This window comes from Notamacropus eugenii, chromosome 3 (genome assembly GCF_028372415.1).
Source record: "Notamacropus eugenii isolate mMacEug1 chromosome 3, mMacEug1.pri_v2, whole genome shotgun sequence".
In the NCBI taxonomy this organism is placed as follows: Eukaryota; Metazoa; Chordata; class Mammalia; order Diprotodontia; family Macropodidae; genus Notamacropus; species Notamacropus eugenii.
In genome coordinates this window covers 179,318,126-179,462,304 of record NC_092874.1, presented here as the reverse complement: position 1 = coordinate 179,462,304, position 144,179 = coordinate 179,318,126, and the positions used below count along the sequence as shown (strand labels likewise).

Below are 144,179 nucleotides of genomic sequence, written 5' to 3'. Positions count from 1 at the left end.
ATAGTGTTTTTTACCAAACAAACACTTTCTTTACCGCCTCATGAGATAGGTGGAGCAGTTATTATTGTTACTGTTTCACAGATAAGAAAACTGAGTTACAATGAGGTCAGGTGATTTGTTCCAGGTCACAAAGCTAGTAAATGGAAGAAATGGAACTTAAATTCTAAGTACAAGCTTATTGATCTTTTGATCATTTCACTCAGCCTCTGGAAATATGAGGAAGTTCCTGAAAGACAATATTGTGATCAGAAAAAATATATTATTTTGATGTTGCATATCTCTTAGGAGACAGAAGTAGATCAAAAAATGGTCTTCATGAATTGAGATGGTTCAGAGGTGTAAGAAGAAATTTTATATTAGTCAGACCATAACATAGAGCCTTATAGTTGTAGCCACATACCTTTAACTGAACAATCTGTCCAATCACCACCACCTTCTCCTTACACATCTCTCTTGGGGTTGTAGTCTCCATAAGTAATACAACCTCTGCCTAGATACTGGAGGGCAAGTGTACTGAAATAATGAGAAGAAATGAAAAGCCTCACTCATTTAAAACTAAGAGCCAAATATTCATATATGTTAACTTCCACTGTTAGATTGTTTAAATTGTGTTAGAAAACTCTTTTTTGTTGAAATCTGCCTTCTTGTCACTTTTACTCTTTGTCTTATAGTCTGATGAAGTAAAATTTAGCCTACCTGATCTCCTGCATAACCCTTCAAATATTTGATCAATAATGTATCAAGACATTGATATAATATACTAACTGAAATTATGGTACATTTATGCATGTGTTTTTTATTATACTATATAATATATTATGTAATATATAACATATACTATGTTGTTGTTTTTCAGTCATTTCAGCTGTGTTGGACTCTTATTGACCTCATCTGGGGTATTCCTGGCAAAGGTACTTCTTTTATTTTTCCAGCCTTAGTATTCCCAATTGCCTTAACCATTCCTGGCTTAGACAAAGGGCATCTTATGGCACTGAAGGAACTGTTAGATGCAATTTCTGAGCCACTTTTAGTGATCTTTCAAAGACCATGGTGAATTAGAGTTATCATAGGACTAGAGGAAAACAGAAGAGAATTGAGTCTGCAGACAAGAGATCGTTGAGATTGACATTGATTCCTAGCAAAATTCTAGAACACACTGTAAAAGAAAGGGCCAGAAGAGAAACAGAAATGGTGATTAGAAAGAACTAGCATGGTTTCACTGAGAACGTCATGTCGAACAAATTTTACCTGAGTTTTTGGACTGGACTCCAAATATCAAGGGAATGCTAAAGATATAGTATATCTAGATATTAACAAATGTAAAATTTTTGACTGTTTTACACCAAGTGTCTCATTGAAGAAACATGGTGGAGTGGGAAAAGGATTTGGAGTCATTGTACCCAGATTTGAATCCCAATTTTGTCAGTTACTGCATGGTCAAGTCCCTTTACTTATGAGACCTCATTTCTTTACTTATAAAATGAGGAGGTTGTTCTAGATGACTATGAAGATCATTTCTATCTCCAAATCTTCTGATCGTTTATGAGGAGGCTATTCCTGTAGAAAAGACATGGAAATGTGAGTTAATATGATAATAAATGTAGGTGTATTTGGAACTGTCAAAAAGGCTACTAAAATTTCACCTTCCAACAAAAAGCTTTCCCCAGTTCCCTTTCTCCCTCTGTTGATTATCCTCAATTCATCTTGTTTAACTTTGTTCATAGATAGTTGTTTGCATGTTCTCTCCTTTATCAGACTGGGAGCTCCTTGAGAACTACGACTAATTTTTTTTTGCCTTTCTTTGTATCATCAATTTAATCCACTATTGTTGCTGATGCTGTGCATTTGTTTCAGTCATGTCCAACACCTTGTGACCCCATCTGGGGTTTTCTTGGCAAAGATAGTGGAGTAGTTTATTATTTTCTTCTCTGGTTCATTTTACAGATGCAGAACTGAGGCAAACTGGGTTAAGTGACTTATCCAGGGTCACACAGCTAGTAAGTGTCATAGGTCACATTTGTATTCTCTCCCTAGTAACAAAGTAATATTAAGAATTCACACATACATTTTTCTTAAACTGTGTTTTTCACACCTTTTTTTTCTTCTAACTATCTATTGTTATAACTCAAATTTTCATTTGGTCTTCCTGACTCCAGGCCTGGCACTCTATCTACTTTACCACTGAGCTGCCCTTTACATTGCCTGACACTTAATAATTGTTTGTTAACTGACTCACTATATCATTTTATGTCAATTGGGAGAAGGCTTCCAGTAGCATGCCTCAAGAATCTGTACTTCGCCCTTTTGCAATTTTTTGTATAACTTGGCAAATGACTTAAGTAACAGTTTTGTCAAATTTTCATATGATATAAAAGTGGAAAGTATAGCTGACAAACACATTGAGTGACAGGATTTGAAAATACTTTGGCAATATAGAATACTAGACTAAATCTGACAAAAATGACATCTAATCAGGATAAATTTACAATCTTGGGTCTAGGTTTAAGAAATCAAATTCATATGTAAAAGATTGATGAAATCTGAGTAGGCCATAGTGTGCTTGAAAAAAAAGACCTAAGGGGGTAGTTTATTCATCAACAAACTGATTATTATTCTACAGTATTATATGGAAGCCAAAAAGATTATAGGCATTTTAGGTTGTATTGTGAGATATATAGTTATGTCTTCTATGCTGCAACTTTCCCCATCATGGCTTTGATATATCACAGCTTGTTATAAGAAATTAGATGGGAATTTTGGGGGAGGTTTGCTGAAGCTACAGATGACACACAAAGTCTAGCAAGACATCACAAAAAAGTTTAGAAAATCAGAAATACATAAAATATATATATCGTATTGTATAATATCAACATATTTTATCTTTTAATACTATAAGTACCCCATAAAAGAAAGAAAAAATTCGGACTTCTGTGATACAAAGGGAGGGCCCAAAAATTTCACACCAGTTTTCCAGATTGTGGGGGTCCTATGACCCTAATCCCTGTGAATGTGAAAGGGATAACTATAGTTTCCAGGATTAAGGAGGTGAGAGTCTCTTTATATTCTGTCATCATCAGCCTATAACTGTAGTACTGTGCTCAGTTCTAGGGGCCTAGTCTAATAAGAATATTGATAAGCTAGAGTGAATCCAGAGGAGAGCAATCAGAAAGATGAGGGCTCTAGAGTTCAGGCCATATAAGTTTCAGCTGAAGGGATTAGAGATGTTTGACCAGGAGAAAACTTGTGGATAAGAAGACAGAAGTCTGTCCCATAGAAGAGGCATTAGATATATTTTTCTTGGTCTCAGAAGATAGAACTAGGAGCAATGGATAGAAGTTGTGAAGAGGCAAATTAAGGCTTGGTGTAAGAGAAAATTTCCTTTCAATAAGAGAGATACAAAACCTCTCAAGATCATAGGGTCAAATTGCATTCCTGTAACCTATATCAGATTGTTTACTGTCTTGGGGAGGGGAGAGGGAAGAGAGGGAGCTCAAATTTTAAAAACTGAATGATTAAAAATTGTTTTTATCTATACTAGGATAAAAGTAAATATTACTCAAAGCCTTAAAATTTTTTAAAAAGGATTTATAGTAAAAAAAAAAATAGAACAAAGGAGCATAGGTCATGGATCTATACTTAGAAGAGATCTCATAGCACATTTGTCCTACCCTCTCTTACAGATGAAGACATTGAAGTAAAGGGATGATAAGTGACTTCCTAAGGTGACATAGATAATAATCAAGGTGGGTTCAAAGAACCCATGTCTTCTGGCTCCAGAGCCAACGTTCTTTCCATTAGTGGGTCCCTCCTCACTTGAGGTCTTCCAAACATAAGCTAGATGATCAAATGTTGGGTATGATATAGAGATGATTCTTTTATCATCCTGGTTTGGACTAGATGATGACCTCTGAGATTGTCAGGTCCTGACTCATCATCATCCTGATCACCTACCTTGGTTTGTGTGCTCCTTTTCCTTTCCTTTCAAAGTTGCTTAGAAGAGGACATGTCAGAATGATTGCTCATTTTAGCTTCTATTTACTGTACTTCTCCATCTGAGTTTTGATGCATATAGTTCTTTTCTCTTAGTTACCATTTTATACTATTCTACCATCTTTGGTATTTTTGAGAACTATCTATTTAACGGCTTAATGTGAGATTCAATCCTATAAAGACCTTTTTAGCATTAGTTAGATGTGCTCCATCCCCTCCTATCCCCAGTAATAGAAACTGATTTGAGGGTAATGATGGTAAAGTGACTTAGAGGAATGGAGAGAGAGGAGTAATCTAAGATTCAAGGGAGTAACTTCATTCCTCAATCGAGATGCAGTAGAATCAAAGAGCAGTTTCAAGTAAGGAAGAAATTAAATATGTCTTTAAAACAAAACAAAGTAAAACTGGTTCCTAATTCTTTGCATTCCAAGTTAAACCACTATCCCTCCCAAGGATATGCCCCAGCCAGGTACAATCACAACTCTTATCTTTAGACCTATTATCCTGATCATGGCAGAGGATGGTGGTGAGATACTGGAAAGAGAAGTACAACACACCAACAATTCAAACACCCTTCATGAGAACCAAATGAAATGTGAACACATTATAATCACTGGAGATATGAAAATAAAGAATTAGATCTAGGTGGTAATAGTGTCTTTCCTCAGATAAAGTTAGTGAGTCTATAGGTAGTCAGATGAAAGTTCAGTACCATGCAAAGCATTATTCTACATCCCAAGAAACTGAAAAAGGCCTTGAAAATAGTTTGGTCTGGAAAAAATTTGGAAATTGTTCCTCTGTAGTATGAACATTTATTTTCTCAATGCATTTGCATTGAGCATATTTCATATAATAATGAGTAAATAAAAGACAAAGTTAATGAGAATGCTTTCCTTCTCAAAGTGCATAACATTTCTAAATTATTCTTATGACATTGATAGATTATTTTTCCTGGTTGTTGTGTTTTTATCTTTTTATGTTTCAAGGAATTTTGAGAATGGATATGTAAGAATTTAAAATGTGTCTTCCCTATTATCTGGTTGTATTTTGCTTTATTTTGCTGATTGTGTATCATATTTTAATATAGGTCATGCGTAAATGTGGTCAAACTTCATGGAAGTATTTTCAAGTGTGGTCTATTATATTTATTCAAATTAAAATGATAAAACTATATTCTTTAAAAATTTCCATAGTTTGTATTAAGAGCTTGATTTTGATGAGAGGGATTAGACTTATGATTTCATTGTGTTGGGCAGCTCCCAGTGAGGATACTTCCTTTAGCATAGCAGATCAGCAACTGTTCCCTAACTTACAGTCTTGCCTTTTGTGTTGAGATGCTAAGTGATTTCACCAGGGTCACACATCTAGTATAAATCAACCAACAACAAGCATTTGAGACACTACCATGCAAGATACTAGGCATGCAAAGACAAAAGCAACAACTTTCCTGCCCTTGGGTGGCTTACAGGCCAACAAAGGAATACAAACATGAGCATATATCTTTAACAATAGGATTTAGGAGGACTGAGACACCGTGTCTTCTTCCTTTCTAATGAAGGGCCCCTCTACTCTGGACCTGTACACACAATGAATGGGTTAAGTCCTAGAGGAGCCTGCCCACCTAGAGGAGAGCTTGACTTCCCTCATTCTAACCTATGAACAAAAATTACTTAAAACTCAGCTTTGATTCATGTTCATGCCTTCCTAAGACAGAACAGAAAGGTACTCAACATATAAGGTGAATCAGGTGGGAAACAGATATCAATTTCTTAAATATAAAACAGTCACAAGTTCACATTGACAGAAAAAAATTACAGTGACTAATAAATTATAACTACTGTCACATTATTTTGGGAGGTTGAAACTTAAAACCTTCTAATACATAAAGCTTGTGATGGAACTGCTGAATAGGCATTTTTACATTTCATTTTGACTCTATATTGTCCAAACAACTCCCTCAAAGTAGGTGTATTCTGGAGGAACAGGCGAAGGCTTGGTTTGACTTGTGTTTATCTTCTTGTTGGTGGTTGTTTTCTCTGATGCAGAAATTTCTCTTGCCATCAATAAACTAAAATCAAGAGACCTAGGCCCTTCCACTTCTTGAACTGGAGAAGTTGCCTCCAAAACTGAAAACATCCATACCATGATCACTGTTCTTTCTCCTACGACCTGACAAAGAAGATGTAGCCAGAGGCCTCCCTAACTTCGCTGACTGAGCTCTAACTCTAGCTGCCGTGTGATCCAAAGTAATCATGCAGCTAGGTGAGAGAAAGAGTACTGCCCCTCTTCTACCTCTTATAGGAGACACGAGGGTAGTCCTGATATGATCAGATGCTTCTAGAAGGAAAGAGGAGAGATAGCTGAAACAATGTAACTCTTTTTTAAAGATCCACTGAATTGATGGCCAGCAAGGGGGTTACTTTATTAATACTAAAGTCCCCGAGTCCTTGAGTTCTACACCATATCACATGGTAAATTAGAAGGAGGAAGGGCAGCAATCTGTATACCATCTATGCCATTGCATACATACACACATGTATGCACGTGTGCATATATCTATAGCTATATGTGTATATATCTATATCTATATATGTATATTTGTGTATGTATGTGTATACAGAAGAGAATTTTGGGAGAGGTGACTGCATTTGGAGTTTTCTTGGCAGAGACACTGGAGTGGTTTGCCATTTTCTTCTCCAACTCATTTTACAGATGAGGAAACTGAAGCAAACAAGGTTAAGTGATTTGTGTAGGGTCACACAGCTAGTAAGTATGTGAGATCAGATTTGAACTTAGGACCCTCTGACTCCAGGGATGTCACTCTATCCATTGTGCAACCTAGCTGCCCTTCATCATGCCACACTGCCTCTCAAACGATTAAACAGCAATATGAAATATGTAATGCCTGTGATTTCTAAGTGAAATATAAGCAGTTTTTTTTACAGTCACTATTAGGAAGGCATGATAGGAAGAGTTTGAGTTAAAACAACAACAACAAAATGCTGAACCATCATCATGATAGAAAGCAAGCATCCAGATGTCCAAGAAATAAATCTGTCTTTTCATAGCTTAGTAAAGATGATGTGAAAATAAATCATCTCACACTCCTAGGTAGGAGTCATGAAAAATGTTATGCTCAGTTTGAAGGCCAACCCCCCCCCTTTGAATTAACTTTCAGAACATCACAAACAACCTTTTATTCCTCTCTAGTTCCTCCATATTATCTCAGGTTAAATATTTATGGATGTAAAAATTTACTGTAAGCCTGAATACCAGAAACAAAATCAAATAATTGAAGAAATATACCAAGTAGAAAGCAAAATTTTTTATAGAACCATTAACATTTAATGAGGTGAAACCAAAATTATGTACAACAAATAATCAAAAATGTTTGTTCTGTCTCCTGCCAAGTGTCTTTGAGGCTAGCCTTGGGTAGTTCTGGTTTTGTTGATTTTGTTTTTCCTCACTTCATACAGCAGTGGGAACCTTGGACACAGTTTGAAGGCAGAAAAGAGTGCTTGTGGTTACTCACACACCAGGGCAAAGGACAGGAGAGTAGTGAACACGCATCTACTTCCATAATACCACTTTGGATAGAGTGAAAACTTATAGACTTCCAGAATTAGTTCTGAAAACAACTACACAACAGTCCCTTAACCTTAGGAAAATGTCCCTTCCACTCTGGAAGCAGAGCCCCACTTTAGGATGGAGTTAAAAGTCAAGAAATAGGCTGGGAAAATGAGCAAAAAGCAAAAAATACCCTGTCTACAAAACATTACTGTGGTGAAAGGGAATATCAAAACATAAACAAAGAAAAAGACAACAAAGTCAAAACTGTGATATCTAAAGCCTCAAAGAAAAATGTGAATTGGTCTCAGGTCTAAAATGAATTTCTGGAAGAGCTCAAAAAAGGATTTTATAAATCAAATAAGAGAGGCAGAAGAAAAATTTTTAAAAGAAATAAAAATGATGCATGAAAATAGTGAAAAAACCAATAGATTGGTGAAGGAGCCACAGAAATTACTTTCTTTTAAATTTTTTTCTTAAAATGTATTTTTTTAATAAAACCTTAAAAGACAGAACAGATCAAATGGTAAAATAGGCAGAAAATTCACTGAGAAGAAAAACTCCTTAAAAAGCAGAATTGGCCAAATGGAAAGAGATATGCAAAAATTCAGTACAGAAAAGAACTCCTTAAAAAGTAGAATTAACCAAATGGAAAAGGAGGTCCAAAAACTCATTGATGAAAATAATTCCTTAAAAATTAGAATTAGGCTAATAACTCCAAGAGACATCAAGAAATAACAAAACAAAATCAAAAGAATGAAAAATAGAAGAAACTATGAAATATCTCATGGGAAAAACAACTAATCTGGAAAAGAGATTGAGAAGAGATAATTTAAGAATTATTGGATTACCTGAAATTCATGATAGAAAAAGAAAATAGACTTCATATTTCAAGGAATTATCAAGGAAAATTGCTCTGATGTTCTAGAACCAAAGGGTAAAACAGAAATTGAAAGAATCCATTGATCACCTCCAGAAAGAGATCTGAAAATGAAAACTCCCAGGAATGTTATAGCCAAATCTCAGAGCTCCCAGGAACTTTCTCCCAAGGAGAAAGTATTGTAAGAAGCCAAAAAGAAACAATTCAAATATCATGAAGCTACCATGTAGCATCAATGTGATAACCACAACAGCCACTAGGGGTATGCAGATATTTGTTCAGATATCAGAAAGCCAATTCCACCATAGTAACAATGAAGTTTGTATCCATTACTGGTAGAGGGAAGACCATCATCCCCAAGCCTTCCCTCCATCAGACCTCTCCACAAACAAGCTCCCTTAGGCAAAATGCCCCACTCTCACCTAGATTAGCTGCTCTGCTCTGCTCTGCCTGCTGCCTCTCTCTCAGATTCACCTCACTCTCTCTTCCCACTTTACCCTTCCTGTTCCACTCATTCAACAAGTTCTTCCCACTTTGGAATTCATATGACTCAAGCTGTGGGCTGGGTCAAGGCTCAGAGAAGGTCACATGGGCCTATTAAGGGGCAGGGAAGATCTTCAAATTCCCTTACCATTACACACCAGCAGAACAATACAAGATTTAACAGCTTCTACATTAAAAGATAGAAAGGTTTGGAATATGATATTATGGAGGTCAAAAGGGCAAGGATTATAACCAAGAATCACCTACCCAGCAAAACTGAATACACCCTTCAGGGGAAAAAGGATATTCATGGAAATAGAGGACTTTCAAGTATCCCTGATGAAAATACCAGAGCTGAATAGAAAATTTTATTTTAAAACACAAGACTCATAAAAAGGCATAAAATTGTAAACAGGAAAGAAAAATCATAAGGGATTCAATAAGGTTAAACTGTTTACATTCCTACATAGGAAGATGATACTTGTGACTCTTAAGAACTTTCTATTATTAGGGCAACAAAGAATATACATAGACAAAGGGCATGGGTGTGAGTTGAATATTATGGAATGTTATCTAAAAAATAAAATAAAATTAAGGGGTGAGGAAGAGAATGCACTGGGAGAAGGGGAAACAGAAAGGTAGAACAAGGTAAATTATCTCACATAAAAGAAGGTACAAAAGAGCTTTCACAGTGGATGGGAAGATGGACAGGGGACAGCACTTGAATCTTACTGTCTTCAGAACTGGTTCAAAGAGGGAATGACATTCACACTCAATTGGGTATAGAAATCTATTTTACTCCACAGGAAAGCAAGGGGGAAGAGGATAAGAGGTGGGGCTGACAGAAGGGAGTGCATACTTCAGGAGGCAGTAGTTAGAAGTAACATACTTTTGAGGATGGACAGAGTGTTTTTGTTTATTTTTTTGGTCTATGTTTTCTTTCAAAATATGACTTATATGGAAATATGTTTTGCATGACTGCACATGTGTAACCAATATCAAATTGCTTGCTTCTCAAAGAAGGGGGTGGGGAGAGAGGGAAAGAGAAAATTTTGAACTCAGAACTTAAAAAAAGGATCTAAAATATGTATAGCAGCTCTCTAGAAGAAATTGAGGATATGTTCATCAATTGGGAAATGACTGAACAAGTTGTGATATATGATTGTGATAGAATACTACTGTGATATAAGAAACGAAAAACTCATTGATTGTTAAAAAACATGGATAGACTTGCAATAATGAAGAGTGAAATGAGTAGAATTAAGAGAACATTGTATATAGTAAGAGTGATATTGGTTTAAAAACAACTTTGAATGCCTTTTTAACTATTATAAATACCCAAATTAACTACAAGGCACCTATAAAAGAAGACACTATTTGCTTCCAGAGAAAGAATTGATAAATAGAAGTATGTATAGAAAGATTTTACATACTATATACATATTTGTATATGGTAGCTATCTCTATGGTAGGGGAGGGAAAAAAGGAAAATGAAAAGTTACATGATATGTATTATATATTTAAAAGGAATAGTGAGTTATGCATAATAGATGTAGTTTCATGAGCAATTATCCTTTTTTGTTCTACTATGTTATGGAAATGCTTGTATTATGTAATAAAATAAAATTTTAAAAGAATGAATTTTAAATTAATGGATTTCAAAAATGAATGTTAAAATGGTTTTTGCATGTATTTGGGAAAAAATGAAATAATTAGATATATTTAAAAATAATAACAGTAAGGTTAAAATGCTGTTTAAAATAAACATAGCTTTTAGTTCAAGGTACTGGAAACAGCCCAGATCTTGTAATTTGTAAATCCCTAATTTAGCAAAAATAGAAAGAAAAAGAAGAAGAAGAAGTCAGGTAGAAATTACTTGAGAATCCACCCTGATCTGGTGTCTTTATGCTACATAGTTCTTTTAATGGCTTGACTACTCCTTTTGAGACTGGACTATTTAGCCTGAATACTTGTTTTGTTAGTTCTACTATTTTGTTCTTCTTTTGATAAACATCCATTTCTTTTAGGTCATCAAATTTTTTAGCATAAAGCTGTGTATGCTAATCTCTGAAAATTTTCCTAATTTCTTCTACCCTGATGATCAGTTCTTTCTTTTGATTTAGATACATTTTTCCCTTTTAAAAAATTGTTTAAAATCAATTTTTTTCAGTATTTAAAATAGTTCTTGGGCTTATCTTTTAAATTATATAATTATCTAGAATTGTATAGTTCTTGATTATTTTTATCCCTTCTCTTTTCTTTGACGCTTATTTGTTCCTTTTCTAAGATTTTAAAGTCCAGACTGATTTTATTATTATTTTTTCTCTTATTCACATAGGCATTCATTGTTATACATTTGCCTCTGAGTACTGTTTTGGCAACATTCCACAGATTTTGATGTGGGGTTTCTGTATTATCATTATCTTTGATATAACTTGCTATTGTGGCTAGTTCCTTCTACCTGGTCATTCCATTTATTAAGTCTCTCCCACCCTTTCTCCAACTCCCCACAGACCTTATACCATTTTTAAAATCGCATCATTATTTGTAACTAGTTTTGTTGCATCTTGGTTCATAAATTTGGCATATAGAATTCTTTTTTCTTTTCCATATTTGCCTAGATCTTTATTGTGGCCCAGATCACTATTGAAAAAGAGCTTTGGTGCTCATGCAAAATGCATTCAGGCTTGGAAGCTTCATAATAGTTATTTCTCTATGCCTTGTGACCACAGTTGGAATTTCTCTCAAATTTAGCATATTAAAAAATATCTTCTTAAGTATCTTTAGCTCCCATTCATGTACTCAAAGTAACAGGACATCAACTATGGGAAAGAGACCTAGTTTTAGAGTCAGAAGACTTGGATTTAAATTTCAGCTATAGAAAAATCACTTAATCTCTACAGACCTTAGTTTCATTATCTGTAAAATGAAATGTTTGAACTGTATGAATTCAAAAATCCCTTTCTGGCTCTAAATATGGGATCCTATGACAGTATCCATTTCTGTCATGATAGAAAATGCAAATGATTTGTTTTTGACACTATAAATAATAATTTTTTAAAAAATCTATCCTCTGCCTTTTCTAATGGATCTCTGCCTTTTCTAATGGATCTCTGCCTTTCCAAGGGACTTTTATATTTATTTATACATAGTACTACCCTTCAGAGATGGGGGTTAGGGGAGGAATACTCCTACCCAAACCATTCCCTACCATATACACATATATAACAGAATAGAAGTCAGGGTTACTATGAAGAACTCAACTTGCGGTGAATTCCACCTTCTCCATGACTTACAGTATGGATGAAGATCAAAAGCCAAGTTTGCTGCTTATATTCATAGTTCTAGATCATGTTGCTCTTTGATTACAGTTCCTGTTGTTCCTGTCTTGAAACAGGTCCTTGACTTCATAAGAAATTCTTTTTTTTTGGCCTATGGACCCCTCTGTCAAACCCCATTGCTATACCAGTTCACATTCCTATATCTCTTACCATGAGCAAAAAGGTTCTCATCACTCAGCTTCTGTCTCTATACAGTGCCATCCCTAACCCAGGTCATTCTTTTGTGGGAACTATCTGTTTACTCATTCCTCACTCTAGGAAAGTGAATCTATGGTTATGTACAGTTTCCTTATATTTCTTTTTGGCTTCTTCTCTTTCTGTCCCTCAGATACACTTTGAGAACTTTAAAGCTCTTTATGAATGCTGACTATTATCATCTTCGTCCATGTTATAACTCCTCTTTAAGGGTCAAGGTCAATGGTGTAAAACAGTTGTAGGACATTAGATCTCCTCTAGTTACTTCACATATTGTCAGATAGAAGATAGAACAGATGGTTTTCATGGGGCATGCCTGAGCACTCACATTATATCAATTCTGAAAAGTTCTATGGACATTGGGAGAAAGTATGCTCTTTGTTTTTTTCACTTAGTTCTTTCTATGTATTTATTAGATCCAGTTTCTTTAATACTCAATTTTTATTTATCTCTGTGATTATCCTTTATTGACATGTTTGTTAAATTTATCATATATGTGTTATCAAAATATTCTAATTAAAAATCTATTTCTTCATTTAAAATTGTGAAGTTTTCTTTTTTACTAGGCTTGATAGTTAAATCAGATGTATATATACTTAAGATTCATATGCTTTCATTTTGTATAATGAACATAACACAATGTCCATAATTATCTCCCATAATAATGCCTAGTTTGCACCTAACTAGTCAATTCAAAATATTATTGTCACAGTTCATCAATCTCATGGTAAATTTTAGATCACTTTTTATCTGATTATTTTTAGATATTTTGGGATTTAATGTGTTTCCTATGTGGTTCTCTTCTGATTTTTATTCAATTCTTGCTTGTTTAAAAATATCTTTTTTATTATGAACTTACCAATCATTACCAAACAAACATTTCAATATGTAGAATTTTCTTTTGTTGGGGAATGTAATGGTAATTTAAATGGGAAGATCTTTCCCATTCATAAATAGGCCCATGTGACCTTTCTCAGTCACATGGAAGACTGTGTCACATGAGTCTGAGTCAAATGAAGCCTGTGGTGGGAGGACTTTGTTGAATGGGTGGAACAGGAAGGGTGGAACAGAAATTGGTCAGAGTCTAATCAGAACTAGGAAGGATGCAGGCAATCAGGCAGCTGACTTACGTGAGTGAAAGAGCTTGTTTCTGATTTTGTTTAATGGAGCTGGTTTGTGGGAATCCTGGCAGGGGGAAGACTTGGGGATGATGTTGTCCTCTGTATTGTTATTGTGTATAGATTTTTGTTACTATGATGGATCTGACTTTCTGATGTCTGAATAAATGTTTTGGTTGTCTTCCATGTGGAGAATCTGTTGTATTTCATGATTCAGAATTGTGCTGGGATATTCATGACCTCCATAGGCACTGTGAATATCATATTGGCATTACAGGGAGTTAAGCACCTTGCCACAGATTACTAGTTGTATGACCCTGGGCAAGTCACTTAACCCCATTTGCTTCATTTTCCTAATCTGTAAAATGAGCTGGGGAAGAAATGGAAAACCTATCCAGTATCTTTGCCAAGAAAACCTCAAATAGGGTCATAAAGAGTTAGACATGACTGAAAAAGAACTGAACAATAAGAGCAAGGTTTAGAGTAGATGGTCATTGAGATCCTTCCAATAATGCCCTGGGGCTCACCATATTGAAGCCAGACTTAGTTTGGACACCTGATGAGCTTTAGTTCTGCTATACCTGAGAACTGCCAAGCTCAAGAGACCTACTAACTTCAGCCTCCTCCAGCAGCAGGGATTACAATTGTGAACCACCAGATCTGACAGAAGAGTGGTGTTTTCTTGTGTATAAATAAAATATGCAAGATTACAAACAATACCAATGATATCAAAATATAGTCATCAAAATCTTAAAAGTTCACAGAGCTCAGGTAAAGAACCTCTGGACTAGACAGTTGTTGAAACTGGGATCACCCTGGAGGTGGTGGTTAGGAATAAGTTGGTTTGTAGAAAAGATCATGTCAGCCAAAGTATCTCTGGATCAGTTAGGCACACCAGGAGTACCATGTAATGTTATCTTACATTTTAAAAAGTTGGGGACAGGTCTGAGCATAGCTTTTACTCCCCATCATTATAACACCTCAAGGTATCTTCTCTCTTTGTGGAAAGGGAAAAGTCAGGGTCTTTCCATTATTTGTGAGTTTTCAGTCAGGGGAAAGGGAGGTGGAGCTAAGGGAAAACACTAGAACTTAGTTTTCCCAGGGCAAGGTCCAACTTTCAGGATTTTATCTAGAAAAACATCAGTTTAATATGGAAATGTTCTCTACCCTCCTCATTTGCCAGTAACTGTACTCTTATCTTTCCTGGGCAGGGCCATCTCCAGTCATACTGATTTATATTTTGTCACTGGACCCAGATGGCTCCAGAGGAGAAAGTAAGACTGGTGACTTTGCACAACCCTCTCTCTCTTAAATCTAATTCACTTACAAATCATGATGTTAACTTCCCGATGCCATGGTTGTCTTCAATAAAGAAGGACAAACAGCAACAGCTTTTCTGGTCATGAATTCAGAGAACTCTCTGAAGGGAAGACTACTGATCAGACTTCTGACTCCCCAAGTCACCAACATAGCTTTCTATTTAGGGGCACTTAAGAGCAACAGAAAGCTCTTTATCCTTACTCCCTTAAAATCTTGTCTCCCCAAATTTCCCCACCTTGCTCATGATTTCCTTGAACAGAGAAAAAGCTAACTAAAGTTTAAAACTTTTTTTACCAGATGTTAACCTGGTGATGAAAAAGTGTCAATATGCATGTCAAGACATCTGGATTCTAGCTTCAGATGTGTAAACTTAGAAATATCGCTTAGTTTCCCCTGTGATGTATAAAAAGTTGGAGAAATAATTTCTGAGTAATTAATCACCTTATTAATCATGCTAGCAGATAGTTAATAAAAGGAATCAGTGGCATTCTTGAATGCCAAAAACTCCTCATGGAATTCAATGTTTATATGCCCTTTGAAGAATGGGTGTCACTGAGGATGGCAATCAACTCTGATTGGTTGATAAGTTATGAGAGAATGAGCATTATAATGCAAGGTGGATCTATTCTAATGAGGGGCGGCAGAATATGACTAATTATGTCACTCCTGGATAAAGAGAGATTATCTCAAGTCAGACCACACCCAGGCTCAGTCAATCTAGTCAACCAGAGTAGAACACAATGAACTAGAATTCATGTTAGATTAAATTCTTTGTAAAATTTCCTAGTAGGGTGAGATCTCTCACCCAGGATCAAAAGGCATGTACCCCAGGAATTTGGGCAGTTTGTCCTTCAGAGACTGAACAACCTACAGATTTCTGAAAAAAATCCTGGCCCTAATTCACTAATTCATTATTAATATGAGAGAAATTATAGTTTCTCTCAGCCTGAAGCTAGTTTTCTTCAAAAATTTGGATTAGAGGTATCCTAAGGTCCCTTCAATTTTTAAATTCTGTGAAACTATAGTACTACTCAACTATTGTCAGTACAACATGAACTGTAAGCTTTTTCTAGTAATGATATAATGGACTAGTTGTACCAAACCTTCAGTGGAAACATAATATGGCATAATAGAAAGAATAATGGAGCTGGAATCAGTACAGGCTTGGATTTCAATCCTATTTCTAACATTTAGTAGTTATGGGACTATAAGCAAGTCATGTAATGTCTTTCCCTTAGGTTACTTATCTTTAAAATGAGGATAATAGCAGTTGAAAAACTCACAGGGTTGTTGTTGTTGTAAAGATCAAATGAGATAATGTATGAACCAATGCATGTATATAAATTGAAAACCTTTCAGTGTCATATAAACGTTAATTATTATTGTCCAATGCTCTCTCCCAGTGACTTCTTGGAACCACTGATGCACATTGGCTAGGTAACTGGCCTAAGTTAATGGAACTTGAATACTTGGATACTTGTGATGCTGGTGATTTGCATATTCCCTCCAGTGATGGCAGAGATCAAAACTCATCTAGGCTCATCCAACTTGTGTAACTCTTGTCCAAGACCTCTTATAAATATATCAAAAAGGTCTACTCAAAGTGTTGGAAGCCTTCCTCTAGATTTCTTGCTTTTGAATGGTTAATAATATCATGAACACTATTGTCCATTGGTTATACTTTTTTTTAAACCAGGTGACTGATTCATTTCTTCGCTTCTCCTTGCCCTTGTCATATATTTCTTGGGGGGAGGGGAAGGGAAAAGAGTACACATTTTAAGTTCCTACTATGTATCAGGCACTGTGCTAAGCATTTTACAAATATCTTATTTGATTCTCAAAATAAGTCTGTGAGGTAGGTGCTATTATAATTTCCATTTTACAGTTGAGAAAACTGAGATAGACAGAAGCTATGATGTGCCTTTGATCACATAGATAGTTTCTGAGGCCAGTTTTGAACTTATATCTTCTTGACTCTAGATCTATTGCTCTATCCACTGTGCTGTCTAGCTGACTAATATCCTTTACATCATTTTCCTTTGAAATTCCTTGTTAGTGTAGATGGAATGTACCTCTTTTCATGGATCTGGGCATTTGTACTTTGGTTCAGCAGGGAGGAACATATATATGTGCTTAGGTCCCTTACTAAAGGGCATGCCCATCCAGAGGTTCCTGATTTGTTCTTTGATCATCATAATACAGGTTATGCAAAAGAAAGACTGGTGATTTATCCAGTTAGTAGACTTTAAAGGAAGAGTCCAAAATCTCAGGCTCTGTCACTTTGTCTCTCCTTTGAATTAGTTGCTTGGGAATCTGCCAATTGTTGCTTAGATTTCCTGATCTTGAGGAATGAATTTCTCTCCTCTCCTCCTTCCCAGCAGTAGCTTATGGCAGAGATCCAGGTATAGTATCTACATTCAAATGACAGTGAGAACATATGCTAGTCTAGGTGAGGCTGATATTAAATTTCAAATCCCTGGCTACTTCTTCTGTTTTGTATTACTTTCCCTGAGCATGGGTCACCAAATAGCAATCCTGGGTAATGGATCTATCTAGCTATGGTGATTACCTTGTGGGTTTGAGAGGTCTGGAGTTCTTGGATTCTGACTGGCAACAAGATGTGCTTCTTACAATTAGGATGCTCTGCAGAGGAGAGGACAAAGAGCAGTGTGACCATCCTGGGACCTGAATGCCCAAGCCAAGATGGGATTGGCCAGAAGACCTGGACCTTGCATTACTGTTCAGACAGCGCAAACTGAGGTGAAAGTGAATTCTGTTTGAGTCTCACAGATCATCTGAGCGATTTTAAGGTATTTGACAAAATGTGCTTATGGGTCTTGTATTTTAAGCATTTCCTTCAAGACTCAGTTCAAATCCTACAACATCTTCCCCTGACCAAAGCTACTGCCTACTCACTGAAATCACTTCCCCCCCTTTTTTTAATTTAACTATTAACATTTATTTTCACAAAATTTTGGGTTACAAATTTTCTCCCCTTTTATCCCCTCCCCCTCCCCAAACCCAAGCATTCTTATTGCCCCTGTGACCAATCTGCTCTCTCCTCTATCCTCCCTCCCTGCCCTTGTCTCCGTCTTCTCTTTTGTCCTGTAGGGCCCGATAGCTTTCTTGACCCCTTAACCTGTATTTCTTATTTCCCAGTGGTAAGAACATTACATTTGATCTTAACACTTTGAGTTCCAACTTCTTTAGCTCCCTCCCTCTCCACCCCTTCCCCTTGGAAGACAAGCAATTCAATATAGGCCAAATCTGTGTAGTTTTGCAAATGATTTCCATACTAGTTGTGTTGTATAGGACTAACTATATTTCCCTCCATCCTATCCTGTCCCCCATTACTTCTATTCTCTTATGATCCTTTCCCTCCCCATGAGTGTCGAGCTCGGATTGCATTCTCCTCCCCATGCCCTCCCCTCCATCCTCCCCCCCACCCTGCTTGTGCCCCTGTCCCCCACTCTCCTGTATTATGAGATAGGTTTTCCTATCAAAATGAGTGTGCATTTTATTCTTTCCTTTAGTGGAATGTGATGAGATAGACCTCATGTTTTTCTCTTGCCTCCCCTCTTTATCTCTCCACTAATAAGTCTTTTGCTTGCCTCTTTTATGAGAGATAATTTGCCCCATTCAACTTCTCCCTTTCTCCTCCCAATATTTCTCTCTCACTGCTTGATTTCATTTTTTTTTTTAAGATATGATCCCATCCTCTTCAATTCACTCTGTGCACTCTGTCTCTATGTATGTGTGTGTGTGCGTGTGTGTGTGTGTGTGTACTCCCACCCAGTACCCAGATACTGAAATGTTTCAAGAGTTACAAATATTGTCTTTCCATGTAGGAATGTAAACAGTTCAACTTTAGTAAGTCCCTTATGACTTCTCTTTGCTGTTCACCTTTTCATGGTTCTCTTCATTCTTGTGTTAGAAAGTCAAATTTTCTTTCCAGCTCTGGTCTTTTCATCAAGAAAATTTGAAAATCCTCTATTTCATTGAAAGACCATTTTTTCTCCTGAAGTATTATACTCAGTTTTGCTGGGTAGGTGATTCTTGGTTTTAGTCCTAGTTCCTTTGACTTCTGGAATATCCTATTCCATTCCCTTCGATCCCTTAATGTAGAGGGTGCTAGATCTTGTGTTATCCTGATTGTATTTCCACAATACTTGAATTGTTTCTTTCTAGCTGCTTGCAATATTTTCTCTTTCACCTGGGAATTCTGGAATTTGGCCACAATGTTCCTAGGAGTTTCTCTTTTTGGATCTCTTTCATGCGGTGTTCTGCGGATTCCTTTAATATTTATTTTGCCCTCTGGTTCTAGAATCTCAGGGCAGTTTTCCTTGATAATTTCATGGAAGATGATGTCTAGGCTCTTCTTTTGATCATGGTTTTCAGGTAGTCCCAGAATTTTTACATTGTCTCTCCTGATTCTATTTTCCAGGTCAGTTGTTTTTCCAATAAGATATTTCACATTATCTTCCATTTTTCGAATCTTCTCGCTATGTTCTGTGATATCTGTCTTTCTCATAAAGTCCTTAGCGTCCATCTGTGCCATTCCAGTTTTGAAAGATCTATTTTCTTCAGTGAGCTTTTGAATCTCTTTTTCCATTTGGCTAATTCTGTTTTTGAAAGCATTCTTCTCCTCATTGGCCTTTTGAACCTCTTTTGCCAATTGAGTTAGGCTAGTTTTCAAGGTGTTAATTTCTTCAACATTTTTTTGGTTCTCCTTTAGCAGGGAGCTGATCTGCTTTTCATGCTTCTCTTTCATCCCTCTCATTTCTCTTCCCAGTTTTTCCTCCACCTCTCTAACTTGATTTTCAAAATTCTTTTTGAGCTCTTCCATGCCCTGAGCCCATTGGGTGGGCTGGGACACAGAATCCTTGATTTCTGTGTCTTTGCCTGATGGTAAGCATTGTTCTTCCTCATCAGAAAGGAAGGGAGGAAGTGTCTTTTCTCCGAGAAAGTACCCTTCAATAGTTTTATTTCTTTTCCCTTTTCTGGGCATTCTCCCCAGCCAGTGGCTTGACCTCTGAATATTCTCCTCACACCCACCTCGCCTCCTGGTCCTCCCAGCCAGCGTTTGGGGACTGAGATTCAAATGCTGCTTCCTGCCTTAGGGCTTTTGGCGGGGGCAGGGCTGCTATTCAGTGTGAGAATTAAGTTCAGATGGTCAGGTTGGGGCAGGGCCGCCTCTCAGGCTCTGTTCCCTCAGGGGATTTATGCACAGACCTTCCACAATGGATCCAGGCTCCCACCCACTTGGGGAGCCCCTGTCTGCAGCCGCCTCTCAGCTTCTATCTCCCGGGGGGGGGGGGGGGGCCGAGCCATGGGGGCACCCCACTCCCATCTCGACCCGCCAAAGAGACTCTCTCACCGACCCCCGTCACCTGTGGGCGGAGGAACTTGTGGGGCCGCTGGAGATCCCGTCTCTGAAGCCTGCTCGGATCTGTACCTCTCAGAGCCGCAGCCGCCTCAGGTCTGGGCTGGGCTCCGCGTCTGCAGCGCGACGGACCTTTTGAGAGAGGTTTGCAGGTCCCTCTGTGAGTGGAGGGACCCGCGTGGCCGCAGGATATCCCATCCCCGTAGCGCGCTCGGATCTTTTCCTCACGGTGTCGCGGCCGCTGCAGGGCTGCACTCAGCTCCCAGTCCCGGCGCCCAGTCCACAGTGCCAAGGACCCCCTGCGAGAGGTTTGCAGGTCTCTCCGGAACAGAAATCTCCCTTGCTCCAATATTCCGTGGCCTCTGGGTGCAGAATTCACCGTGGGTTAGTCCCCTCTAGCCGTTCTATGGGTTGTGGGTTCAGAGCTATGTGTATGTGCATCTTTCTACTCCGCCATCTTGGCTCCGCCCCTCACTTCCCCTTTTTACGGTGTACATCTTGTATGTACATAGTTGTTTGTGTATTATCTCTCTCACCTCATCCCTGTTATCTTGTCAAATGGGATGTTTGTAAAATTTTTAGCTCAATGCCTGACATATAGTAGGTGCTAATAAATCCTTGCTCCCTTCCCATTAGAATGTGAGCTCCTCGCAGGCAGATGTGTCACACTGTTTTTCCTTTCTTTGTGTCTTTAGCTTCCTCCCTTCTTTCTCCCTCAAGTATAGGCTAGCTATTAAGCTTCCTTTACTACAAAAACAATGCTTAAAAACAAAAAAGCTTCATAAGTGTACATTAACGCATGCTTAAAACAGGAACCTATCTCATTATGACCGGATTATATTCTCCTGAGAAGCTGAGATTTAAAACATAATACATTTTGTGGGATTGATGAACAAATCTCATTTGTACCTCTGAACTGCATTTGTCTGATCAGCTCACAAATTTGGATCTCTTGGCAAGTCATGCTCTGGTCTAGGAATTCTTAGTCCTTTAGTTGGTAGTTTTCATCTGGCAGTAATAATCTTCTTTGAGTAGTTGTAGAGATCTCTTCTGTTCGGTAACCAGCTCCCCAGACTCAGGACCTTTTCAACTAAGGGGCTGCTTCCAAGCTTGGAAATACCCATCTCAGGATTACCTTTCAGATATCTGCACTCAAAAAATTAAACACAGAGCAGAAAAGACATCTAGAGACTTAAAATCTCAGACTTACCTAGGCAAACACATGCTATCACTGCCATATTTGAGCGTTATAACTGCTAAGGATAGAAGGAAAGGATTTTCCCTATTATTTCCCTATTTCCCACACATTCATTGAAAATCTATGGGAACATTTGAAAAGTCTTGACATGATTGCAGATGGAAAGGGAAAGGGAGTTCATTATTCCTCTTTGGGGAGATAGTGTACATAAACCATACCTAAATTATATTGAACAGATTTTCTCCAAACTGATCACAGAGAATATGAGACTATTATATTACTCTCTCTTTGGGGTTCTGACGACCCCAAGATTGGACATAATCCATATGAGCCCATAGCCAAATCTCTTTTTGTGGGAAGTGGTCCCAGTTGAGCTGCAAGTGAGATTGTTGCTTACATCTATGGGCAATCCTCACCATTAGATCTGTTATTAAGCATCTTCCACAACAATAGTAAACATCTTTAATGAGCATTTGTCTCCTTCTTTATGCCCGAATTTATATTAATAGTCAGGGCACTGTCAAACAAGATTTCTATTTTTCAAAGAATCTCATGTGGTTTTGAGGTCACTTCACTTTGTTCCTTACTTCCTGACAATTTGTCATTCCTTGTCACTCTGGAGAAACTTCTGCCCAGGGTTCCCACTCTTCTAACTGGTAGTCTCTCCTGGACCACTGTTTTAGGAAAGTCCTAGTTAGTCACCATGTCTCACTTCCTTCTCCACTTTCAAGCCATTTCATTGTCAACTACTTTGCAACTTTCTGTATACCATTTAAACTCGGTTCTCTTAGGAAATGTTATCTTAATCATTTTTCTCTATCTTCTCTTTGTCCATTGCAGTTAATCATCTCTCCAAAACTCTCAATCTCCTCAAAGACTCCTTGTAGACTGACAGTTAAACTGAAACTTTCATGACTCTATTGCCTTCTAAAGATATAGAAACGGTAGCTAGAGTCCCTGATGGAGAGCCTATTGAAAACTGGTGTTACATAAAGATAAAGTTACCAATACCTTTTGAATCTTGTACATTTGTAAAATCTAATCAGAGGCAACGGGCAGAGAAAGACACCTTTATTTCTTCCTCCTCTAAACCACGGCTTAGAAAAAGACATTAATAACCATAGAAACATAAAACTTCACAGATACATGGAAAAAGTAAATTTTCCCTACCTTAATTTTCTTTGTGATATCTAAAAGCACATTGCATTTTCCCCCTTCTTCTTTAACACCTAACATTATTGTGCTGTGTTAAATAAATGAGCCATTTTAGTCCGAACAGAGGTTCTGGGTTGGGAGAAATAGCTTTTGAATGGTATATATAAAGATCTTGAAAAGTGGAAAGTTAGTGTCATTGTTATCTTTTCCACGATCATCCTGTTTGAAATATTTGATATATTTCTGACTCACTTTGCTGAAAAAAAGCACCTGAGCTCAAAATCTATTTATTTAAGACCATTCGCATAAATTGAAGATAAAGAGGGTAAATAAAAGAGTAAAGGGATTATTGGAAAGATATATAACCATCATAGGAAGGAATTAAAATCTCCCCAAAAGCAAACAATCTCTGTACTCTGTCTGTAGGTTCAAGAGGATTTCTTGGTACTCTCCAATACAATTCATTCTAGATCTGCTTTGCTATGGCCAGATAATATAGAGAAACTAGTGAGATGTTGTTATAGCAAACAGAATAGAAAGGGGAAAAAAGCCAAGGAATCCTATCTGAATTCTACAATATTTGAAGGAAACCATATAGTGCTTATCTAAAGGGAAGCCATTTTCTTTCTCAGTCTGGCTATACTATCAAACAAAATATTATACCCCAATGAGTTGTTTTGAAGAGTGGAATTTATTTTTTTCATTTCTTGGTTTAAAGTAGCTGTTTTGGTTATATTATCCAATATGGCTGGGGAAATCCTCTGATTTTGTTCATTTCTTTGGTTGCAACTTCAGTGTTGTCTCCAACTTGAAGACCTGATAGCCATGAGAATGATGCATTCAAAGAAAATGACTGCTCAGGACCGCAGACTTTGAAGTTTACAGCATGGGGACATTCTGGCCCTATTCTCAGGGATATTAAATTTTTTTCTTCTTTTCTTAATGCTGGTCAGAAAAACATGACAATTTATTCTAAAAGCACAATTTTTATAGTTCATTTCTTCAATGTTGCTTAAGTAATTAATATCATCTAAAAATGAGAGACTGGGAAATAGAGGCATCAATCATGTGATCATGGTTTAGGTATTATTATTCAGACTTTAAAGGATGCTCACAAAACTATTCACATCCAGAGACTCAAAAGTATCCTTAAAGAATAGCCAGACAGAAGGGGATGTCAAATAAGCTCAGCTTGGCACACTGCTAATTATTTCACAGACACTCCAAACAATTGCAATGACTCATGATCTCACTGCTTTGAGATACCACTTGTGCAGCCTGAAAGTCAGCCACACCTTCCATTTGTGTGATTCTTGGCCAAATCTTTCAATATATTTACCTCAGAAGATCTACTCAATGCCCTCAAGACCTTCCTCTGGTTCTTTAAGTATTTCACAGATTCATTGTAGTAGATAGACTGTAAAACACAGTGTAGTCCTCCCTCCACCTCCATTCTGGAGTACTCCCTAACTTGCAATTGAAAGTTGAATTATGTAGGGACCCACTACTCTAGTTCAAAGAAATCTGTGCATCCATACCTCTAAAACTATCACTCATGAACGCTACCCCCACCCCCCATTATGGATTTACCTTCAATGGGTGTCCACTTGGCCAAATTAGCCTAAAGCAAAGGCATTTACTGAAATAGTATCTTTTATCCCTCATTCTTGCTAAATGACCTATCCACTCCCTTTTCTGATTGTATGTGTCCTTAATGATGTTTTTATGCCATTTTACTTTATGCCAGCCCTCACTGGCAATATGCTACACTCGGCTAACATCTGCAATACATATTTGTATCACCCTTTGGGTCAATTTTTATTCTTTTGAGAGTACAGTATTTCATGATTTATATTCGTATAACTACATTTGAAGAATATTGGGGTGGGGGGAAGGGATGGAGTTTTGTGCTTGCAGGCACAAACTGGTGGCACTATGTAGCTTTTCAGAGGCAATTTACCCTTACATCTTTCTGTTAAATTCTGGGGCCAGCTTACTGTCCATCTATAGCACCTATCCAATATATGTACTGGTGGACCAATTCAATGCAATGCCTTTCCAACTGCATGTCACAATTTGGGCTGAACCAAGATGGCGGAGTAGAAAGACACACATACACATAGCTCCGAACCCACAGCCCATAGAACATCTGTAAAAAAAGAACTCCCGGTGAATTCTGGAGCAGCAGAGGCCACAGAACAACGGAGCCGACGAGATTTCTGTTCCAGAGAGCCTTGCAAACCTCTCACGAAAGGTCCGTCGCGCTGCAGACGTGGAGCCGAGCCCAGCCCTGCAGTGGCCACGCAGTGCCTAGAGGAGCGGATCTGAGCAGGCTTCAGGGACAGAATCTCCAGCGGCCACATGGGTCCCTCCACCCACAGGTGACAAGGGCCGGTGAGAGGGTCTCTTTGGCGGGTCGAGAGGGGAGTGGGGTGCCCCCATAACTCAGGCCCCCTCGGGAGGCAGCAGTGGAGGAGGGAGCAGACCAGGGCTCCCTAAGCAGGCAGGAGCCTGGATCCATTGTTGAAGGTCTCTGCATAAACCCCCTGAGGGAACTGAGCCCGTGAGATGGCCCTGCCCCAACCTGAGCACCTGAACTTAATCTCACACTGAATAGCAGCCCTGCCCCTGCCCAAAGCCCTGAGGCTGGGAAGCAGCATTTGAATCTCAGACCCCAAGTGGTGGCTGGGAGGATCTGGAGGTGAGGTGGGGGTGGAGAGGACACTCAGAAGTCAAGTCACTGGCTGGGAAAATGCCTAGAAAAGGGAAAAAAAAAATAAGACTATAGAAGGTTATTTTCTTGGTGAACAGGCATTTCCTCCCTTCGTTTCTGATGAGGAAGAACAATGCTTAACATCAGGGAAAGACACAGAAGTCAAGGCTTCTGTATCCCAACCCACTCAATGGGCTCAGGCCATGGAAGAGCTCAAAAGGGATTTTGAAAATCAAGTTAGAGAGGTGGAGGAAAAGCTGGGAAGAGAAATGAGAGACATGCAGGTAAAGTATGAACAGCAGGTCAACACCCTGCTAAAGGAGACCCAAAAAAATGTTGAAGAAAATAACACCTTGAAAAATAGGCTAACTCAATTGGCAAAAGAGGTTCAAAAAGCCAATGAGGACAAGAATGCTTTCAAAAGCAGAATTAGCCAAATGGAAAAGGAGGTTCAAAAGCTCACTGAAGAAAATAGTTCTTTCAAAATTAGAATGGAGCAGATGGAGGCTAATGACTTTATGAGAAACCAAGAAATCACAAAACAAAACCAAAAGAATGAAAAAATGGAAGATAATGTGAAATATCTCATGTCACAATTTGGGCAAAATGTGTCTTCCATACACTTATCTATATTTTTTTCTCTTTGTATGAATTACTAAACTAATTTATTAGATGTCAGGGATAGTGTTTCAGGGATAGATGAAAAAGATAACTAAATATGACAGAATATATAAGATCATATGTAATATAACTTAATGATCTATTAACCAATTAGAACTTATATATCCAATTGATTTTTTTTTTTCATTTTCAGAGTAGTCACCATAAGAGGCTATACACTTATTCAAGTAATGTAAACATTGAACTAAACATCTTGGAAGGCTCCACCTGAAAGTTCTATGTTGGATTAGATTATAGAGGTCATCTAGTCCTACCATTACTTCACACATGAATCCTGTCTAAAACATCCATCTTCTGTTTAGATATGTTCACAGATAGAGAACATTACCCCCCCAACACTTTTTTGTAAATGTCTTATTAAAGTTCTTTTGTCAAATCACTATCACTTTCCAAATCATGCCCCACCCCAATCCCATGAGGGGAACCCTCCCTTGAAACAGGTAAGTACAATCAAACAAAATAAATCAAGTCATTGACCATGTCTGAAAATGTATGCCTCGTTTGGTACCTATTGTTTGCTACCCCTTTGCAAAGAGGCAGAAGGCATTGTTCACTGTCAATCCTCTGAAGTCATGATTGGTCATTGCATCGATCAGAGTACAGAAGTTTGTCAGTACTGTAGTCCATTACATTATTGTGTCACCATATAAATTGCTCTCCTAGTTCTGCTTACTTGACTCTGTCCACATCAGTTCATACAAATTTTCTCAAGCATAACATGAGATGTTCTCATCTCTGAGCTTTACTTCCCTGTTCCTGTCAACCATATGGGAACCCTGGGGCCAGTTTCATTACTGAGGAAAAAGTTTGCAGTGGGAGTAAAGAGTCCTCTAACTGGTTGCAGTTAGAATAACTGATGACTTACTGGGTATACAAAAGAGATTAACTTCTTTGCCATTTCTGAGTATCATACAAGACTACTGAGTTGTGTCCCAAGAATTGCATCAGGAAGGAATGATTAATTCATTCTCTTACTTCAGCCTCCTCTAGCTATTATATGGTAGCTAAAAATATACATTCTACCTGGGCTATCCTGAGCCAGACTTTGGGCTGACTCATATTTCTTGAATAGATGATCAACCAGAAACCTCAACATGGACAACTCCAGGAGGAAACCTTGTAAATTTAAAAGGTCCAGAGGTCTGTGAATGCAGTGGCAGCAGGGTTCACTGGATAGTGCTACAACTGTGGTCTTTTCTTGCTTGCTGTCCTGCTTATGGAAAGATTCAGTCCAGGAAATGATTTGCCTGAGATGCTGATAAGACCTGGTAAATTTCTTCACTCAATGCTTCTTTTTGCTTTATTGCCACCTGATGGACATTGTTACTCTTAAATGTTTCTGTCCTCACAAATTGTTTTCTTGGTTGGATAGCATTTTTAAATTTGCTTGCTCTAGATTAAAATTAAGATTCAATTTTAATTTAGTTCTGAGTGCATAAGTTTGTGTGTAGAGATCATAAATGGAGGAAGGCAGTGGCTAGTTGAATAAACAAGCTTGCAGATCTTTATTTCTGGTCTGGCAATCAGAGGTGACATGTCTGGGGGCTTTGAGCATTTATGATTTTTGTTGATAATCTGTATTTTTAAAAGAGTTTCTAACTTCACAAGAAAAGAACTTATGTGAAATTCAACAAAAATTTGCCCCTAGAGGCTATGCAAGTCACCTTGTATAGGTAGAACAGTTGCTTTTGATCATGGGTGCTTGAGTCTGGGCAATATCCACCCCACAATGGAAGAGAGGAAGGAGATGGTGGAAGGAGAGAGATGTAAGCAGGAAGAAATATCCAAAGCCAAATCCAGTGGGTAGAAATGGTTTAGGAAGGATTAGTTCCTAATCCAAAAGGAATGGGGAAAAGTCCTCTTCATCCTATCTGCTGTGTTGATATCTGATGGTTGAGCAAATTGTACTAAATTCCTCTCACACACTGTTTGGTGTGATGCTCTAATACTGCGCTCACACATACCAAATTTGTTCAGCAGTTTTCCAATCTATGAGCTTTCACTTTCCTTCTAGGTCTTTGCTACTACAAAAAATATTGCTATATGTATTTTTATGTATATGGTACATTTCCTTGCTTCTTTAGCCTCCATTGAGTATATCCCTTAGTAAAGGCATCATTGGGTCAAAGAGAATTTGTAGTTTAGTGATTTTTAAAAAGTATAATTTCAAATTGACTTTCAGGAGGGTAAGATGAATTTATAGCTCTTTCAACAGTAAGTAAGTGTGCTTTCTTTCTCCTTTCCTCCAACACTTCACTTTTTCATTTTTTTTGTAATCCTGACCAATCTGAGAGGTATGAGGGAACCTTATCTCCTAGGTTATCCTATTCTACTTTTCAATAGTTTTAAGAATTTCTTCCTTACACTTAACTGAAATCTCTCTTCACGGATCTTTTCCCTATTGATATTGAATTAGTACTATGTCTCAGGGCTAGCAGAACTAAGTCTACTTCTTCCACATGTCAAGTCTTTGAACAGTTGAAGAAAGTGATTTTAACCACACAGGCTAAACCAGTTCCAATTTTTTCAAATGAGGGTTTTGAGGTTCTTTGCCACTTTGGTTGACTTTCTCCAGATATACTGCAGCTTGGTACTGTGTCTCCTAAAGTTACTTAACTGAAAATAAACTTTTTTGAATCTGGTCTGACCATAGTAGAGCAAAGTAGCACCATCACAGCTTATTTTCTGGACACTACTTTGCAGTTTAAGATTGAATTAGTGTTTGTTTTTTGGATGCCACTTCACATTATTGACTAAACTTATGGTTTCACAAGCTTTCAGTTTGTTAAAAATACCCAGGCCTTTTTCATAAAAATTGTTGCCATCATCTATTGCCTTTTCATACCTTTGCCATGGATCTTTAGAACCTAAAGGCAGGAATTTAGAGTTAGTCTGTTATATGAGGTGTCCCAAAAGTCTTGGTGCAAGATATAATAGTTTAGGGCTTCATTAAGATTTTTGTGACACTTTAGCTTTAATTCAATTTGACTCTCTACCAAGTATTTCAGGCTTTTTTAAAAAATCCTTATCTTGGTCTGTATTGTACTTAGTATACTCATCAGCTTTGTGTCACAACAATATTTGACAAAAATGGCATCTATGTGTTCCTTCAAGCCAGAGATAAAAATATTAAACAGAATAGGGCCTAGGGAAGAGTCCCGTAGCACAGAATTTAGGGATGTGCCTCCAGGCTGACATCAATAAATTAATCATCATTCCTTGGTTCCAATCCTGATCCAGTAGAAGTCTGATATATCATTGTAGCCCATTGGAAGACCTGCATTTGAATCATTCAAGACACTGCAAGAACCACAACATGGTAGCCAAAAGAAAATTATTTAGAGGTGATAAAAATCAAAGATTAAATGGGTGAATTCATCTTTCTAGCAGCTGGGAACAGCACAGGCAAAAATCCTAAAGAATGACTTTAGGGACCAATATCTTTGGCTCATTGAATAGAAGCTTCAAACAGCTTAATTAGGTTAGACTTTCATATGCAGATTGCCTGTGGACCTACAACCTAGAGGTCACTTGGGCCTCTGGGCAGTCATTATAGACTGAAGGGCATTGAAGCCACTCTCAGTACAAGGCTGAGCAGGTGCTGGAAGCTTTTCTGTTTGGGTGCAGACAGCTGTTAATACTATGGTGAAAATACCCACACACATACACAGAACCTTTTGTTCACCCTGTCTTTATATATATAGGCTTTTGCAAATTCCTGGTCTCCTACAATCATTCATTGTAACATCTCTTCATTTTGTGCGCAAGGAAGTCATAAGTGATTTTTGTCAAATTCTTTGATGAAATAGAAACATACTATATCTGCCACAGTGTTTCATACACTCATTTGGAAATAATAAACTTCTGGGCTTGAGATGTGCTACCAGAATTCATAAGTTGTTTTCCCTCTCCCCCAGACTATGGCAACTACTTACTAGAAACTTTTGATATGTCATATGTGTAAAGAAATTGGTTCTTTGAAAGCTCAGGGAGCGGTGAAGAATGTTTAATAACTGGCTCTCCAAAGAATAGTTTATATGATACATTTTCAGGCTTAATCTTCATTATTAAGATTTTTCCCATGGCTTTCTTAAGTCTAGACAATCAGCGAAACAATAAATCAAACCCTGGTTTATAATGTTTGCTTATTTCTAAGGTAATATTCTCTTAGAGAAAATTGAATAATAGACCTTCTGGAGCTGGCTACTGATACTAACCATAGAAAAAAAGCTGATAATAAAGATGGGGAAATTCTAGCCAATCCAGAAGCATTTGGAGCCCTTACAAACTGTAATCCTTTAGCTTTGGTTTTCCAACACAGTGTTTGTTGAGTACTACATCTTCTAGCCTCAGCTATGAAAGCTATCTCTCTATCATTCTTCCCAATGTGTGAATAAGAATCAGTCAGGAATCAGTGGATAGTGTGTTGTTGTGGAAGTAGATAGATTTCAATTAAAAGCAACAGTTAAGGTGAAGGTTTATACATAGTATATATTGGCTACTTCTGCTGGCAATTAGAAAGGGAAGAAGTGACTAAGATAGAGAAAGGTTTACTGTCCCCTCCCCGCCATGGTTGCTTCTGGGCTGAGGGACAGATAAGAAGCCATATGCCATTAATGAGGGTGAATGTCTCTCCAACCACTTCAGAAGTTACAAGTCACTAGTCATTGCTTTGTTCCTTTTTCCTTTACCTGGTCACTTGATTTGAGTGATCTTCCTGCACCTGGTCATTATTTTACTTCAAGATGTGTTGACCCTCAAGAGATGAAGAGTCCTAAGACATCTTTCCCAGGTTGCTATTACAGTAAGCACCCTAGCATACCCAGCATGACCTGCTAACACAGGGTCTTGGATCTGCTTTTCTTAAAGGAAAGTAACTTTTAAGGGGTCAACAATCTTCTTTAATTGCATTAATTAGATCAGAGGAAAATTCAGCACCCTGAACGTCAGAGGAAAATATAAGCAGAGAAATTAGCATAAAGACAACAGACAGGGCTCTAACTGCCTGAATCAAAGCAATATTGTTATACACTTTACATACATACATACACTTTACATAGTTATAGGCTGGGCAACTTTTATAAAAGCTTGGTTCGACTATGGGCAAGGTGTGGAATATATTTGGACAAATATAATACACAATGTCAAATTAGCTGTCTTAGAGTGGAAAATATCACAAATGTTATGATTTCCTCACAGAGCCCTAATATACATTAGGTAGAATTACATGTTCCCACAAAGAAATAGTGAGCTATTGTAGTCAGTTTGTTTTATCTACCAGTCTATAAGGGTCTCACAATACCTATCACAGACACACATCTGTCACTGGGGACTAAGCCATGGCAAACTTTATATCACAGAATCATCATTGTCCCACCCTTTAGTGCATGGTCTATGTTAAGACCTTAAGCAATTTGGAGTAGAGTTCACAGTAAAATTTTCAAAGGGATGCAAAATAAAAGGAAACATAGGCACAAATACACATGGAAAGTCACCAAGTCAATCAGACTCCCTAGGACTGCACACATAGCTCTGTTACACACAACTCTCCCTTGACTCTCTTTCTCCCTCTCTCCTAGCAACCTGTATGATGGCCAGTTTAGATGTCTGAGTCTAGAAGTCTGCTTTTATTGAAGAACAATAAGAAGGAGTTGATATCTTCATCAGTTACTAGCAACAACTCTTGCATTTTTGCTTCAAAGATCAATTGCATTGCCTTCCTGTCTTTGGGCAACATAGCCTAGAAACCCTATCAAAGAAGGAGATATGGTTATTATAGCACAACCTGTTAATAATGAGTCCATATCATCTCATGGCAATGAGTTTCCCCCTTTTTAAGTACACTTAAAGTCATCAAAATGTCAAGTTAACAAGCACTTATTAAGTGCCTACTATATGTCAGACTGTTATTGGAATGATAAGTACTGAAGTTGAAGCTTAAATACTTCAACCACATAATGAGAAGACAAGACTCATTAAAAAAGACTCTGATGCTGAGAAAAATTGAAGACAAAAGGAGAAGGGCATGACCAAAGATGAGAGGGATAGTTAGTGTCATAGAAACAACAAACACAACTTGGACAAACTTTGGGAGATATGGGAATGTAGAACATCCTGGTGTACTATGGTCTGTGGGTTCATGAACAGTCGGACATGACTGAAAAACAAATATGCCAGAAAAATATGTTAAATAATCTCAACTATAATTTTTTTAAGGATTAACACCAAACTCAGTTGTTCAGCCATTTTTCAATTATGTGTAACTCTTCAGGACCTCATTTGGAGGTTTCTTGGCAGAGATATTGGCATAGTTTACATTTCCTTCTCCAACTCATTTTACTGATGAGGAACTGGGGCAAACAGGGTTGAGTGACTTGTCCAGAGTCATACAGTTTGTGAGTGTCTGAGACTAGGTTTGAACTCAGAAAGATGAATTTTCCTGACTGCAGGCCTAGAACTATTTTTCACTGTGCTACCTAGCTGCCCCAAAACTTGAAGGCACTGCCTTCAAGATCTCATGGCACATTCCTTTGAATATCATATGTGGTAGCAGATTTTCATTCTTTCTAGGTAGATTTGGTTTTGAGGAAATGCCAAGTTATTCAAAGTCAAGTCTAGTGAGTAATCTTATTAGTGTTTCATTCTCCCCTCTTCCCAAACAAATACAAAAATACACACAGAACAAAATAAAATTGAGATGTAACCAACTAAATTCTATTATCTATGAGTTAGTTCTGAAGGAAAATTTTAAAAAATAGGTGGAATAAAGATATCATTGGAATAAGGGTATAACTTTCTAGGGTGAGCTCTTTAATGAGCAGTACTCTTTGGGATGTATGAGTTCAGCCAAGTTAGGTAAATTAGCATTGTTAACTTTGAAAACACATTATTTTTGTTTGAACAATCTGCTCCATTAGATAGGTATGAGATACTTGTCCTACACAAGGATTCTTACTGTTTCAGAAACTTATTTTGAAAGATTTTATAATATACCTTAGAGTAATCCATATATATATATATATAAATGAACTGATAGAAAGGCAAGTCAGTGCTAGCCTTCCACAAACTTATGTTCTAATGGAGGAGATAAACATCTAGGGAATTAGTCATTAGAGTTTTGGACTAGGAAGTCATTAAAATGGTGACTAGAACAATAGGGCAATGAATTGACATACTTTTCTATGAAAACCTATATAATTTGGAAAGAGATCAGTCATTCAGTCTTCTTAGTCATCCAATTAGTACAGATTTATTGGGCATCTACTACGTTCCCAACATTGTGTTAGATGTTCAGAGGTACACAAAAATTTTTTAAGATGTATTCTTTCCTCTCAAGGAGGATGTAACATGCTTGAAAAGAAGAGGCCAACACACATGACACAATTACATCTGTAGTATTTCACAAGTTTATGAAATAGGAAGCAATATAAATTAGTCTCATTACTAAATCTTAAATTGTTTGATGCAGTATTTGATAATATGGTAATTAATAAATATTTAAGAAGTTCAAAGAAAGAAGAGATCACTGTTGACTAGAGAAATCAGGCTTAATCGAGGAGTAAACATGAGCTGAATTTTGTCATACAATTTCAGTTGTATTTAGATTCAGTATATAGTTTTCTATGAATGACACAGAAAATTTTCTAATTAATTCTATGTAGTAGTCAGCACTATTAACATTATATTAAAATACAAAGGCCATTGTACATGAAACGCCAACGGCCATTACAAGTCACTAAGAAATTGACAAAATGTTTTCTCAGTATAATATTAATTGTTATTGAGCAAATGTAAAACTAAGGTAATACATTTTACATACAAGATAAATAAAATGTTAGCAAATTTTAAAATTTTATTTATTTTAAGTCTATTAATGCATTTTGTTTTGAAACAACAGCAACTTTTTCCTCTCCCCCCAAAACTCCAAAATAATCCTGGACAAAATACATTCTCCTCATCAAATAATTAGTTTATCAAACGTTAATAGAAAGGATACATATTCTTTAAATTTGATGGTATTTTAACTAGAGTTTTATAGTATTTCCATATTGACTTTATTTGTGTTGCAGTCATGTGTGTTGCTCTCTATGGTCTCTTTTTTTCCCCTCAGCATTAGTTCATATGTTTTCCCATGTTGTTCTGAATCATTCATATTAATCATTCCTCGTAGCACAATAAAATGCAATTAAATTCATATGCTTTTGGGATCCCAGAGAGTGCTTTCATCTATGAGTATCAGTTTCTTCATCATTAAAATGGCAATAATAATAATAACACCTACCCCATTGGGTTGCTGTGAATTATTTCTATCCCACCCCCTATGGTGGCTATTTCAAACCTCTCTTCTCTCCTCAAACTTCCCACCCTGTGTACTTTCCACTCTTAAAACCAAGGACTTCATTTCATCCTTTCTGGAGAAAATGGGGGGTTTTTGTTACAAGGTCTCTCTTCTCCCCTTTTCTATGGCTCACAACAGATTGACATCATTACCCATTGTCTCCTCCTTTAATCCAGTGGCTCTTCTAACCAAGGCCAACACCTATACATGTGTCTCCCATTCATTCCCCCCATTACATCTTCTCCAGAAACTTCTCTCTCTCTTATTCTGAATCTTTCCCTGTCCATTGGTTTTTTTCCCTGTTACCTACAAATACATATAAGGCTTTTTTATCCTTTAAAAGCTCTTTTTTTCATCCTGCCATTCCTTCAACCTATCATCCTATATGTTTTCTCCCTTTCTTAACCAATTGAAAAAAGCTTATCTTAATTTCTTGGCTGTACTTCCTTTCTTCTCAGTTCTTTGTAATCTCACTTTTTGCCTCATTTCTCAACTGAAAGTACTCACTCCTTCCAAAATTACCAGGAACTCTTAATTGCCAAATCTGATTTTCTTTTCTTAATAATTACCCTTTTGAACTTCCTTGCAGCACAGCCCACACTCTGTTCTCTTTCTGACACTACTGTCTCTTAATTCTCCTTCTTTTCAAGTGGCTACTCCTCAGACTGATCCAGTCTCCTTTCCTGGATTATTACCTATATCTCACATATAAATGTAATGTGTGAGTGTGGTTTCTTCTTCTCTTCCCCTCCTCCTCCTTTTCCTCCTTTTTCTCTCTCTCTGTCTCTCTGTCTGTCTCTCTGTCTCTCTCAGTCTCTCTATCTCTCTCTGTCTCTCTCTCTGTCTCTGTCTCAGTCTCTCTCTGTCTCTGTCTCTCTCTCTCTCTCTCTCTCTCTCTCTCTCTATCTCTCTGTCTGTCTGTCTGTCTCTCTCTCCACTCATTCTGAATGACCTCACCAATTCACTTGGATCTAAGTATCATTTCCATGGTGATACTTAGACCTCTAGTTTGGTTGTTTTCCTGAGCTCCAACCACACATTACAACTATTAGACATCTTGAAGTATATGTCCTGGAGATATCTACTCCTCTACCAAATGTCCCTATTTCTTTTGACAATAACATTATCTTTCCAGTCCCCTAAGCTTTCAACCTCTGCTTCACCCTTTACTCCTCATTCTCTCTCCCACACATCCTATCAATTTCCAAATCTTGTTTTTACCACAACTTCTCTCATATCCATCCTCTTCAGTTCACTCATATAACCATTACCCTTGTTTAGCCCCTCATTACCTCTTCCCTAGATGTTTGCAATAGTTTCTTAATTGGTCTCCTTGCCTGAAGGCTCCTGCCATTACAAAACATACCACAAATAATTACCAAAATGATTTTCTGAAAACAATTTTTAATGTTACTCAAAAATTATCATACACTTATTGATTGAAATGTAAAGAGCCTTGCAAAATCTCAAAATGCCATATAAATAAGCTATTATGAACATAGAGAATAATTTGTTCAGCCATTCCTCAAATGCTGGGTTCATATTTTGTTTCTAGCTTTTTGTTATCCCAAATTATTCTACTAGGCACATTTTTGTACATGTGGGCCTTTTCTGGCTGTCATTATCTTCCTTCTAAAATAAGACCAGTAGTGGAATCTTTGGGTCAAAAAGGATATGAAAAATTTTGCAACTTTTCTTGCACAATTCAAGACTGATTTGTAGAGTAGTTGAACAAAAACATAATTCTACAGAAAAGGATCCTCCAAAAATTAATTTCTTTTACCACCTGTATTAGTTTGATGGGTGCAATTTTTGTTTTAATTAGCATTTTCCCAACTACTAATGATTCTGAATATTTCTTCAGGTAGCTTGCATTTCTACTTTTGAAAACTACTTGTTCCTAACCTGTCATCAATTGTCTATCGAAGAATGACTCAAATTTATATGATTGTTTAAATTGTCCATAAATTTTATAGTTAGAAAATTGTACCTGCTACATTTAATGCAATTTTAAAATCACAATCTATATCTTTTCTCTTGTTTCTAGTTGGTGTGATTTTGTTTTCATATAACAGAGATTGTCTATTTTGCTTTTTAGGTTCCCTTCTGTCATATGCCTCATTATGAATTTTCCCTCATTCAGAATTTTGAATCACTATAATTGTCTATTCTCCTTTCATTTATCTATGAGATGACTTTTTACATTTGGTTTATGTATTTGGAATTTATTGGGAAACAAGGCAACAAAGTATGATGGCTCATATCTATTTTTTCTAGACTGTTTTATGGTTTTCTCAGTAGTTCTTATTGAATAAAGAATCCCTTTCTCTAATTTATATTGTGAAGTTCATCAAACATGGGATTATTATACTTGTTCACTTCTATGTCTTGTTTTCCTAGTTTGTTCTACTGATCTGTTTTTCGATCTTTTAACAACCAGCTATAGATAATTTTACATATATATGGATTTGTAATATATATTTTATTATATCGTTTGATACACTTGACCTTTTATGTTTTTAGTCATCTCTTTTGTCATTTGATAGGTATAATAGTAATTTTGTAGATATAGGTAGTAATTTTTCCCTTGCTGGTGTTGCCCAACATACACATTGAATGTCTCTCCAATTATTTGTATGGGTGTTTTTTTCTATATGCAAATTTCTTATAATTGTATTTACATAAGTCTTATGTGTCTTGGTAGATTAATTCCCAGATGTTAAAGGCATCATTATATCTCTTGATATGCCTGACCTTTTGGTAATTTGATAGGTATGGTGGTAATTCTGTAGTGAGAACAGTTTAGGCTTTTTTTCCTATGCTGGTAAAGCCCAGTCATGAACACTGAATATCTCTCCAATCATTTAGATAGTCTCATTTATGTAAAATTTTCTTTTATATAAGACTTATCTGTCTTGGTAGGTTAATTCCTAGATATTTAATGAATTTGTGATTATCTTAAATTAAGCTCCTTTTCCTGTCTCTCTATGAATACCGAATATCTCTCCAATTATTTAGTTATATTTTAAGAAAACTTCTTTTGTAGTTTTAACTTTTTGTACTTCAATAAATTTTATTTTTTAAAATTTCATTGATGAATTTTGCTTTAACGTAACAATCCCTTTCAAATAAACTTTTCCCCTTTATAGAAACTTCACTTTAAAAAATGTGGCAAAATCATCTGATAATTCAATTGCAATAGACATAACATGTAATACTCTGTAATACTCTACCATTCCTTAACAGAGTGAAAGAAGTATGTTTTCACTCTAGTCATCAAGAAACAACATCACTTATTGTATTTTAATTCCATTACAATTTAGTATTTGTTTTAAAATTTACATTACTATAATCATTGTGAATATTATTATCCTGTTTCAACTTCATTTAAAATATGTTAACTCATATAAATCTCACGTTTCTTTGAGAGCAATAATGGACTGGCCAGGGAGAATCTAGTCCTAGGAATATACACAATGGACCCCCAAGGACATGTGGAGTCTCTGCTCTCCTCTTCAGAGCATGTGCAGTTATTATATGACTTTCATCTGTTTACTTTTCAGTTGGGTGCTGAGCTGGAATTCAATGAGCAAACAACAAACAAGCAACAGTAAATCTTTCTCTCTTTTTTGGTAGTGATTGAGACAAAGACTGCTGTAAACCTCCATATGTAGTAGGAGAGGTAAGAGTGCCCTCCTGATGCCAGCTTCCTATTTTGCCACCTGAGTCAAAACATGGGCAAGAACATAGCACCACTCCTTCTTTACCTCTTTGGGTCTCTTCTTTCCTTCTCTTAGATGAAGAATTAATGGAGGTAGAACAGATTAGGCTGCAACAGATTAAAAAAAGGTCAAAAGAGATGCCTTTGTCCAATGATGGGATACAGATACTAGAGTTTGTGGCAGCCCAACCTAGTGAGGAGTAAAACCCCCAGTGACCTGCTTGACCCAGCATAGCATTGAATTAATGACTTACAAGAAATTGTTTTTTCCTGAAACAAAGTAATGTACTAACCAAGAGAAATTTGTTGTTATCAGTCTCCAAGGTTGTAAATTCTGGAAGTAAACATGTTGCTAGGCACCTGGCATCTCCAACATGTCAGAGGTTTCAAGGGTCTCTTTAGTCGTTCAGATATTTGTACTTTGCTCCTACCTGTGCTCAATGCTTATTGGCTCTGGGATCTGGCCTACCTCCACCTTACCTCTTGTCACAAAAGCATGCCAGGGCAGGATATACGGCTGAGGTGGCTCATGGTAAGGGGAGAAACAATATGGTGGATACCAAAGAGCCAATGGCTATTGATGGTGGATGTGAGAATACTGAAGACTTGAGAAGGTCACAGGAATAATCTGAAGAAGTGGCTCATCAATATAGAACATTTTCACTCTCTGAGTTCAAACCAAGCAGTGAATTTTTTATTTTTTGTTGAATACATGTAACTTGCTAGTCATTGAGGCAAGAAGACTAGTATAAAAACTCTTGAAAATATGACATTGATTTTGGACAAATTCATGTAATAGATATGGACACTATAGACATTTTCAATCTAAATAAATAATTTTTGTTTAGGCCTAGAGATGTTGGAAGACCTAAAGCCTAACATGCTTCAGAATTTCTAAATGACAGAATTCCTAATTGCTCTATAGTTAAACATTTCAACAAGGTTCATACTTTTGATAACACTTTCTAAAGACAATTTCATATCATTTCCTATAGTCTAGACTCTATCATCTTCGAAGATGGATAAATGGAATGTTGATATCACTCTTAAATTACAAAGATAGTATGTTAGAATCAAGCTGCATTGCTATTTCAATAGTTGGAAGAATAAGAAATTCTAAAGGATGATTCTCCTTGAAATGGCAGCTGGTCTTGAGTTCACCTGGATGTCTCTCCTCTACACATCATTCTATCTATGTCCAGGCTACCAAAACATCTTATTGAGAATGCAAGACTATTGCAATGACCTAAGATACAGTTTTTTGGAGAGGAGGTTACATTGTATGGAGATGGTCCTGATCATATTTAGTGAATTTCCCCAAAATCTTTAGGGAAAATATCACAATTTAGCATTAAAGTTCTTATATAGAGACTAACTAAAAGGGAGGTATAAAGAATCATTCTAGCAGTGGTTTCCACGAATGCTGTCATTGAAGCTGAGTGTACCACTAACATTTTAAAACTAGTAATAAGTGAATACATTCCCTTTAATAGTTACTTGGTATTCACTGAAGTAGATGGGCTACATACACATACATACACATTTGAAGTAGAGAGAAAAGAGAATTGTCCAGACAGCAGCCAGCTTCCTCAAAATATAGAGTCCTTTATCGGTTCAACTGGAAGAGGTTTCGAAGTATCTTATTAATAATGCCTCATTGCAAATAAAATCACCAGCTATCAGATTCACATTAGAGAAAAAAAAACAGTATTTTGCTTATAGATGATAACTTCCATTGAAGAATGAACAAGACTAGGTGTTTTTAAGATGTTGAAAACATTGGGACTTGTTAATGGACATTGTCAGTTTCATTATGCCACAGATTGTACTAATTAAACTTCATTTTTTTCACTTGAGAACAATAAATGTATGAATAAAACAATAAATTCCACTGAAAGATTGTGCCCTGTGTGAATGCTCAGAATAACCTAATTGATGTCCCTTTTAGTATTGGCAGTGATGGAATTTGACTTTTATAACGAATTAGTTTCTTATTTCTAAACTATCTCTGTAAGCCAAAATTTAGGTGATGATTATACATTTGTGTCAATGTGTAAATTAAGAATTAAAGATGTAAAAGGGAGGGAACAAGAGAGAGAGAGACAGACAGAAAGACGGAGATGGAAATGGACAGAAACAGAGATGAAAAGAGAGACAGTAAGAGTAATTAATTATATTACTTCTATTTAACTTTAGGAAGCAAAGACTATCTTGTATGTGAGGGTGTGTGAATGATCAAACTGTAATTTTCAATGTTCAGTTGAACATATATATACATACACACACATATATACATACATATATTAAGATCTTAAATTTTAAGTTAGGATTTTAAATATTTTATAAGTCAGATAAATTGAGACTCTGAAGACTTAGATACCTATAATATATTGAATTTAGAATGTTTCCTGCTTGAATTAATGTTCAGTTAATTTCAACTATCTAAATAAATGTTAAATGTTACAGATTGCTTTGTCCATGATGTTTTATAAACAGTATTTAATTTGACATTCATGCATGAAAATTGAAAATGTTATCACATATACTTGCTATACTAATGTAGTTTATGTGCATAATGTTGCAGTCAGAAATTCACTGCTGTTCCATAAAAGAATTCAATGTTTGGACAATTTGATACTACTATATTATTTACAAATAAAACCATACCTTGTCTAAAAACAACCCCAAAAGATAGAAGTTTGAGCTTGCATTTTACTACTATTTCCCTCAAGGTCCTCCAACAATCTTAACAATGGAGATTTACTACAGGAAACATGTCTGCCTCTACTTACGAAGCACTCAGGTCACAGTGCTGTCCCTCAGGAAAACTGCCCCAGGTAAGCCTGCAAGTGAATTTATACCAATATCCAACATTATTTATGATGTAGAAATTTCTATTGCATTCAATTTAGCAGGCATTGACAGGCCTACCATGTGTAAAGTATAGTGCATGAGAAATACAATGAAAAGTCCAAAAAAATTATTACATTTATCAGAATTTGTCCAACCATTTCTCAATTTATGGATGTATCATTCATTTCAAATTTTATATTACTATGAAGATATATATGTGTGTGTATGTATGTATGGGTATGTATATATATGACATGTGTGTGTGTGTATATATATATATATATATATATACATATATATATATATATATATATATATATATATATATAAAACCTTTCTGTTATTACAGTTTATTTATGCACTTGATGGTAGAGGTTCAATAAAGATATCATTACATGGTAAAATAATATGAACAGTTAGTTACTTTTCTTACATAATTCCAAATTGTTTTCCAGAAAAAAGCACAGTTCCATGGCATTCTTGAACTATTCTTCCAGTCCATTTTGTTATTATATAAACTACTTTTGGTAGTTTTACATGAAAACTTACTGGCTAGATTTCTTCTGGAAAGCCCTAACCTGAAACCCAATTCACTCTGGAGCTCATAAGTTACACAATAGGACCTACCCAAGCACCACTTAATGTCTATTTTGAGGACCCTCCTGACTCTGAGTGAATGTAAATAATAACTGTTTCTCTTTTGACCAGCAGCCCTGAGGGTCTTCCCCTCCCAGGTTTTTTATCATTATTATTATTATTATTATTAATGGGGCTATCCCTTGACTCACCTCTTAAAGAGGCCTATTCACTGAATGAGGTATTATCTCACTCAAAGTGAGAATCTGAAAAGATCTTAGCTTAAAATGGCCAGGGTCTCCCATTGCATCCTGGGCCATCTCCCGTCATCCTGATGAATATCTGGCCACTAGACCCAGATGACTCTGGAGGAGAAAGTGAGGCTGGTGTCTTTGTACAGCCCTCCTTCACTCAAATCAAAGTCACCTGCAAGTCATGTTATCATCTCCCTGATGCTATGGTCCTCTTCAAGAACAAAGGAAACACAAAAATTTAATTTAATTGTTCTCATTTTTTGTATTATAGAATTATATGATCATTGTATATGTCTATTTATATCTTCTATTAAAGATTGTTTTGCTTTGTATTTCTATTGTACAAGTTTGTTAGTTTAACTCCAAGATAATTAATGGATTTTTACAGTTATTTTGAATGGAATTTCCTTTTCTATATTTTCCTTGTTTTTTTTTTCTTTTTGGGGGGTTAGATATTTCAAAGAAACATTTTATTGATAACTTTTGTGGATTGATTTATTCTGCTACTTTAATGAAGCTATTCATCATTCTGATTAGTCTCTGTTAATTTTTCAAGAGTTTCTAAGTAATCTTGGTCACATTCTCTGACCCTTTATATGGAAGAACCCTCAGTCCTCCTCTCCATGCACAAGCAATATTGACTCATAAACTCATAATATTGTTTTAAAAAAAATATTTGGCAAGAGACTCAAATAAGTGAAGTCATTCTGAAGAAAATGAAAAATTAAAATATATAGAACAAATAGAAGAAAAATGGAAAAGACATAAGATTTTTAAAATAAAAATCAACATTTTTCACCACCAAGGACAGTTGAATCATCACATCTAGACTCTTAACAGTCTTAGATATGCTTATACAGAAGGTAGAAATGGTTCTAAAAAGAATAAAGATAAGAAAGGCAACTGTATTAATTAAGTATAGTTACATATATATTGGATGTAGAAGAATTACAAAGGCACTGAGGAATTAATTCATAGGATGTCTGAAGTGGGAAGACATGAAAAGTTGCAGATATTACTAATACTGGGAAAAGGTGACCGAGAAAACATCAAATGTGAACCTGAACATCTACTTTTCCAACTATATGCAATTTTCATGAGAATAATCTATATAGACATCTAGGCTATCCTTGATGAGTTCCCTTCTAATAGGATGTCTTTCATGCACACATAAGAATTATGAAACAGTTCCATGAAAGATAGCATAAGACAGATGCCTTTGTTCAGCAATCCTCTGTTCATTAATATAAAAAAGATCATATAACTGGAAGATGTAGACTTACCAAAAGAATTTTGTTGCTGTGATGGAAGAAGGCAATGTAGAGTCCAAGTTTAAAAGGGATTTCTTACAGATGATGAGGTCTTCTAAAATATTTTTGTTCATAGGTGACATGTTGATCATTAAGCCCTGGGACATTGGAAAGATTCCTAAATGGGATCTGAAACCATTCACAAGAGTGACTTAATCTTCCATATTGGAGAAATCAAGTAGATAAAGTATACTTACTATCTAGACGAATGCTCTTCAACTGTGGTATGTAAGTCAACCCATTGGGGTGCATTTTTTAGGATCAATCTGAAGATCTTTCCTCTTCATGAAAGTCTGTGTCTCAACCATAACCCCATTATCCTTTCACTAGGGATAATGAGAGATGTGCTGGGGAAAGGGTGTGCATAAACTGGAGGAAAATTTTCCCAATAGTGTTTGAGCAATTATTGGAGGTAACTGGGTCACAGTTATAGTTGCCCTGAGAGACCCCTACTTCCCCTTTGCTACCCGATCACAAATTACTTAAGCTTACTTAAATTATTATTCATTTAGTCTATATCTATCTATCCATACATCCATCCATCCAACCATCCATCCATCTATCTACCTTCCTACCTACCTACCTTTATTATGGTTCAGAATCTTCCTTAATCATTTCTTCCTTACCATAGCAACTTCTTGAATAAAATCTATTTATGGTTCTCTCTTTCTGATTTCCAATTACAATTCCTTCTATTTCTTTTTATTCTCTTATTGCTATTACTAGGATTTCCAATACGATATTGAACAATATTGGTGACAGTGGGCATCCTTGTTTCCCACCTGATCTTACTGGGAGTGCTTCTAGCTTATTCTTGTTACAAATAATGCATGGTAATGGTTTTAGGCAAATGCTTCTTATCAATTTAAGGAAAAATACATTTATGCTTATATTTTCAAGTGTTTTTAATAGAAATGAGTGATGTACTTTGTCAAGGGCTTTTCTGCCTCTATTGATATTATCATATGATTGTTACTTTTGTTATAGATACAATTATGTTAATAGTATTCCTTATTCCTTATCCCTTTCTTCCTAATATGATTTGTGCTTAGTCATAATGTATAATCTTTGTAATATATTGTTGTAATCTCCTAAATAGTATTTTCTTTAGGATTTTTGTTTCTATGTTCATTAATGAAATTGGTATATAATTTTCCTTCTCTGTTTTTACTTTTCCTGGTTTAGATATTAGTATCATATTTGTTTCACTAAAGGAGTTTGGTGGGATCCTTCTCTGCCCATTATTCTTAATAATTTATTTAATATTGGAATTACTTGGTCCTTGAATATTTTACAAAACTCACTTGTAAATTCATCTAATCCTGGTGGTTTTTTTCTTAGGAAGCTCATTTATGGCCTGTTCAATTTCCTTATCTAAAATAGATCTATTTAGATATTCTATTTTCTCTTCTGTTAATCTGGGTAGTTTATATTTTTATAAATATTCTTCCATTTCACTTATGTTGTTAAGTTTATTGGCATATAGTTGGGCAAAAAAACTTATAACTGCTTTGATTTCATCTTCTTTGGTCACATATTTGCCCTTCTTATTTGTATTACTAGTCATTTGGCTTTCTTTTCTCTTTTTAAAAATCATATTAACCAGTGGTTGGTTTATTTTCTTTTTTTGTAATCCTAACTCTTGGTTTTATTTATTCATTCAATGGTCTTCTTACACTTAACTTTTGTCAACTTCACCTTTAATTTTTAGGATTTTGTTTAGTTGGAGATTTTAATTTCTTTATTTTCTAGTTTTTTAAAACTGTTTACCCCATTCACTGGATTGCTCTTTCTCTTTTTTATTAATATAAGCACTTAGAGACATAATTTTTGTTCTTGTTGCTACTTTTGCTGTATCCCATAGGTTTTGATATGTTGTTTCATTATTGTCATTTTCTTTAATGAATTTCCTATTGTTTCTGTTATTTGTTCTTTCACCCATACATTCTTTAAAATTAGGTTGTTTATTCTTCAATTAGTTTTTTTTGTGTTTGCATGATTCCTTATTAAATATAATTTTTATTTTATTGTGGGCTGTAAAGAAAATGTTTAATATTTTTGCTTTTCTGCTTTTAGCTATAAAATTTTTGAGTCTAATATATGGTCAATCTTTGAAGGTACCATGTACCTCTGAGAAAAAAGGTATATTCCTTTCTATTTCCATCCAATTCTCTCCAGATATCTATCATATTTAACTTATCTAAAATTCTATTCAATTCCTTTATTTCTTTCTTATTTACTTTTGGTTAAATTTGTCTAGTTCTTAGCGGGGAAGAGTAAAGGTCCTCACTATTATAGTATTACTACCTATTTCCACCTATAATTCATTTTGCTTTTCTTTTAGATGCTAGATTAGATGCTATGGTATTTCGTGCATATAAGTTTAGTATTGATATCGCTTCATTATTTGTGGTACCTTTTATCATGATGTACTTTCCCTGTTTATTTCTTTTAATTAAATCTGTTTTAGCTTTGACTTTGATGTCATGATTGCTACCCCTGCTTTTTTGGCATTTGCTGAGGCATAATACATTCTCCTCCTACCATTTATTTTAACTCTGTGTGTATCTTTTATTTTTAAATATTTTAAAGCCATTCTGCTATTTCCATTTTGTGAGTGAATTCATCCAAATCACATTCAAAACCATAATTACTATTTTTGTATTTCCTTCCATCCTATTTTTCCTATTGGCCTTTTCAGCCTCTCTTTTCTGTATTCTTCCGCTATTATACTTCTAATCACTTCCTCCCTATTCCACACTGTTTTAATGAATCTCTCCCTTATCCTATCCCCTTACCCTCCTTTTCCTTACTCTGCCCACACTTCTAAGAGTCCCTCTCTTTTCTTCTTCCCCCATCCTCCTAAATCTTAATCTATACACCTTCCATACCCCCCATTAGGTTCCCTCACCCAATTATTTCTTTATAAATTTAGAAGGCTTTTATACCCTTCTAGATGTATATTTTGTTCTCTTTAACCCAGATCTGATGAGAGTAGGGTTCCAGTACAACCAGTTCTCCACCCCACCTGATTCCTCTGTATCAATTCTTCCTCTCATGCCTCATTTGCATGAGATAATTGCTTTTTTTTACCTTTTCCTATACAATTTTGCTTTTTAGAATCATCTCAGCTCTTCCCAATCTTTCATTCTATCAAATTACTAATGACAGCCTTACTCATACAGATTACATTTCCAGGTTGACCTTATTGAGTTCCTCATAATTGGTCTTTGATATTTATCTTATATTTCTCCTGGATCTTCTATGTCAAATTTTCTATTAAGTTCTCTTCTTTTTGCCACCAAGTTCTGAAAATCTATCATTTCCTTGAATATTCTTTTTTTTTTCATCCAGGCTTACACTTAACTTTTGCTGGACAACTTATTTATGGCCACAACTCCAGTTCTTTTGCTCTTTGATATACAGTGTTCCAAGACTTGTGGTCTTTTAGTATAGCAGATTCTAGGTCTTGTGTAATTCTAATTGTGGCTCCACAGTACTTGATTTTTTTTCTTTGTTGCTCATAATATTTTCTCCTTAACCTAAGAGTTTTTGAATTTGGTTATGATATTCCTGTAAGTTTTCATCCTGATATCTCTTCCAGATGGTGACTGGTGGATTTTTTCAATTTCTACTTTCCTGTCTTGTTCTAACATTTCAGAACAATTTTCTTTAGTTATTTGTTGAATTATTATATCAATATTCTTTTTTTGATCATAGGTTTCAGGTAGTCCAATTGTACTTATGTTTTCTCTTCTTAATTTGTTTTCCAGATTAATTGTTTTTCCTTATTTATTACTATTTTAATATTATTTATTTATTTATTTATTTTCAGTTTTCAATGTTCACTTCCACAAGATTTTGAATTCCAAATTTTGTCCCCATCTCTCCCCACCACCCACTCAAAGACAGCATGTACCCCATCCACCCCTACCCCCAATCTGTCTTCCATTCTATCACTCCCCTTTATCCTGTCCTCCTCTCTATTTTCCTGTAGGGCAAGATAGATCTCTATACCCCATTGCCTGTACATCTTATTGCAGTACCAGTTCAATATTCACAGGGCCTACAGCAACCATGAATATCCCAGTGCAATTCTGAATCATGAAATACAACAGACTCTGCACATGTAAGACAGAACCAAAATATTTATTCAGATACCATCATAGTAACAAAGACATCTATACATAATAATAATGTAGAGGGCAATACCAGCCCCAAGCCTTCCCCTGCCAAGATTCCCACAAACCAGCTCCCTTAAACAAATCACAAGTAGGATTCCTTAAACATAATCACAAACAAGTTCTTTCACTCACACTAGCTAGCTGCCAGCTTGCCTGCATCCTTCCTAGCTCTGACTGCTCTCCGACCAATTTGCTCTCAGTTCTGCTGTAGCTCCACCTCTTCCTGTTCCACCCATTCAACAAATTCCTCCCACCACAGGCTCCATGTGACCCAAGCAGGTCCTATGGGCCTATCAATGAATGGAAAAAATCTTCCCCATTTAAATTAATATGAAACTTATTTCCCAGTTGCATGAAAAAAATAATTTTTAGCATTCACTTTTAAAGCTTTCGGTTCTAAATTCTCTCGCTTCCTTTCTCCCCACACACCCTCATTGAGAAAGCAAGCAATTCAATATAGGTCATACATGTGTAGCCATACAAAACACTTCCATAACAGTCCTGTTGAGAAAGACTAAGCACATTTCCCTCAATCCTGTCCTGCCCTCCATTTATTCCATTCTCTCCCTTAACTTATTCTCCCACAATAGTGTTTGCTTCCGATTTCCCTTTCCCTCATTCTGCCATCTCTTCTATTATCCTCTCTCTTCTATCTCCTTATCACCTGCCTTTCTGCAGGGTAAGAGATCTCCATACCCAAATGAATGTGTGTTATTCCCTCCTTAAGCAAAATTCAGTGAGAGTAAGGCTCACTTATTCCCTCCCCCCTCTTCCCTTCCACTGTAAAAGTTCTTTCTGGCCTCTTTTATGTGAGATGATTTGCTAAATTCTACCTTTCTTTTTTTCCCAGTATATTCCTCTCCGCAGTTAATTCTGTTTTGTAGGTAACCTCCCTTAATATTCAGTTCACCCTGTGCCTTCTGTATCTATCTATCTATCTATCTATCTATCTATCTATCTATCTATCTATCTATCTATCTATCTATCTATTATCTATCTATCTATATCTATATATCTATCTATCTAGTAATTGGAGGGATGTATATCTATCTAATGATAGATAGATATACATCCCTCCAATTACTCTAATACTGAGATAGGTCTTATGAATTACAAATATCATCTTTCCATGTAGGAATGTAAATGGTTCAGTTTTAATGATTCCCTTGTGGCTTCTCTTTCCTGTTTGCCTTTTCATGTTTCTCTTGATTCTTGTATTTGAAAGTAAAATTTTCTATTTAGCTCTGTTCTTTTCAACAAGAATGCTAGGAAGTCCTCTGTTTCATTGAAATTCCTTTTTTTTTCTCTGAAGCATTATACTAAATTTTCCTGGCTACCTCCTTTTACCTCTGGAATGTCATATTTCAAGATCTCTGATCCCTTAGTGTAGGAGCTGCTAAATCCTGTATTATCCTGATTGTATTTCCACAATACTTGAATTGTTTCATTCTGACTGCTTATAATACTTTCTCCTTGACCTAGGATCTCTGGAATTTGACTAAAAAATTCCTAGGAGTTTTTCTTTATGGGTCTCTTTCAGGAGATAATTGGTGGATTTTTTCCATTCTTATTTTACCTTCTATTCTAGAATATCTGGGCAGTTTTCCTTGATAATTTCTTGAAAGATGATGTCTGGGCTCTTTTTTGCATGATGATTTTCAGGTATACCAATAATTTTATAATTATCTCTCCATGATCTATTTTCCAGGTCAATTCTTTTTTCCAATGAGATATTTCACATTGTCTTCTATTTTTTTGTTCTTTTGCTTTTGTTTTATAATTTCTTGATTTCTCATTAGCTTCCATTTGCTCCAATTCTAATTTTTAAAGTATTATTTCCTTCAGTGAGCTTTTGGACTTCCTCTTCCATTTGACCAATTCTGCTTTTTAAGGCATTTTTCTCCTCACTGGTTTTTTCTACCTCTTTTGCCATTTGGGTTAGTCTATCTTTGAAGATGTCATTTTCTTCCGCATTTTGGGATCTTCTTTAGCAAGCTGTTGACTTATTTTCATGATTGCCTTGCATTGCTCTCATTTCTCTTCCCAATTTTTCCTCTACTTCTCTTACTTGATTTTTAAAATTCTTTTTGAGCTCTTCAATGGCCTGAGACCATTTCATATTTTTCTTAGAGGATTTGGATGTAGGAGTCTTGACCTTGCCATCTTCCTCTGGTTGTATGCTTTGAGCTTCCTCATCTGAAAGGATATAAGAAAATACCTTTCCGGGGGGCAGAGCCAAGATGGCAGAGTAGAAAGACACACATATGCTAGCTCCGAACCCACAACCCATAAAATATCTGTAAAGAAGAACTCCCAACAAATTCTGGAGCAGCAGAAGCCACAGAACAATGGAGCAGAGATTGCTGTTCCAGAGAGCCCTGAAAACCTCTTGCAAAAGGTCCATTGTGCCCTGGACCTGGAGCAAAGCCCAGCCCTGCCTTGGCTGTGCGGCACCAAGAGGGGTGGATCTGAGCAGGCTTCAGGGACAGAATCTCCAGTGGCTGCACGGGTTCCTCCACCCTGGGCCCCAAAGGTTGGTGAGAGGGTCTTCTCGGCTTGCTGAGAGGGGAGTGGGGTGCCCCTATAACTCAGGCCTCCTCAGGAGGCAGCAGTGGAGGCAAGAGCAGCCTGGGGCTCCCCAAGCAGACAGGAGCCCTGATACATTGTTGAAGGTCTCTGCATAAACCCCTGAGGGAACTGAGCATAGTGAGGCGGCCCTGCCTCCACCTGAGCACCTGAACTTAATCTCACGCTGCATAGCAGCCCTGCCCCTGCCAAAAGTCCTGAGGCTGGGAAGCGGCATTTGAATTTCAGACCCCAAGTGCTGGCTGGGTGGAGGCTGGGTGGATCTGGAGGCAAGGTGGGGGTGGAGAGGACACTCAGAAGTCAGGTAACCTACTGGGAAAATGCCCAGAAAAGGGAAAAAAAAAAAAGACCTTAGAAGGCTACTTTCTTGGTGAACAGATATCTCCTCCCTTCCTTTCTGATGAGGAAGAACAATGCTTACCATCTGGGAAAGACATAGAAATCAAGGCTTCTGTATCCCAAACAGGCAAAATAAATATTCAATGGGCTCAGGCCATGGAAGAGCTCAAAAAGGATTTCGAAAATCAAATTAGAGAGGTGGAGGAAAAACTGGGAAGAGAAATGAGAGACATGCAAGCAAAGCATGAAAAACAAGTAAACACCCTGGTAAAGGAGACCCAAAAAAATGCTGAAGAAAATAACACCCTGAAAAATAGGCTAACTCAACTGGCAAAAGAGGTTCAAAAAGCCAATGAAGGAGAAGAATGCTTTCAAAAGCAGAATTAGCCAAAGGGAAAAGGAGGTTCAAAAGCTCACTGAAGAAAATAGTTCTTTCAAAATTAGAATGGAACAGATGGAGGCCAATGACTTTATGAGAAACCAAGAAATCACAAAACAAAACCAAAAGAATGAAAAAATGGAAGATAATGTGAAATATCTCATTGGAAAAACAACTGACCTGGAAAATAGATCCAGGAGAGACAATTTAAAAATTATGGGGCTGTCTGAAAGCCATGGTCAAAAAAAGAGCCTAGACATCATCTTTCATGAAATTATCAAGGAAAACTGCCCTGAGATTCTAGAACCAGAGGGCAAAATAAGTATTCAAGGAATCCACAGATCACCACCTGAAAGAGATCCAAAAATAGAAACTCCTAGGAACATTGTGGCCAAATTCCAGAGTTCCCAGGTCAAGGAGAAAATATTGCAAGCAGCTAGAAAGAAACAATTCAAGTATTGTGGAAATACAATCAAGATAACACAAGATCTAGGAGCTTCTACATTAAGGGATCAAAGGGCATGGAATAGGATATTCCAGAAGTCAAAGGAACTAGGACTAAAACCAAGAATCACCTACCCAGACAAAACTGAGTATAATACTTCAGGGGAAAAATTGGTCTTTCAATGAAATAGAGGACTTTCAAGCATTATTTTATTTATTTATTTATTTAACTTTTAACATTCATTTTCACAAAATTTTGGGTTCCAAATTTTCTCCCCCCTTGTCCCCTCCCCCCACCCCAAAACACTGAGCATTCCAATTGCCCCCATCACCAATCTGCTCTCTCCTCTATCATCCCTCTCTGCCCTTGTCTCCATCCTTTCCTCTGTGCTGTAGGGCCAAATAACTTTCTATATCCCTTTACATGTATTTCTTATTTCCTAGTGGCAAAAGTAGTACTCGACAGTTGTTCCTAAAACTTTGAGTTCCAACTTCATTTCCTCCCTCCCTCTCCACCCCCTCTTTTTGGAAGGCAAGCAATTCAATATAGGCCAAATCTGTGTAGTTTTGCAAATGACTTCTATAATAGTCGTGTTGTATAAGACTAACTATATTTCCCTCCATCCTATCCTGCCCCCAATTACTTCTATTATCTCTTTTGATCCTGTCCCTTCCCATGAGTGTCAACCTCAAATTGCTCCCTCCTCCCCATGCCCTCCCTTCCTTCATCCCCCCCCACCCTGCTTATCCCCTTCTCCCCCACTTTCCTGTATTGTAAGATAGGTTTTCATACCAAAATGAGTGTGCATTTTATTCCTTCCTTTAGTGGAATGTGATGAGAGTAAACTTCATGTTTTTCTCTCACCTCCCCTCTTTTTCCCTCCTCTAATAAGTCTTTTGCTTGCCTCTTTTATGAGAGATAATTTGCCCCATTCCATTTCTCCCTTTCTCTTCCCAATATATTTCTCTCTCACTGCTTGATTTCATTGTTTTAAGATATGATCCCGTCCTCTTCAATTCACTCGGTGCACTCTGTCTCTATGTGTGTGTGCGTGTGCATGTGTGTGTGTGTGTGTGTGTGTGTGTGTGTAATCCCACCCAGTACCCAGATACTGAATAGTTTCAAGAGTTACAAATATTGTCTTTCCATGTAGGAAAGTAAACAGTACAACTTTTATAAGTCCCTTATGACTTCTCTTTGCTGTTCACCTTTTCATGGTTCTCTTCATTCTTGTGTTTGAAAGTCAAATTTTCTTTTCAGCTGTGGTCTTTTCATCAAGAATGCTTGAAAGTCCTCTATTTCATTGAAAGACCAATTTTTCCCCTGAAGTATTATACTCAGTTTTGCTGGGTAGGTGATTCTTGGTTTTAGTCCTAGTTCCTTTGACTTCTGGAATATCCTATTCCATGCCCTTCGATCCCTTAATGTAGAAGCTCCTAGATCTTGTGTTATCCTGATTGTATTTCCACAATACTTGAATTGTTTCTTTCTAGCTGCTTGCAATATTTTCTCCTTGACCTGGGAACTCTGGAATTTGGCCACAATGTTCCTAGGAGTTTCTATTTTTGGATCTCTTTCAGGCGGTGATCTGTGGATTCCTTGAATACTTATTTTGCCCTCTGGTTCTAGAATCTCAGGGCAGTTTTCCTTGATAATTTCATGAAAGATGATGTCTAGGCTCTTTTTTTGATCATGGCTTTCAGGCGGTCCCATAATTTTTAAATTGTCTCTCCTGGATCTATTTTCCAGGTCAGTTGTTTTTCCAATGAGATATTTCACATTATCTTCCATTTTTTCATTCTTTTGGTTTTGTTTTGTGATTTCTTGGTTTCTCATAAAGTCATTGGCCTCCATCTGTTCCATTCTAATTTTGAAAGAACTATTTTCTTCAGTGAGCTTTTGAACCTCCTTTTCCCTTTGGCTAATTCTGCTTTTGAAAGCATTCTTCTCCTTCATTGCCTTTTTGAACCTCTTTTGCCAATTGAGTTAGCCTATTTTTCAGGGTGTTATTTTCTTCAGCATTTTTTTGGGTCTCCTTTACCAGGGTGTTTACTTGTTTTTCATGCTTTGCTTGCATGTCTCTCATTTCTCTTCCCAGTTTTTCCTCCACCTCTCTAACTTGATTTTCAAAATCCCTTTTGAGCTCTTCCATGGCCTGAGCCCATTGAGTGGGCTGGGATACAGAAGCCTTGGCTTTTGTGTCTTTCCCTGATGGTAAGCATTGTTCTTCCTCATCAGAAAGGAAGGGAGGAAATGCCAGTTCACCAAGAAAGTAACCTTTTATAGTCTTTTTTTTTTCCCCTTTTCTGGGCATTTTCCCAGCCAGTGACTTGCCTTCTGAATATTCTCTTCACACCCACTTTGCCTCCAGATCCACCCAGCCAGTGCTTGGAGTCTGAGATTCAAATGCTGCTTCCCAGCCTCAGGGCTTTGCATGGGGGCAGGGCTGCTAGTCAGTGTGAGATCAAGTTCAGGTGCTCAGGTGGGGGCAGGGCCACTTCATGGGCTCAGTTCCCTCAGGGGGTTTATGCAGAGACCTTCAACAATGTATCAGGGCTCCTGCCTGCTTGGGGATCCTCTGTCTGCTCCCGCCTCCACTGCTGCCTCCCGAGGGGGCCTGAGTTATGGGGGCACCCCACTCCCCTCTCGATCCACCAAAGAGACCCTCTCACCGGCCCTTGTCACCTATGGGTGGAGGGACCTGCGTGGCCACTGGAGATTCTGTCCCTGAAGCTCGCTTGGATCTGCTCCCTGCTCGGATCAGCTCCTCTTGGTGCCTCGTGGCCGAGGAGGGGCTGTGCTCGGCTGACTCTGGGTCCGCAGCGCAAAGGACCCTTTGCGAGAGGTTTTCAGGCTCTCTGGAACAGAAATCTCCTCAGCTCCATTGTTCTGTGGCTTCTGCTGCTCCAGAATTCACTGGCAGTTCTTTTTTACAGATATTTTATGGGCAGTGGGTTCGGAGCTAGCGTATGTACGTCTGTCTACTCTGCCATCTTGGCTCCACCCCCACTTTCAAGCATTCTTGATGAAAAGACCACAGCTGAAAAGAAAATTTGACTTTCAAACACAAGAATGAAGAGAACCATGAAAAGGTGAACAGCAAAGAGAAGTCATAAGGGACTTACTAAAGTTGAACTGTTTACATTCCTACATGGAAAGACAATATTTGTAACTCTTGAAACTATTCAGTATCTGGGTACTGGGTGGGATTACACACACACACACACACACACACACACACACACACACACACACACACACATGCACACGCACACACACATAGAGACAGAGTGCACCGAGTGAATTGAAGAGGACGGGATCATATCTTAAAACAATGAAATCAAGCAGTGAGAGAGAAATATATTGGGAAGAGAAAGGGAGAAATGGAATGGGGCAAATTATCTCTCATAAAAGAGGCAAGCAAAAGACTTATTAGAGGAGGGAAAAAGAGGGGAGGTGAGAGAAAAACATGAAGTTTACTCTCATCACATTCCACTAAAGGAAGGAATAAAATGCACACTCATTTTGGTATGAAAACCTATCTTACAATACAGGAAAGTGGGGGAGAAGGGGATAAGCAGGGTGGGGGGGGGATGAAGGAAGGGAGGGCATGGGGAGGAGGGAGCAATTTGAGGTTGACACTCATGGGAAGGGACAGGATCAAAAGAGATAATAGAAGTAATTGGGGGCAGGATAGGATGGAGGGAAATATAGTTAGTCTTATACAACATGACTATTATAGAAGTCATTTGCAAAACTACACAGATATGGCCTATATGAAATTGCTTGCCTTCCAAAGGGAAGGGGTGGGGAGGGAGGGAGAAAGAGAAGTTGGAACTCAAAGTTTTAGGAACAACTGTAGAGTACTGTTCTTGCTACTAGGAAACAAGAAATACAAGTAAAGGGGTATAGAAAGTCATTTGGCCCTACAGGACAAAAGAGAAGATGGAGACAAGGGCAGAGAGGGATGATAGAAGAGAGGGCAGATTGGTGACAGGGGCAATTAGAATGCTCAGTGTTTTGGGGTGCAGGAGGGGACAAAAGGGGAGAAAATTTGGAACTCAAAATTTTGTGAAAATGAATGTTAAAAGTTAAATAATAAAGAAAGAAAGAATTAAAAAAAATAGAAAATACCTTTTCACCAAGAAAGTAACCTATAGTCTTATTTTTTCCCCTTTGGGATATTTTCCCAGCCAATTATTTGACTTTTGAGCTCTTTATTAAATGAGGGATATATTACCCTAAGTTTCATAGGTTTTGTGCAATTGTTTTCAGAGATATCTATAGGGACCTGTAAGTTCTCAGTTCCTCCAAAGTGGTATAATCAAGGGAGAGGAGTTTACTCCTCTCCTGGCCTGCACTCTGGTCTGTGAGAAACCACAAACACTCTTTTCTGCCCTGGAAATGTGAATAGGATTCCCTCTCCATAGGTGCCATCAGTTCCTCCACCCTAGCATTCCTCCTCGCCCCAGGACCATTAGCCAGAACTGCGGCTCATATCAGCAACTCGATTCCTCCACCATCAATAGGCCCGAGAGCTCCAGAAGCAGTGGCCACTGTGGCAGTAGCTGCCACTGCTTTGGGGCTAGGACTGGGGCTAGGGCAGGACCACATTCTCCTCTCACTCAGGTGAGAAAGTTTTCTCACTGACCTTTGAAGCTATCTTTCGGTTGAGAAATCTGAAAACCTCAGCTGCCACCAGTGATTCAGTGCCCTGAGGCCTGCTCTACTTTCAACTATGACAGCATGGCCCATGCTAGGCTTCACTCCACTCTGAGTCTAGTACAACCTTCCTGTTGGCCTTCCAGATTGTCTTGGGCTAGAAATATGCTTCATTCTGTCATTTTATGGCATCCGCTGCTCTAGGATTAGTTTAGAGTCATTTTTATAGGTATTTTGAGGGGTGTAAAGAGAGAGCTCAAGCATGTCCCTGCTTCTACTCTGCCATCTTGGCTCCACCCTCATCAATTGCTTTTCTTATGAGGTGTTTCACATTTTCTCTTTTCCCTTTTTTAATTTTGTTTCTATTATTTCTTGGTTTCTTGCCCATTCTTGTTTTCAAGGAGTTGTTTTCTCTTTTAAGATTCTTGATCTCCTTTTCTAGTTGGTTGACTTTCTTTTCTAATTTTATGAGTTTTCTTGAATTGTACTTATTTTCTTTTCTAATTTTTCCTAATTTCTCTTATTTGATGTTTAAAGGTTTTTTTTTTTTTTACATTCTTTCAATATCTCTTTTTGGAAGGTCACCATTTGACATTACTCTTTCAGGTGAGAGAAGTTTGTTTCAGTATCCTGAAAAGCAGCCCCTGTCTCCTCTATTCCCATAGTAGCTGTCTATGATTGGGTTCTTTGTCCTTTGCTTGTTCATTTTTATTTTATTTTTTATTTTTTTATTTTTAGCAGCTTGTTATTATAATCACCTTCAAATCCTGGAGTGTGAGGGATGATGCCTCTGGCTTCAGGTTTTTCTTACTGTTTTTTTTTTTTGAACTTTGTCCTAGGCCCAGCCATAGAACTCCTTTTCCTCTCTAAGCCACAGCTTGGGCTCCCAGGCACACTATACTGGGAATCCTCTTGCTCACTGAGGACCCTTCAGTGGTTATAACCTTCAGTTCTCCCCTCTGGCCTGGAACCAAAAGCAAGAACTCAGCTCTCTTGTAAGTTCCCACAGCCAGTAGTGTTCCTGTTCCACCGCTTCTGAACTCATCCAGAGTATGCTAGTTCCTTCTCACCTGCACCCACAGCCTGGACACATTAGGGAGCCCAGGTGGGTTTGGCTTCTCTCAGCAGCAGAGGGTTCTTCAATCTTCCCCTGTTCAGATGTCTGGACCCACACACTGTGAGGTGAGAATTCCCTTGGCTGAGGTTGAGGCTCCCTCCCAACCCAGTTGCCCCAGGGCTTGTTATTTGTTGTTTCAGCAGAGATAACCTGGAGTTGTTTGCACTTCCGGTTGAATCTCCATCCTAGCTAGGGTCTTTCCTCTGATCTCCAGTTGTCCCAGGAAGACTACTTCTCTTTCCCAACTCTTGTTTATTTTTGCTGCTCTACAGTCACCCTGAGGCACTATTTTGTCTTGTTTGTGGAGGAAATCTGTAGAGCTTGGAATTTTCTGATAGCTTCCACCATCTTCCCAGAACCCCTCTCTGATACCCTTTTCCAAGAAGTGTTCATTTATTTTTTTCTCCTTCTTTGTTTTTCTATCCTGTCATTCAGTCTCTTAAACATGCAAATGAATTTGAGTTAGAACAAAATATAAAGGAAAGAACCAAGATCTTTGCTATCTACTCTTCCAGATAATATTTCTACCTTAGGAAGTAATTTTTTAACTTAAATGCCAAAAAAGTACATTTCCATGCAAAGAGAACACAAAAAGTGGATTCTATTTGAAATCATGATTGTCTGCATCAGCCCATTTGTTTTCTTTTTTTAAAGCATATAATAAATTCTAAACATTACTTTCAAAACTGACTTCCTTCTGAACTTTCTTTTATTCTCTTTTGTGCATTTCAAAAATTGCTTTAACAACCCATTTTGGGGGGCATGACCATTGCCGTCTTCCTCTTTATGCCCTAACTCCTTTAATTAATCAAGAGAAAGAAAGAAAGATGTGAAAAAAAAAAACAGAATAGATAAGCAAAACTGACGCATTGGAGATAGTTGATTATTGCATGGATCAGAGTTCTTAAGTTTTTAAAAAATTTTTTTTTAAAAACAGCATCACTTCCTTTGTATAAATTGGCCACCTGGTTCACTCTGTGTCACTTCATATTACTTAGAAGTCTTTGAAGTTACCTTTTTCATCATTTATTAGGGCACAATAATATTCTATTACATTCATACAGCACAGTTTGTTGAGTTATCCCTTTAGAGTTGTACTTTGACCAGTGAAAAACCTCACTTTTTTCTAGAATGAGACAGTTGGGTTTTTGTCTCTGGATTGTGATCTAAATTCTGTATCTTCTTCTTTTCTTGACCCATTTATCTATATTAAACCATTGGCCCCTTAGATCCTTTTGTTCCTTGTTCATTTCTCTGTTCTTTTTCTGTATGTCCATCAAGGTAAGGATTTTTTCGAAACAATTCCATTGTGGGTTGATTTGTTTAGACATCTCTTTTTACTTTTACTTATTAACCTTATATTTCTTAGTGCTGCATGGCAATTTTTTCCCTCTTTTCCTTGCTTGACTCTTTATCACATGCCCCAAAACATCTATTTCAAACCTTCTCTTCCTCTTCTCAAGCTATGAATACTCTTGCCCTCAGAAAATGACCTGACCACACTTTCCTGAGAAAATGGAGACCATCCTTTAAGAGCTTCCTATTCTTGCCAATTTATCTCAAATCCCCTCCACATCACCCCCTCTTATTCTAGCCTCTTTTGTTCTTTGTTCATTCAGTGAGTCTTAGACAAAGTAGAACTTGAAATCACTGGATAATTATCTAGCCTCTTTGAACTATTCACACTTGTTTACCTCAATTAAATTTGTTCCTGTTGCATTTAAAATGCACTACTTTTTCTGTTTTCTCTAAAAGAATGCTTAGAAGTCATAAATTCATTTCTACTTTCATTTTTTCCCTCATAGAATTATGCTCACTTTTGCATAATAAGCTACTCTGGGGTTCAAGTTCTTTTCATTTGCCTTTCTATATACACAGTTTTCACTTTATACATTACAATAATTTGACTCCCCCCCCCAGACTTGGCTCCAACTCCTGGCAGGCTGCGGCAGAGTCAACTGCATCAGCAGCACTGGTACAAATGCCCCAACCCAAAGAGTCCTCTTTTTCTGGAGTTGCTATGGTGGTGAGGCCCCAGGCTGCCTGCTAAAGAGCCCCAGTGGGAGGGGGAGGGGCATGAGTCCCACTAATGGCGAAGTCTGGGTAAAGCAAGAACTAATTGCATTCTATTCTGTTGGGTTTTTTTTTAAATCCCCTTTTATAAGTAGTCTAGTTTGATTTTTACTAGAATTCCTTTTTTATAGAATCTTTTGAAAATATTTTCTCTAATTTAGGAGCTCTGGTGCTTCTCAATTACATTTCTAGATGAATTAAATCTGTAGCTTAATGATGATAATCTCTTCGGTCATCTAATACCTATACTTTGCCATTAGGTTCCAGGAAATTTCCACCTATGAGACCTTGAAATGTAACATTAATTTTTTAATTAATTACACTTGAGGGAGAACTCAACAATTCTAAATTTCTCTGAACTTTGATTTCTAGGTTAGGTTTTTTTCAAACTGTTTCATCTGTTCATCCAATCATGGTGTCTTTTGTTCTAACTTTTTTTATTTTATGTTGCTGAATTTTTGAGTCATTGCTTTGGTTCGGTTTTTCAGAATGTTTACTGCTTTGTCAAGCTGTTTCAGCTTCTATTCTAAGCCATAGATTCTCATTTCATGTTTTTCAGGGAGTTCTAATTTCCTATACTTTTTTCAGACATTTTATTAGATCTTCCATCCAAAGGTTACTTGTGGTTATTCAACTTGTTTATGTTCTAATTGCAATTGTTGAAAAATCATTTTCTTCTGGTAAAATTCTTGACAATTATTCTCTTACCCAATAATATTTTTAATTGTATTAGGAATTTTTCTTTACTTGGTTATTTCCTCAGTTTTATTGCTGAACTTTTTTTCCTTAGGGGGTTTTCTTTGCAAGGATTTCTTTCCTTTATGGAAGGCCTTTCCTAGACACCACTTTTCCCCCTTCCTTAGCAGTAGTGTATTCTCATTCCTTCAAATAACATTGTATTTACTTTTTGGGGGTACAAAAATGTTATCACATTGAATAAATAATGCTGCCATAGTTATAATTACATAAGAGATATATGGAGGATTGAACAAGAAAAAATTTACAATAAAATGTAAAATGATAAAATATAGTTACATAGCTCAGGGCTAACATTTCCTTTTTTTAAAAAATTAGTTAATTTATTTTTAGTTTTCAATATCCACTTTTACAAGATTTTGAGTTCCAAATTTTTTCTCCTCCCTCCTTCCCTCCTCTTCCCCATGATGTCAAACAATGTGATATAAGCTATACTTGTAAATCATACTAAACATATTTCCACATTAGTTTTGTTGTGAAAGAAGAATCAGAACAAAAGGGAAAAAACATGAGAAAGAAAAAACACACAATAAAAAAGACAGAAAATAGTCTGCTTCGATCTGCATTCAGATTCCATAGTTCTTTCTCTGGATGTGGTTAGTATTTTCCAACATAAGTCTTTTGGAATTGTCTTGGATTTTATTGCTGAGAAGAACTAAGTCACACAATATTGGTGTTATTGTGTTGTTGCATTTATTTTCAATTAATACTAATGCTTCTAAAATTTTAATTCCTAATGCTAATTCCATGCTAATTGTTAAACATTGGATTAGGCATTTGCAAACGCTAAGCACTTAGTAGTCTATGAGAACTTTGTAAAATGCTGCTTGAATATATATGTATTTGCTATTTTCCTCAATACAATACAAGTCCCTTGAGGACAGAGATGGTTTTATTTTGTCTTTATATATCTAGTGTCTGGTACACAGTAGGAACTCCATAAATGATTATTGATTAATTTTTTGTGTATTTCTAGTTGTTTTGAGGTGATAAGGTAGAGCTTAGCTTATAAAGGATTTGTGAATAGGGGAATGTTGTAGGCAGAACTGTGCATTAGAAAGATTGATTTGGCATCTGTAGGACAGGAAATTTGGATAGAAAAAAAGACTGGAAGTTGGGAGATCAATTTGCAGTCTATTACATTTGCTTGGGTGTGAAATGATAAGGCCCTAAACCTATGTGATGTCAGTGTGAGTTTGCTCTTGCACATCCTTCTTTCTCAAGGAGGATCATGACATCAGGAGGGTGATATCTTAACTTGCAAGTGAATTGGATTGAAGTGAGGCAGGACTGTGCAAAGTCATCAGGCCCTCTCTCAGAGTCCTTGGAATCCAGTAACAAGACACAGGTCAGGACACCTGGTGATGGCCCTGAATGCAGTAGGAGACCCTGATCTTTTTAAGCTAAGGTCATTCCCAGGTCTTAGATGTCAGCATGAGTAGAAAGGAAGGGATGGATATGAACAGTATTGTAGAAAGAACATTAATAGGACTTGGCAAAGGATTGAGTCTAGCTTCTTTTTGAAAATGGCAGTAGGGCAATGGGTGAAAATACTGGATTTGGAGTCAGGAAAGACCTTGGTTCAAATCCTGGATCTTCCATTTAATAGTGGTATGACCTTAGGTAAGGAACTGACCTATCAGGGTTCATCTTCCACATTGAGAAAATGGAGATAAGTCTACTTACACCAGTTACTTCACTGGGATATTGAGAAGGAAGTTGCAGATCTTAAACCAATGCATAAATATAAGTTGGTATTACTCTTGAAAATGCTCTCAGCACGCGGAGCCTAAAGATATGAAATACTCTTCATGCCTTGATTGTTTTAAGCTTCAGAAGTACTGTAGCTCGATGTTTTATTTCTAGATGCATTTCCTAAAGAAATTTAAGTATCAAAGGATCTCTAGGTTTCTCTGGCCTGGATCCCTAAAGGATAAAATGTTTCAAAACATCATAACTTCAAAACGGCTTTAGACAATAATGATGCAAAGCTCAATTTTATTTTTCCCTCAGAATAATCCAAGACCTTTTACAAGTTACTAGGCAGTTCAATTTAGTTGAAAAAATGGCAGTTCTGAACTATGCAATTGGCTTATCACATCTTTGTTTCAATTTTTGACTTTCTTTTTTCCCAGTAACATATATTTCAAGGTAAGTGTCTAACTTATAAAGATAGTGGTGTCATTATTCATTAATCATGAAAAACCTTTATTAATCATGAAAAATTCCACTAAACTATATAAATAGCTGGTTTCTCAGCATATATTGCCAAAATGTCAAAGCCTTTCTCACAGCTTTTTCAATATTGGCCAAATCTCTTTTTCCTTTGGTAAAATAGATTATTCTCTTTCTATCACCTACCATTTGGCATAGACTGAAGTTATTATTTTCCCAGTAGTAATGTATGACTGTGAGAGTTGGACTATAAGGCAAGTTGAGTGCTGCAGAATCAAGACTTTCCAATTGTGGTGCTGGATAAAACTTTTGAGAGTCCCTTGGATAGCAAGGAGGTCAAATCAGTTAATACTTTTCACTGGAAGGTTAAATACTGAAGCTTAAATACTTTGGCCACATAATTAGAAGACAGGACTCGCTAAAAAAGACCCTCACATTGGGAAGGATTGCAAGCAAAAGGAAAAGTGGACGGCAGAGGATGAGATGAATAAATAGTTTCATGGATACAATAAACATGAACTTGGACAGACTTCAAGAGATAGTGGAGGATATGAGTCTGTTGTGCTACGATCCATGGGGACATGAAGTGTCCAATACAACTCTACAACAAAAACAGTATATTCTCCCATGTCCCACAGTTTCTATTATTGTGAATATGAAAATGTCACCCTCACCATTATTAGCAAGTAATGTATGACAGTAGCCTGAAATGATTCACCTGTTGGATGAGAAATCTTCAAGCTAAGATAAGGCTGCCTCAGCTAATAATTCATGATTTAGAGTCTGAAGAATAAAGCAGGCAATTGTAATCAGCTTCAAACAATTAGTTTGCAATTTGGTCTTTCACCTAGGGGGACTATAATCTATAGTTGGAATGTTCACCCCTACTAATTCAGATTCTAATATCTCTCAACCAGTCAATGAAAAAATGAAATCTCATTATAGGTATTTTATGCATGCAAATAGATGTTCCCATGATTCCAGGAGCTCTCTCTTCCACTGAAGATTCTAGCTCTGGAGTGTCATGTATTCTGACCCCACAGAGAGGGGATCAGGCTTGTGACATCAAGTTCTAGGTAAAAATCTCTTGAATAAAGTTCAGACTAGCATTTAGAGTCTCCTCCAAAAGGATTAACAGAGTCCCTTCTACAAATATTACTCAACAGACAAAATGGGTATCAAATATCAATTATATATTTTCTCCCCAGACAAGAAACATTTAAAACACAAAAGACTCCTTAAAAGTATTGATATGTACTTTAAGATATGAAACATTTATTAGTCACTTTGACTATATTCTCCTACTAGATAGGAAAGACTTGTGGGATTGCTGAACAGATTGCATTTTGTTTCAGTTGTCATTGTTCACGTAGCTATTCAAGGTGCAGATATCCTGGTCAGTCAGATCATGGCATGGGATTTTAGGTGCCAAGATGACTTTTTTGGTAATCATCGACTCCTCTGAGAAGCAACACAATCCCAGGAAACACTTGCCACTACCAACCAGTATCCAAGAAGTCCCAAATTATCATACTCATAATTGAGTACCCGGGATGGAAACATCCATCTCTCGGGGGCCACTGTTCAATTACTGTCACTAAGAGAAAGAAACACAAAGCAGAAGAGATAGCCAGGGACTTGAGGTCCTATATCAGGCTCATTCAGGCCATGTGTTCTTTCTCCTAGAGGTATTTTCCTTCCATTTCCACTGTTGGTAAGGTGGAAGGGACAGAAATCTCATTTCTCTCCTTATTGTCCAAAGGAGAACTCTAAGAGACACAAACACTATACTCATAAGAGAGGAAGCAACAAAGAAGCAGAGACTTAGTCCTTTCCTTTGAGCACACACTGTGTTACAGAATGGATTGCTTCCTGGCTCAGTTGCCAATTTACTGACACACTCTAACCTAGGTCATGGAAAACAGGTAATCAACCAGGAGCCCCTGGTAATACATACATACACATACATATACACACATACATTCATACATACATACACATACATATACATATGTACATACATATATATATGTGTGTATATATATATATATTTATATATATGAAAGTATGTATGACCAGAAAAGGCCAGGGAATCAGCTTTTTTCCATACATGCTCCATGGGTTGGTTACCACTATATTTTCTCCTCAAACATTTGCTGATTCTAGCAAATTAACTAGGATGCTTTTTGCAAATTTTTCCATATTCCCACTTCTGGATAATTCTCTGTAGACCTGGAGAGGCTCAGGCATTGTCTTTTTTAATGTCTCCCTCCAGTGCACTATGCTAAATAGTCTCAGAAATGTCCATGTGTCACTACTTTTAATCATCTTCTGATTGCTAAGCAATGAATCTCAGCAGTCTATTAAACACAGATCTTAGACTATACCCAAATTAATAGTCTTTTTTCAGATTCCAGGCCTAGTCTAACCAGTAGATTTGGAAATTACAATTATCTTCAAATGTAAGATTATACGAATTCAACAAGCAAGCAATATTTTACAAAATTGTCAAAAGCGACCCTCTGCCTGATACTTGGAAGGAAAATGCCTGCTCAAACCCTCCAACCCAAAATAATTTGAAAAGAACAAAAATTTAGAATTAAAATAAACAACACTGCAAAAAAATTAAAGGAAAGGAAATAAAATCAGTTTTCTCTTTTCAGGTTAAAGACTAGTCCCAGTTGAGCTCCCAGAACATACAGGTCTCTTCCAACAGGGAATAAAGACTCGATGGGCGTAGGGAATTGGGAGGTGACTAGGAGTCACATTTTCATCCTTCTGATAAGAAACTGAACTTTGCTTGGAGAAAGTTTCTACCACGTATCTCTTTATCTTACAGATATACTTGTATCTTTTTCATCAATAGCTCCTTTCTAATGCATGAGAAAATCTAGATAGAAATCTCTCTGAGTCTGAAACATATACGACATCCTTCTTTTCTATAATATATCCCTGAAAAACAATAGAGCATTTCACGTGGATATCCAACCTCATCTAACAGTAAGACCAGAACAAAGAAATCAAATTCAACTTAGCTGCAAATATGTAGACTTCAAGAAAAGGCACATGGGGTGAATTGGAACCAATCCTTCAAATTCTGGACAGAACTCCACAATATTACTGGCAGCCCAACAAATTCCCAACAAAGACCCAAGTTGACCCAAGTTCAGTCCTGGAGGTACCTGAGCTCTACAAGAAAGTAGAAAGAGTTTTTCCCCTGGATCATTATGATCATTGTAGTTGCAGGGAAAATATCTTAAGCAAAGTTTAAGTGTGGCTCATATCTAAGGTTTCCCCTAAAAGACCTCAACAGGTTAATTTCTAGAAAAGGGTACTCCGCGTACAAATTAGACATTAGGCACATGATAGCTATTCCCTTCCTTGCTTTTTTCTTCTTTCCTTCTTTTCTTTCTTCTTTCCTTTTTTTCTTTCTTCTTTCCTTCTTTCTTTCCTACTTGCCTTCTTTCCTTCCTTTCTTTTTTCCTTTTCCTTTTCTTTCCTACTCATCTTCTTTCTTTCCTTTCTTATTTCCTCCCTCTTTCTCCCCTCCCCCCTTTTTCTCTCTCTCCCTTCCTTTTATTTTGTCCTACTCCCCTTCACCTACTCTTCCTTGTCTTCCTCCTCATTTTCCTAACTGCAAATGCAGCAGCCACTCACAGGCCCGGTCCCAATGTTTATCAGCATGGAGGCTTAGACCTACTTCAATTTCTAACCAGGACTGGTGCACCCAGCCTCTTGGCCTTCCATTCCTAGGGGCTCACCATGTTTGTACCAGAGAGTATGGCCGCTTGATTGATCAGTGGCTCAGAACCCTCAAACATGAGTGATCTACCAGCAGAAGCCCCTACCACTAGGAGAGATTTTCAGGCATGTGTTACCAAGTCAGGCTATTTTTTTCCTCTTCCACAAAAGAAATGCCACAAATGACTCAATCAAAATTAAAAATTTATAAAACACGAAAGGCTCTGTGGGCCTGATGAAGAGGCCCACATCACCTCTGATCTACACTGCCTGTGCGAATCACACAACCAGACCAACTGGCATGCCCGGAAAAGGCTTAGGCTTTAGTCCTTCCCTTGTAAGATACATTGACTGGCAGTGCTCTTCTCCCCTGAGGAAACACTGCAGCTGCTGGAATCACCTCTGGATGGCAATCCCCACACTTTTTTCTGGAACTCCTAAAGTCTCAAGGTCATCAAGCCTAGAAACATCCTTCTCCATATTAGTATTTAGTCATCTGAACTCAGAGATAGACAGATGGACAGACAGACAGACAAACAGACAGGCAGACAGATAGGTAGACAGAAGATAGATAGATAGATAGATAGATAGATAGATAGATAGATAGATAGATAGATAGATAGATAGATAGATAGACGGACGGACGGACGGACGGACGGACGGACGGACGGACGGACAGACAGACAGATAGATAGATAGATAGATAGATAGATAGATAGATAGATAGATAGATAGATAGATAGGCAAGCACTTATTAAGCACTTAGTATGGGCCAGACCATTTGTTAAACACTGAGGGTAAAAATAAAAGCAAGTTAAGACAGTCTCTGCCCTCAAGGAGTCTATATTCTTATGGGAGAAGACAACACATTGGAATTGGAAGAGGCAAGGGTGTCCACATGAAATGGATTCAGATGTCTAGAAAGTTCTATAGAGGCTTGGAACAGAGCAAGATGAGGCCTGTCAAAGCCCAGAGTGATTCCAAAGAGAAAAACTAAGCAAAAATAAAAATAAAAACTCCCAGGAATCTGAAGTATCATCTTAGGTTGACTCATGTAAGTAAAAGTCCTTACTTCCATGGGTGAAGTTGCCATGGCTGCTCTTAGGAAAATGAAGAAAATTCTTTCCTCCCACACACCACAAGTCCCAGCCAAAGTTGTCAGAGTACCAGAATTGGAGCACAAGTTCTTTAGCTCTGAGCACTCTGATCACAAGGATGAATGAGGCATCTTGCATGCTTAAGCAAAGAGTAAGAGCATGTGTCCTAATAAGAGGGGCCTGAACAGAGATTCACCTCCAAGCACATGGAGAATAGCTCTTGCTATACATACATTGGTGAAAAGCTTTAAATGAGGTCATTTCCATCCAGTCCTCTGGGAGTTTATCCAATTTGTCCTTTCTTCCTTCTCTCATTCATTTTCTTTTTTAAAAAATAAATGCTTGTTGCTACATTTAACATTGCCAATGTTTTCTATTCATTTTCTATTTTTCGTTCTCTTTTGGCTCTCCCCACTGCCTACAAACATGAAGACATCATCCTCATCTTTAAAAAACCAAACCCTAAAGTGACACTCTACATCTCTCTTCCCTTTCATTATCAAATGGCTAGTAAGCATTTCTAACCACTGCCTCTATTAAAAACTCCCCACTTGTTTCTCAACCTCTTGAAATCTGGGTTATGGTCCCACCACTCTGCTGAAATTGTTCTCTCAAAGACTGCCAAAAATTCACTTCAGTTTAACAACCAACTATGTGCAAGGCACTGTTCTAGGCACTGGTGCTATTAAATGTTGATTGTTTATTTTAATTTTTTGTTATTTAATGATTTATTTAATTTTGATATTAATTAATTAAAATATTTAATTAATTAACTGTTAAACATGAAGACCTTTTCCAAGTCCAAATCTTCTTTGACCTCCTTTTGACACTATCATGCATCCTCCTTTGGCTTTCATGACAGTGATTTTTCCTCATTCTCATCTTACTCATCTAGATATCCTTTCTCCATATATATTGCTGGATCATTATCCATCTCTTGTTCTCTAAACATGGGAGTTATGCAAGGCCTTTTCCCCTTCTCTTTATATGCTCTTTCCCTTGGTGATTTCAATCCCTTCTTTGATTTCACTTATCATCTGTACATAGATAATTCCATAATCTATATATCTAGATCTTATCTCACTGTTTTTCTCCTGAATTCCAGTCCCACATCACCAAATATCTGCTAGACATTTTTATCTGAATCTTCTACCAGTACTACAAAGAAATGTTTCAAACGGAGCTCAGTTTGTAAACTCACCCTTCCTTAAAATTTCTCTACTTCCAATGAAGGCACCATCACCTTCCCAATCATCAAGCTTAATTATCTGGGAGTAACCTTTGATTCTTCTCTTTCTTCCCTCCACCCTTTACCTAATCAGTTCCTAAATTCTGGAAATCTTTCCTTCCTTCCTTCCTTCTTTCCTTTCTTCCTTCCTTCCTCCCTTCCTGTAATGGTAAGGGAATTTGAAGATCTTCCCTGCCCCTTAATAGACTTGTGTGACTTGCTTTGAGCTCTGACCCAGTGCATAGCCTGAGTCACATGGAAATGAGTGTGGGAGGAACTTGTTGAATGGGTACAGCAGGAAGAGAGAGTGAAGTGGAGCTGAGACAGAAAGCAGGCAGAGCAGAACAGAGCAGCTAGTGTGACTGAGAGAGGGAGTGATTTTGCCTAAGGGAGCTTGTTTGTGGGGAGACCTGATGGAGAGAAGGCTTGGAGATGACCATGTCCCCTGCACTGATAATGTATATAGATGTCTTTATTACTATGATGAATTTAGATTTCTGGTGTTTGAATAAATGTCTTGGTTTTGTCTTTGAGGAAAAGAGTTTATATTTTTCAAAGTTTCCCTGGAAATTGGCATGCGTATCCATAGAAGCTTCTGTGGGTATTGTATTATCATTTTCCTTTCTTCCTTCCTTCCTTTTTTCTCAAAGACCAAACCTTAAACCCATTTCACTCTGGAGGTCATATATTAGACTACAATAGGTGCCTGCTCAAGCACCACTTAATGGCTGTATTTTGGGCCCTTCTGGCTCAGGGTGAATGTCAATATTAATTGTTTCTCTTTTGACAAGTAACCCTGAGGATATTCCCTCTGAGTCTTATTTCTTTTAAAATTAAGGGGTCATCCCTTGACTCACTTTTTAAACAGGCCATTTTGCTTAATGGGTATTACCTCACTCAAAATGAGAACCTGAAAAGGCTTTATCTAAAAGGGTCAGGGTCTCCAGGATCTCCCATTGCATCCTGGGACATCTCCAGTCATCCTGATGAATATCTGGCCACTTGACCCAGATAGCTCTGGAGGAGAAAGTGAGGCTGGTGATGTTGCACAGTCCTCCCTCACTCAAATCAAAGTCAACTGCAAATCATGTCATCATCTCCCTGACATCATGGTCCTCTTCAAAAATTAAGGATAAACACAATCTCAAATTCTGTAGATTTTTCCTCTATATCATCTTTCATATCTGTCTTTTTCTCTCCATTCAAACAGCCACCACTCTAGTTTAGACTCATTATCTATTCCCTAGACTATTGAAATTGCCTTCTAATTGGTCTTCCTTCTAGGTACTCTCTTCTCAAATCTACCTGTCATTTAGACGCCAAAACAATCTCACTACTCCACAGGTCTGACCTGTTGTTTTCCCACTACTTCCTCTAAGATAAAATCAAATTTCATTAGTCTCTCACAAAATCACAGGAGATTAGAGTTCTAAGAGACTTGAGTGGTCATCTAGTCCAACCTATGCCTGAAAAGGAAACCCCAATACCACATATCAAACAAATAGTTATAAAACCTGTTTTAAGACCTCCGATGATGGAGAGACAACCTCCTTTCAAGACAGATCCTTCTACTTTTTTGATTGCTTTTTTTCCCAACATCAAGCCAAAATTGACCACTCTGAAACTTTCATAGACTACTTTCAAATAATTTAGCATAGCTACCATGCCACCTCCCTACTTTTATCTCTACCTGGTAGAACATCCCAAATGCTTTTAATTTATTCTCAGATGATATGGATTTTAGGCATTTTACTATGTTAGTTGCCCACATCAAGATATTCTCCAGGTTATCTTCCTATACTATGGTATACAGAACTGAACACAGTATTCCAGAGGTGTTGTGATGATGACATGGTACTGTAGGACTATGATGCTGTTATTCCTAGAAACTATGCAATTCAGATTTGTATCAGCCTTTATGCCTTCCATTTTGCACTATTTTCCCCTGCTGAGTTTGCAGTTCATTAAACTTCCCAGATCTTTTTCAAATAGTTTGCTTTCTAACCATGCTTCCTCCATCTTCTATTTGTGTAACCCATTTCTTAAATCCAAGTGTAAGATTTTACATTTATTCCTATTAAATTTCATCTTATGAGACCTCTCATCTATTTTAAAAATATTTATTTATTTTTAGTTTTCAACAGACACTTCCACAAGATTTTGACTTACAAATTTTCTCCCCATATCTCCTCTCTGCCCACCCCAAGACAGTGTGCATTCTGATTACCACTTCTCCCAATCTGCCCTCCCTTCTATCACACCCCTCCCTTTTCTTATCCTCATCCCCTCTATTATCTTGTAGGGCAAGATAGATTTCTATACCCCATTCCCTGTATATCTTATTTCTCAGTTTCATGTAGAAACAATTTTTAATATTTGTTTATAAAACTTTGAGTTCCAACAACTCTCCCTTCCTCCTTCCCACGCATCCCCAGTGAGTAGACAAATAATTCAATATAGTTTATAAATGTGTAGTTATGCAAAACACTTCCAAAACAGTCATATTGTGAAAGACTAACTATATTTCCCTCCATCCAATCCTATCCCCATTTATTCTATTCTCTCTTTTGACTCTATCCCTCCTCAAAGCTGACTACATCTAATTACCACCCCCCTCCCATCTTTTAGGACCCTGATTCCATCATTTAGTGTGTTAGTTATCCCTCCCAACTCTGTGCCAGCTGCAAATTTGATAAGCATGCCATTCAGCTAATTTACAAAATGTCTTTACCTTAAGTCTTTGCTAAAAATTTTAGACAGTACAGGGCCAAACACAGATTTTAGGGCACTTTTCTGGAGACATATAAGTCAACATCAAATCATTCACTCTGAGTTTGGTCTATTCAAGTAGCTCTGAATCCATCTAATCATGCTGTCACTTAGCTCATATATGTCTTTGCCATAAGAATAGCATCAGAAATTTGGGCAAATATCTCTAGGTAAATCATATCTAAAGCTAATATTCCCTTGGCCTACTGAGCTAGCAACCCTGTCAAAAGCAAAAGGAAGGGAGAGATTTCTAGAGGGGGGGGTAAGGGCGTAGGTCAAAGGAATGTATAGAACAGTGTTTAGATCTATGGGCATGGAAGAATAGGGAAGGGATCATGGGAAAAGGGATAGGTTTAGTAACAGGAGGACAAGAAAGCAGGTAAAACTAAAGAAAGGTCAGGAGGGATAGGAAATAAGAGATATGCACAAACATAAAAACAAAGATCAGTAGTATAATTTGTTAGGGAAAGTATATGTCTATGTATGTATGTGTGTATGTATATATGTATGATATATATAACTATTTTCCCACTTAATTAGGGGAGGAAGGGGGAAAGAAGGAAATGGAAAGTGCACAGCAGAGAACAAAAAAAACTTACAAGGAAGCAAAAAAAAAGATGGACAGCTCTCAACACAATGTGTAGTACTGATTTTCTTGATATGGAAATTTATTGTTGTATAGTTTGAATCCTCTCTTCTGCTGTGCATGACATGTTTTTTTTTTTCCCTTACTTTGCATTTAAGTTTCAATATTTAAGTTTATAACATATTTCTTCTTCTTTGATCTATTATGTATTTGAGTTTTGGTGTTTGAGTCCAAATTATTTTTGAAAAGAAAAAAATAATAATGATAAATCCAGATTAATCTGAAATGATAAATAAGAATACTTACAAAAAAGGAAATGAAGTTAGTCTGGCATCACCTGTTCTTTTTGATCATTGTTTACCACTAGATGTTTTTCTAGATGACTACCTAATAATCCTTTCTAGAAATCTGCATGGAATTCAAATCAAACTCACTTGCTTATGATTTTTTCTTCCATTTTTTGAAAACTTGGATAGTTCTATTTCTGCGCTATCCCTCCTGTCCTCCATGATTTTTTAAATATCACTGACAGAGGCTCATTTCAATCCTATTGTTTAAGACCTTCCACAATCTGTTTCCAATCTAAGTTTCCAGACTTTGTCTATATTGTTCCTATTAATACAAGCTATATTCTAGCCAAACTGGACCACCAGCTGTTTTCCAAAGTCAACATTCCCTCTCCTGAATCTCTGAATTCTTACAAGCTGGACCCCATGCCTTTCTCCCCGGCAAGAATCTTTTGAGAATCTTCTTTCAAACCTCTCTTGAGAGGCTGTCGTCTGTGAAGTCTTCTCTAATTCTGCCCCCCCCCCCCTCATTTCTGCCCACTCTTTAGAACTCTTTCCTAAGACCCGTATTTTCCTCCAGCACTTTGTGTGAGCTCTCCTTTGTCCTTTTCATTCCGCATCTTGTATTTATTTGGGTTTGTTCCATGTGACCATCACCTACAATACACTGTAAATTTCATACATAGATGCTGTAATAACTCATCTCAACAGAAATCAGGCAAATAGCCTAGAAGGTTAGATGTGATTCAGAGGCCATATTTCCCTCCCTCATCTATTTACATGTTGTCTCCACTGTTAAAATGTAAACATTTTGAGGACAAGGACAGGGTTTTTGCATTTCTTCATTTCATTAGAGTTTAACACAATACCTAGAACACAGTAAATGTTAACTAAATGCTTGTTGGTTGACTAAGTGCTCCAGGAGAAAGGTATAAATTACTATGCACAAAATATAAAATTAGAGCATTTCTAGGACTTATTTGTTACAAATGCTGCCATTAAATTTTTATTTGATTTTCCAAGAAGTAATATTATTTCACTTCTACTTTTTAAAAATGGATATATAATATACATATGAGAGAGTGAGGAGGAGGAGGAGGAGGAGGAGGAGGAGGAGGAGGAGGAGGAGGAGGATGGTGCTGATGATGATAAAAGAAAGTGATTGTTGGAAGTATATCTTTTCTTAAGTTGACTGATAAAGTTGTAACTAGAAATTCTTTAATTTGAGGCAAAAAAAAAACAAAAACCAGAGTGATGCTGTTACTGCACCTGAAAGGAAAGGAGTCCGGACTGATCACTACCCTTACCCTCCACCCCTCCTGGAGGTTGAAGGGAAAGGAGACTAGAAGAGGTGACCTTTGAAATGGTGCTGTATGGATGGCAAGTGTACTATGCCAAATCTCTGGAAAAGGAAGCCTGGAGGTGGCAGTTGCAGTGCTTTGGGTCTCAGGACCCTAAGGATGAAGCAGTGCTGCTAAGGTATGGAGAGAGGAGTGCGCAGGGAAATGAAGCAGCCACCTTGGGAAGGAAGTGTCCTTCCTCCAAATCAAGACACCCTGGGACAAAGTCTCATTTATTCTGTGCTAGATAAAGATTTAGAAGAAGCCAGACCAACATCATAAAATCAAAGGACTTTTGCATCAGACAGCATCTAATTCAACCCTTTTATTTTACAAATGAGGAAACTGAAGGTTGGAAGGGTCATAAGCAGGGGCTGAACTCAAGTCTTCTCACTCCAAATATAGTCTGTGAGAAGGGATTGTTTTCCTCCCACCACTCAGCAATGCAGAAAACATCATGATGAGACTATTTCTTAGTATTCTCATTAAAAACATATACTTCCAGTCCCGCAGTTCCATGTGCCTCTGTTGTCTATGTTTTCTTTGGCACTAAATTTTTGACTAGTGGTTATACGACAAGAACAATGATTCAGTGTTTGGCACAGCATGCAAATCTCAGATTCCATTTTCAGTTTTTCACTGATTTTCTGTGCAACCACTTTGTGCCTCATTTTCTTCATTTATAAAAATGAGGACAATATTCCTCACAAAGATATTGTAAAGAGTGTTTAGATAATGATATATAGGTGATCAGGTCACAACAAAATATTATAACTGTTTTAAAAATATTGTCCAACCTCTAGAAATACGAACTAGCTTATGATTAGCATAATAGCTTTACAGATGTTTAAAATCTAATAATATGTACCAATCAGCCAATCAACATGAATTTATTAAGTACCTGCTAAGTGCCTGTCACTATGTTAAGCACTGATATATATATATATATGTGTGTGTGTGTGTGTGTCTGTGTGTGTATACACACACACACACACATATTTGAATGAGATCTATGATTTAATTGGTATAGAGAACTCTCAATGAGGAAACACTGTACCAAAGAAGGTGGCTATCTCCTCTACAAATTACAGCCCAGTCTAGTCTTAGAGTAACTACTAAAAGGCTATATGTATCAGAAACAGGACTTGAGCACAGTTCTTCCTAACTCCCAGGCCAGCTCTTTTTTTTTTTCCTATCCTATGGTCCCCCTCAGGAGCTGAGGATTCAAAGACAAGGAATGAAACTGTCCTTTTCCTTAAGAAGCTTATATTCTGAAGGGGGAATATATAGGGAATTCTTTCATTCAGTAGTGGAGGACTGAACCTAACAAATATTTCAATATATTTCCAAAGCATAGCAACATAGCCAGCTTTGTCTAATCTTCAGAACTATTCTTAGTCATTAAAAGTAATGGAAGAGTATCAACATATGCCTTTAATTTGTCAATTTCGGCACTGACAGGAAACCTAAAGGCCATCCAGTCCAAATCCTCAGTTTTACACATGAGGAAATTGAAGCCCAGGGTAATGTGTTGGTTTCCCAAGATCACCCAACAAGTTGGTGGCAAGGCAGGGACCAAAACTCAAGTCAGACTCTTGGGCAAGGGCTCTTTCCACTATACCAGGGACGGGATATAGTTCCATTTTAAAAACAAAAACCAAAACCCTGGAAACTGCTTGAGCCCCTCTCCCTACTTCCAGAAGTCCAGATTCGGATTAACCTCCTATTAACTGAGGTACAATGATTTTAATTTTTTTTTTTTTTTTTACAATTAAGCATTTATTTTCTCTCCCTCACACCTTCCCCATTCCCATTATGCATAGATTCCCCAAATATGTGCCCCATTGCATGAGCCCTTTGAGGGCAGGCGTCTTGGTTTTTTGTTTTGTTTTGTTTTGTTTTTGGTTATTGTTTAAAATTGTGCCTTTCTTTGCGTCACCAGTGCTTAGCACGGTGCCTGGCATTTTGTGAGCCTTTAATAAATGAGTGTAGACTGATGCAAAGAGAAGTAAGTAGAAGCAGAATCCTTTAGACAACATTGTAAAGGCAAACAAGTTGGAAAGACTTGAGAACTACAATGATTTTAACGTTCCTCATTCTTCTTGGTCTCTTTTCCTAAAATGCCCCGAGCATGTCTTCATAAGGAAGCTTCCTCTCACTGTCTCCAGCTGCAGCAAATTCTCTCTCTCTCTTCTCTGTCTCTCTCTCTGTCTCTCTCTCTGTCTCTCTGTCTCTCTGTCTCTCGTCTCTCTCTCTCTCTCTCTCTCTCTCTCTCTCTCTCTCTCTCTCTCTCTCTCTCTCTCTCTCTCTCTCTCTCTCTCTCTCTCTCACACACACACACACACACACACACACACACACACACACACACGCACACACCAACACACGCACACGTACACGCACCAACACACGCACACACCCCTCACACTCCCCTATTGCATGTCAGAAGCAGCACACGCTGTTCCCGCCCGGGGGCTCCCAGGACCCCCACACTGGCTCCTGCGCGTGTGCCCGCTCGGGTTCCCCTGCAGCCCCACACGGACGCCGCGTCCCCTCTCGTTGGCAGTTCGCTATCCCCCTCGATTACCCCTCTCCTCCTGGTTCCCTGTGGCATTTGGAGACTCCCACCGTCAGCTCCAAATGTTTTCCATATTTGTTCAGCCTCCGTGATTCAAATACCGGGAGCGGCTCAGCCTGCGCCCAGCCCAGTGAGTTCCTGGGGGCCCCGCAGCCCACCCACCCGCCGGCCATGGGCCAGGACGAGCAACCACCAGCCCCCAACGCTCCCCAAGGCAAACCGAGGCAGGGGCCAGCGGCGCCCACCGGGGAGCGGGACACCGCCTCAGGGGCCCAGGGCGACCCAGGGCCGAAGAAAGGCAAAGGGGACCCCAAAGCGGGCCGGGAGGAGGAAGCCCGGACTTGCTGCGGCTGCCGTTTCCCGCTGTTGCTCGCCCTGTTGCAGCTGGCCTTAGGCATCGCTGTGACAGCTGTGGGCTTTGTTATGGCAGGCGTCAGCTCCTCCTTGCTAGTCAGAGAAACTCCATTTTGGGCTGGGATCATTGTAAGCATAAAGTCTGTTTTCCCTAAGTGCGTTTGCCAAACATGAATGCAAACCTGCATGGTACATTTCAGACTAACTAACCCAAACTTGCATGCCCGCCGCTGCCCCAGATCTGAGCTGTTCTAACGCGCATCCTGCCTTGTGATTAGAACCGGATTGACTTTTGCGTGGGGAAGCTGCCGGGGGTCCACTCTCTGGCTGGTTTGTTTCCCTGAGTGTCAACAAGATGCCAGAATAGAATGTCGGGAAGCTGTGCGTATAGCTGACATCCAGTGGGGCGTATCGATTGATCACACTGGATCATCTCATCAGCTACAGCGAGTTATTCTTTCTGTCCTTCTCCTTTCTCCCGTCCCTGATGGGTGAAGGAGTCAGATCACAAAGGCAAAAACAATTCCCATAAGTACATTTGTAGAGGCAGGTCCAGAGTAGGACCGTATCCTGAACTTGCACGGGGGTAACAATCCAATTCTTAAAAAGCTCCGAACTTGAGATGAAGTTATATCGAGTTAGCTTGTTTAAAATATTGTCAGCCCAAGCCAGAGTATGCTGTAGCTCAGAGGAACACAGCCATATTTCATTGAGGGACCAAAGCCTCTTGGATGACTCATGGGTGGTTACTGACAGAAGTATATTTGGGACTTTGTATGTATGTTATGCATGTGTATTGAGCTAAATACCACAAAGCCATTATTAGAATATTGTCTTGCTTAAACGCACATGCCTGGCATGACTAAATTGTGTCCTCATTTCTAACTTTGTAATCCTTTCTAATCACATTTTTCAATCTGTTTTTTAAACCAGTAGTTCATATTAAATGGATAAATTCATTTTTATATGTAATAAATTTGAAAAGTCTGAATAAGCCAAATCAGGTAATATGACCTATTTAGAGCCCTAATAGTGATCTATTAGGTATAGATCATTAAAGGTGCAGATGATGTAAATCATTGCAGTTTTGAAGATGATTTGAACTTACGAATGTTTTCTTTATTACATCAGTTATCATTGATAAATATTCAACTTGAGTGCTAATATTTCCTAGAACTTTTTTAAAGTAAAGTGACTTTTAAAAGCTAGACTTTGTACCAATATGCATGGTAGATCCAATAACTTCATTACTTATTCAAAATACTAAGGAAAAAAGTCTCTGCTGTTGGATTGTGAAAGCATTTAAAATTAATATACTAGACTGCAAATAGAGGTGTGAATTCTACTCTTGGTTCTGTCCCTAAATTTGTAACCTTTGGTAAGTCATCTGTCCTCTATAAGCCTCAGTTTCCTTATTTTAAAATGAAGAGATGGCGTCAGATGATTTCTAAGGTTCTTTTTAGGTCTCAAGCCCTATGATTCTGTGGATGAAGACTATTGTTTGAGGGTATAATTTCCAGCCTCTTTTTTTTTCAGCACTGCTTTTTAAGTAGCCTTTTTAAAGCTTAGTCCTCAAACACTGAAAAAGAATTAGAAGAGATATCTAATATCAAGTTACACTCTCTAAAATGTGCATTATAGCATTCTAAGATTTCGGCAATTTTCTCAACCAACATTGTCATATTTTTAAAAACCACATATTTAGCTATTAATTACATGGAGTTATAATGTGGCAAAAATTTTTTGGCTTTGGTTCTTTCAAAATGTGCATCTCTAGTGATATTCTTTTAGACTAAAATGGCATACTTTCAAAAGAATGTATCTTGAGCAGAATATTATACAGGTTATACTCAGAAACTGGTGAAGAAGATTGCTTTGAAGGCATTTTGGGAACAAATATAGCATGACCCAGGAAGGCAATGTTGATGGCTACCTCAGCCCAAATATGCTTGTAACAGACTTTGCAGCATTGCCACCATGGTTTCACCTTTCCTCACACCCATGTAGCCACTACTCCTAGCTTTCCAGGAAAGAAGAAAGATGGAAGGTTATTAGTATACATTTCCTGGGAGTAAGGCTCCAAGAGTGAGTTATTACTAAATAAATTATAAGTGGTACCAGCTCATCACTGGTCTTATGGAAGTCATTAGACTTGCTCCATTCCTAAGATTGGTCTGAATCAGAGAAAAGTGTTTTAGTTTAGTCCTCTCTACTACCCCTACTTTATTTTCAGGCCAGGATTTATTTTATTGTTAGCTAAAATGTGAAGGAGAATATCAAGCAGGTTATGTGTTGCTCTTCAGTTGTTCAGTCATATCTGAATCTTTGTGATCCCCTATACCGTAGCATGTAAGGCCCTCCATTGTCCACGGGGTTTTCTTGACAAAGATAGTGGAGTGGTTCTTTTCCTTCTCCAGTGGATTACCTTTTGTTGGAACACTCTGCTATGACCTGCCCATCTTGGGTAACCCTGGACAGAGTACCTCATAATTTTCAATGAGTTATGCAAGTCTCTCTGCCACAACAAGGCAGTGATCTGTGAGGGGAGGGTATGTATAGAACTCCCTAAAGCTGTCTTGGGATGATACAACAATGAATTTAGGAAAGAACCATCCAAATCATCTCTACCATCTTAGGAAAATGAGCTGGCCCAAATCTATAGGGAATATAGGTCTAGACCAGACCAGTGCTAGCTAAACTCAAGGAGTTAAGACACAAATCATTCTCAAGAGTTCAAGCTTTTGAATGGTCAGCTTAAGGCACCTTATGATTTCTTATGTCTTACGTTCTGATTTTTGTGTACCCATTTTATTTTTGCTGCAAGTAGGTTACCATAACTCTATTGATAGACTTGTACGGAATTTCTACAATAGACCATGTCAGTCCAGGTGTATAATTGTAACCATGTTCAGGAAACTGCCCCCATTGGTACAAATCAGCAATTCAGCTCTATCTTATAGTCACAGTGAGTGCCTCAGAAATGAAGTGACTCACTTGTGCTCACATAGCCAGTATGTTTCAGAAACAGGACTTGAACTCAGGTCTTCCTGACTCTAACACCAATCTTCCTTTCACTATGCCATGCTGCCTTCCACAAACTTTGTATCATTCAAAAATCCCACATCAGTTGACTTCAGTCTTTGGAGGACTCAGTGTGCTATCATTAATCTGACTACATCAGACCTTTGTAAAGCATGTAGGAGCATTATGTGTAATCATTAGGCTCCCTTCACAGTTACAGTAAAAGGCTATTTATAGATTAAGCCATATATATATACAACTATTCCTCATTCCTAATTTGTAAGATATCATAGAAATAGCAGAAACCATTTCACTTCACAATTTCTAAAATATGCCTTTGAGAGACCAGAACCTGGGAGGAAAAACAGAGAATTGCAGCTGTGCAGGAGACAGAATATATTTTTTAAAAGCTTTTGTATGATCATTCTTATTCACTATTCATTTTATGGGTAAAAACTTATTCACGTGGATTCTGATTCAGTCCATGATGACAATTTAAAGAGGAGATAACCCTTTTGAAGATAAACTTGGTACAATCAGAGAATCACAGAAAATCAAGCATTTCATGGTATTAATAAATTAAGTGGTTGGGTCTAACAGAGTACACATTGAAGTTCACTTACCATTCAGAAGTTTGTTGGATAAAAGCACATCTGAATTGTGCTCTCTTTTATGACAGTGTGAGCCAAAGTCAAAAGAAGTGGGAATTCCAAGAATTTTGAAACTGTTCAATTCTTATTCTAACTGAGAGCTCAGTATTTGAGGATAGATTTAGCATAAGGCCATTAGTGCTTCAGAAGGTTTCTAGAAACCTACTAGTGTTCTAAAATAGAATCACAGAACTGAAAAAACAATCCTTAAGAGATCATCAGTCTTCTTTAGTTATACGTCCTTATCACATCTGTCAGGAGTGAATACTTCTAATTAGACATTTTCACCTATACAAATATTTTAAAAACCCATTTACCTTTCATAATCACTTAAAATGATGTATTTTTTTTGGTATCTCTACATTGTCATTTTCAGAGCACAGTTGTATTTCTTAACCCTAGGCTAAGAATGGTGGTGAATTTTTAGTGCATGTCAGTCTCTTGCACCAAATAATGGACTTCTGTGAGAAAAAAAAAGAAATTCCTTAGGTCTAAGGTGAAATACCTTAGGTGTTTTTCATCCTCACAAAACCACACCATACAATAACAACATTACTTCTTCTTTATGCCATTCCTTCAGCTAATTATATGTCTATGAAATTTAGGAGTCCAGTTAAGAGTTATAAATTTTTTTTCATGCAGCAACATATTACATTTCCAGAGGCAGATTTAAAGCCTCCTTTAAAGAAAGCCAAATATGTGAAATTTGAACTTAAGGAATCACTAGCCTCCTTATAAAAAGAATCACCATAGATAACTTTAAGTAGCAACCAATCATAATTCATTTAAAATTATTTCAAAAATTAAACATCTATACATTTTTTCAGGTATACTTTTTATTCATAAAGCAAGTATTTATGCAGTCCACATGATCTGACTAAGAAAGGGTCACATAAATTATCCACAATTTTGAAGAGACAAAGTCATACTTCTTGGTTAAGTGACTTGGTTAGTGTTAACAAGAGTGAGAGAAACAGAGAAGGAAGTTGAGGGTTGGTCCTTTAGCAAGTCAATAACCTATTCCAAAGAGTCAAGGATGGCCCCTAGCTTGTACACATGCATGACTGGAAGAATTGTGGTGCCCTGGTCAGAATTAGAGAAGTTTCAAGGAAAGGTAGATTTTGAGGGAAGATAATGAATGCTGTTTTGGACATGCTGAATTTAAGACATCTTTCGGACATCTAGGAAGAGATATGCAGCAAACAGTTAACTGTACAACTCTGAAGTTAGGGATAGAAATTAAGGTTGGATTTAGGAATGACCCAAATAGGGATCATATTTGAATCCACTTAAATTGTTGAGAATCCTCCCCTCCCCCCTCACCTCATTGGAGGTAGGATATGAACAGCGAAAAAAGGATATTGAGGAATAGTTATACAGTTAGGAGAACTAGGAGAGAGGAGGATCTTGGGAAGCCAAGTGGGTCCAGGAGGAAAGGGTGCACAATAAAGTTAACAAGGTCAAGGAGACTAACAACTTTAAAAAAAAAGAAGACTATCATATTGATCAGTTAAATTGTTGGTAACCTCTGGAAAAATTGTTTCATTAGGAAGGTTGAAAGAAAAGCCAGATTTCAAGAGAATGAGAAGTGAATGGGTAGTGAGGAAATTAAGGAAGCAAAAGAGGATTCTTTTTTTCAAGTTTGACAATGATAAGAAAACAATAGCTTGAGGAGGTATCAGGGTCAAGAAAGGTTTGTTGTTGTTTTTAATGATGTGGTAAGAAAAGCAGAAGGGGGAAATGAACTCATGGAGAAATGTAAAGGTGAGAGAGAAAGGATATCTTGAAGGAAATGGGAGGGGATGGGATTGAGGACACAGGAAAAAGAGGTTGGTCTTGGCAAGAAAGGCTTCCCTTTCTCAATGACAAGAGCAGTGAAGTAATGGGTGGATGAAGATAGCAAGTGTTTTTTGAAGTAAGGCATTGAAGAAAGAGAAAGTTTAAGGCAGAGAACCTCTACATTATCAGTAGAGTAGGAAATAAAGACTTCTGCTGAGAGAAATTGAGATGGAAAGTCATCAGGGGCTTGAAAATAATAGTGAAGGCTTGGAACAATTGCTTTGCAAAATGTGACAGAGTATAGGTTGAACAAAATTTTTTGATGTGCAGCAGTAAGGACTCAGTTGATCTTAGACAATATTAATTTTTAGTGGATCCAGTTGACATGATGTTGCAATTTCCTGCACTAGCACTCAGAAGCATTTGAGTAGGAACAAAGAATCAACAAGTCATTCATTTATATAATCAGTAAAGATTTATTAGGTGCCTACTAAGGATTAGGTATTAGAGATGCAAAGACAATATGAAATGTTCATTCTCCCAGGGAGTTTTCAGGATAGTGTAAGGGAGAGGCTGACCCAGAGTTCAGGAGTAGCTATGTATGAATGATGATTAGATGAACAGGTAAGGAAATAAGGCATTGAGGAAAGTGTACAGTTGAAATGGTGAACTATAGGGTCAAGATTGGGAAGAGAAGAATGTGATACAAGAACAGGAGTGCTAGATTGATAAGAATAGAGAGGAATGGAGGGGCTGAAAATTGTAATGAGAGAAATGAATAGGTTTTTAAGGAGTGAGGTAGAGGGAGAAATAGAAGAGCAGGGAGATTATCATGGTCAAAGTAGAATTTCTGATTTCAGAATCATAGAGGTGGCATAGTTATGGGTGATGGTGAGATATACGATATGACTATACCTAGTGACTGTTGTATGTCACAGGAGTTAAAGAGATTGTTAAATTAGGAGGCTGGTGATTTGGAGGGGCATTCATGTATATACTGAAAACAGGTGCAAACAATGTGGCAGTAGTCAACAGAAACTGGCAACTAATTGGAGAAGAGGGATGAAAGAGGGGGAAAAAATTAAAGATAACAACAGGGCTTTGAGCTTGGATGACTGAGAGGATTGTGGTGACTAAAATATCAGGGATGTTGGATGGAGGGGCAATTTGGTGGGGAATTTGATGAACTCAACTTTGATTATATTGACTGAAGTGCTGGCAGGTAATCCAGGTGGAGCTGTCCAACAAGTAAATGAAAATGACAAGGAAAATTTCAAAGAAAAATATCTTACAATTGGAGGAGGTTTTTTCATTGGTAATAAAGATTATTAGAAGGTATTAATTGTAGATGGTCAATTCTTAAATGCATTTAGTGAAGATTTATACTGAATTATATAGACAACCAAGTCGTACAGTGGATACAGTGTCAACCCTGGAGTCCAGGGGACCTGATTTCAAATGTGACATCATATACTTGTTGTTTGACCCTGGGCAAGTCACTTACCTTTTACCCCATACTAAATCAGTGTATCACAGAGGATAGAGATACAGGTGACAAGTCAGGAAAATGTAGGTTCAAGCATCTGACACATAAAGGTTGTGTGTTCTTGATCATGTCATTTAACCTCTTAGTAACTTGGACCACTCTATAAGCCTATCACAGAAAAAAGTATAAACTTTCATAAATGGAGAGAATTTCATCACCAGGAATTTTTCTCTACTAATTAAATCACAGGTGTAGATCCCTAGCCTTAGTGCAGATATCTGACATTTGTGAGGTTAACTTGGAGGAATCAATCTTTAAAACTTTTGAGATTATTACATAGAATTTTTATTTTTATATGAAAAGTACCAATACAAAGAATTGAGAGCGAAGAAAAAATAATTCAAAATGCTTTGTATCTCCCAAACACAACTATAAACCTATTTATGCATTTCAGTGTTGCCTCATAGCTCCCATTAAGGCAATCATGTCTTACATGACAATTTTTGGAGAAATAAAGTTAAATATATTTTAAGTTTATTGAAAATGCATTTAAATATCCCTTTTGGTATACCTCCATTATTCTGTTAACCAATTGGGCATTTTTGTAAGTAATTTCTAGTAATGTTTAGAGAACACAACTGTGATATGCTGATATTTTTGTTTTTCATTGTAAAGTGGGCAGACGTCCACTAAAATTCTGTTCTGATATGTTGCATAGAGGAGAATTTGGGCCTTCAAAGACTGTGTCCATGGAGTCTAAACTCTGACAGGACCTACCAAGCTACAAAAATTCAAATGCAGACTTAAGATCCATTGACATCCAAAGACAAGTACAGCTAAGTGCAGAGATGCTCATCACTTAAGAGTGGCCAAAAGGGTTGGTGAATTTCTTTTAAAAGAATTTTAAAGCACTTAGCACAATGCCTGGGACAGAGCAGGTACTTAAATGCTTCTCCCTTCCCCATTTTTTAAGGTCGCAGCAATGCATAAACAAAAAATTTTACTAAGATGTGGAGCATGTGCATTGAGAGTCAGTTGGTAAAAGAAATAATAGGTATTTTGCAGGGTGTTCATAGGGTATTCTCAAAAGTGATTTCAAGGAAAAAGAAAGCAAGAAGACATTTTGCATCTATTTTACTTTCACCTAATTAAGGTCTTCTGAGGCTGTTGTGGATTAATAATTGGGGTCAAGTAGGGACCAACTTTTTCTCCCTCTGCAGTGAAAACAAGAACCTGCATTTCCCTTAGTCCAACAGTGCTGTGGACTGTCAGGACTGTCCCTGCTTTAAATTTGCCTATTTAAAATAGGCAGTGCAGTGGTACAATAGAAAGGGAGTAGAACTGGAATCAGCAAGAGCTGAGTTCACATCCTGCTTCAGATGCTTTCTTAGCTGCGGGGCCCTCGGTAAGTCACTTACCATTTCTATGCCTCCATTTCCTCATCTTTAAAATGCTGGGGGGGGGGGGGGGCTGACTCAGTGGCATGATTCTACACTTAGAGTTTGCTTGCCTTTTGCTTTGCAAAGATCCTTTCTGATAGTAGTATTTGCTCCCTGGATACATGGTATAATTTTGGGTTAGCATCAACATTGTTGAGATCTGTATGATAAATTGGGGTCAATATGCATGGTTCTGTATTGCTACAGGAAAGAAATGGATTAGTCAGTAAACTCTAACATATCATTTCATTCTGCAATGAAGTTCATTTTTAGGTGTGGTGCTTGGCAAACTGAAGGAATCCTGGCTGTAAGAGTTCATGGTAAAATTATACTTCAAGATGTCTCTTAACTAGTTAATTCTCATTGGGAATATTACCAGTTGTTAGAGCCAGGTCCCTCACAGACTTAATCATCACAGAAAAGGTGATTCTCTTCAAATAAAATTTAGTATCAGAAGTAAAGATTTGGAGCATGTAAAATCTCCAAGTCTGTTGCAGAGACACACCCTGTTTCAGCTGGTTGGAGGAAGGTTCAGTTCTCTGGGGACTGAAATTAAACTTGGCAATGGTAACTGTCAGATGCCTGAAAGAGGAGGCTCAGTGGCTCACACTGGTTAATTTTAAAGTATGATACTTGGTTTTAGGATATATATATATGAAAGAGTCCACCTACATGTATGGAAATAACTGATTTTTCCTTTTGTATGAAAGGTATGAATATAGAAGCAACATCATTTTTTTCCTGAGTTCTTTTCTCCAGCCTGTTTATTGAAGTATTAGAAACCTTGGTGAATGGCATAAGCAGACCAAAAGTCCCCTGATCTCTTAAAATTAAGAAATTGAGCTGGCAAGCTGATATATCAAAGTATTGTTGCTCAGTTGTTTTTCTGTTGCATCCGACTCGTTGTGACCCCATGTGGGGTTTTCTTGAATGGAGTGGTTTGCTATGTCCTTCTCCAACTCATTTTACAGATGAGAAAATTGAGGCAAACATGATTAAGTGACTTGCCTGGGGTTCACACAGCGAGTAGGTGTCTATAGATGAGTCTTCCTGTCTCCAAGTCTGACACTCTATCCACTGTGCCACCTAGCTACCTCATATCAAAGTATAATGAAGTATAATGAACAGTTAGTGTTCAGAGTTTGTGTCAGTAGCAAAACATTCTTTATTCCATTCACAGTTATAGTTTGGATGAATTTACATAATAGTAACAATAGCTGAGAGTTATGGCTTAAAATTTGTAAGGTGCTTTAAAATATCATCTCATTTGAAAATCACAACTCTGTAGCTTAGGTGCAATTACCATCACCCGCCACAGATTAGAAAATCGAGGCTATGGGAGGTAAAAATGACTTGACTAGACTCACATAGCTCACAAGTGTGTGAGGTAGGATTCAAACTTAGGTCTATCCAAGTCTAACACTACAGTTAATTTGCATTAATTAGATTTTTTTAAACATACAAAATAGTAATAACTTAGGCATATTAGCAGGTGCATAAAATCTTTAAGACTTCTATGGTATCATTAAATTATTTATCCAGCATGTTAGCCCACTAATTGTATTCAGTTACAAATTAGAACTATACAAAAATGGGATAGCCTTGTTTTCCTCTTCACTGCCGGTCTTGCCACAAAGGTTAGATGACCATAGTTCAGAGCCCTTGGAGATCCCTTTTCAAGTGTAGGTTATACTGAAGTCCATTGTAGCTTGAATTATATGTTTTTGTCTTGGCAGGACCATATTTGCAAGGTTATATATAATTCTGGACAGTGCAGTTTAGAAAACACATTGTGAAGCAGAAAGATGGTGATGACACCATTGGTGTCTGGCAATGACCATATCCCAAAGGGAGATGAGTCAGCTGCCTCTGGAAGGAGAGAGTTGTCCCTCGCTGGAGGTACTGTGGATGTTGTAGAGGTCATTCTTGTTCTGGTTTGTTTGGGGAGGAGATAACCCCTGAGATCTCTTCCTCAGAGATTCTGTGAACTGTCCTCAGCTTCTTAGAAAAGGAGAAAGGATGGCTGAATCACAAAATAATGAAATTGTAGAGTTGGGAGGGACAAAAGTGTCCTTCTAGTCTGCAAAAATGCAAAATGAGTCTCTACTACAATATGCTTGACATGTAATCAACTGGCTTCTTTTCGAAGCTCTCCAGTGAGGAGAGTGCCCACTGCTTCCCAAGGCAGCCCATTCTACTCCTAGAGAACTCTAATTATCAGAAAGTTAGGTTTACCTGAAATCAAGTCCCATTTGGTCTCTTTACAACCTCCATACATTGCTTCTAGTTCTACTGTCTGGGGCTTAACAGAACAAGGCTACCCTAAATTTCTCATGTCAGCCCTCCAAATACTTAAACACAGATATAAGGTTTCTTTTCTCCCATCCCCCATTCTCCAGGCTAAATGTTCCCATTTCTTTCAACTGATGCTCACATGATATGGACTCAAGGACCTTTACTACTTTAGTTGCCCTCTCCTGGACATATTTTGGCTTAATGATGTCTTCATTAAACTGTAATGCCCAGAACGGAACAAAGTACTCCAGGTATAGTCTGATTGGACAGCAAGATGGTGCAGGGTGGCCTGAACTCAGGGAGACTCATCTTTTTGAGTTCAAATCTGGCCTCAGACACTTAAGCTGTGTGACCCTGGGCAAGTCACTTAACCATGTTTGCCTCAATTTCCTCATCTATTAAATGAGCTGGAGAAGGAAATGGCAAACCACTCCAGTCTCTTTGCCAAGAAAATTCCAAATGGGGTCATAAAGAGTTAGACATGACTGAAAAACAACATGGCAACAACAAAAATGGTCGGTTACTTCCTTATTCCTGTAGCTTTCTTAATGCAGCTGAAACTTTTGGAGGTTTCTATTTTATACTGTTGACTTATATTGAGTTTGCAGTCCACTAAAATCCCCAGATCTTTGCAGACAAGCTACTTTTTACCCATGCCACCCTGACTCTGAGGTTCCTTCCATATCTAGATTTATAATTGTGATTTCGTAGTTAGGTGGTTGATTATTTCAAGTTTATAATCATCTTTATTTGTATTCTATCATTCAGTGTTCATTTTCTCTCCCAGATTTGTGTCATTTGAATATCTGATGAACAGGGCAACTGTAGTGTTATCTAAGTCACCGATAAAAATGCTAAACAGTACGTGGCCAAATAGATCTCTAGGACATTCCACTGCAGACCTCCTGCTATGTTGACATCAGAACATTAATGACCAGCCATGGCTTTGAATGAACTTCTTGCAGAATCCTCATTAAGCAGTTAGATAATAAACTCTTTCTTCTCTGGCTGAAGACAATGCATTGAAGGTCAGTGACCTTTTCACCCACAGTGGTTTTTGGAGTTCAGAGAAATCTGCTTCTCATGATTTCTTTGTTTATGATTCATGGCCATGTATTTTCATTTTTTTTGTAATGATTCCAAGTACTAGGTTACTGTTTATTTATTCTAAGCAATGACTTTGGATAAAAATCTGGAAAGTTTCACTGAATGTGTTTCATTGTGGCGACTGTTCCACACATAATACATTTTCCCTCTATTTTAGAACTTTCCCCCAGTTACTTATCCACTCCTGATATTAAGCAGATTCTCTTCATCTATAAAATGAATTATCTAAATAGTGAGCTGGTTTCTCCTTTCTCTTTTCATCAATTTCTGAACAAATTTGAAATACTGGAGGGTGAGGATGCAAGAGAGAACACCGTACAAAATTGTCTGATTTCCTATACTATTTAACCTCGGTTTCCCACACATATGAAGGGGGAAAGTATTCTGCCCTTAAAAGTAAATTGGGGTGCATATATCCGGGCTACTGTAATGTTGCCATGCCAGCTTTAGGAACATATTTATTTAGGTTAGATATTCTCTGAGCTAAACATTGCTAGAGACACAGAAACTGTCCTGTGCCATTTGTCCTCCTATTATAATTAGGCTAAAAAAGGATATTGTATTCTAGGGCTGAGTTTCATGTGGGCTGGCAAAAAGCCACTAAGATGACTAGACTCCAGGCCAATGACCCAAAGATGATGTATCCTTTCTCACAAATAAACCTGCCCACTTTTTTACAGAAGATCCTTGAGGACTGTATCAACCTAGAAATAAGCACTTCTGTACTTGGTTGTCAACGCAGAAGTATTGAAAGAGATGAAATACAAACCACTAGGATTCTTGTTTCAGTCACATCGCACTCAAGTACTGTTTTTAAAATGTTTGATTCAGCACTCGTAATGAACAGTTTAAAGAACTTTAAGATACTTTGTTCTAAAAGAAGCCTTTCTGTTATGTGAAAGATAATCACAGGTGACAAGGAAAGAAGAAAAATTACTAATGTGCTAACTAGACCTTGACTGGGGAGAGAATATTAGTTGTATTACTAGAAAAACCACCCCACCCATCAATTTGTGATTGTCAGGTGTATCACACTAGATTTGGCAGCAAGGCCTTATCTCACAGCAAACTCTGCCGGTAAAGCTGTGTCAGACTCTCTTCCAAGGCAGAATAGTATTTCCTTCCTTCTCATTTCATTTGTGTGGGTACCTTCCTTTAGGCAAAGAAAATGTCACATCCAGCTAGAGCTCACTAGACAAGAAAAGCACCCAGTCCAGTAACATGCACACAGTGGGTTATCCAGAAATACCTTGATGATGACAAACTGATTTAAATAAGTTAAAAACAATTTTATTCCCGCCTCAATCCAAAACCTTGAATCAGATCATTATATTTTACAGATTAGGCATTGCGATATATTTTTACACATTCCTCTCATGTTCCTACACAGCCAAGGTTTGAGGCAAAAACAAGTGGACACATACCAACCCTTCTCAAGTTGGCTTGTTCTTTTCGTTAACGAAGTTTCAGGGTTTGGGTGACAATAAATTGAAATGTTATTTTAAAAAATTAAGCTTTGATTATAGTAATTTTGTTGTTTTATATAGCCCCACATAAATTGCTCTTATAATGAAACTATGTAAATGGCTTGACTTTCATTAATTAATTAAATACAACAACCATTTATTGTGTGAAGAAGACAATTTTATATTCTGACTGTGATACGAGATAAGGATTTGGATCTAGAAAGGAAGTCGAAAGAAGAGGGAGTACGTGACCTTGTAGAGCTCATAGTCTAGTGGGAGGATATGGGTAGACATAAGGATGACAATTTATTTTATTGGCATAGGGAGTTCATGAAGTGAGGAAATTCCATCTACCAATGCAGGTTGACACTTTCTCTGCAACTTATAGAGAGTTGCCTAGCAATAGAGAGGTGATGTGAAACCTGTCCAGGGACATACAATCTGTAGGTGTCAGAGACAGGACTTTAACTCAGTTCTTTAAGGTTCCAAGGCCAGCTCTCTATCCACTATATCTTACTGCTAAAACCAACCTAAACCATAGTAAGTACACAAGAGAGGTACAAATATAGTGTTAAATAAAGTCTGAGTGGAGATAGGGTGGAAGGGGGAGTCATGAAATGCTTTCTTAAAGAGGTGGCATATGAGTTGAATTTTAAAGTGTGAGGAGTAATTCAGTGAGGGGACAGGGGAAAGGCATGCCCAGAATAGGGTACATGGTGAGCAAAACTCAGAGCAAATACAAGGGACTCCAGTTTGACTGGGATTTAGAGCATGTGGAGTGGAATAACATGAGAGAAGGCTGGAAAGCTAGGGGTGGTTCTGGACTTTCTACCAAAGACCTCCAAGCTCTTCTCCACCCAAGTTTCAACTCACTGTTATTTGCTCCTCATCCTTCTGTCCCTATGTCCAATATACAGATGTCATAAAAACTAGGATAGCAAGTCCGTATTGTCATGAAAACAAGGAGAAATAAGATGTAAAGTCCCTTCCCCTGGCTACCTTGTCCCTTTCCCTGCTACTCATCCATGTCAAACCTATAGATCCTGTTTCTCCGTCCCACACTCTATCCTCCCCTTCCATATGGAACCACCATTTTATTGTTTAACTGCCCTTTATATTAATGTCTCACACTTTTTCCATTTTCTTGAAATTAAGGGAAACTAGCTTCTCCCAGAAAACATTGCATTCCAGGTCACCCTTCCCAAAGCAGATGTACCTTCCACTATTGCTCTTAGATTTAGGAGGGCTTTCCCCTACCATGCACAGTTCATGGCCAATCCTCCATTGAGGTTCACTCCATTCAGATTTATTATCCTATTAGATCCTGGAATTCTTACCTGGAGAGAAGAGTCCTGGAGATCATTCATTTATTCTTTCTCCTTCCTCAAGTAGTTCAGTATCTTTGTCACAATATTTCTCTCTACCCAAAACCCTGCTCTTTTATTTGGAGACTTCATTTTTAAGTGATCCTCTCATAATATTTTTGTGTCATAGCTAATCAATCTCAACTCCCATGATCTGCATTTTCCCTCCACCTCAGCCACGTGCAGGGCTGGCCATACACTTGATATTGTCAATTGTAAATATTCCACTTTCAGAGGTCATAACTGTGAAACTATGATCTCCTGTCCTATCTTCACACCACTCCTAAGTCTATTTTTCATCATCCATTCCACAAGAATACTTCATCCCTCCCAGTTTTCTTAGATCATCATTCGTGCTCAGACTTCAGTTTCCTCTTAAAATCTTGCTATAAGAGTTAACTGGTGCACCTTCACACCATCTTCTACTCTTGAATCCCTTGGTCCATCCCATGGCCACTTATTCTTTCAAAATCTCAGCTCTAGATCACTCTCACTATCTGCAGTTTGGGGGCTGAATTCTGAGGGAGGAAGTTACGGAATATTGCTGACTGGGTCCATTACTAAATCCATTCATTCTCAACTGGGGCTTCATAACTACCTGCCAACACATGTATCTTTTGTGACTATCACACTTTCTAAGTCTATGGTATCTGTTCTAAAACTTCTTTTCTTTACTCATGCCATCTGTAACACTATTCCCCCTTTCTCACTTCAGAGAACCTAGCCTTAACTGAAACAATATAAAACACCTAAGGCTACACGTTGAAAGTTTCTTTGTCTTCCTAATTCCATACTTCGAACCACCTCAGCATCAGCCCCTTTTCTCTCCTTTCCCGTCTTGGAGGCATGAGTGGTTGTTCATGCCAATGCCAAACCTTTTTCCTGTGTACTCCAATAGTTCAACTCTTTGATCACTAATTTTGTAACCACTAACTTCTTGCCCTCACCTAAAATAATTTCATGGTTATTTTGTGATTCACTTCCCTCTCTCTAATTTTCAGCCTTTCTGTGCTATCCCCAAATGCATTCATATCTCTCCCAGTCTTAAAAATTCTATCATACCCCCAACTCTCTTCCTATATCTACTTCATTTCATATCAGACTCTTAAGAGGAGCTCTCTATATTCATAATTTATACATTCTTACTTTTCCAACCATTCAAATCTCTAACTGCCAGTTGTATGGTACCACCTCAATGTCCTATAGGAATTTCAGTTTCAACATGTCCCAAACTGAACTTATCTTTTCCCCTGAATGCAACCTTCCTTTTATAGGTGATGCTGAGACCACCATTCTTCCCATCATCCAGGTTTGCATCCTACCATTTGCCCTGATTTATAATTGGCTCATCAATTCATACTTAACTCTCCCTTCTCATGCCCCACATCCAATCAGCTTCCAAGTTTTGTTCATTCTGTGTCTACAACATTTCTTCAAAATGTCCCATTTCCCCCTCTCACACAATAACCACTTTAGTTCAGGTCCTCATCATCTTTTGCCTGGACTGTCATACCTACCTTCTAAATGGACTGCCTGGGTTCCACCAGCCTGGATTGCATCTTCAATACATATGCCAAATTGATATTCTTAAAGAATAGGCCTGACTATGTCATTTCCTTTTTCAAGAAGTTTTAGTGAAGCCTTATCATGTCTAGTATAATTTACAAACTGCTAGAGGTGGGCATTTAGAGTCCTTCATGCTCTGGCTCCAGCCTGCCTTTTCAGGTTAATTACACATTATTTCCCCTCATGTGCTCCATGGTCTTGTCAAAGTGACTGTCTTACTGTTCCCCTCATACAACACTACATCTTTCACTTGTGTGCCCTCACAAGGACTGTTTTTTTGTGATAAAAAAGCTCTCCTTCATCTCCACATCTTTGAACTTTTAAGCTTTCTTTAGGGCTCCTCTTAAATGCCAACTCCCTTAGGAAACCTTTCTTGAGTCACCCAGTTATTATTCTCCTTATCTGCTACCTAAAAATTTCTTGGTTATTTTGTAAATATCCTTTATGAATTTGACCATGAATATGATATATTGTTCTAGTAGAATACTGGCTCCTTGAATGCACACTGTCTTTCTTTTTCTTTCTGTCCTCAATGTCTAGTACGTATGTTCAGGACATAACGTTTGATCAATTGTGATAGGACTGAAAAGCTAGGGTGGTGATGGATTACAGAGGTTTGTGAATTTTTCCTCTTGGACAACTACTTTCTCTCTTAATACCCAAAGACCTGGGTAGTCATTAATTGCTCACATCTTTCTATGTCTGACATATGTAATCATGCACATCACAAAAAAATCAGAATGTCTTACCCATGGTGCCCTGAAAGTTGGAGATAGCAGGCTAGATGCATGATTTTTAATTAAAATTAAATTTAATTGAACTTAATTTAATTTAAATTAAAGTAATTTACCTACTTTGAAAATCACAAAGCACTCTACAAATGCAAAGATATTAGTGTGATTGTTATTGTTTTTTAATACTGAACTCATAAAAAAGTTTAATAAATCAGTTTTTAAAAAATAGTGATCTGCTTGATATTTTGAAAAAAATACAGTAGAATGATTCTTTACTGTGTTATACTATGATGTTATATTTGAAGTGACACTAATTAACCTCTGCAGTGAAGAGAGAAGTTGGACCTAGTTTGAGTTTCTGTTCAACTGAGTCTAAGCAATGTAATATACCCTTCAACTACAGCTACCAGAATTTGCTAACTCTTACTAATTTTTTTCTGAAGTTTTTAGGAAAGAAATACCCACAGAAATGTCATAAATGAACTACAAATTTATAATGCACATGTTAAAATTCTGGGCCATTGGGAATTCATAAGAAAGCACACTAGAATAAGATATTCAGTACTTTTACATTTTTAATGATTTTTTCAGCAATATTGTTATATCTAATATTTGTTCTTTCATGGAGATTTATGATTGATTATTGGAAAAATCACAACGATGCTAAGGTAAAGTAGGAAATATATATTACTCCATTTAGAAGACCAGAAAAGGAAGACCAGAAATTAACTGATTTTCCCAATGTCAGAGACATGGAAATTTAAAAACTAGTCCTAAAGGTTTTGACTTTACATTTGGACTACTAGGTCAACCTGTCTCAGCATTATAGTGTGTTAGACTAAGAAAGGCACCTCAGAGATTCTGCAGTTCTGAGTTTTCCAAGCTCTTTTCCCTCTCACATCACAGAAGTTCACTGAAATTTTAAACTAGCAACCAAGAACATTTTTAAGACAGTCTCCCACCTTTCCTTTCTTTCTCTCCCTAAACATTTTCTTTCTTTTTTTCCCAATATTCAAAGTGGAAGCAGAAGGAGTGTCAGCTACTTGGATAGAGCTGCTATTTGGGACCATTCCAACATCAAGCCAGGAAGAACAGGAACAATCTGAGGCTGGTTATAGAGACTGGGGAATATGGAAGCCTTGGGATATGAAGAGAAGTTTTGTGTATGCTAATAAGACACAGTACAATCTTTGTGAACCATTGATCCAGTTTAATGCACTGATGTTAATAGATGAGGAAGTTAAGACACAGAGGTAAAATGACTTGCTTAGGGTCATGCAACTAGTAATTCAAGATCTGGGATTCAAACCCAAGTTTTCTACCTATAAGTCAAGGGCTCTCCCTACTATATCACCCTCTCTTGAGATACATTATCTTACATAAATATTCAATGAAGACTAATCTACTTTTCATATTTAAGAGGTTCCTTATTTCTTTGGTTGACTGGCCCAGGCTTGAAGGCTTGGAGGGTGTGTGAGAATGAATCTAAGGTACTATGCAAAGAGAATCTTAGTGAAAATGAGCTTTCTTTTTGAATAGGATCAGTATAGAGGCTAACAATGCCACCTGATGGTTAAATACATATATCACACCAGTCTTATAAAATTCTATTCTTAAAAAAACTTCTATGGATTGTGTTGCAGGATTTCCAATGATTTCTCTAAAATAGTAAGCCAGCATCAACAGTGTGGAAGTCATCACAGGCATATAAAATTAGATTGTATTAAAATGCCAAATTGATACTATAACCAAAGAGATTGTATCACCCCCAAGAAGACATACAGGTTAACAGAATTTTTTGTGTTAAAGACCTTCATAAATAAATTAATGAAATTGTTATGGGATGCTAGTTTACAATGATCTTTTGCTTCTCTGAATAATATTCAGTGTGCTTTTTTATATTATTTAAGTAACTTTATTGTCATACCTCTTAAAGATGTTCCTTTATTTCCTATTGCTTTTTTAGTAAACTCTGCAAGAAACATCATGGAAAGCAATCGCAAAATATAAGGTTTGAGGTATTCAAACGTCCCTCATGCTCTTGTCAATCTGGCTCCTAAATTTCAATTTATTTCTCTCCCTGTCATTGGGATAGTGTTTCTAAATGTCTTTAAAAAGTAACTTGTAAAGATGCAAGTGGATGTCTCCAAAGCACAATGTGTTCTGAGAAGCAGAGCAATCACTTAACTGGCACTTTTTTATTGCCATTTTTTTCTGTGCTTTTGCAACAGATTTGGCTAAGCTACACAGCAATGCAAATTATAAAGCCACATTGAAAGTGACTTTTCAGTTAGTTAATGATTTCTATCCATGATAAAAATCTAACAATTTGAATCACAAAAAGTGAGTTCTAACTATACCAAACCCCTAGACTGGCATGGAAGGATGGTAGGAGAAAGTTGTAAGGAAAGTGCTTTGTAAACAGTAAAGAGCTATAAATGTGTTATTATTTACTATTATCACATATAACAATGTAATGCAATAATGTAATACAACAAATATAAATAGTAACACATGAATAACACATATGATACGAGTTGTGTAAGAATACTTATAATTAGAGGTGGAAGGAATTGTAGATGTCATCTTATCTAATCTGCACCTGAATAATGATTAGTCTTCTCTGAAGGATCCAGCCTGTGTTTAAAGATCAATAGGGAATGGAAATTCACTTATAAACAAGACATCCCATTCCATTATTGGGTACCTCTAATTGCTAGAAAATTTTTCCTTGCATTAAACCTAAATCTGTCTCTTTTCAACTTTTCCTTCATTCTCACCTTTGGGGTCAGGCAAAACACCAACAACAATGGTGATGATAAATAATCTTACATTTCTGTTTTACCTTACATTAAGGTATTTTGCTACAATTAAAGTAAACTGTTTTCAGTGCATTCACCTGTACATAGCAAAATTTTATAGTGAAGGAAATGGAACACAGCTAGTAATATAGGAGCCTAAGCCTTCCTGACTACAACTTAAGTACTTTTACCATTATACCAGACTCTCTCTATGTTTGATTGCTTCTGGATCTTGCTGAATTTATTACACCGATAACTTTTCTATCTATGTGGATATTTTTAAACCAGTAGCAAAGAGTTTCTTTACTGCATTATGTATACATATTGAGATCGAATAATGTTTCATTACTATTCTCATTATTTCCTTCGAGATACTTCCAAATATATTTTATAGTTACTTTGTCTAATTCCATAAAGAAACTCCTTGGAGTTAAATTTATAAATTAATTAACATACTATTATGATTTTTATGATATTGATGCAGCCCAGCCAAGGACAATGAATATTGTTCCAATTATGTGTCTTTATTTCTTTTAAAAAATTTCTTTAATGCTCTCTCTTTCCTTTCCTTCCTTCCTTCCTTTCTCTCTGTCTCTCTCTGTCTCTCTGTCTCTGTCTCTCTCTTTTTCTTAAAATAGTTATCCTTTTCCAATGATTTCCTCCTCTCTATCCCAGGAAGCCTTTCCTTGTAACAAATAAATATAATTAAGCAAAGTAAATCAGCAAATTGATGATTTCTGAAAATGCATACCTCATTCTTCACCTATGATTCACTATCTCTTTGTTGAGAAGCAAGAGATAATCTTTACCATCAATTCTTCTGCAGTCATTATTAGTAAATTGATCAGAGTTGTGAAGTCTTGCGATAATATCTTTACATATTCTGTAGTTTCTTAAAAAATGTTACTTATTTTTCTATCTTTTTCCTGATAGGTTTCTTTAGTAATAAACATAAACATTTATGATTTTGTACTTTTCTTTTATGGTTTGCTTTTTAGTGGTCACTAATTGTTTTGATTATTTTTTCATCAAATCTCTAGGATTCCCTAAGTGGGATCTTCTTCACTGTCAGGCAAGAACTGTATCCACTATACCATGCTACCCCTCTCCAAATCTCTATTCTCTTAAAGGTCACTGACAACAATTTAACTAGCACTTGCCTTTTCCTTCAGGAGTCTGAGATGTCATGTTTCTGGGCTTGCTGACTTGAACCCATCAAGAGCTGCCAGATGCTGTCTTATGATCTTCTAATTGGGATAATGGAGAGATAATAGAGTTTTGACCCCCTATTAACCATTTATGCTGTTTTTCTTAGTCCAAATTGAAGCAAAATAAATGGTTTTCCTTTCTTTCCATTATCATTATTATCATCTCAACCAAGCCAACTAATAATCCTTTTGGTTCTTTGATCTTTTTCTTTCCTCCAATATAGTTTAAAAATATTGTTTTTCTTATCCTTGGCCAGATGTAGATCATCCTCATTTTTATACCCCTACTACTGTGCCAAACATATATTACTGTCTCTAGATTCAAAGGATCTGGATTAAAATTCTTTTTCAAATCACTTAACTTCTTTTGTCCTCAGTTTCCAAGTCTTCAGAATGGGAATATTTATATTAATATCACATACCTTACAGGGTTGTTGTGAGGACTAATGAGAAATTATATATAAAATACTGTAAAGTGCAACTCATTTATCCCACATACAAGTATAACCTGTTGTTGCTTCAATATCTCAAGAGAGCTGTGATTTCAAATTTGTGGATACCCTCCTCCACTAAAATAGATCACAGCCTATTCCAGGCTTAATAGATTGTCTTCAGGAGTTGCTCTGGTGAAGAGATCATCAAATAGTGATGCATCTTTTAGTGATCAAAAGCAATTTTTACCAGTGCTTGGTACCTACAATGCATCATGAACAACAAAGGATATTTGAGCAAGTTGAAACTCAGCACCTGAAAAACTCTTTGACATAATATTTAAGGAAAGAACATTAATAGCAATTATTCTGATGAGTCTGTGGGGTGGTAGAGTTTTACTAGAAAATCAGCTAAGATTTTGAATAAAGATCCAGGAAGTCAATCAGAAAATGGTTTTAACATATTTCTAATTAGCATATTTCAAGGCTGAAGGGCATTAATGTATAGAGAAATATATTTGCTATTTTATTTTCTTGATATCAATTCTTCCATAAACAACTTGCCGAAAGAAACTTTTAAAATCCTACTCCTTGATTTAATTGATTTCAGTGCCTATTTTGAGGCCACATGTGGTACTTCAGTGTGGACTTTTGAGTTCAAGTTTTACAAAATGAATCTTTTAATTAAGGGAATTTGTTCTGTGAAATTTGGATTCAGTCAAAGGGCTGCACTTGAGGACCTACAGGTTCACATGTGGCCTTGAGGCCACAGGTTCCACACCCCTAGGCTTTATGCTGAGTATGCAAGGATAAAAGCACTTGGTCCTTACCTTCAGAGAGTTTACACTGAGGTAGGGAGCAGAAAAGTTTGCTAGTAAGTAAATTCAAAGAAATTTTTGGAAGAAGATGGCATTGACTAAAAAAATGGAGAAGGCTTTGCAGAAGAAGGGAATATATGATCTAAATCTTTAAGGAATATAGAGATTCTGAAAAAAAAAAACAACAAAGATGATGAAAAAGTTCTTTCAGAGAAGGAGGTAGATTTCCAAGTCTTGGGACTGAAATTTGTGGAAACACAAAGTACACAAGGAATAGCAATACTGAAGCAAAGCTAGAAGACTGGATAGAATCATATTGTGAAAAATCTCAAACAAAATGCTGAAAACTTTTTATTTCACCTAATAAAGATTTTTAAGCAACTTTTGAGCAGGGCAGTGACATTGTTTGAACTTGTTCCCTACAGAGATTATTTTGGCAGCTGGGAAGTAGATAGAGTAGATGGGAAAAGGCGAGAGATAAGTATTTAGGAGACAACTGCAATAGAACAGGTGAGATGAGATAAAAGTCTGAGTTAGGATGTGTACATGTAGTAGAGAGGAGAAAAGAGATGTGAGAGATGTTATGAAAGTGGAACTGACAAGACATGATGGCTAACTGAATGTGGGAGGTGAGGGAGAAGATGGAGTTAAAGTTGATTTTGAGGTTATGAATAAGAGTGACAAAATATAAGTGACGTTGGATGAAACAGGGAAGTTTTCAGTAGACATAGGTTTAGGGTATAAGATGATGAATAGTTCTCATCAGTAACATACTGAGATGCTGATGGAACACCAAGGTTGGTATATCGAGTAAGAAGTTACTGTTTTAGGATTTGAGCTCAGGAGACAGATTGAGACTGAAATAGAGATTTGGGAGTCATTTCTATAGACATGATCATTGAATTCTGGTTTCCATCAAGGCTAGAGACTGTAGAATGAGAAAAGAAGGTAAAGGATAGAAATGTTATAGACATATTTTGAAGACATGAGTAAGGTGATAATGCAGGAAACCCAGAAATGAAGCTAAAAGGAACATTCAAATAACTACATGCATCCATTTTTCATAGATCCGGAGTAGCTCATTAATATTTGTGGGTCAAAACAGTTCACAGTTTTTCTAATATTAATTTTTGGATCTGTAGCAGCCAGGTGGTATTTTTAATCGAGTATCAGTTTTCAAAAATTAATTGCATATCTTTGAAATATTTAAATAACCTAATTAGAGAAACATACATGACTCAGTGTGGCTACCACAGTTTGCATTTCTTAGGTAGTAAATAATAAAGCAATTTTAGAATGATTTTTATTAAAGAAAAAATTAGTGTTATGATTCTTAGTTTTTTTTTTAAGTACTTATCTGGATAGTATAGCCATATAACTGCTGAGGGTCATTGTTCCAAGTACCACTCTTACAGAGAAGTCAGGTCCCTGAGTCAGACTATATCTCTCCCTCAGGGTTCTAAGGATACCAGAGAGGTGTTGGGAATGCCTTTCTCTAATGCCATCAGCTTGGGTCCCCACTGGTGTGCTTCTCTCTCAGGTTATCAGTTGAGGATCATTAGTCAGTTCTCCTTAAGTAGGTTTTAGAAAGAGGTATTTACTAAGGTACTAAAATAAGAACATCTGGTTTAAAGATTGTTCCCCAGGACTGTGATGCACTCTCTCATGAACTCATAAAGAGTCCCAGGAAAAGTAGGCTCAAGTATGGAGAGCACATGCAAAGAGACAGCTCCTAGTTTCTGAAAATCTTTTTGCCTACCCACAGAGTTCCCTTTAATCCTGATGAAACTGTGTGGTGACCTTGGCTCCCAATGCAGAAATGACCATTGTCTAATCAGGGGATATTGCTAGAATATATATGGGAGGGTGGAAAGTCCAACATTCTCTGGACCCAGCCTGTTAATTTGCAAAGAAGTTAGGAAATGCTGCTATTTTTTTCTTCTTCTCCTCCTTCTCCCCCTCCCCTTTCTCCTTTTCCTCTTCCTTTTTTTCTTTCTCTTCCTTCTTTCTTCTTCTCAACAAATAATAAACACAGAAGAATATAAAATTTCTGATCTTTCAGTCAGTTCTGTGATTGCAAAGATAGCATAGTGTTTACATTTTCATCAAAGATATCCTTGATACGTGTGTAGTTAATTCTTACAAAGACTTTATAAGGATTAGAAAGTGGGGAAAGGGTTGGTTGTTCTTGATGTCCTCTTAATCACATTTTTTTCAGTAGCTATATTATCTACAGGGTTCCCCCTCATTCTTTTATTATCTTCCCTCCACCTTCCATATATGTTATAAAATTATTTAATGCTTTGAAGATTGTGCTACCTCCTGCATAAATTCGCTCTGTTCTAGTCTAGTCCAGTCATTCTCTTTGAATTCAACTTTTGAAATATCATTTCTTTTTCCTCATTGGGGACCACAATGTTATATTCAAATGTGGTGGCTCCATCATCATTGGTAATGAAACTAATTTGTTATGGAAATATTGATATATGTGTACCATTTTCCTTTTATTTGTTGTCCCATTACCATTTTTAAAATGTCATTATTTGAAGACAGTCATACCTTGTCTTCATTTAAAAATGAAGTATAATAGAGCTCAATGTAAAATTACACTTAGGCTTCTTTAAATTGCATAAGTACAAGATGGAAGGGACATAACTATAGAAAGTTCCATGTGAAAAAGACTTGCTAGCTTGATATGAGTTAACAGTGTGTTATGATAGCAAAAAAATTAATGTGACCTTAGATGGCATTAAGAGAAATTTGGAGTCTAGAAAAAAGGAATGTGACCATCCTGGTCACACCACATCTATAGTATTGTTTTCAGTTCTAGGTGATACAGAGTTCCACCTTTCAGAGTTAAGTTCCCAGGATACTGAGGGGACTCAAAATTGCGTTATATCAGAGTCAATTAAAGGAACTCATGATGTTTAGTTTAGAGAAAACAAGACTTGGGAGTGGAGGATGAGATCCCTGACTTTAACTGTATGGAAATGTTTCATGTCAAGACTTATTCTGCTTAGTCCCAGAAAGTAGAAACAATAGGTAGAAGTCACAGGAAACCAGAAAAATGGCAGAGATGATGATGATGATAGTCATGCCAACTTGTACAATATTCATCAGATGTGGCAAAATGATACACTACATCACCCAAGAAATTACAGATAGCTCCCCAACTATCAGTTAACTGTGGTGAGCCTATTTATGTGTTTTGGCTAAAAGCAATAAAGAGAAAGAGTTCTTTTTTCCATTTTAGATGAGTAGAATTCAAATCCACAAAAAAGAAGTTTTCGATTTAGTGAGGCTGTTGGAGCTAAGACCTCTAATTCAAGCTTTTATCTAACTGGCAAATTTGGATACAAGCTAAATGCACATATACCTCATGTCTTTTATAGCTACAAAGATTTCACTGCCCAGACCATTTCTTTTGTAGGAAGTTTTTTTTGAGTTGGGTTTAACTGACTGGTCCCATCCTTTGGGCTAAACTACATGAGGAACTATAATAGCTCTAGGCACACCCTAGACTGTGGTTTAATATTGGGTAAAGACAGTAAGGCCCTATGGGGATGGCAATAAGAACCCAAGAAAACTGTTTAAGTCACACTCAATTATCCTCCCTGACTCCTACAGGAATCCTGAAGACCTGATTAAATTCAGTTGTTTCTTTGTTCCATTTTGAAGCACCAGTGAAATATATTATGGTGTGTTATCTAAACCCCAAGCAGACCATATATGCAAAATGCCCTTCTCAGTGACTGCACTGCATTAAAAAAGTACCGAATATCTAGTTTGTCATTTGTTAGTAAAGGATACCAATTTACCATGGAAATCTAGTTAAGTGGATGAGAATTCAGAGAAATTTTTGAAAATTGCTACCCAACAAAACAGACATAGGTCTGTTCCTACTCTTGTTTGTCAGTTGGTTTTCAAGATGTAATGTGATAGTCACAAAATGAGACAATATTTACTGAATTAAAGAATTTAAAGCCTAGAACACAGGAACAATACTACTGGTGATAAAACTTTCAGAATAAAATGCACATTAGGGACATATGAATTCAGAGAGTGGGGAAATAAGGAGAGAGGAATGGTAAGAGGGAAAAAAAGAACATTAAAAGATATTGTCTTCCCCAGAGAACTTTGTCTTGTCAATCAAAAGAGAAGGAAGAAAGCAAATAAATTGGAGGCTGCATGTATGTAACAGGACCAGAATATAAATGCTCATGGCATGGAAAGAAGTAAATACCAATAAAAGGCATCTTTTCAAAGTGTTTGAGAGTAGTAATCTTTGGGTATTACTAAAATGAAAAGGGGCAAAGTACTGATAAGGTCAGTTTGTTCTGAATATTCCTGACTTAGCAGCTCGGCATCCACATCGTCTTTTGGAGAGTGATACTCAACAGAGAGGGTGAACTGCATAGGCCAAGAAAGAGAAACAAAAACTTTCACTCTATAGAATGTGACAGTGCCAGTATAACCAGAACTAAGTGTAATATCTGGAGAAGAGTGGGGCAGGACTTTCTAACTAAATATGTATTTTTTACCAAGGAAGAAAGAAAGAGAAAGAGAGACAATAACAGAGACAGGCAGAGAGACAGAGCACAACAGAGACAAGAAAAAAAGTAGAACTTAAATGTGTCTGTTTGTTGTCCCAGCTGAGTGACATATGCAAGCAGTCATAGGAAACTAGAGCTATTAAACACACACACACACACAAAAATGGATTTTGATCTCTTTGATGTGATTATTCCGTCCCATAATGTAGATCGCAACTCATCCTGTGTGATTTTTGTCCATGTCCTTCTATAAGTTCAATACATCCAGAATGCTAGGATCTAAGGGGAGCACTGGCATTGCTATCCCTCACCATGGTCACATAACCTGCTCATCTCCTTCCCCTTTAAATTCTTTGTGAATGTTCTTTACTTAAAAATCTACTTTAAATTTCTTATTTGCTGTACATTGAAGCCTCTTTATCACCAACAGGCACCTCTCTGGTGCTCTTTAATATGATGTTCATCTTCAGATTTTTGGAGATTTTTATGTTAGATGATTTGTAGCCATATAACAATGCTAGAAGAATAGTGGTGTTAAAAAGATGGGGTTTTGCTTCTAAGAGAAGTTTGGTGTCATTATAGTAAAATTTATAGTTTCCTTAAGGCAATCCAGCATGCTTTCCTCTTGTTTAACGTAGGGTCTAACATATTGTCTATTTGTCCTGTATGTCTAATTTGTAGGGATATGGAAAAAAGACCCTTGCTTTTCCTGATACACAGGAAACTGCCAGATAAGAAAAATCCTCCTACTAATGAATGTTGACATTCCCTTTCTCCGTAATTTATACTCTTAGAAAGATACAAAGAGCACTGGTGTGTGTGTGTGTGTGTGTGTGTGTGTGTGTGTGTGTGTGTGTGTGTGTGTGTGTGATGACTTCTTTTCTATTCCATAGGCTTTCCATTACCCATTTTTATGCTTAAAAGACTGGAATAGTTCAGGAACAAATAAAACAAATTGGCAAATTTGACCTAAATTCATATATTATCTAAGTATACATCATATAGATATGCACGTGTAGTTTTATATATATATACACACACATACATAGTGATGAGTGCTATATGTCCCCCATCAAACCATACATCATAATTTGGACAGAAAGCCATTCTTTATCCACTTGGTTTTTCCAGAGTAGGTGGTTGAACCAAAGTCCTTCAAATGGTTATGGATCTCTTCCGGAAGACTGCAATGTTTGTGGTCTTGATGCCATCAGCACTTCATCATTTGCTAATAGATACCTCTGTAGAAACCTATCATTCATAGAAAATCCTCCTTCAACTTGACTTCCGTATTGGATCTATTCCATCATGATACCAAACACCCTTGGGGATTACGTCTCTTCCTTTTTTATGTCTCATCTGATATTTCTGAGAGAACATCAGTGAACAAGTTTATTTCTATTATTATATCCCTCCAGGTGTTTTGAATGATTATGATTTATTGATGCGAAACACCTAGTTTGAAGGGAGAGAATATTTAAGACAGCATTTTGCTCCACTGAATCAAGAGTTTTTTAAAAATAATCAGTAGGCAATAAGTACAGTAAGATTTTTATATTCTTTCAGTCAATTTTCTATAAAGATGTGGTCTACTATGAAATATTGTGGAAGTCTGTATATCCTCATTTCTTAATGTAAGTATAGATGATCCTCATTTTTAAAATGCCTGATAAAGTAGGCTTATAGGTCTCTAGAGGTTGATGGTTTCCTTTGAGGGGGTATAAATAAATTCTGAGATTTTTTTCCCACACCTTTTTTATAAGTTATGATGAGTATAGATCCCTCAGTGTCCTAGCACAAATGTCGCCTGTCATACAGATCTTCTCTGTATACACTTGACCTATTCCAGTTGCTTTCTTCGTCTTCACTTAAGTAATCTGAGAATGTTATGTTAAATTCCATATGTGATTCTATTTTCCTTGATAATGAAAACAACTTTAAAGTGTTTAAATATACTTTCCATTTTTCTTTAGTTTATTGTCCCATCATTTTCTTCTTTAATTGCCTTCAGAATGGTTTTACTTAGTTGGGGCTCTTGTCAATCTTCTTTAAATGATTTTTTTCATCACTGGTTCTTTTTAATGTAGTAGTAAGATTGCTTATAATCTCCCATTATCCTTCTCTGGATTTTTACAAAAGAGTTTTACAAACAAGTACTCTAAATCAATATTTGGTTCTTATCTCTCTAAGCTAGGCAAGTAAATGAAATCTTTTCTAACTAAGGTTCTTTTTAGGTTATTTTTATGGTCTTTTTATGGCAATTAATTTGAACCTCTTAAAAATCTTTATGATATCATCATAATTGACAACAATATTTTTATTCATTTTGTTACCTATTTTTATTATTAACAACTTGCTTAAATAAGTTAGAATTGAACTATTTAAAATTTGTGTCCTTGTTTAAAATTTTTATCCTTTCTACTAACTTTGTTCTAATTTTGATCTTTGCTCTAACAAGTCAGTGGTGCATTGCTGATTGATGGATAACCATTAAATTAGTAATGAATTATTTCCCATGTGGGAAAATGTAATAAATTTCATTTTTGTGATGTTATTCAGTGCTTGTCAGTCCCAGCACCTACTGATTCTTTTCCCTAAAAATGTTCATCATATAGAAGTGGGAAGTTTCTGTGTAGTCTACAAGTCATTGGTCAGGGTATTTTTCTTATTTCTGAACCATATTCTCCCCTATTATCTCTTGTCACCCTTGCCTATTCCCCTTTGCGCTGAAATCACCAAGTATCAAATGTATATTGATTTAATTTGAAAGATCTTGTGCTCCTCATAGGCTTTCTCTACCTCTGCATAGTTTGAAATAGATTTTTTTCCAGTTCTTTTCATGAGCATTGCGAAACAAGATGAATAAATATGTCATGAAATGATCTTTCTTTTGTCCCTGGGATACGCAACAAAACCAACCCAATCAATTCCTGTATCTGACTCTCCAAGTTCTACCGGTGGATCATCCTTCCATTTAGTGACAACTTTCCTCCTGTGGTTTTATTTATAGCAAATGTGCTAAGATTGACATTATCCTGTTTCTTTCAGGGGAAATTGAACAAGGTCCTCTTTTCTAGAATACCAATATATGTTAAAATTGATCATCAGTTTATAAAAATAATTATGTGCTTCTTTGCATACTCTGTTTCCTTCTGAATCTTGGATGGTCTTGTGCTTCTACATTAATAGTAACAAAGTAGCTATAGAGATAATTAGCTACCTCTCATTTATCAATATCTTTAAACAGACCAGGATTGAATTTTTTCAATTGTATACCCTATCTTTTTCTCATTTTTATTCTTCCATCTTTGTACTAATTTTGATCTTTCCTTTAAGAAGTCAGTGGAAAAAATTGAATAAAAATTTTAATTATAAAAAAAGAAAAACTTAATTTTAAATAAAAATAGTATTAAAAAATTAAAAAGAAGTGAGTAATCCAGTCATGCATTGACAGAAGATTCAGAAATGAATTCCACATCAGTAACAAGTCAGTTTTGGTCCATTAATACAGTATTAGTCAACTTCATCAGATAGAATGAGTTTGCTATATATAACGTTCTTCATTAAGAAATATAAAAACACCAGGTATCACTTATAAACTGAATTTTTTATCAGTGCATAAATTCAATCATATACACACATATGCATGTATGTGTATATATAGGTTTTTCTAGTCATATGCTTCCTAATGCCACATATTTCTTATTTAATTTCATGCTTTGTGACACCAACTGTTTGCCCCCAGGTCCTGGTTTCTGGTCAATCAGTGACTCCTTGCAAACATCACATAACCACTTTGTTCTGGTTCCAGAGGCTTCACCTCCCCATATCTAATAGGAGCACTGATCCAACTCTAGGAATGCTGATGGACATAGACTTTGGCAGGTCTCATTGGTGATTAGAATGAGCTTTTTCCTTCCCCTCCTGGGAAGTCAGGAGACCATATCTTCCTGGCGCTCTTATGTCTTGCCAGTTTGGGAAATGAGATGCTTAGTCTGGCATCTGAAATCTGGTTTCCTCCCTGTGGCCAGAAAGCCATTCCCATTTCCAAATTGGTGATGATATAAATACTACTCCAAAAATGCTTACACCTAGGAACAATAAAGAGTTCAGTAATAAAGCAGTGCTGTAGTATGCCTTGCCAATTACAAAATCTCCAGATTCCACCGAAATGCCCAGGTAACAGATATTTCAAACCATTAACTCAAGTATTATATATAAACTCTGTTGCCTATGATGACCACCCAAGGAAATAGCACATCCCCTGTTACCTTCACTACTGTCTCTCTATTTTGTTGTTCAGTCATTTCAGTTGTGTCTCTACATAGCTCAGTCTTAAAGTCTCTCTGGTCAGTTCTATCTGTCTTCTTTTTTACTAGTAGCTTGCATAGGGCCCTGTGGAATATCCATTATATTGTAAGAAAACTTGTCTATATCCTTGACCTTTTCTACAATTGCTTCTTCCACCTCCTGGCTCTAAATCAAATCAAACCTGGCTTTCCCCTGGTGGCACTATCACTAATGGTTCTGAACTCTCAAGTGAAGGCTGTTCTTTTTTCTCAGTCCACTCACTCAACTCACAAGGAGAGAAGGAGCGGTAGGCATGAGCCTGGCTCCCCACTGACTCTCTCAGATCATTACTTCATCTTTATCATTTGACAATCTCTATTTTTTTTTTAAAAAATCCCTCATTATCTGCCTATACCCTTTTCCCCATCCTTACCATTGTTCAGCCTATAGATTTCCACTCCAGTCCCTCCAAATTCATTGCTAACTTTAGTACCTGACTATTAATTCTTTCCACCCAATCTTCTAATATAATTCTTGGTAATTTCAACATCTACTTCAACGACCCATCTAACTTCTTGTTATCCCAGTCTAATGTTAATGGGTTATAAGATCTTCCCTGCCCATGTATAGGTCTCATGTGGGACCCATTAAGGGAAGCTTGCTTAGGGGAGGCTTGCTTGTAGGAAGGCTTGCACCCCTTTTGATACTAAGTTGATTAGGTACTGAGTCATGAGGGTTTTGATTCCTTCTGTCTCTGAAAAATGTATATGTGCCCTGAGTTGGTATTTTGCTTTGGGGGTTCACTTATGAAAAGGACCTTGTGATTCTCTGTTAGAGACTCTGAGTAGCTGTATGTTCAGACACCTCTCTCAGTCCAGTGGCGTATGTAAAGTGCATAGCACTATTGCTCTGATTCAGACAATCAGAGCTCTGTCTGTTGGTCATCTTGCTAATTTCTCTGCTTGTATTTTCTTTGTATTTTCTCTGCTTATATTTTCTCTGACCTTTAAGGTACTGACTTTTCCCCTGAACTAGTGCAAGTAATTAAAGAAGATTGTTGACCCCTTAAAAGGTGCTTTCCTTTAAGAAAACAGATCAAAGAACCTGTGCTAGCTGGTCATCCTGGGTATGCTAGGATGCTTGCTGTTACACTCAGGTCTCTTATGCTTTCAAGTTTAGTACCATTGAGTTCTACTTTATTTTAACCACCTAGTCAGTCAGCAATTCTTTATTAAGCATTTACTACGTACCAGACACAACCATTTGAAGATCTCTATCTCCAAAATATTAATCCCTAAAATTCTCTACTAGACACAAAGTGTATATTCTTCTACTCACCTCATGCCTTCACTCTGACTCAATTTGTTCTTTGCTTTCTTTGAAAAGTATAGTAACTTAACCTCTCCTATATATTTTCAACTCTCAGCTTGAACCAGGGAAGTGAGAGGTCATTTCAATATAGTATCATAGGGTGTTAAAACTCTTCTGACTTGAAAGTTGTAAAGTCATGCTGAAGATGACTTCACTACATATGGTTCATTCATCTGAGCCCTAACTGCTATCCGACAGTCTTCCTTCATCTTTTATTGAGTCTGTCATACTTCCAACAGTGAAAGTTCCAAGGCCTTCCTACTCTCCCCTCAAACCCCTCTTTCTCATTGCCTACTTTGCTACAAGGATGAAGGAATCTGAGGTAAGTTTTCTAATGTCTCTCTAACCCACTCATACAACTAAAAACTTCTTTTTACATTTCTCTTGTCTTGGAAAGAAAATTGGCCTTCTTTCTTGCTATTGCTTGTCCCTCAACATGCGTCCTGATTTCATCTTTTGCAATTTCTCCATCAATTTATTTATTAACCCTCATCTTTATTTGATGTTGCCTTTGTTCAGTCATTTTCAGTCTTGCCTGACTTCTTGTGACCCCCATTTGGGGTTTTCTTGGCAAATATATTGGAATGCTTTGCCATTTCCTTCTCTAGCTCAATTTGCAGATGAGAAAACTGAGGCAAACTGGTTTAGATAACTCATCTCTAATAGAAATGATTATTTCTTTCATATATTAATAACTAATTATTGAAGGTCTGTTAATAATTAATTATTCAGGTCTAAGATTTTTTCCCTTTTCTACTTCTTGATCCAGAATCAACCAGTGTGGGAAATCTTGGGCAAAGACTTACCCAAGCTAATAGTCAATAAAAGACAGTAAAGAAATTCTAAGTTTGGGTGAATAGGTAGATTCTTGTTCATTGTGTTTACTCAGACAGGTCAGACAGGTGATATGGCAGTTGATAAATTTCCTTCACCAAGATTTAGGTGCTCAGTGTCATGTACCCCACAAGCCTCACTGGAATAAGCTTACCTCTTATTATAATATTCATTCTTTCTCATTCTTTTTAACCAATCAGAATAGATTGAGAGCACCTACCCTTCTAAGGGCATATAAGCATTAAATGGAGTCTGTGAGGGTTCTTTGGCAATTGATAGTCACTGACCTTTTTCTTAACAAAATGTTAGCATTGTTAATAAAATTACTAATTACCCAGAAACTATGTCTCTCAAATTTTTTTGAATGTCACACTAACCCTCATCCCTCACCTGAATTCCAGACCAGCACTTTTTTCTGAACAGTCTCACCTAAATGCTCTTTTAGGAGTTGTAAGTCAAAATAGAGTGAACTGGACTCATCATCTTCCACCCCCCACCAAAACCTTCTGCTGTCACTGACTTCCCTATTTTTATTTTTGACACCACTGTTCTCTGTCTCATGCTAGATACCTCATAGTCATCTCGGATCCCTCTTTTTTCACTGCTCCTCAATTTAATTCATGACTATCTCCTCACTCTCTCTGGAACTACTTCCCTATTTTCCACTACCTCCGTAAATGCCTTATTTTAGTCACTAATTTTCTCTCACCTGGACTATTATGGACTTCCTTTCTCCATTTTCCTCTCCAATCTGTCATTGTAATCGTCTTTAGTCAGAGTATCAATTGTTACTCCTCTACTCAAAAAACTTAAGTGGTTCTCAACAACAAACCAAATAAAGGCCAAACTCCTTAGATTATACTCACAACCCTCTTTGCTCTGACTCCAATTTACCTTTCCAGGCTTCTCTCGTATCACACCCTCTCATCTGGGATTCTGCCAAATTCACCACTCCACAAGCGTGTCCTGTTCTCTTCTATCTCCAAACATTGGCTCATGATATCCAGATACCTAGAATTCTACTCCCCAACCTGACCTACCTGTTTTCTTAAAATCTTGCTCAGCTGAAATGCCTCTTTCCTTTCACTTTTCAGCTATCACACCTCCACACCACTTTGTATGTATTTGTTTGTGCACATTTCTGCTGGAGTGTGAACTCCCAGAAAACAGAATCAAGTCTTAAATATTTTTGATCTCATTGAGTTCCAAGTATACTGTTTCATAGAAGCATAGTAGAAACATAATAAATGCTAAATGAATTAATGATACTATTCAATAAATGTTTATTGAGTATCTACTATGTATCAGGCACTGTGTTAAGTGCTGGGTATATAAATAAGAAAAAGAAAGATAGTCCCTGTCCTCAAGGAGCTTACAATTGAATGAAGAAGACACAAAAAGAAGTCCAAAAGATGTGTGAGGAGTACCAGATGGCACCTAGAACATGGCGCAAAATAAAGATGAAGATGGAGCTGCAACCAAGTAGAGCAGCAGCAAATGGCAAATGAAGACATGCCTGGGCTTTTGAGCTCTCTTTAGAGGGAGATCATGGGAGGACTTTTTTGTACCACTTTCCAGTCCTCTAATCAGACAGACAGAAACAACTGAGGATATTGATAAAGTGGGAGTAGCAAAACTGAAGAAGACTCCACGATGATGAATGTTCGAGTGATGAGTTTATCTGGTAATAAACTATCTTCATTCTAGAATGAATCTGAGGTGGCAGGAAAAGTTACTACATTTCATAATTTTTGCATGAGTCAACATGTGTAATATAATAGCATTATATTTTTAGGTATTTGATTTATATTAATTCAGTTATGTGAGAGAGAGAGAGAGAGAGAGAGAGAGAGAGAGAGAGAGAGAAACTCTGCCTTTCCACTCAAATGCATATGCTACAGAATGAGTGTAAGTTGGAAGAGGCAGATTTATTATTCCCTCAGTTACAGAGTTAGAATATCTCCCCACACATAGTGTGATTCTAAATCTTCTCTTCATCACATCTACAATCTCTTCATTCTTTTTAGAGTTACTGATGCCCCTTAACTAGTGGATCTATTGATTGGTCTAACTTGACCTTTCTAGCATTGCTGGTTAGCTAGTTGACCTCTGGTGTGTTCTCTTTGACTTCCTTATATCTTGTCTTGGCTCATGGTGAAGCAGGAAAGTAGGTTAAGCATAGGTTATAAGGGGCTGTGATCACTCTCTAATGTCATCACACTTAGGCATGAAGTCCTTGTAAATATGTTTTCCCCCTCATCACCTGTTTTCCTGCCTCCTTATCTTTATCTATTTTTGTTTTCTTCTCTTTTTTAGTAGGAGTCCTAGTTTTCTCTCTACTGATCAATAACTTGCATGAAACAACATTCAGTTGTTTGTAGATCGGTCTGCTCTCTAACACAGACTCAATTTCTTTTAAGGAGTCCCTGGTACCTGTGCAACAACAGTAGTTTAAAAACACTTTATGGATGATTTAAGATATTTTTTCAGGGCTAATTTCCATGCTGAAATTTCTGAGTTAAACACTGAGTTCCAAAGGTAGTCAGTGTAAGATGCGCTGTATTATTCATTGTTTTGGGAATAAAATTTGACTTACTATGGAAGTTTCAAATGAAGTTCTGTAGAAGACAGAGACATGTTCTCACATAAAGTTTCTTTTTAGTGATAATAAAATCAGTTATAAAAAAGAATTATGTAATAGAAAGATTTGTTCAAGTGGAGGTACAAAATCAAATTTGTAGGGTGCTGCTGATTGGACTGATTGTTAAAATGTGAGCTGGCAAAGGCCAAATAAAGTTTGGCAGTATGAGCATTGACAACTCTGAGTTGCAGAAAGTTATTTTATGAGAGAGAATGCTTCTGTATGTCCAAGGCATTAGCACCCAAATTTTCATTAGGAATATAGCCATTCCTAATAAATGCCTTAAAAGAACCTGATGCTACAAAATTATAGAATATTCCAATTGAAAAGGGCCTTAGAAGCCATTGAGTTTTACTCATTTCTAAAGAAGACCACCCACAACATAGTGAAGGTTAAAAGTGGTAAATCAGCTTTTGCTTAAAGACTTTTAGTAAAGGGGATCCTTCTATTTCCCAAAAATAACAGACCATTTCACGTCACTCTAGCTCTAAAAATTCATAGATTTTTTTTCCTCTATCAGGCTAAAATTTTCCTCTTCCAATATCCATCACTATCCCTAGTGATGCCCTCTAGGGCCAAGGAGAATAAGTCAAATAGTTCTTGTAAATAACAGCACTTCAGATATTTGAAGATAACTATCTTTTACCCTCCAAGTTTCTCTCACCCAATATAAGTATCCCCAGTTCTTTCAGCCAACCCTTATGTGACATGATTGAGGGATCTTTCATTATCTTTTAGATGCTCCCTTAAGTAGCACTGAAACAAACTCAAATAAGTGCTTATCTTCTAGTGTTATAGTGTCTGTAAATCCCTAGACCTTATAAGATTTAGCCCTAAAATATTCACTTAAAGAATCCATGAATGACTTATAAATGGCAGCCATGCCTTAGTTCATCATCAATATAAATCACTTAGGTCTCATTACCTTGTATATCTTTTAGTCAGCTAGAGGACTGCTGTCTGTCCAAAATCTCACCACTTTGTTTTGTATACAGAGATTTCTGATCTGTTCCACTGTCACATGTTTTAATGTAAACCCCTCTACCGGAAATTTTATCTATTGTCATTAAATCATGCAACCAATACTAAAGATGCAAAAACCCTGAAAAGATCTTGGATATAGAGAAATTTGGTATTTGCATTCATGGGCTAATAGAAACCTCAACTCCTATTTTTTTGGAGATGATTGTACTCATTAATTTCAAAGGTTAGAGCACCCTACAAAAATGTAATAAAGGGAAAGAAAAGAAAATTTGCATTCCTTTAAAAATGTCACATTTGGTTGTACTTTAGGAAGCTTTTTAACAGAACTATTAACCTAATAGGAATTATGGTTTAGGTTTGAAAATAGCCCCAGGCATGAGGAATTCTGGGTATTATTAACTAAGAGGCTGAATGACTTGCTAGATGACTGTAGACAACTCATCCAAAATCTTTCTTCAAGTAGCACATTTGTCACAGAAGGCAGTTCTGTTGTTTATTTTTTCTGTTGTAAAATTAGCTTTCATAAATGCTTTTTGGCAGGATAGAGGGAAGTGAAGTGTGGAGTACAAGACAGAGAGTTGGCTTTAGAGCCAGGAATTCCCAGGTTCAAGTCCTGGATTCAATCACTAACACAGTTATGATTCTTAAGTTTTCCAAAATCTCACACAGATAGATGTAATTTCTTTGTAAATTCAAAAAGTCTCCAAAGTGCAATGGAAAGGATTACTAAATGTTTGCATATCGTAGAATCATGGATTTGGAACTGAAAGGGACCTCAAAGATAATTGTGGCCAACCCCTTCATTTTATAAATGAGGAAACTGAGGCATGGAAAGGTTAAGGCATTTTCCCAGGGTCATACATCTAATTGTCTGAAGCAGGATTTGAACTCAGAGGCTACTGACTCCAAGTCAAGTGCAACCTCTTCCCCCTATGATACTGATTTTACTCCGTTTCTAAACCAGTCTTCCCAAGTCAAGCTGAGGGAAAAAGAAGTACAGATCATTAAATGAGGCAAATGGTTTCATTATAAAGATGTTACTAGTAAAAAACATCCAGACATATGTCACTGTGATACATGACTTATCTTGACAATATTCCTTTTCTATGTCCTTCATCATAGGTTTGTGTGGTGTCCTATCTTGGTTTGTTTATGCTCTGTGTCTCATATCAAGTTGATGAACGGACATGCATCCAGTTTGCTATGAAAGTAAGTTACGGTTATTTTTTTCTCTTATAAAATTGCTCGGAAGGAAACACATGAGTGGCTTCCTATGCAACAGAAGACTTGCCACAGATTGCATTTTCCAGCAGCCAGCCAGCTAAAGAAATGTTTTGGGAGAGCACAGTTACATTTAGATCCAGTCTCCAACAGGTTAAGGCTGGCTACCCAATCAATCAATCAACACACCCACAGCAAAAACTATGAAAAACAACAACCCCCCCAAATCTTAGACTGGATTAAAAAGTTGTTAATAACTCCCAGCAATTAGGTTGATATGAAACAATTAGTCTCACTAAAAGAGCTGCTCATGTGCCTTCCTTTTTTTTCCCCGAAAGTGGACTATGGGTATGAAATATTGCATTATTGTCAGATATGGTTAATGTATTGTCTAGCTTTGTGGAACTACTTTTCTTAAGTTCTTTGTGACAAAGGATAGCTCATCAGATATGAGGAAAGATATATTCAGAAATAAAAGTGATGTATATTAACAAAAGATACCAATAAGAAAAGAAAGCACCATGGAAATTCACAGGCTTTATAACATTGGTCCAACAATACTGAACTGATCAAAAACCTTTTCTGAGTTCTTCATTTCCATAATATATTTCCATGTATATGTATGTATATATATGTGTATACATATATATAATTTGTGTGTGCATGTATATATGTGTGCATATGCGTGTATACACATATATGTATTACACATATATTATATATATTATTTCTCTACATATACCTTTCCATATATATTTATTAAATGGAAGAATTACACAAATCTCTTTATGAGAGGACTCAAAGAGATAAAAAAGCCTATTGGGTACACATTCAGTAGCTCATTCCAAAAGGGGATGAGAGGAGCATGCAAGATTTGGCAACCAGATGTGTTTTCATCAGCTGAGTATATTTTTCCTCTGCTCTGGAGAGTGTATTTGATTGGAACAGAATCAAGTCCTTGGCATTTCCATTGCATAGTAGAATCTGTTCCAAAGGGTGGTGTAGACACACCCTTTTAAAGGGCTTACCAGGACAGATACATAGCATTCAAAGAAAGGAAAAATCAAATTCCTACATTTCCTCCACTCCTTTAGCAGCAGAGAACAAAAAGGTTTCTTGTACTGTTGTTTTCTCTCTCATATTGTTCATTCTTCTGCTCTAAAAAAAAAAGCAGATATAAATATACTGAGTATTTTTTAAATCAGGAAAATAACATAATGCCTAATTTGAAAATGTCAGAATTTGAGAAAACAAAATGTGTTAATATATATTTAAACATATTACAATTTGATCATGGAAGATAAAGATAATGGACTGTCATATCTAGATTTTCAAATTTTATCTTTCCTTTATACCAGAGGTCTTTAACTTAGGGTATAGATAGATTGCAAGGGATCTCTGAACTTGGTTGGGAAAAAATACACATCTTTATTTTCATTAACCTCTAACTTAAATTTATCCTTTCTTCAATTATTTAAAAATATTATGCTAAGAAAGGGTCCATGGGCTTCACTAAAATATCAAGAATCTATGGTCTCTGTCATAATCTATCCCTCAGAGATCCGCCCAGCACAAAGATTTTATAGTAGAATATCGCTAAAAGAAACCTTAGATGTCATCTGGTTCAGCGCCTTCATTTTACAAATGAGAAAATGGAAGCATATCAGAGCTAAATAACTTATCCAAGATCACAAGCCAGATTTCAAACCCAAGACTTTGAATTTTCATCCCAGTGGTCTTTTTATTACAAACTATGCTGTAACAGCTAACTTTGGTCCTTATTTCTTTTTGTCTAGTTGTTTTTCACTTGTGTCCAACTCTCCATGACCCCATTTGGAGCTTTCTTGGCAGACATACTAGAGTGGTTTGCCATTTCCTTCTCCAGCTTATTTTACAGATGAGGAAACTGAGGCAAACAGGGTTAAGTGATTTGTCCAGGCTCACACATGTAGTAAAAGTCTGAGACCAGATTTGAACTCAGGAAGAAAAGTCTTCCTAACTCCTGGCCTGGGACTCTACCCACTGTGTCACCTGGTTGTCCTTGATCCTTAACTGTTTCACCGTAAAAGTTGACTTGGATCCCTAACTGAGATGTACTAGAACAGTGTGTCTCAAAATGGTTTACAAGGAACCCTAATGCTCCCCATTGTTGTTGTTGTTTTAAATGAACCTTGCAGTTTTTTTTAAATAGATATTAAAAATAATCATCTCAAAGGTTTTTATTTACATAATTTATACCAAAGTTTTGTTTAAAATGAAAGTTCTACTACTGTTGTTTATCCTTCATTCTTAAAGAGAATCATGCCAGGACATGCAAGTGAACTGGATTTAAGTGAGGGAGGGCTGTGCAAAGTCACCAGCCTTACTGTCTCCTCCTGAGCCATCTGGATCCAATGGTGAGATATAGATCAGGACAACTGGAGATGGCCCCGGATGCAATGGGTGATCTTGGCCTTTCTTCTATGGAAAAGTTTGAAACCACTTCCCCAGAGTCATTTATTGAAATGAGCTGAAATCAATTTCAACAAAGGCTTTGTACAGGGGACCAGCAGTTTAACTCAATAAGTGAGCCTGTCAGATTATAGGTGCCCACTTCATGGAGGCATACATGATAGGCTAGGTTTCACAATGGACTTTAATTGTTCTTACCGTGACCCATGGAGAGGGTAGAAACACTAGCAAAGCCTCGGAAAACCACCCTGATATTTGGGCAATATTTGAAAGTAAGAAGTGAGGGTGGGGAAAATCCTCCAATGTCAGCCAGGTGGAGAATTCCACACTAGGAAGAACTCAATAGCTCACATTTTTCACTTGAGACAGGCATTGACAAATATGGAGACTGCATTTCTCCACTCCTCAATGTGACTTTTAGTGACACTTCTTGCCAGTTGTCTAAAATGCACACTGTATTAGCTTTAGGTTTAAAATAAAATAGAGGCAACCCCCAAGTTTGAAGAAGTCCAGCAAATCCCAGATGGCTTCTTTTGTGCCCGCGCTCCTGGGGTATAGACGCTGTTGGTAACAAAGGGTATCCTTATTCCCAAGATATCTGATATCTGTAATGTCAAAAGCAGAGCAGACTGGCCTTAAATAGTTTGAATATTTTTCTTTTCATCCATTCCAAATAGTCATTCTTTGGGGTTGGGGACTGCTTGTGTCACTCAGTTGGAGTTTTATCAGTTTCCTCTCCCCACTCCACTCTCTTTTTTTTGTGATTATCTTTGCATCTCCCTCTTTCAAATTTTGGGGGGGTAAAAGACTTTTCTAGGAGATACATTGTGGCTCCTTGGCAGCCTTCCCATAACACCACCAGGTTTGCCCTTTGCCAAGCTGCCTCTGGGGATGTCATGGGATTTGTCTGCTGATGTCAGGTCTGCCTTGAATTTGCAGGCCTTATTCTCTCTGAACTCCCCCCTGGTTTTAAGAAATGCATCCATTTTCATGTGGCTTGCAGACACATTCCTGGCAAATTCCTCAGGAGGGTATTTATGAGCAAATTACCTTGTACCCACATTTGGGAGATATTTTGGTAGCTCTGCACTGGCTGAGGCTAAATCCTCAGTTATGCTTTAGAGGAAGTCCCTTTACTATACCAGCCAAAGGGGGAGGTAATTAAATTTAAATAGTACACCCTTATCCTGAAGTCACCCTCATTGTACAGCTGCAGTCAGGGTCTAATTAAATTCAGGGGGAACTGTGGCCTCTACTGATTCTATAATTCCTTTATAGCAGCAGATAAGGGAAGGAGCAACCACAATTCTCCAAATCTCCATCAAGCCTTGGTCTTCTTCCCTCCTCAGCTGACTTATGAATTGAAAGATTGATGCTTCTTAACAATTGTAAGGCAAATATGTCCTGAGTTTGGATTTTATCAGGATATATTTGCCTGGCTTTCCAAGGTCATCGCAAAGATTTTTATTGATAGTTTACTCATATTGTGTAGGTAAAACAAGGGGCTTGATTTAAAATTGCAAATTTTAACCCAGAAGCTTGTTGCTGTCAAGCCAAAAGATGAATGTTCTAACACCAAGCAATACAGGCCATAGGCTTATTTTGATCCACTAATTTTTTTTTTTAAACTTGATCCGATGGCTCCTACATGCATGCAAATTGTAATGTATAAGAATCAGACTTAATATATGTGACATGCATGGACATAAATAAATTAGTTTTTAAGGGTTTTATAGCACATTGCATATGGAGGAAATTTACAACAAATTAAGCAATCAGTGATTTTATGTAACCACGTTATTTCACATCATTTCTGTAAATGAAATATGTATGGTTACTTCACGTAGCATAAACACTTGAACAAAACAAAGACAATGTGGGTCAGAGGGTGGATCAGTAATGTTGAGAACCAGATGCTATTTTTCTACATACTGTGTGAACTTAATCTTAACCTTTCTCAGTTAAAATGTCTTCACTTAAAAAAAGAGACTATGCCTGTTTCCTTCCTACCACAGATGTATATTGGAATGATTATAAGAAAATAATATGTGTAAAAACCCTGAATTACTTGCAGATTGGGCATTAGGGATGATTATCATTATTAATTGCTGCAGGATATGGTCCAGATGTACAGTTTTAAGAGGTCTTCTGCCTAAGGTTGGGGAGTAAGAGGAAAGTGTAATTTTTGCTATTTAAGTTACAACCGAGTGTTGAAAATGAAAATGGTTGGGAAGAGGTAGTTATGGCCAGAGACATACTCGGCAATTCTGGCACCTGGGTCAAATTCAGGGATTTGTTTTTGGTTTTGTTTATTTATTTGTTTGTCTTGGCTACAATCTAGGATGTAACTCTTGTGTGTGTGACTGAGGTAGATTGGAAATAGATGTTGAGGGTATTGAGAAGGCCAAGGACGTGAAGGTCCAGGATATTTGAAGGAAGTGGTAGTTGGAGTCAGAAGAAGACTCTGAGTCAGTTACAGAACTAATTGGGAGTTAGAAGAGTCATTCAGACAGTTGGATTAGAGAATGAATTTTAAAGGAAGAGAAGTAGTTGCTGAATTCTCATGGATAATGGAGGGTCTGAAAGTGAAAAGGGGAACAAGGATTATGTGAACTTCTCTTCCCAACCTTTCATGTTAACAAATGTGAAAGAAGGAATAGCTAGACTTAGAACAAGCTTCCAGAGACATAACATATTCAGAAGAAATGTAGGCTTCAGTGAGCATAAGAAGATGGAAAGAATCTAGGATTATGTATCAAGGATCATGGATTTAGATTTGAAAGAGACAGAGATTATCTTTTTCCAATCCTTTCACATTATGGATGGGGAAACTGAGGCTTAGAAAAGTACAGTAACTTGTTCAAGGTCACAGGCACAGTGACAGTGTGTGACATTTGAACCTCTGAATCTAAATCTGGTGATAGTTTCACTGCATTACAACAGTGTAAATTTCTGAGACTGTAAAGTGGAAGGGTAGGACTGAAGGGGATGGTGATCAGGGAAAAAGGCTTCAGCTGCTAATGAGCTATTAATTATCTTCCTTGTTAATCTCACATCCCTGATTCTAGTAATCATGAACAGTAAAGGGTCCCCAGGCCAGGTAGGGTGCAACCTCTATCTAACTCCATTGGAAAGTGGTTATAAGCCACTGTGGGGATTTCAGCCCAAGGTGGTCAATCTCCCCATGATAGCTCCTATTCTAGCTATGATTCCTTTTACCCCATTGGGAAGCATAGGAGGACAAGATGAGAAGTTGGTTATCTGATCTGAATCTTAATTGGTAATAGTTCCATCAACACTCTTGGCTTTACAGAAAAAACATATGGGCAACATTTATACGCACATGTAGACAGCATAATTATTTGTATTCTTGGTGTCAAGAATTCATGAAGCTGGAGCAACCTGATATTTTCAGCCTAATGTCATAAAAGTAATATTTTGCCTTTTAGCACCTTAGAATCAACCACTTTGTGTTTCTCTAGTGTATATATCTAAGGACTCCATAGTGGAAATCATCTTTGTTCCATCTTGAAGAAACAAAAAGAATGTTTAGCAGGCTGTTTTATGGAGTAGATAACTTGAGCTGCAGATGACAACCTTAAAATGTTTTGAAAATTAAAAATGATAGAGATGGTGATTCTATGGTCATTAAGAAGCTTTCAAATACTCAGTTTTGGACTCAGATGAATACATTAACTCCTGTGTTTTTCAGCCCCACTAAGATGAACGAACCGAAATCTACAACATTAGTCCCTCCCCTATTCCCACCCTCTTATTCCCCAAAACTCACAGACTCAGGTCTGTACTCCGATTAGCCAATGGATGGTACTAACCAGTAGAGAAGGTAATGCAGAGTATAAATTGTATACAGCAAATATAAACCCACCAAGGCAAACTAAGGAGGAACTGGGGGTTATGCCCCATCCCAATTACACTTGTACTTTAGTTTCAGTTTTCCTAGATGCTGTCCCAGAATGCCTCACTTATTTAGATATTAGGGAGGTGGGACAAGTGACTAAAGTATTGCAGTAGATGAGTCTAGCCCCTCAAAACAACAAAAAATTGTTTATTGTTGTTGCCAGCTAGTAGGTCAAGGTTCTGATCAAATTTTAACATGATATGGAACCCCTCAGACTAGGCCCAGGCTAAGTGGAAGCATGGTTCAGATAATAGGGTCTAGAAGTGAACTAGACACTAGACATTGAATAATTCAACACCCCTCCCTGCTTTACAGAAGAAGGAAATAAGGCTCCAAAAGCGTATGTGATTTGCCCAGGATCACATAGTTCAAGGGTAGGGAGCCTGAGGCTTTGAGGTCACATGTGGACCTCAGGTGCAGCCCTTAGACTGAATCCAAATTGGGGTTAGAGTGGAAGGGTTATGGTTAAGGTTAGAGTCAGACTCGACTGAAGTTGGATTCAAAGGGCCACCCTTGAGGACCTAGTTGGATTCAGTTAAAGGAATACACTTGAGAACCCAGAGGGCCACATGTGGCCTAGAGGATGCAGGTTCTCCACCCCTGGCATAGTTTGTTTAATTAGCAGTAAGAGGATTTCCTTATGCCTTCACCATTGCTGCTGCTTCCCCTTAAATTTAAAAATTCTCCAGTGCCAAAACGAGGACCAGAGTCAAATTGTTTTGTTTTGTTTTTTCCAATTCCAGGGCCAGCATTCTTCTCTCTAGGTTCATGGTTTTCAGCTTTTTAGTGGTTGTAGAATACTTGGTCATTAATCTTTTGTACTCCCAGAACTGGGAACTCTATTGGAATGAAGTCCAAGAGGTGCTGGGACAGATATAAATTAAGCATGTCTGCTAGAGCCATGTACTAAACCTAGGCTAGTTTCATTGATGTAGAGCTAGTGGCCTCATTACTATTGCTTTTGGCTGAAGCTCTGTTAGACCTGCAGAAACCACTACTGTATTTCCTAGTCTTATTTCAGCCTGAATATCTGGGGTCCTTGAGGTTGGAAGGATGCTTTTACCCCTGAAAGAGACAATATCTGCCTTTAAGGGAGACCAGCTTGGTTAATGTTTGCCCATCACAACAACGACAGCATTCATACATGAACAGCCAGCCCTGTCATAGATTAACACTATTCATGAAACACGCCAGCCTCTGTTGAGCAAATACAGATGTGTTCCAGGTCCAGACAATAATAACTAGCATTTATATAGCACTTTAAGGACTTTGCCTATGTTATTCTATTAGATCTACACTTAGCTTTTTTTGAAGCATACGTACTGAAGACCATGACTTCAGAGATACCAGGGAGTCAAAGAATTATAGATTTAGAGAAAGAATAGCGCTCTCGAATAACCAGACAGCTAGGTGGTGCAGTGGACAGAGATATGGAGACAGGAGGACACTTGCTTGCAATGTAACTCAGGCCAAGTCACTCAATCCTGTTTGCCTCAATTTTCCTCATCTGTCAAATGAGTAGGAGAAAGAAAAGGCAGACCATTACAGTATTTTTGTCAAGAAAACTCCAAGTGGGGTAATGAAGAGTCAGTGTATGACTCTGGGCAAGTTATTCAATGATGTTTGCCTCAGTTTCCTCATCTGTAAAATAAGCTAGAGAAGGAAATGGCAAACCACTCCAGTATCTTTGCCAAGAAAGTCCCAAAAGAGTCATGAAGAGTTGGAGACAGATGAAAAGACTGACCAACAAACAGAGTAGCCATCAAATCAATCCCCTTCACTTTACAGATGAGGAAACTGAGTTATCAAAGAACTTCTGGGAGGAGAGAATGGGCTTCCTGCTTTGCCTATAGGATAAACTGTTCCCTCTAACTGGAACTCTTTCCCACGTTGTGTCTTGCAGCTGTTCTATTTTCTGCTGAGTGCCCTGAGCCTGATCGTCTGCGTGTTGGCAGTGGCCTTTGCTGCCCATCACTACTCTCAGCTCACACAACTGATCTGCAAAAACACCCTCAATTCCTGTCAGTGCAAAATGCCCACATCAGATGCACTCAGCAGGGCCTTTGTTTACCAGGATGTCAGTGACTGTACCAGCATCACTAGCACTTTCAAACTCTTCCTACTCATCCAGATGGTTCTCAATTTGCTCTGTGCCATGGTGTGCTTGCTGGCCTGTTTCATGATATGGAAACACAGATACCAAGTCTTTTATGTGGGCACCCGATTGTGCTCCCTCACTACTTCTGAAGGCCAACGACAGAAAGTCTAATTTTTTCATTAAAGGTGTGTGGGGGGAGGAAACAACCATTTGCCAATATTCTGGGCAACCTGAAGACCTAACAGTTAAATACAGTAACAATGACAACATTTGATGGGGGGGGTGGGGGGACTGATTAATGTGCAAAGGATCTCAATGAATATATTTTTATATATTTCAGTAATACTATTTCTATTGAAGAAAATTTTGATGGGAAAACAATCTAGAAAACAATAGGATTGTAAGAGTATAGCTGTTCAATAGATTATCCCAATAAAGTCAATTCCTGATTATCCACAATGGGGAAGGCTAATAGCAATCATTGAAGTCTGAATATAGTCCCCATCATTTTACTCATTAACTTTAGACTTCTTAGGCAGCTAGGTAATATAGTGAATAGAGTGCCAGGCATGAAGTCAGGAAGATTCATGTTCCTGAGTTCAAATTTGACCTCAGACATTTGCTAGCTGTGTGACCCTGGGCAAGTCACTTAACTCTCTTTGCCTCACTTTCCTCATCTGTAAAATGAGCAGGAGAAGGAAATGGCAAACCACTCCAGTATCTTTGCCAAGAAAATCCCAAGTGAGGTCATGAGTGGGACATGATTGAAAAACCACAGAGCAACAACAAAAATTGATATTCTAAGCCCCCCCAAAAAAGCATAGCAAAGAGACCCACTCTCCAAATCCCAGAAATACCCTCAACATGCACCCTCAAGAGCATCTTCTTTTCCTGGCTTCCTGAAGGGCCAAGATTTGCTTGAGCAGGAGTTACACCGTTCCCTATGCATACATTCATTTATTTTTCATCTCCTGTTATCCAGTAGTGAAACAAATTCAAAGGTGGGCCTCTGAAGGGAGGGCAGCCAATAAGAGACCTGGATCAGTATAGGTGTCTGTTATCTAGCACTGGTGACCACACATGTTAGGTGAATTGAGTTATTATGAATTGTATCTCAAGCAGGTATGTGCTTATTTAAATGCCTCTACTGGTGACTAGTTCCTGGAAAACTGAAAGGGGACAGTAGGCCTATCTTTAATGCACCAGAAGTTATTTTTTAATAATTACAACTTGACTCCATTGCATCAAGCAAATAGTTACAGTTATTTTTTAGTAAATTATTACTTATAATTATGTTCAGAGGTCTACTTAATTGACCCTGGGTGCAATTGCCTTGGCATTCTTTGTACTCCTGTGAATTTTACTCATAAACAAAGAGGCTGAAAAAGGCTATTTTTCCTGAGAGCCAAGCTTTACAGGGAAAGGAGATTTATAGATAACTCATGTTAAAAAATATATATGTATTTAAACACAAATAGAAAGGAATTGCAATGAGAAATATTAGTAGTGCAAGAGCATCTGAAAATCATCTGGCTTGATAACTATTCTCCTGAAAAATGAGGATGCCAATATGTTCATAAAATAGTTAATATGTAATCCTGCTATCCATTTGCCGGCTGCCTCAAAAGTTGTAGTGCAGTTTTAAGCTACCGAAGCTGCCAAAGTTAAAACTGCATTAAGGTTTTTGGGACACCCTTTGTATTCAGTCACTTTTAGGAATCTAGGCACCATTTTAAAGTACTTACACAAACCCGTTTATAGTAATGATAGTTGCATTTAGGTTTCTGTGATCTTGTACACTATCAGTACTATCTAGTGGCATTCATTCACCCAACAAGTATCTATTGAGCACCTACTGTATGCACAGTGGTATTAACATTCTAGAAGTTTCATGTCAAAAACCCCCTTCAAAAATTGAATTCCATTCACTACTACAGTGTCATCATTTTCAGGAAGACACTAAAAATGGGGAGTGAGGTGGCATAAATATAAAAAAACAATCCCCATGTGACACGTTATCATGAAAGCACACATTCAAATTTTTCCTTCAGTAATCTTCACATACTTTTGCTCTTAATATTCTTAGCCAGCTACAAAACTGGCTCCCACAAAAACTCCCACAAAATCTTTTGTGACTTGGAAGACCAATAAATAATTCCAATATGATTGTGAAAATGAAGACTCTTTCTATGTAATGCCAAATGTCTGGATGAAATATAAAAATTTCAATCAGTCTCCCAGATGCGTGCAAATATCTGGATTTTTTTTTACCAGATAACACAATTACTTTTTTTTTACTTTCCATCCAGATATTTTGACATTGTATAGATAGAGCTGAGATACAAAAGTAATAGGGAAGGGTTGGAGTGGGAGGAGAGAGAAAGACAGAGACAGAGAGATAGATCAGAAACAATGGGAATAGTCTAGAGATGGACACTTGACAACTAAGACTGTATCTACACTGTACCAAGCATCCTCACAGTTAACTGAATAACAACTCAAATTTACATAGCACTTCATGCTTTGAAAAATATTTCCTTCACAACAATCTTGAGAGGAAAAGGGAAAGTATTCTTGTTTACGTTGTGCAAAAGAGAAAACTGAGACATAACATTATTCGATTGTCACACTCTCACATTTGAGTTTGAAGAGACCTCAAATATTTCAACCTCAATCTGAAAAAAAAAATCCCTTCTAGAACATTCTAAATCCAGACAACTCTTTGGAAAGCTTGAGTGGGGAAAGGGCAGAAATCAAGACTCCCCAAGGCAGTCCCTTCCATGATGGGACATCTAAATGGCTTCCTGCCAACTGTTATTGAATGATTGAGGAAACTATCCAAGCTATACAATTTATTAGCACAGGCATAATAAATGGGTAAATGGATTCCTCAGTCAGTCCAAAGACCCTGACCATATAGAGACAGATTTTTATGTATTAAAAGCAATTAATCAAATAAGAACAATTAATTAAAAGAAAACAATTAACCAGGATACAAAATTAGGTAATTTGATTTCTAACTGGAGGAAAAATTAGGGACTTTCCAAGTTGGAAAGGGGGTAGAGCCAACAAGTGCAATTTCCTGAAATCATAAAAAGAGTTGTCCCATTCCCCCCATGTTGTCTGTATTCAATCAAAGGAACGTGGAAACAATAATTGATTGGCCAATATGGAGTCAGTTTTCAGATAAGATATATGAGTTGCTTGAGATTCATAATTATAAGAAAACTCCTTGCATCAATCTTTAGATCTAACTGGGTTTTTTGGTCAGCAAAACTTACATCCTCTGTTAGGGGTGTCTGAGTAACAGGTAGAGGTGGTCCACCTTCCTAGCCATGCAGGGCTAGATTCAAACACTGAAATAAAGTTTTCTCACAATTCCCATAACTAAATAAAGTTTTCTCACAAGACAGAAATTGGACCAGACACATAATTGAATTGGAAGGAAACTGAAGACAATCCCAAAAGACTGACAATCCCAAAGTATGAAGTATACTATCCACTTCCAGATAAAGAACTGATATTGTTTGCATATCGGCTGAAGCATGCTATTTTTTGCTTTTTTTCTTTCATTTTTTATTTAAGTCAAACCTTCTTGTACAAAATGACTAATATGGAAATGCTTTGCATAAAAAAGACAGAGAAGAAGAAAGAGAAAAAGAAACAAATGAAGGAATGAATAAGGAAGGAAAGGAAACTGAGCTAGTTCCAGAATTGAGTCACAAAATGGAATCAGAACTTACTCAATTCCCACACAGCTTCCACCCATTGCACCCATTGCATCTGTTCTCTGGGATCAAGCTGGAAAGATCTAATCACTCTTTGATATAATAGCTCTTAAACCCTAAAGCCAACTATCATGTCCCTGCTTCCCCCATTCTATCCCCCCCCCAAAAAAACCACACCTCTCCTCCTCAGACTAGTCATTTCCACTTTTTTCAGGTGAGCCTCATATGGCATGAACATGTACCCCTTCACTATACTCTGCCATTCCTTGAACATTTTCTAGTTTACCAATGTCTCTACTAAAATATGATACCCAGTATTGAACACAATACTGCAGATGTGTTGACCAGTGGTGAGCCTTCAACATTACACCTCTCTTCACAAAAATCAAGACTGGAGTCCAGATCACAGCATGAGCTAATACTGAGCTTATATTCCACTACATCATCCCAATTCTTTTCAGATGAACTGCTGCCTAGCCATATGTCCCCTCCTCTCCTGCCATTTTAAACTTGTGAAATTGTGTTTTGAATGCAACTCCATGAAACTTTGCATTTATCACTATTCAATTCTATCTTGTTACATCCTGCCTGATGTTCTAAGCCTGTCAAGATCTTTCTGAGTCCTTACTCTGTCATTCAATCATGTTAACTCCTCTTTCATCTTTGGGTCATTGGCAGATTAGATAAGCATGCCATCCTCGTTACTATCTAATATAATTAATGCAATGTTAAATCGCCCCAGGCCAGATACAAATGTTCAGGTCATCTTCTCAAGTTGACAGGAAACTATAAATAATTTTTGTTAAATAACTTTGCGTCTGGCCATTCAGTTAGATCCAAATCCACTGATACTATTTTCTAGCCCATGTTTCCATCTTTTCACAGTAATAGTGCTTCACTATAATTTAAAGAAGCCATACCTATAGCATTCCCTCGATTTGCTAATCTAGCATTCTCTCAGAAATGGAACAGAGATCAGTTGGGTATGACTTGACAGAGGCTTAACTGACTTTTCCTCTAGTCCTTTTCAAATGTTCTCTCACCATCCCTTTAATAAGATTAGGGGCTAGACCCGAGATTTCATTAGTAAGGGAGTTTTTGCATGAGGAATTCCTTCTACCAATATAGGTTGATGCTTTCACTATAACTTATCATCTCAGAAGGTTGCCTAGAGCACTAAGAGGAGCTTAAGAGACTTTCCCAGGGTCAAACAGCTGGTGTACACCAGGTGGTACAACTATCCCTTCCACATTATGACTTTCCCCATCATGGTTTTGATATATCACAGATCAGCATAAGAAATTAAATGGGAATTTGGGGGGAGTTTTGCAGAAACCGCAGACAACACAGGAAGGCCAGCAGATGACATAGAGCCTATGACCAAATACTTTAACCCAAATTTTACTCTAAGATACTATAAACACCCCATAAAAGAAAAAAGAAAAACTTCAGACTTCTTCTCTGGTATGAAGAGAGGGCCAAAATATTTTACACAGATTTTCCAGATTGCAGGGACACTGTGGCCCTAACCCTCTCAATGTGGAAGGGATAACTAAACTTAATCCCAAATCTTCCAGGCTCTGAGGTTGCTCTGATGCCTCTTTTTATTTATGCATTTTTGAATTGCTTTTTGGTGCTCCTCATCTAGGCCTCTATTGGCTTAAGGGCTTGTCTCTGGAGAATCAAATCAATCTAAAAACTTCAAGTGAGTGAAGAAAAAAATATCTCATGTGAAAGAAGAGAAAGATTTCTGTGCCTGAAATCCTTTGCATATTGATAAATTTAAAAATCATGTTGTATGAGTAACAAACTGCTTTGGTCTGTCTTTGAGGTATTTTGATGTTGTGTTTTGAAAATATTGAAGTTATAATAATGGCAACAGAAAGGAACAGATACACAGCTTACACTCAGCAAAATGTCACATTTTTAAAATCTGGCAATAGGCCGAGATGGTGACTGTCTTTTCAAAGTCCTGTGATGTTAAGATTTGCACAGTCCTCCTCCTCCACCTCCTTCAAGAACATTAAATGAAATAACACTTTAGAAAAAGGGAACAGCCGGGACTTGGCATTGGCTGAGATAGGAGGAATACAGCAGCCTAGATCTCCAGACTTTGTAAGTGAGCCCACTCGTTCAGACCGTGCCTTTTCACGTGATTACCATCTGTGCCTCCCCAGCTCCTTCCAACTCTGTGTAGGCAGCTCCTTGGATTCATGCCTGAAAGCATAACTCCACCAGGGCTCTGGAAACTGTAGTCAAGTAATAAACCTAACTTCTATTCCCTCCACTGGATTAACAAAATGAAGATGGTCTATTCTGAAGGAAGATTTCAGCTACCAAAATCAGTGTGCTACTCAGACCAAGAGAAACCTTTATGGACTTTTCTCCATTCCTTTACACATTAACATTTTCATATGTCTCCCCATAGAATATAATTTTGGAGCTTTAAGAGACCTTAAAAAGTAATTTAATTCAATCTCACTTCACAGATGGGGAAACTGAAACTCTAGAGAGCTTAAGTGATTCGCCTGTGGTCATTCCAGTAGCAAATGGCAAGAACTGAGATTTGAAACAGGTCATTTGACTGTGACTCTAATGCAATGCCTCTTTATGCATGTTGTAAGTTTGGAAACTCAGAGATTTTAGCAAAGAACGTGTACAGAAGACATACTAGGGAGACGTTGAGGGACAATAGCTGAGTGGTTTTTATGGATATGCAAAAAAGGCCTTAAAGGACACCTTAAGAAACCATGATCTCTATGACAAAATATACTTTGACTCTTCCTATGATGGTCTCTTTGAGCTACGAGTTCAAGGATGCCTCCATTGTCCATCTCTATAAAGGTAAAGAGAATAAATAGATTGTCCTGTGACAATCACAGCGGGGTCTCTCTTAGTCATTGCTGGCAAGATTCTTGCTAGAGTACTCCTTAATAGGTTGATCCTTCACCTGGAAGATGGTCATATACCTGAGAGTCAGCGTGGCTTCAGAAAGGGCTGAGGAACAGTCAATATGGTGTTTGTTGCCCAACAACTCCAGGAGAAATGCCAGGAGCAGAACAAAGGTCTGTACACAACGTTTGTAGATCTGACCAAGGACTTTGACACTGTTAGTCATGAGAGCTTAAGGAAAATTATATCAAAATGTGATTTCCCAGAGAAGTTCGTCATTGTACATCTATTTCATGATGGCATGTTTGCCCGGGTTCTGGATAGTGGACAATACTCTCATGCCTTCCCAGTTACCAATGGAGTGAAACAAGGCTGTGTGCTTGCTCCTATGCTTTTTAGCATGATGTTTTCAGCCATATCGTCAAATGCTTTCAGTGAGGATGAACACAGCATCAAGGTCAACTACCGTACTGATGGTAAGTTCTTCAATTTTGAAAAGGCTACAAGCCAAGACCAAAGTGGAGGGAGTGTTGGTGCATGATTTTCTGTTTGCAGATTGTGCGCTCAGTGCAGCCTCTGAAGCTGAAATGCAATAAAGTATGGATCAATTCTCTGCTGCCTGTGCTAATTTTGGCCTAATAATTAAAACCAAGAAAATACAGGTGCTTCATCAGCCACCACCACCCCATCCGTACATGGAACCATTGGTTACAACAAATAGAGAAGTTTTGAATGCTGTGGATAAGGTCACTTACCTTGGTAGTATACTTTCCAGGGATGTACACATTGACAATGAGTTTGATGCACGCATTGCCAAAACTAGCTCCGTGTTTTGGAGACTCCAAAGAAATGTTTGAGAGAGAAGAGGTATGAGACTGACTACCAAACTGAAGGTCTACAGAGCTGTTGTGCTGATCTCATGATTGTATACCCGTGAAACATGGACAGTCTACCATCACCATGCCAGAAAACTGAAATGCTTCCATTTGAACTGTCTTAGAAAGATTCTGAGGATAACCTAACAGAATAAGGTGCCAGACACTGAGGTCCTTGCTCGAACTGAACTGCCAAGCATTCAAACTATGCTCCAGAGAGCACAACTCTGGTGGGCTGGCCACATTATTCGAATGCAAAATGTATGCTTGCCAAAAAGACTATTTTATGCAGAACTAGCATGGGGCATGGTGGTCAGAAGAAGAGATACAAGGACACTCTCAAGGTCTCTCTCAACAGCTTTGGATTTGACTGTGCAACATGGGAGACACTGGCACAGGACCACTCAGCATGGCACGCCCACATCAGAAAGGGTGCTGTGCTCTTTGAGCAAAGCAGAATTGAGACAGCACAAAGTAAACGTAGGATGCGTAAATTTGGGATATCCACCCCAAATATTCAGACTATCTATGCCCAATCTGTGGTAGAGCATTCCGAGCTCATACTGGTCTGATCAGCCACAGTCAGACACACTGAAACTTGACTTTATCATGGTGATGTCATTTGGGTCCTCTGAGAATGAAGGACAACCAATCATAGACATTAGTGACTGGAGATCATGGTCACCCAACTGTACTCAAAAGAGATCTGCTTGGTTTCAGGTGTACATGGACCATTTGTCCAGGGAGCATTTTGAAGTAAAAGGGAGGAAGAAAAGGGAAGGAGAGAGGGAAGAAATAATGCCACTCCAATAATTGTATTAGCTCACATGAGAAAAGCTCATTTGGAAGTATCCTTCTATCCCACTCATGCAATGAATATCTCAATAATTCTCTTTTGCTTTTTCAGTACCTTATTATCTCAATTGCTTAGCTTCACTGTAGTCTGCTAATTAAATACTGCAGAGGCACTGTCATGCTCTAAGTTTATACTTCTGGCATAGATGAAATGGTTGATGGAAATTCAAGCTCTTCCTACTTGTTTAAGGGGGTTGTTTTTAAAAGGGGACATGTGTAATGCATATTTTCTTTGTTAATAAATACTTTCATATTCTCTGAAGACATCCATGTCTGAGAAAAGCTATTAAAATTGTGCTTTAAGTGACTATGCACAGGACATGAATTGATATACATAAAACTCTCAATTTAATTTCTTCTTCAAAATCTGAATCCTGAGCATACAAGAGCTAATGCTCATTTCCACTCCTTTATTCCAGCTGCTATCTCTCTTTTGGCACATGTTCCCAAGGCAAATGAGGAAGAGTCTGCCAAAGGCACCTTGAACACCAGCTTTTCATTTAAACATCTCTGGGTAAGGTAGAAGTCTGGATAGGTAATAACTGGAAAAATTGAGAGTACCCTGTATCTGAGGTGCTCTATAGTGTAAAGAGATCAGATTGGAGTTGGGAAACCCGGATTCTAGCTGTATGGTTTTAGTTCAATCACTTAAGCTCTCTGGGTCTCAGTTTTCTCATCTGTAGAAGGAAAGAAGGAAGAAAGGAAAGAAAGAAGGAAGGAAGGAAGGAAAGAAGGAAGAAAGGAAAGAAAGAAGGAAGGAAGGAAAGAAAGAAGGAAGGAAGGAAAGAAGGAAGAAGGAAAGAAAGAAGGAAGGAAGGAAGGAAGGAAGGAAGGAAGGAAGGAAGGAAGGAAGGAAGGAAGGAAGGAAGAAAGGAAGGAAGGAAGGAAGGAAGGAAGGAAGGAAGGAAGGAAGGAAGGAAGGAAGGAAACATTTTTCTTTTCAAATTAACTATAGGCAACATGATAGAAAGTGAAGTTTTGCATGACTGGGAAGGAGAGACAAGTTGAAGGGGGGGAAGAATTTCTGATAGGGGTCAAATTCAATGGGCTACCTGCCTTGGTTTGTCCAACAGGACCCCTGGTCAAGTGAACTTGCTCTTTGGAGTTTTCCTGTCTTCTGAAGATCACAACTTTTATATAGAAAAGTGGTTAAATTTTGATGGCTATTTTCTGCAATTTTTCAACATGACAACCTCAACAAAAGTAATATTTGAGGAAAAATACAAAATAATCCTCAGATTAGAAACATTCCTTTTTAAATAGGAAAAAGAAAGCAGAGTAGTCTGTGTAAACCCTGCCCTTTCTGTGTATGGAGAACCAGAGACTACAAGAACTGGAGGAAACCTTAGAGATCGTCTGAACCAGGGGTCCTTAATTTTTTTCTGTTATGGAGCTCTTTAGCAGTCTGGCAAAGCCTATAGACTTCTTGTCAGAATAATGTTTTTAAATGCATAAAAATACACAGAATTACAAAAGAAGTCAATTATATTGAAATATAATTATCAAAATATTTTAAAAATCAAGTTCACAGACCAAAGATTAAAAACCTCTAAATTCTAAACCATCTCTTTCATTTTTCAGAGAAAAAAACAGACACAGAGAGATGATTTTACCAAGCTTGCTCAGAGGGTCAGTGGCATTACTGAAACTAGAACCAAGGTCTTCCATGGCCCTTCTTCCACTATGCCACACTATTTTAGATACAACTTCTTTTATTCAGCTCCTCCTACACTTCTCTTCTTTATTCAAATTGTTTTGCTGAAGGACTTCCCCACCTCCTCGATCAGACACCATGTCTGTCATGTTAGAACTTCATGCTGAAAACATTCCAGTGAATGAATCAACAGTATTGGATGCCTCCCCTTTGGGAAAACCTTCTTTGCCCTTCTCCCAAACCATGGAATAGTCCTGAGACACCACTATATCATCTCAGTCACTGCTTATTTATTCAAATTTTCATGCACTGGAACACCCTTGGTCCAAACCAATTCATGTGTGAATGTGCACATGTATATATTGGCTGTAACATACCATAACTAATTCTTATTCATGAATCCAAAAGGAATTTCTTTTAAATACTAAGTTGAGTGTTTCAGTCTCTAAGCTGAAAGTGAAAAGAAATAAATCTTTAAAACGGTGCCACTTTTAAGTATAAAAGTATAAGTATATATTAGTAAAGAATTTAACATTCTTTTTATCTTAAGTTTTGCCACTCACGTAATTGGCAAATTTGAAGTTTTTATTCCATCTTGAGTGACGCAGAATGAGAAACAATCACTGATTTTGGTCAGAAATTACTAATCACTTTCCAACCCCCATTTGAGGCTATAGGTTCAGAGCTTCTTCTTTTCCCCAGTCCCATACTTGTAAGCCCCTCAACATCATTCTCTATAAGCTCCCCCTTGGCTGTCCAGTCTTGGAAGATGAGGTCATCCTTTTCTTTACTAACACAATGGTTACCTACCTGGTAGCCTGCTGGATCCCACCCACTCCTCTCTCCTCTGAGACATTCCTTTTTCTTCCTCATTTTCAAGCCCTCTTCACCCACTGGCTCCTTTCCTCCTACCTCCAAATGTGCCAAGATCTTCCCTTCCCTAAAAAATGATGGATGCAACCACAACAGTGAAACTTCATTTCACCATAACATTTCCTCAGGCTCATTCTGTATCTCTTCTTCTTTTCAAATCAAACTCCTAGAGAAATCTGGCTTCGAACAGTTTGGTTGGTTAATTTTATTGGATTATTTTTCCCTCCCTCCCTTTCTTCCTCTCTCTCTCTCTCTCTCTCTCTCTCTCTCTCTCTCTCTCTCTCTCTCTCTCTCTCTCTCTCTCTCTTTCTCTCATTATTTGTTAGAAGAGATAATTTACTGGGTAAGAGAGGACTGAGGTTTAAATTTCTTATGAAGAAACAAAGGTGATTCAAAACCAAAGTACATCAACAAAATATCTTTAAAAAGACAAAAATAAATAAGAATAAATTAAAATACCCCCCCCCAAAAAAGAAAGAAAAAGTCACCTACATTTATTGTCTCCATTTGTTTCACTTTTCATTCATTTCTCTTCCCCTTGAAATATGACTTCCTTCCCACCACTTAATGGAAACTGTTCTTTGAAAGGTCATGATGATCTTTTTGTTGCTAAATCCAATGGCCTTTTCCTAGTCCTTGATCACTCATTAGCATTTGGCACTGTTGACCACATCATTCTTCAGTGTACTCTTTCCTCCCTGGGTTTTCATAACATTCTTCTGTCACTGATTTCCTGTCTGACCTTTCTCTGTCTTCTTTGCAGGATCATCAGTCAAATCCTACTCCTATGTGTGGTGTCTACACCATGGCTCTACTGGACCTTCTTCTCTAAATCTTTTCTCTATGATCTTACCAGTTCTCTTGAGGTCAACTATGATAAAAAAAAAAAAATAATGCCACATCTGCATATCTGTATCTCACCTCTTTCTCGAGCTTCACCCCTGGATCTCCAGCTGCCTACTAACCAGCTTCCTGTGGATGTTCAGTAACTATCTAAACCCAATATTCCATAACTGAATCTTTCCCATTAAACCCCTCCCTGCTCTTAACTTCCTTATTTCTATTGAAGGAACTATCATTCTTCCAATCACTCTGTTCTGCAACCTAGAAATCATCCTTGATCATTATGCACTCCACATATTCAAGAAATTATAACTTCCATATGTCTCCCTTCCCTCTACTTACATCATAACCATCCTAGGCTAGGCCTTCATCACCTCTTACCTGAACTATTGTGATAACCTCCTAGTTGGTTTCCCTTCATCAAACCTCTTGCCCTCTCCAATTCATCCATCACATACTTCACCAACCAATGTTTGTCTAACCCTGTCACCTCCCTGCTCAAGAAGTTTCAGTTGTTTCCTCTTGCCTCTAGAAATTCCTCTGCTTGGCTTGTAAAACCTTTTACAATGGGCTCCAACATACCTTTCCAGACTTACTGTGCATCACTCTTCTCACAGACTCCATATTTATCCTCTTGCTATATTTGCCCTCTTGCTGTACTTCATACATGAAATTCCACACTTTCTCACCTCTATGCCTTTGGACTGGCTGTCCCTTTTCCTGTAATAGTCTCTTTCCTCATATTTGTCTCTTGGGACCTTTAGCTCCCTTTAAGGCACATTTAAGAGGCACCTCCTTCAAGAAGCCTTTCCTGACTCTTCCAAGCGTGAGTGCGTCCCATCCCAAAATTACTTTCTATTTATTTTGCATGTATCTTTTCTCTACTTGTCTGTAACAATATTATGTGTCCTGACAGAGTCAGGGACAGTCTTAGTTTGGGATTTTTATCCCTAGTGCCTTACATAGTGCTTGTCACATGCTTTTGGTTAATGGATTGATTTCATATATTCCTACAAACTTGGAGAAAACTTATTCCTGAGATACTTTTAATCATAATAAGGGTTTATGTTAAGGTAGTGTTTTTGCTATTTTTTTGTAGGTGATGGTAAGGAAATAAGTAAGAGAACTCAGAAAATTCAGAATATCAGATTTAAGCAGCTCACTTAGAATGATCTTTATTTTCTTACTGTCTGATTGGAAAGCTTATTCTTAGAAAAGGGAAAGAAGGGAAAAAACATTTACTAATTTCCTACTACGTGCCAGGTACTGTGCTAAATGCTTTACAAATTTGCTCTCATTTATTCCTCACAATAACCCTGGGAGTTAGGTGCTATTGTTATTATTCCTATTTTACAGTTGAAGAAACTGAGGCAGGCAAGAGTTAAGTAGCTTGCCCAGGGTTACACAGCTAGTAAGTGTCAGGTTGAATCCAACTCCAGGCCATCTAGTTGTTGTATATGAGAAAAATCGTGAAAGAGTAAAACAATCCTTATATTCAGATACTAGACAGCGACATTTCCTTGAGTAAAAAGTGGTTTCCTATTTGCCTTGGGCAAGGGACAGGACAGCTTTACATATCCCTAAATCTGGTCTCTTAGTTCAGGTGGTATCCAAGGGTGAAAGCCCAGGAACTAATCCTGAAAAGGGGCCAAAATGAGGCGTTAAACTAACTGAAAAAAATCAGCCATCTAGTTGATTCTCTTATGAGGTGCTAACAAGTCCCTTGAGTACATTAGAAGGGAATAGGATGAGCAAAGACTGGTCACACCGCCAGGTGACCTTTAAAAATCAGTTCAGTCAGGTTGAATAAGATGGAAGTCAGTCTCGCAAAAGAATCCAGTATGGTGTTGGAAAGAAAAGGAGGGCTAACGAAAGCTCTGTGAAACAGAGTAGAATCTCCAGCAGAGGCTCTAGACACCAAGAAAAGGAATGGGATTCAGCAAGTAGGCACAAGGGATGTCAAGAGAGGTGATGCGTAGCTGCGCAATGTTTTACACTATCACAGACACCAGCATGGTAATCCTAGATCTCCTTCATCTCTTCAGACTGTCTCATAGAATCCTGAAACCATTCCCTCTGAGTTCTGGGCAAGAGCATTTGCCCCTCTATTTTAAACACATACTTTATCTTTATAAACAGTGTTTGCCACAGACATTTGATACCCAGAGTGTACTTATTAGAAATGAATGTGGCTGGATACAATTGATAGGGGAGCATCCCTAGAGAAGAGAAGAAAAAGATTTGTCATAGAGGATTTTTTTGCCAGGAAGATTCCTCTTGTTAGGGGCTCAGAGCTTAAAAAAAAAGGAGTCAGAAATCTCAAACCCATTGTACAACTTCCCATCTAGGCAGTGAGTTGTAGGATAAGAGAGAAAGGTGGGAACAGCTGAAAAATTCTACTCACTACACTGCACCACCCCTTCTACATTATCATAAGTTACTCTGCCTTTCAACCCCATTTACCCTCAACAGTATATACCACCCACAACCAAAATACCTTCTGAAATGACTCAGGCTAAGGGCAGACCTAAACAGTATGAGGCTTGTTTTTGGTGAGAAGAGGAAGTCTGGTGTAATAGAAGAAATGTGAGCTTGAATTTTAAAAAGCTGAGTTAAAATGTGGTCTCCAACATTTACTAGTAGAATGTGGGCTGGACGTTCATCTCTGAGGCTCATTTTTCTGATCTGGAAAAGCAGGGATAATAATACTTGTACTTCACAGGTTTCTGTGAGAAAAAATGTTAATTAAGATTGTGAGCTATAAGTTGTTGATGTTTGATTCTTCCCCATCTCCCCTTTTAGAGTATCTTTCTTGCGTCTTGAACTTTTATCATTCTCCAAAGGAGACCACCACTTTCTCTTCCCTCCTCACCTCCAGTCCCACTATTCCTGTTAAGTCCTGAAAAGAAATTAATCCTTGCTAAAGACCCATGGAAACATTTAGGTTTTTGATTCTATGCAACTAAATTTTATTCAGCTACACAAATATTTTGTGTGTGTGTCTGCTAATTAATATTGTGCTATTTCAGTAGAAATTACAAAGTTTAGATAAAACTTAATTCCTATCCTCATGGAGTTAATGATATAGTAATTTAGAAGTCAGCAAGTGGGTAGTGTCCTAGACATGCTGTCAAGAATCCTCCCTTGGATAGCTGTGTGACCCTGGGTAAGTGACTTACTTTGTCTAAGTCTCAATTTCCTCATCTGTAAAAGGGGAAAGTAATAGTACTTAGGATATTGTGAGGATAAGTTGAGATAACATGTAAAGTTCTTTGCAAACCTTTAAATGCTATGTTATTATTAGCAGGATATGACACATATAAAAATAACTCTAATAAAATATAGTATACAACTTGTGTTAGTCCACTTCTGCATCTCAAGAAACAGAAACTTAGTCACACTCACCTCTAAACTAACCATGGGATTTATTAATAATATACAAACCACTGATGGAATGTCTCCTTGGTACAAAAGAATATAAGACATATGCTTTTGCTTCACTGCTATCCTTATCTTGGCTTGGTTTTGGGGAATGAAGCTGCAGCTACATGAATCTGGATGGTAGACTGATTCGTAGAAGCCTAGGGGAGGATGGAGAGGAGCATGATCCATGGAGTTTCACACTAGGAAAGATAATAGGAGTCTCATATCCTTTAAGAATGCAAAGGTCAATAGTAGTTAGACTTCAGTACATCAATGAAAAGTAGTTCAAATAAGAATAAACATCTGTTGGTAGTATCTACTAAAGAAATGTGTAGTTTCAGTCGCTGGGGCTCCACTGTGCTCCTTCCATCAGATTTCACATAACTAAGAAGCCTAAGACAATACTACTGTAGAATGACCATATTCACAAAATCCCAAATGAAAGCATGGAAAATATGCTGGAGATAACAGAGTAAATATCTTTAGTGTACACAGGTAATATTTCCCACCAGGAGCAAAAGTTCAAAATTGTTGTCTTGTGCAATCATTGATGTTTGTTACTGCTAATCACGATTACTAGTATCTGTCATGATGGAGAAAATGCCTCAAATTGTCTACTAGGCAGCTGGTGGTGATATTGAGGGAGAAAGGTTGCATTCAATTGGCTGGTTCATCGGAGAAGTGTCAATGGATATCCTATCACTCAGTCTGTGGCTGTTTGTTGTTTTTTATACTCTGGGATGATCATACTTCTTGGAATGTTTAATGAAAAGAGAAAGGGATGATCTGGAAAATATATGCCCTCTCACATTGCTATAGCAAAAGACAAAGGCTACACATGGCCAAACCTTGTCTCACAGCAACAGCTACTGGTTACATATATGTGTGTGTGTCTCTCTGTGAGTGTATGTATATATACATACACATATGTGTGTGTAAATATATGTATATATTCATATGAATACATAGAAATCTGGGATTCTTAAGGATAGAAACCGTTTGGTTGGGGGTTTTTTTGTATTCCCCTTGGCATATAGTGAAAAGTTAATAAATAGTTGTTGCTTGATTGATTTGGAAAGGAAAACCTTGATCAAAGGCAATCAACTGTGGCATCTCATTGGGAAAATCTATTTCTGCTTATTCTGGGTGAGCCTTATTCAGGCCATTTCTCTGATAGTTTAGGTTCACTATCAGAACAAAATGAAACATTTGGAAATAATTCAACAGTTAACAAAAGGAGATTTACTTAGCTATGGTGGAATAGGGATATTCAACAAGGTTAAGTATTGAAGACACCCAGAGTTGATTCAGTTGAGTTGTCCATCATTTTCTACCAGCCAAGCATCATCTCTGACGAGATGACTGGAGCTCTTTTTGGCTTTTTCATACTCAGGCAATCAGGAAGTGATGTCAATAGCTTGAGCGTCTGAACCAACCAAGTCTCAAAGATGGTCTCAATACCTTTTAAGGAAATATTAGTCTAATTTTCACAGGGGTGAGGGTTAGGATATTACTCATTCCACATTGTTCAAGATCTTTAATGATGGAGTTTGGGCCAGCTGGGCAAAGTAAAGCTAGTATAAATCTCCATTAATGTAAGAACATCCTTTAAACCCAACAGAAGAGCCTGTTAGAGTCATCTCTCCATTAGGTATCAAGGATATCTTCCTTCCATAAGCTCTGTCCTTCACCCTTACAGGGTTGAGTACCCAGCAAGGCTTGAGTGTGAGCTGCTATACCTGACATACTGTGACCTGTTTTACTGGCAGCATCTGATGGTCCCTAGCCTCAGGGCTGCTTGATATATTTACCAGATGGCTAGAGGTTATTCTAAACTTGAAAAACACAATACATTTCAAAACGTAAGATTTCTAGAAATCATTCTTTAAGCAAGGGTAAGAAAAATATGAACAAATGAATAACACTACTAGCTTATAATGATATGATACTAAAAGGTATAAAAATTGCCTTTTATTATTCAGTCTTCAAAACAAGCTTATAATGCAGGGCTTAGAGGAAGCATTATTTTAATTATATAGATGAGGAAACTGAGGGACAAGAATGTGAAGTAGTTTATCCATCATTACGCTGATAGTAGCAAAGTCAGGATTCAAGGCTGGATGAAAAAAGAATCAAGAGCCTTTTATCACCCTTTTCACTCCTATGGCTCAGCACATCTGGAACACTGTAGACACGCAGTAACTGCTTGTTGAATTGGATCACAAATATTTCACCTAAATTCATTATTCCATGTAAATTTAGCTGGGCCTTTATCACTGCACAGGAGTTTATTCACTTCTGATGGACCCTGTTCCTAACCTCTCCTGTTCTGAAGACTCTGCATTTTTATTTCTGTCACTCTTCTTTTTGCCCAGGTCAGTCTCTTCTCTAATGTTGTTAATCTCTTTCCATCTCTCCTTACTACCTTTTTCCCTCTCTATATCCTTTCTGTCTCCCTCCTCTCCCCTCCATCTCATTCTGTCTCTCTATCTCTATCTTTGACACTCTCATTCTCTTTTTCTCTCTTTCTCTGTTTTCTTTCTCTATTTATGGCTCTGTCTGTGTCTATGTTTTCCTGTCTCCTTCTCCCTCTCTCTCTCTCTCTCTCTGTTTCTTTGTGTCTACCTCTGTTTGTATGTCTGCTCCATCTGTCTGCCTGTCTCTGCCTATCTCTCCGTCTCTGTTTCTCTTTCTCTGTCTCATAATAAAAACACACATGCACACAGTTGGTTACAGAAACTTACCTTATCCCACAGGGAAACAGAAGGGAAAGTGTTTAAGAGAAAAGGATGGGGGTGGAGAGTAAGAGTAGTTTAAGGGAGATAGTGGTTAGAAGCAAAACAGGCTGTTGAGGAGGAGGCATGGTAAAAAAGAGAAAGATAAGTATAAGAAAATGGAATGAAGGAAAATACACAGTAATCATAACTGTGAGAATGAATGCAATGAATTTACCCATGTGCAGTTGAGAAATAGGTATACTCCTCTTGATCCCCATTCAATAATCTCCAGAGATCTATCACATCAAACTTTTCTAAAATTCTACTCATATCCTTAACTTCATCCATAAAACAAAAGATGGTAGCAGGATGGATTAGAAACCAAACTCCCAAAATATGTTCTGTTTCTTGAAACAGAGTTAAAATAAAGGACTGGAGCAGAATCTATTATGCTTCAGATTAATTTTTAAAAAGAGGCATGGGTGGCAATCATGCTCAGAAAAAAAGCAAAAATAAACATAATTAAACAAAAATTGACCATATATGCATGTAAGCAGAAATAGTAATTTAGAAAATATTTAAGAAATAGTATTTAAAAAATAGTTTTTTCTCACCATCATGCAATTAAAAAATTACATTGAATAAAGAATCTTTGAAGCATGGGTTAAAAGTTAATTGGAAACTAAATAATTTAATCCTAAAGAATGAGTGGGTCAAAGAGCAAATCATGGAAACAATCAACAATTTCATTAAAGATAATACCAACAGTGAGAAAAAATACAAAAATTTATAGGATGCAACCAAAACAGTACTTAGGGAAAATTTAATATCTCTAAACCATTACATCAGTAAAAGAGAGGAAGAACAGATCAATAAATTGGGTAAGCAATGAAAAAATGAGGAAAACAACAAATTTAAAACCCCCATTAAATATGAAAATCCCCCAATTAAATATGAAAATAGAAATTTTGAAAATTAAAGTAGAGATTAACAAAATTAAAAGTTAAAAAAATTAGCTAATAAATAAAATAGGAACTTTTTTAAGGGGGTAGAAGTAAAATAGGTAAATCATTGACTAATTTGATTAAAGGAAAGAAATAAGCTAATTTGCCAGCATCAAAAATTTAAAAGGTAAATTCACAACCAATGAAGAGAAAATGAAGCCAATAATTAGGAGCTATTTTGCCCAACTATATACCAATAAAACTGACCATCTAAATGAAATGAATGAATATTTATAAAAATATAATTGCCCACATTAATAGAACAGGAAAAAGAATATTTAAATAACTGTCTTAGAAAAAAAGAAATTAAACAAGCTCTCAGTGAGTTCCCAGAACCAGTTGGATTTGTGAGTGAATTTTACCAAATTTTTAAAGAATAATTAATTCTAATATTATATAAACTGAAAAAATAGGTAAAGATGGGATTCTATCAAATTCCTTTTGTGACACAAATATAGACTTGATACTTACTCTATGGAGAGCAGAAATAAAGAAAACCGTAAACCAACTTCCCTAATGAATATTGATACAGCATTTTTAAGTAAAATGCTAGCAAGAAGACTACAGAAATATATCACAAAGATTCAACACTATAATCAGGATGGATTTATAACTAGGAATGCAAAGCTAGGTCAAGATTAGGAAAACCCTGAGCATAATTGACCATATAAATGACACAAACATCAAAAATCATATGATTATGTCAATAGAAGCAGAAAAAGCAGATATACATGCCCATTCCCTTTAAAATAAATACTAAAAATACAAAAATAAATAGAGCTTTTCTTAACATCATAAGTAAAATGATCTAAATCAAAGAGCAAGCATTATAAATAAAATCTAGAAATCTTTCCAATAAGATCAGGGGTGAAGTAAGGATGGCCATTATCACTACTAACATTCAGCACTGTACTAGAAATGTCGGCTATAGAAGAAAGACAAGAAAGAGAAATCACAAATTAAAGTACCACATTTTGCAAGTTGAAGTCTACCATATTTGATCATTGCATAATGTTGCTGTTCCTAGTTCTCTTGGTTCTGCTTACTTCACTCAGCACCAGTTCATGTAAGTCCAGGTTTTTCTGAAATCCACCTGTTAATTATTTCTTATAGCACAACACTATTCTATTATTCATATACCACAACCTGTTTAGCCATTCCCCAACTGATGGGCATCCCCTTAATTTCTGATTCTTTGGAAGGGAGCATATTCAAGAGATGTTGCAAAGGTGAAATTGACAGACTTTCACAAAAGATTGGATATGGGAGCTGAGAGAAATTAAGGTGTGACATCTAGGTTGTGAGCCCAGGGGATGGAAAAGATGATGTTACCCTGGGTAGCAATAAGAATGTTTGGAAGAAGGGAGAATTTTACAGGAAAGATAATGAGTTTAATTTTGGATATGTTGAGTTTAAGATGTCTACAGGATATCTGATTTGAAGCATCTGAAAGGTAGCTGTGGATTAAAGACTGGAAGACAGCAGAAAGATTAGAACTGGAGAGGTATATTTGAGAATCATGAGCATAGAGATGGGAATTAAATTCGTGGGAGCTGATGAGATTACCAAGTGAAGTAGTATAGAGAGAGATGAGAAGAGGGCCCAAGACAGAACCTTGTGGGATATCCATCATTAGTGGGCATGTCTGAGATGAGGATCCAGCAAAAGAATGGTCAGAGACCCAGGAGAGAGAGGTATCTCCAAAACCCAGAGCAAAGAGATTATCAAAGAAAAGAAGGTGATTAACAGTGCAGTCAAAGACTGAACTCTCGGAAGAGAGATCAAGAAAAATTAAAACGTGAAGAACAGTGGAGATGGAAGTCAGATTGCAAAGAACTGGGAAAAGTGTGCAGTGGGAAGTTGGAGGTTGTAGTTGCATATAGCATTTTCAAATTTTTCAGTAAACGGGAGGAGGAAGATGGAAGAAAGTACATGGATAGGAATAAGAGAGTCAAGGGAACAGGGTTTTTTGTTTGTTATTTAGGTTTAGGAAGACTTGATCATGTTTATAGGCAGATAAAAAGGAGTCAACAGAAAAAAATGAGATGAATGAGAGGGTATGATAGCTGGGCCAATATATTCATATAATCAGAACATGGGTAGTAAGAATAGACTGAACAAGGAGTCTAGCTGTGTCTCTTCCCTAGACCTATAAAAAGAAGTAGGTGATGGTATTGAGCTTTGGCATGAAGAAGAGAAAATTTAAGGGAAAATCCATTATACTGTGGATAGAGTGCCAGGTCTGAAATCAGGAAGACCTTAGTTCAAATCTGCCCTCAAACACTTACTAGTCACGTGATCCTGGGCAAGTCACTTTACCTTGTTTGCCTCAGTTTTCCCATCTGTAAAATGAGCTGGAGAAGGAAATAGCAAACCAGTCTAGTATCTTTGCCAAGAAAACCCCAAATGGGGTCACGAAGAGTCAGACATGACTAAAATAACTGAACAACCATCACATGGCCTCAGTCTTTTTTATGAAGTAGAAAGTTAAGTTAACTCATGTGATTACAACTAGGGATTGGAGAAGAGACTGAGTTTTAACACACCCAAGTCCCCTCACATATTTTTTAAAGCAAGTGTAATGACCCATGACCCAGGAAGTGGAAGAACCCATACTCATTAAGGTGCCTCAGTTCTCCTCAAGCAATCTGGGCTAATTCCTGCAGAGAACCTGACTTCTAAAAGAATGAAATCAGACTTCCCTTATACTCTCTGGCTCATTACGTCTCCCTCCTGAAGCCCAAGGGAAAAACTTTGGGAGCCCAAATTTGACTCAGGTCTAGGATCTTCCCAAAAGTGATAAAGAGCACCCCGTCTAGAAAGACACAAAATGTGCAAACTAGGACCAGTATAGAATTGCTCTTTATTTCTACATCACAAAAAAAATGTTAAAAATACAAAAGAATCTTTAGCATAAATGCCCCATTGCATAAAGCATGATAGAATAATCCATAATTCCTAGCACATTCTCTTCAAAGCTTGATACTTTAAACATAACATCCTTGCTGTTCTTCTC

General features: G+C 37.4%; 1 protein-coding gene, 1 long non-coding RNA gene and 1 pseudogene across 2 annotated transcripts in view; all 3 read left to right on the top strand.

The window, feature by feature from the left end:
• LOC140531310 (uncharacterized) overlaps nt 1–2,036 on the top strand; it is a 19,016-nt gene extending 16,980 nt beyond the window's left edge. Inside the window, exons 2-3 of the long non-coding RNA XR_011976320.1 lie at nt 857–911; nt 1,945–2,036. This is a non-coding gene — a long non-coding RNA (uncharacterized lncRNA). The remainder of the gene's footprint in view (nt 1–856; nt 912–1,944) is intronic.
• Nucleotides 2,037–38,429: 36,393 nt separating this feature from the next.
• LOC140531922 (NEDD8-activating enzyme E1 catalytic subunit pseudogene) lies at nt 38,430–39,809 on the top strand (annotated as a pseudogene).
• Nucleotides 39,810–75,264: 35,455 nt separating this feature from the next.
• SSPN (sarcospan) lies at nt 75,265–130,915 on the top strand. Its single transcript, XM_072653446.1, is given in 4 exon segments — nt 75,265–75,357; nt 75,359–75,901; nt 113,733–113,819; nt 122,105–130,915. Coding segments are annotated over 4 exon segments (1,074 nt in total). The 5' UTR covers nt 75,265–75,279; the 3' UTR covers nt 122,471–130,915.
• The last annotated feature ends 13,264 nt before the right edge of the window (nt 130,916–144,179 follow it).